Raw genomic sequence first — 144,179 nt, 5'->3', positions numbered from 1 at the left:
GGGAAAGTAAAATAAAAGATTCCATTTCCACGCCAAATGTCGCTTGTTATCGAGTTTTAGGAGCCACGCTCCTGTCATTTTGTCAGTCCTTATTGTTATTCGCTGGCGCAGTTTAAGGTGTTTTTTTTTTCCCCCTTCCAGGCACCAATCCTATCTCTTCTAGTTGGCTCGTATATGCAAATGGAGGGAATACTTTTTTCATCAATGAGAAAGGGATTTTTTTCTTTATCCCTTTTTTCCACTTTCTTTTGCCCTTTGATGGCGGACGGTAAGGGGGCAATGGTATTTTTTGTGTAAGTTGGCGACGGTTTTTTGATCTTCCTTTCTCTCTCTTGCTTCGATCGCAGGCAATCTGTGATTTAGAGGATTTTGGCATAGATATTTTCTATTTTTTCTACTTTTTTTTATATCTCTCTCTCTCTCTCTATTGCATGCCCCTTCCGAATTCCTATTCCAATCCTTCACCCATCCTTTTATCCCTTCTGACTTTTTCACGGCCTTTCCGACGCCTTTTACTGCTTCCTGATTTCTCGTTTTGCTCTCCTCGTCCTCCCCCCCCCCCTTCCTCAGTATCCTTTAAGTGAATTAGAAAGTGAGCCTGGGTTGGAAACCTATAGAATTGACACTGTGTGCCAGAATTTTCTCGGAGACTTCATTTGGCATGTTTGCCTGAGTCGGGCAATCAGTTAGGGGCCGTAAGTCACCCGTAAGGCGGAGAGAAAGGTTGTGGTTGCGCGTGGAATGAAACAAGGAGTAGGGGGATTGGAAAAGGTTTTTATAGGCAGCGGAAATGCATTGGATAGGCTTTCTTTCCGGGTAAATTCGGGAAATGGAATAAGGAGGAGAGTTCGGAGAGTGGGGGGGGGGGGGGGAGGAGAAAAAAAACTGATGCTATTGAACGTTGAAAAGAGAGCTTTGTTCTTCGATAGTCGGGAATAACTTTCTCTCGTTCTAGGATTTAGGATCTCGTTATGTAACTAAATTTGGATGCTTAGATATCCTGCTCAGCTTATCGGATACTTTCCTCTTTTAGAGTCTCTTTTAACTCAGACATGCGTGAGAGTGTGTACGTACCGTTCAGGGAGGGACCGTATGTTATTGAACGCAGTCGCGATGCGGTACCCTTTCCTTTATCTGTGAAATTGGGGATGACACGACTTTGAGAAATATCTTCGAGATGATCCGAATATCACTTGATCTCGTGCGTCTCGTTCCTTATATATATAACTGCAAACAACCATACACATGCTCAGCCCACGATCCAAAGGGTAGGAGTGGCCCGTGGTCTCAAACATAATTTTGTAAAAATGAGATAAGCGACACATTTATACAGATTATTAAAAGTGATCAGCAGTGCAGTTCCAGATCACTTACGCGACCCGCAGCCCATTTTAAGTAACTCGCAGTGCAGTTTCACAACACTTAAGTTGCCCGCAAAACATTCCCTGATCACTTAAGTGACCTGCGACGTATGCACAGATCACTTGAGTAACAAGCGACACGGTTACAGATAATTTTCGTGACACAATTACAGATGATTTACACGACACAGTCCCGGATCACTTACGTGACCCTCAGTACATTTACAGATCACTCATGGTGCAGTTTCGCAACCCTTGAATGGCCCGCCGCACATTCCTTAAGCACTTAAGTGACGCACGACATATTTACAGATCACGTTAGTAACATGCGACATATTTACAGAGTACATTACACCTTAGTAACATGTGGCACAATTCAAGATCAACACATTTACAGGTCACTTCAGTGACGCGCAGTGTAGTTTTAGTATCACTTAAGCTTCTGCAGCACATTCTCTTAAGTGGTCCGTGTCATATTTATAGATCAACACCACGACACAGTTCCAGAGCACTTACGCGGTCCGCGGCACATTTACATATCACTCAAGTGATCCGCGGCGCAGTCACAGAACACTTGAGTGACCTGCGGCGCTGTTCCAGATCACACAAGTGGCCGGCCCGCGACGCGTTTTCAAACTAACGAGGTGGCCCGCACTCTATCTAAAGGTTGAGCAACTTTGCTCTCAACTGTCGTAATGCCCTGATAGCCATTTAACAAACAAATTTCGGAATAATTATTCTTACCCAGAATCAGAACTTGAATATAGGGCTGAAATTTCAATACATAGTTGGATGGACAGAATATAAATGTAAATGGAGTCATCTGTTATAATGCACTAGTAGCGCCATCTACGTGATGTCATCTTATTTGAATGTGCATACGCCACAACAATCTGAGATGACTTGCTGATCCATAGGCTGGATAAGAGGAGTCATTTTCGGGATGGGAAATTTATTCAAGGTTAGTCTCTTGAATCTAATTTCTCAACCAAAAACTTGACGATAAACAAAAGATCGCCATGGTAACCACAGACCGACGAAATGCGCTTCCCACGGTCCGTTTCCCGTGTTCGAAAACCAAAACTAGCTCGTAAACCGAGTCATTCAGCTGTTCGTGAACCGAGGGTTGACAGTACATAGTTATAGAGATCATATAAGAGTGAAAGTGAAGTCATCACAGGTATAATGTGCGTATGCCAACGATCAGCCTACGGGCCATTTCGGAGAATAGAGACTCATCCTAAAACGATCAGAGTATGAGCAGAGGCGCATTTACAGGGGCGAAGGGGAGGGGGTCTTGGTGGGTAAAAGCTCAGTGCGGCAAGTTTGGAGGGACGGTAAATTTCAGGATTGAGTGGTCAAAAGAATTAGGGGAAGGCCGGCAAAATTTGCCCAAAGAAGGCAAAACGATACATCCATCTTTGCACAGAGACCTAAGGACAAGGTTAGTGAGCGGCCAAAAGAGTGACTTATAGGGTTTGTAAGCATGTGAATAAACAAAAAAGTGACTTGGAGAGTGTGTAAGCATGGGTGTGATCAAAAAATTGACCCAGAGAGGGAGGGACCCAGGTTAATCAGTAAGTAAACGAATGCCATCGAGAGTTTGGGACTAAATAGTGACGTGGGAAGCAAGGGTCAGTGAGTGACCAAAAGAGTAACCAAGAAAATGTGCAAGGACGTGGGTGACCGAAACAGTGGCTAAAATTCAGAGGCGTATTTACAGGGGCGAGGCTTAGCGGGCCATCGCTCAGAGCGACAAATTCGAGGAATGAGTGGCCAAGAAAATTAGACTAGAATGAGAAAAGGCGGCATAAAATTTGTGTAGTCACAGGTGACGAAACCATAAATCTGCCTCTGAGTAGGACCTTCTCAACCGAGCCCAACCGTGACTTTCGAAAGTACCGTATATACTCGTGTATAAGCCCAAACATATAAGGTATAAGCCCCTCGTGTATGACCCCCCCCCCCCACTTCAGGACCACCAAAACCGCAATAAATTGAAAACCCGTGTATAAGCCGACCCCAAAAAATTCCTTGAACATTTTAGAGAAAAAAATTCTTATATTTTCATGCAAAATGAATAACTTGCGGAAATTTACATTAGAAAATGATTCAAACTTTTCAATCCATTTCTTCTGAGTCCCCAAGCTTATCGTAATCCATCAGATCATCATAATGAGGGGGGGGGGGGCTGCGGCATCTTTTTTATCCTCGTCTGGACTGTCATCGCCATTGTCACTTTCAAAGAGGATATCATCAGTTCGGTCTATCGCATTGCTGATGCAACACTTTTTGAAGGATCGGATCATAATTTCATCGGAAACGGAATTCCACACCTCATGTACCCATTGGCACATTAGGCCAATGTCAGGTTTCTTCAGGGCACCACTTTTTGTAGTCTCGTTATCATCGGAACTCATCCATTCGATCCACAAATTCCTCAAATAGTCTTTGAGAGGCTCGTTGATGCTCACATCTAAAGGCCGTACAATCGACGTTAGCCCACCTGGTATCAAAGCCAATGATATTTTCGATTTCTTTGCCTCGCCTTTTAAATTATCGGTTCTGTGGGGTTTGAACATATCTATCCCCTGCCAATAATGCCGTCAAAAACTGATCCGAGTATAAGCCTTGAGGAACGAATTTTTCCACAAAAAAACTCGGCTTATACACGAGTATATACGGTAATAATGTCACTCACGTAGGTGACGGCCCAACCCTGGTCAACAGCCACTACGGGTGATTTAGGAGCCGTTTTATTCAAGGTTTTATCTTCCTTCCTCACTTTCGAACGACACGTCTCCTTTGCGCTCGCAGCGCTTTTTCTGGTTTAAAAAACCCCGCAGTACCAACGATATGCTTGAATATTGGGTATAAACCAAAGCCTATTAATAATACGCTTTAACCTTCTTAGGTTGTTGCAATGTCGCATACACCTCAGGTGTTCGGGTCAAAAATGACCCGGGTGCGTGCGCAGGTGTCCCCCTTTCTATGTTTTCGGATCTAGTAGTAACCCTACTTGAATATCTAGTGCTGTTTGTGTGACGTTAGTGCTTCCATCTATGTATGTAATTGTTCTGTTGGATCCAGCAGTTCCTTCAACCTTTTCTGAATTTTCTCAATCAAGTCTCTCAAAATACTACAGACAATAGAAAAAATATAAAATATTTTTAATTTAACCAACGGCTGACTCATCTTCAACAACCGCAGCAGACATGAATAGCTTCTAAAGCTAATCTTACTCAGATAAAAATCTCAATTATTAATTTCTGTGATAGACAGTAAATAATTGACTTTTTCAAATCAAGCATTTACACAAAAAATATATACTCTTCCCTTTCTTCATAGGCCTTCATGGGACTGGGAATCAGCCGAAATTTAATTCTGGTCTGGTCTGGTAACTTCTTAATTGATGTTCGAGATTTTCATTTAAGTCAAGCATTGCATTCCCACGTGCAATCCTAAATCTATAAAACAAACTCGTATTATTTAAATGACTTTGAAATTGACTTGACGTTTATTATTCAATCATTTGACCTATCATGACCAACGCCGCCCCAGTATGGGCTCATGTTTCAAAAACCAACATGCAGCGTCTGCAAAGTCAATAGAATCCTTGTGCGCGCCCCAAAGTACATCAGAGGGGCTGACATTAGAAAAGACCTGAAGATTCCAACCATCCTCAGCTACATCCAACAAATCTCGGAGGATCACTTTGAAAGGATGAGGAACTCAGAATACGAGCATCTGAGAGAGCTGGTCGATTACAACTCACGTCAAAGACTAAAATTTCTCAGGCCTCAAAACGTTCTGCACGTTAGGGTCTGAATTACTGAGCTGTATAATCTTTGTCTATCTATCATAATATTTTTGTACTTTTATCTTGCTATCGAATTTATTGGCCAACTCTATTGTATAGAGTGACATTGTGGTTAAATGTACATGGCTGATCTTTTTTTTTTGCATTGCACCGGTTGGTATAGTCTCGGCTAACACACTTGTTTTTCTATTACTTCTTTTGCATTCTACATTTATTATTATTATTTTCTCATTAATTCATTATGTAACAGTTTGGTGAATTGTGCATAAGTTATTTCATTTTTGTATCCAATTATAATACTTGCGTTTATTCGCATAATATTTCTTTCCTTACTATTGATTTTGCTGATCAACTCTATTGCATAGAGTGGCGTTTTGATGAAGTATAGTTACATGGCTGATCTTTGCGCATTGTACTATTCTGATAGTGGCATTTATCGGACTGTATATGTTGGTGTGTTTTTTTTTTTCCTATTTACTTACAAGCACTTCACATCTACACAAACACGCACAAACTTGTCTATAACCTTCTTAATAGCTAGCAAGGGCAGTCTAAGTAGCCGGGCTGGGCAGCGGCGAGAAGAATTAAATTCTGTCTGTCTGTTATTAATGAATTCTAAATTTTTCATACATGACATTCACATTTTGTATATGGGATGTTAGACAGCACCTTAGGTGTTCAAAATTTTGATTTTGGGTGCAGTCAATGGAGAAGTTACGCATAAATGTGTTCTGATTTACAGTGATAAATTACGTATCTATATATATATGTATATATATACGCGGTATTTGATAATCTGTAGTAGGCCAGGGGTGCACAACCTCTGGGTCAAATGAGCCCCACGAAAGTTGTTCTGGTAGAAAACGATCAATTCAAACAACACGATAAATACTTGGGCATATTCCCTTCATAAAAAATGTGAAATTCGGGTCCATGCCAGAATTTCCAATAACCATTTTTTTTTTCAAATGCAAGTGAAAACGCCAATCACAGCCAAGAAAATTAGCTGAAGTTGCCAATTACAGCAAAAAAAAAAAAAAAAAAAATTGTCAAAGGCAATTAAAGTTGTCACCAATTAATCGCTAAAATTACTGAAAAAATTGGCAATGCCGGGAATTAGAGGGTTAATGCAAGTTACAATGGTTTAAATGTAATTCATCAAAAAATAGTATGTGTGAGATCAATATTATGTGACTATAATTGATTTGTAGAGTCATAATTATCATATTATAGTTAAAAAGTCATGAAAATAATCTTGATTCCAAAAATTCGAGTAAGCCTTGTTGAAAACAATGGAAAAAACAAAGCATTTTATAAAATAGTTGGGACGGCCAAAATTACGGGAATGCCCTGTAAAATACAAGTCAGTCATATAGTCAACCCTATATATACGTACTCAAGTTTATGGACCGCGGAAGGAGTAGACCGCGAAAGCTTACATTTCTTAACGGACTGAAAAGGTTGTGCACCACTGTGTAGGCCTACAGTGCTTCTCAACCTGGGACCATATGGCTCCCTTGCGTAATTGAGATAATTCGAAGGCAGATGTTTTCAATGCATGGCTCGTGGGTCGCATGTGGCCCTCAAAGCTTTTTGTCATAGCCAGCTAACAAATGGCTAAAAAGATTGAAAAAAACGATTAAATCAAAAAAATAATTCGATAAATAATTCGAAAAAATAATTCGCAAGTCCCTGAACAAGTTGAGGGAGGGGACCCCGGTGCCCGAACGAATTTTCGGGCCCCCTGATTTCATATATTTCGGGACAGAAAAGTCGGCATCCAAGAAGGCCTACCCAATTACAGAATTTGCAGAAATTCCAGTTTTTTGTGGTTTTTTTTCTGAAACAGTTTTGGAATCGATAAAATATATATTTTAAGAATTATTCAAATTATTGTGTGTGTGTGTTTCATAATTCCTAAAAAATTCTTAATGGAAGACGAATTCCAGAATTACTGGAAGAAATAATTTTTGAAACAAATACACTGTAATTTCAGAATTAGTGAAAGGAATTAAAACTCAAAAATCAATGAGAAAAATAATTTCAAAATAAATATAAAATAATTTCAAAATAAATATAAAATAATTTCAAAATAAATATAAAATAATTTCAAAATAAATATAAAATAATTTCAAAATAAATATAAAATAATTTCAAAATAAATATAAAATAATTTCAAAATAAATATAAAATAATTTCAAAATTAATAAAAAAAAATAGATGCAAATTTATTGAAAGAAAAAATTGAAAACTACTGACAAATGTTTGCAAAATTTTAATTATCAAAATTGCATTATCAATTACCGTTATTCAAAACCACTTGGAATAATTTCAGAATTATCAAAATTGCATTATCAATTACCGTTATTCAAAACCACTTGGAATAATTTCAGAATTATCAAAATTGCATTATCAATTACCGTTATTCAAAACCACTTGGAATAATTTCAGAATTATCAAAATTGCATTATCAATTACCGTTATTCAAAACCACTTGAAGTAATTTCAGAATTATCAAAATTACATTATCAATTACCGTTATTCAAAACCACTTGAAGTAATTTCAGAATTATCAAAATTACATTATCAATTACCGTTATTCAAAACCACTTGAAATAATTTCAGAATTATCAAAATTACATTATCAATTACCGTTATTCAAAACCACTTGAAGTAATTTCAGAATTATCAAAATTACATTATCAATTACCGTTATTCAAAACCACTTGGAATAATTTCAGAATTATCAAAATTGCATTATCAATTACCGTTATTCAAAACCACTTGGAATAATTTCAGAATTATCAAAATTGCATTATCAATTACCGTTATTCAAAACCACTTGGAATAATTTCAGAATTATCAAAATTGCATTATCAATTACCGTTATTCAAAACCACTTGGAATAATTTCAGAATTATCAAAATTGCATTATCAATTACCGTTATTCAAAACCACTTGGAATAATTTCAGAATTATCAAAATTGCATTATCAATTACCGTTATTCAAAACCACTTGAAGTAATTTCAGAATTATCAAAATTACATTATCAATTACCGTTATTCAAAACCACTTGAAGTAATTTCAGAATTATCAAAATTACATTATCAATTACCGTTATTCAAAACCACTTGAAGTAATTTCAGAATTATCAAAATTACATTATCAATTACCGTTATTCAAAACCACTTGAAGTAATTTCAGAATTATCAAAATTACATTATCAATTACCGTTATTCAAAACCACTTGAAATAATTTCAGAATTATCGAAATTACATTATCAATTACCGTTATTCAAAACCACTTGGAATAATTTCAGAATTATCGAAATTACATTATCAATTACCGTTATTCAAAACCACTTGGAATAATTTCAGAATTATCGAAATTACATTATCAATTACCGTTATTCAAAACCACTTGGAATAATTTCAGAATTATCGAAATTACATTATCAATTGCCATTATTCAAAACCACTTGAAATAATTTCAGAATTATCGAAATTACATTATCAATTGCCCTTATTCAAAACCACTTGAAATAATTTCAGAATTATCGAAATTACATTATCAATTGCCATTATTCAAAACCACTTGAAATAATTTCAGAATTATCAAAATTACATTATCAATTGCCATTATTCAAAACCACTTGAAATAATTTCAGAATTATCAAAATTACATTATCAATTGCCATTATTCAAAACCACTTGAAATAATTTCAGAATTATCAAAATTACATTATCAATTGCCATTATTCAAAACCACTTGAAATAATCTCCTCTGTAGCTTAGTGGTCAGAGCACTCGTCCGGCAATCGAGGGACCCGGGTTCGACTCCCGGTAGAGGTAGTGATGAGTTTTTTCCTTCCTTAAAAAAAAATTAACATCTCAAATAATAAATATCTTCACAACATCCAGTCTTCCGTATATCTTGTATTAACAAGTGGAGAGCGACATTCATGTCATAAATAAGACAATGTCTTCCGATCTGAAATTAAAAAAACTGCTTGTAGTTCCGCGGAGGCGGATATATAGGTAAACGAAACCTTCTAGAATAATCCCGACGATTCTCACGTGATCTTTACGATTCTATTGGCGCTATAGCATCGCCAAATCATCGTTGTCACCAGACTTGCCAAGTTTGTCGTCAATTTGTCGAGATTAACAGAAAAATGCAAAGCTCAAAAACAAGATAAATGGAGACTATTTACATAATTTCCGTAGCAATATCTAAATAGATAGGTGAGTCCTTCCGACCAGGTAGAGATCTGCTCCTCCCGAGGGGGGATCGAGGTCGCAACTAGAGACGCAAATTTACTCTGACACGCAGGGACAGTGTCACAGGAACCGACATGAAGATATTTGAAAATTGTCATTCGTCCCGAATATACGGTACACAAGCCCGTACGTAAGGGGCCGTTCAAGTATTACGTCATCATCGAGGGGGGGGGTCCGATTTGCTGACTTTTGATGACAAGGGGGGTGGCTTGGATAGTACTTACGTCATCAACCACCCCTTTATGGAAATATAAGTTAGGGTTCAGAGGGGCAGCGCTGATGACGACATTTTGCTGACAAGGGGGGAGGAGGGGGGTCAGCGTTTTGCTGACAAGGGGGGGGGGGTCAAAAATGGCTAAAATTTTGCTTACGTAATAATTGAACAGCCCCTAAGAGGTGGAATGCGTTGCATTGTAAATTCATGAATTATTGGCGGGGAAGAGAGCTTCAGCCCCCCCCTTACAAAATTTATCAGGGGAAGGGTGCTCAAATAGCTTCATCTCCCAGGTTCGGGCTCCTATGGCGAGTGTCATGACGACCAGGGTCTACACAAAGACTTTTAGCAATGAATTTGAATTTGGGATGATGAAAAAAAAAAACCAATGGACGATAATATTAAATAAGGTTGACAACTGTAGAAGAGACGTATTAACTTTTGCAGATTGTGACAGAGTTCTACTTCCCAAACATATATACTATTTCATTTATATTTGTTCCTCTCTTTGTTGACAACTTATCGGGAGAGTTCGAATAACCTTTTTTATAACTACAGCCCGGATTGTACGCAAATGCATTCTTGCATATGCAAATTTTTACCCTTTTCAATATTAATGCACACAAATGCATAAATCGCATATTTTCTTCACATTTATCAACATTTTTGAACATATGTAACATCACTGATCAACTCCGTCATCCTAGGCTGAAATTTTAGCAAACTTTCCGGTAAATATAAATTATTTATTGACGACTTATCATATTTACCAATACGAGCTGAGGACTACACATAATCATCAGTAAATGTGAAACAGAAAATCTATTACACTTAAATAAAACGGTTGGTAACTATGCATAACAGCCGGTAATTATGCATAAAACCGGACATGGGCGGAGATACGGGTGGGGTGGTTACGTGGGGGCATTGCCCCCAGCGTCAAAGGTGGAGTCAACTGATCTAATGTATATATTACATCATCATCATCGTGCTTGATAATTGACATCATCATCATCGTGCTCCCCCAGCAATAATGACCGTGCTCCCCCCCCCCCAGACTTCCAAGTCTATCACCGCCTATGTCACCGGATCACTCAAATTATTTCCGTACCGCATACGGCGGTTCTGTTTTAGTTGGGAAAAATTATTGTGCTGGTGGTGGGTGATTTTTCTTTTTTCGGACGAAAAGTGCGCCATCTGTTGCAAAAATTGAGAAAAATGACGTCATGAGCGCGTGCAGGCATATTCCCACTACAAAAGTATTTTTAAATTTCTCTCTACTATATAGAGAGAAACGATATCACTCTCCGCTGTTCATACGAAGTACGAAAGCGTGGATAACCAAACGGAGATCGAGATGTAGCTCGGAAAGAACTACATCGCCCGGACAGTGAGAGATTGGTGGTTCGATTCCCCACAGAGGAGTGTGAATTTCCTTTCCAAACTACATCTCGTTCCAGCTTTCGTACTTCGTATACTCCTTTCTGTTTTCGAATCTGGTGACCTTGGGACAGTGATGGTAACTCGTGGGAAATTTCCCATATTCGTGGGAAAAATTGGCCAAAATTTGTCCAAGTGGGAAATTTCTTAGCATTTGTGGGAAATTTTGAGAGTTCATCAAACAAGAATTTTTTAAAAAAAATAAAGGAATTAATGCAGAGTGCGATATTTTTCTACTGTAAAATATTTGATTACGTATTTTCCCCGCTAGATGGTAGAACATTTTTCGGAATACGAAGGAAAATTTAGTCAAAAGTAAGCTGACCATATTTCTTCGAGAGAAATACTGAGAATTGGGATTCCAAATGCGGTCAAATACAGGACATCGCCAATTATCGCCAAGAGCAACACCCAAAGTGGCAAAAAGTTGCCAAATATTGCTGAAATTACAGACAAATCACAATGACTGGAAACGAAGCGTTACTGCAAATTGCTGTGGATTAAAATGAATAATCACGAAATAAAATGTTCAACAAGACAAATATGAGAGATTAATGTTCTTACTATCGTTGTAGTTATCATACTATAATTTATGAGTTGAAAAATAATTTCAATTTTTGACTTCAGTAAAGAATAAAAATCCGAGTAGGCGTTATGCAAAAACCGGGACGCTTTTGCCAAAAAGTCGGGATGGACAGAAAAAGAAGGGAAACCGGGACTGTCCCGGGAAATACAGGACGTATGGTCAGCTTAGTCAAAAGAAAAGTTTTTTGAGGTAAATTTTGCTGGAAGAGGTTACCATCACTGCCTTCGGACCAGGCTCGTCATTTAGTGGGGGCAGGGCTTTGAAAATACACTAAAAATGGTATATATATATATACATATATACATTGAGTACATGTGCTTCGCCCCCCCCCCCCGGAAAATGTTTGTTCCCCTTGGAAAAAGTTGAAATGATGGCCCTTCTTGGGACCTTGTAAGTACAACTTTGACGAGAACTATGTGCTGCTGCTATCTATGAATATACAAACGCAGCAGAGCTTGGCATCGAAGTGTTAGACAACGCCAACAGATGACAGTAAGAAACATGATACCAATGAAAAGCACAACTCGAAAATTTATTTATACTACTGTATGTCTGGTAAAAGAAACGCGAATCAATATGGTCGTTTCCCAATGAGAATGAACAATGATCACAAACAACATCGATTGCGAAAATCAACGATGTCCCGTATGTTTCAGTGATTTTTTTATATCAACATATGGTCACATTGAAGCGAATTCACAAAGATTCAATTTGCTGCCATCTAGCGAGTAAAATGGATAAAACTTTGAGAGCGTGTCGCAACAGATCTGGCAACACCTCGCATTCAAAATAATATGGTGGACAGCTGTTTTTCCCGTCTTTGTTGACGAAGTCTGGAAAGTCTCACAGTTCCTGCCACAGCCTCGGTCGCAGACGATTCGCCCTCGGAGAAATGAACTTGACCACCAGAGCCAAAATCGAGGTGTGATAATCAATTATCAAATCAATCGCAGATAATTATCAATTATCTTTCTGGAAATGGTATATTTTTATTCTTGTGTTTGTTCCCCCCCCCCTCTTTTAAAAGGAAGAAAATAATAATAATAATAATTGCGCAATACTCAGTCTTTGTTTACCTCAAGATGTATATCTCTTTGGATTGTTTTAAAATCAAATTTTGTGTTTGTTTATCTTGAATCTGAGAGTCATATTGGATATTTATTTGTTAATTATTTTAAAAAAATAATGCTTTTAATTATCTGTGACAGTATTTAAATATTGAGAAATGCGTCCTTTTTTTGTTGTCAATGGAGCTGATCAGCTGTTTATTGATCAGCTCTTAGATCAATAACAGGCTGATCTTTCCCCCCCACCCTTCAAGTGTTGATTGTTTATATGTAGAAATCATTGTATTAGTGAGTATATAGGCTTATCTAGGAATTAATACTCAAAATGCTATTAAATATTATGGTTTATAGAGTATTTTTGAATAATAATGATTATTTTGAAGTGATAAGGGGAGAATCTTCCCTCGAAAATGCTGTTTACCAGCTACCGTGTTGATCGTTAAGCTTATTTATGAGCCACGTCAATTATTTATTTGTCTCCCAATGGTTCGAAATAATGTTGAAAGAGCTAGGTTGTAATGGCGGAAGCGGGACAGTAGTGTGTGTCTGGGAGTTTTGAGGGCATCTCAACTAAACCAATTAGATATGAATCTGTACCATGGTCCCACTAGCAAATATTAAGTTGTGTTTTTTTCCCCTAGGAGTAGCTTTTCTGTGCTATGTATGCTATGAATCGCCCGGCACAACACGCCATCCACTCACCTATAGGAAGTGTGACTGTTTTCCTACAGAGTGCAACATGCTTCACCAGGGGTGTAGCCAGAAATTTTGTTCGGGGGGGGGACCAAAGTGATAGATTTGGCCATCTTTTTCCCCCCTTTTTGGTCATTTTCCTCACATTTCGGGGGGTGGGGGGACCAGACCCCCAAGTCCTCTCCCCTCGCTACACCCTTGTGCCTCATGCCAGCACTTTACATTGCGTGTGATTGACCAACTGGTTCTTCTGGAGGAATCAAATGTGTCTTACGTTTCACCGATTTTCTCTGCATTTTGTTGTGTTTAGTGTGGGTTTTTTTTTTTGTGTGCAAAGTTTGAAAAATATGTGGATATGCAGACAGCTGATGTGCCACAGTAGGGGGGGGGAGGTGTAGCATGAACAATTTACATGTTTCTACTGGCACAAAATGGTTCTATTCGGTTCATGTGGTACTAAGCCTGGGGGGAACCCTCCTTTATAGTCTTGCTTGGAACTGACCAATGTTTAAGTGAATATTGGCCATCTCGAGTGCATCATTGCCCCCCCCCCCCTCCACCAGCAAAATGATTTTGTGAGGCCCTCTACCTGGTTAGATATACCTGCCTGCCAGTTTGTACACTTACAATGAAAAATTGTAACAAGATCTCATTATCGTGAGGCCTCCAATTTTTGCTTGAGGTACCTAGGTAGGCCTATCAGCTGGTTTAAATATGTTTACCATGATGTGAGAAGCACATTTAAAGAAGCACACCCAGTCACTAGTGACACAATGCTTGAAAAAAATCAACACACAAATTTAGCACCCCCTGGCTGCAATGCCACTGATCAAATATTCGTCTTTCAATTGCAGCGATGCAGACATCAACAGTTTTTAATTTATTAGGAATTCTGAACCAAGACAGCTGTAGACAACTACACCACTGTGGTGGTTGAGTTATCATAGTGACGGAATCACAGCACAAAGTCCTGGGTTCGAACCCGACCTGTGCCACAGTGGTGACCAAACTGAAGTTGGTTTTTGCTTTTTCCCAAATTCGAGGCGCAGATGCAAGCTGATCTTCCCATTGAGAAGTGTCGCCACAGAGAGCAACAGGCCTACATTGGTACTAATATTCAGCCATTACACTTCACTTATAGATGGCAGCATTGAAAATTCAGAAACACTGATAGATATATACTCAGACTGCTAGGTACCTATACACACATACACTTCCAGCACAACTCAGTTGGTAGTAAATTGCCTATGGCAATTGTCCAGAGTTATGCTCAGTATGAATGAATGTAGATGGCTATGCATTTAGACCCCCTTTCCACCACACCAGCTTCAATCATATCACTATGCAGCGATTTCCTACCGATGGAGTTGGGTCAGAAATGAAGGCATCATCTGTCATAGGTAGGGAAAGAATTTATTATCTACGTTCTTCCCTGGATTTGAACCCACATACCTGAGTGTCCTTCATGGTGGGCATCTTACCACTGCATCACTTGGGCACTTGCTCAGAAGCCAGCAAAGTGAGCGCAGTATAAGGTAAGGGTACCAGTAGTGGACCTCTTGCTTTAAAAGTTGAAAAAAAGAAGAAAAAGAACAGATTTCAAGATAAAAGATTAATTATAAGAAAAAAATAGTTCAACTCTTTTTCTACTACATAGCAAGCCACATTGTTTTAGTTTGCAGTTTGTGCTGTAGCTGGATGAGTTTTATTTTGTTATCCAAACTTCAAAGCGCAAATGTGAGCTCATCTTCCCGTTGAAAATTCTCACCACAGCAGGCAACAGGCCTATAATGATATAATTATTCAATCATTACACTTCACTCATAGTTAGAAAAATTGACAGCAGATGGCAGTACTACACATAACAAGCATTGCTGTGAGACAGACTTGTGTTAGTTTCACAGCGCATACATCCACATGCTTCCAGCATGGCCCAGGTCGTCTTCGTCCACCTGCGAAAATCTCTTCATTGAGGCACAGCTGCAGGCCATGATCTGGTTAGGAGGAGATGAATTCTATAAAAATTTGGTTGAAAATGGAGTGTTGCTTTGATTCTTAGCACTTAAAACATATATTTGTATTTTAAATATTTTTTCCTCCTCTGCAGTACATTTAATTTTGTTTTAAAGTGTCATTATTTCATTAAGTAGGCTACATTCTGAATGTTTTATCCACTGTGGTTGAAAGACATGGAATTGACGGTGCATAAAGTTTTAGGGGATTTCTCAGTCTAGGGTCAATAATTATGAATTGTTCCAATAGCAGGCCACATGGCCTTATTGCAATCATGCTAGGGAGATAATGTGTTTTGTAAACAATCTAAATGCTATTGCTCGGCATGTAACGTACATTATTGGGCATTAAACATACCTTTTTCTTCCAAAAGTGCTCTATTCTGGCCAGATATGCAGGCATTTGAAGGAGAAAAAAAAACACAAGCCATAACTTCTACAGTGGCGACTTCTTAAAAACAAATACAATGCCACAACAGGCATTTTGCCTGTTGGGGTTTAACTATTTCTACAAAGCAAAGGTTTGTTTGAGTAGAGAATGTATTTGACATAGCATTTCCACAGATATTATTGCATTATAACCACAGCTGAAATAAAAAGTTCACCGCCTTGTTTATTTTTCTATGAAAAAAGTAGATACAAGAGTGAAAACTAAATAGAGATTTCAATGGAAAGTGTTATTACTGACATCCCTATTATACTTTTTTTTTGTCCTTACTGGTGCCCTTTTTTTAGTTATGTTAATAATGAATGTGAAGTATAAATTTTCAATCTTTTTTCATTCAATTTTTGCGTGACCCATTATTGATATATCAGGTGTTCGAGTGTCCTACTACTGATACAAAGATTAAGTCTACATTTCTATTTTTTTTTTAAATTTTGAACTAAGTCTTCAAATTTCTATTTAGTAACAATGATGGATGAAAGTTTAGATAATGTTAAAAAATAATTATCAAATGTGGATATTACTTCAAGTTGCTCTAAGTTTTAAATACAATGAATTAAACGTTTTTAATTAGCCCACTGCATTTACCTTAAATAAGAAGTAATCTTTAGAAAAGACAAAAAAAATTCACCATGCCCAAGCTATGCTCAGGATGAGCCAGAATGGCAAATTACATTTGCCCAATCTTGGCTCAAGTAAAACAGGAAAAGGGATCTCTCAGTGCTATGTAAGTTTTGAATTTCATTCATCATTGCTTATTATCAACATGTGTCATTGCCCTTAAATATTTTTGCTATACTAGTATGTATTTCCTATCAGTAATTTCAAAACACATATAATCAGAGATAAAAAACACCAGAACCTCAGTGAGTTTAACACAAAGCAAGCAAATCACACAGTATTTTTATGAGTAATCTTAGAGCAGTAAAAAATCAGTACAGATCAGTGTTTTCAAAAATATGAAGTATATTATACTATCTATGGAATTACGTATGTTACACACCTTTTTATCATTACTGGAAGGATAAATGCAATTTTTAAAAAAAAAAGGAAGAAAATGCCAAGGAAATTTGTCAAACAAAATAATATTGAAGTCTTTCTGAAGCCAAGATAAAACCTTGATTTATAAGCAGATATTCAACTTCCCAGAATTCAGCTTATTGTGAATTGTCTGTGTTTTGGACTGTTTTTCTCTGAAAAAAAAATGTTGGATCCTAAGAAATTTGACTGGTGACTATTTTTTTTCTGTAATTTCTGGTTTAGAACCACTTTTGCATAAACAAAAAAATTAGTAGTAAATTGCAAGATATTGGTAAAAATTTTTTTAATCGAAAAAAAAATTATAATGATAAAATTGCAAGAAGTAAACGTGAGTACCCCAAGGAACAACTGTATTCTTCTATTTTTTCCTGACAGTGCATTGTTATATTTGTAGGATTGATTGCACAAGTCAATTGAAATTTTAAAAATAATAATTTATACTTTGTTGATATTAAGAGAATGATATTTCAATGCGAGAATGGTAAATTTGTTTAGTTTATTGATTAATTAAATTTTTTTGATATCGAAACTTCTTCCATTGCGATCTCATTTACACTGAAATCTGACTGTCTTACATTTCTCTTTCTTTTCTTTTTTTCACAATATGTAGATATAAAAATTATTCAGTATCTCTTCGTCAGTATGTATTTCATAGATATCAATTTGCATTTTCACCACCTTGCATTTTGTTGGAATTTTTGTAGACGTCCCTTTTGATTTTGTTTGTTTATTCCCCTCCTTTGTAAACCTCATTTATTTGTTTTTATTCTTTTTGTTTCGTTTTTTTAATCGCCTTGCATTTTATAAACTAGTACAAATAGGCTTTCTATCTATAAATAGAATACTGGATTATAAAACTCGGATGAACCAAACTATGGCAGTATATTCTAAACCAGGACGGATAAAATATGTTTAAAAAAATTAGAAAAATGGCAAAGGTATGTAAAAAGAGGCTTTACGACTTGTTTCTTGCATGTCTTTTTTTCTCTTCCTCTCCTTACGTGATTGTGAATTCTTTTCTCTTTTCTTTGGTTTCATTTCCTGTTTTTTTAATTATTATTAAGCATTAGTATTTGAGTTATTGCATGAAGTTGTGGCTCATTGAGCTTATAAAGCTCATCAGGCTTTATAAAGGATCACACTACGAAAAACATTCATTTGTAATGAAATATGTTCTTGCATAACTGCGTCTATGCTTATGCCTATGCATGTACACTTATTGTTTCCATAGAAATATGTATCAAATGTGATGGTTGTACGGGAGGCAAAATTAATGTTCTTTGAATAATTTTTATTCGTATCAAAATGAGAATTTCTTCAAGCAAGAATTTTGTTCAACTGAACTGTGAACATTTTGAAAAGAGAAGTCAGGCTTTCACAGCTGGAGTTTATTATATAATCTATACTTTTCGGGCTGTTATACCGTGTTCAGTGCTTTTTGCACGCAGACATCTAAAAAAAAATCTGCTGTCACTGAGCATGTTCCCCTTCCAAGACATCCTCTCTTCCAACATGCATTTCTAGTTCAGGATGAACCGCAAAGCAATCGATTGCCAAACACAAAGGAAATTTCAATAGGAAGGAAAAAGGGGTGCATTTGAGCAAAACATGGCAACCAGCAATATTGAAAACCAAGATTAGGGCGGCTAAGAGACCAACATCAAATTCGAATTCTCCAATTCAAATTTTGATGACTCTGATCTCCACCCACCCAACCAGGAGCCGCTTGAGTATAAAAAAATGGCTCCCGTTTTGAATCGGGAATAAATCCTAGGTCCAGGTCTAATTATCATTCAAGTGCAGAATATGACAGTGGTCTGACAAAAATGATCAAATTATTTGAAGCCGCCACATCATACAAACTTGTTCCACATCACAAAGACGATGTTCTTCCACGTCTTCAGTCACAGCATCCATATATAATGATTTTACAAGGAGATCATTTCCAAGAAAAGTGTAGGGAACATTTTTGGTCAGCTGAGGAACAGTGCAAAACATTCAGTTTTGGGGTTATTAAATAAAAATCAGTCATTTTCTAACATTTTGGGTGAGGAGGGACCCCAGCTTCCCGAAAATTATAGCCAAATGATAGTTGTTATCAAGTGAGTTATTAGCCAAAATGACTGATTAGAAAATGATTGACTCGTTGTGACCTCAATACTTACTAATGGAAATTTCAACCAGAGGGGGGGGGGGGCTCATACATTAAGAGGATACTGATTTTGTAAAACAATAGAACTTCTCTATTTTGAAGAACAAAAAGTAATTTCTCAAGTTGCTTAAAGGGCTTGACGAAATCCTAGCACCAAGTCACCATAGGCAGACACTTGAATGGCTGAGGTAGGGGGAGGGGCATGATTATAGTAATATAAAGGCTGGGGGAGGCAAGATGATGTCAATGCATTTTTATGCATATACACTAGATTAGTCAGCTGTTACTGATGCTGAGGGGAAGCATTGTTTCCCACTAATTCGGGGCCTGAAATTTTCAATGTGTTTAAAAAATATTTTATGTTCGAAATATATTTTGTTCATAAAAAAATATGTACAATTTTTTTGTTTTTGAATAATATGTGTGTGTTTTTTTTTTGTTTTTTTTGGAGATTCTTTGTCTAACACTGGGGTTACACTATAAAAGTGTTATGAAAGACCTTTTACAAAATCTGAAAAAAAAACATCCAATAAGTCTATTGGTTACACTACCTTGAATGTAACTAATACTCTTATTGATTGAATTGTTCAAGTTTTATAAAAGAACTTTTATGAAACTTCTATAGTGTAATCCCAGTTTAATGCATACAATACATGCCACACTGAGCTCGATCAATGCATATTCATGTATTTCATAGATTTGCAAAGTACTGAATGATGAAGAAGCTTTGATCTATAAGAAACTTCCCAAAGAATTATTACTGAGGTATTTTATCATAGTCAGTCTTCTAAAACGTACAATTATTTTTCTACATTTTTCATATGCATTTTGTGGGTCAGGCGCCTTCAACTGTTGGCACAACGGGGTTGTCATTTGTAATTTTATTAAAGCCTGCAGGCCGCTAAGAACTTATTTCTGATGTTCTTTCCCAGATTTGAACCTGTGGACTTTAACAGTAACCTTCATGGTGGAAGATGAGCATCTTACCACTACTACTTAACCGAACATGCACTTGTACACATTCTCCTACGGAATTGCATCTTACTACTACTTCTACTTAACCGAACTTGCACCTCGTTCACATTCCTGTACAGAATTTCTAACAAATAATGGCACATGCCAGAATGTGTGATCTGAGTATATGCTTGGCCCTAAGGTGTTTATGTTGTCAAGTTGCGCTTGTTTCGTGTTCGTGCTCCCATCTGGCTTCCATTTTCTGAAGTAAAGATGGAAATGCTTGGATTTTCATGTTTGGTCAGTATCGTGTTGTAAACCTGCCTGCACTTTTTCAGATGGGAGACCGGCTCACATTTGTGCCTTGAAGCTTGAAAAGCATCTTACCACTGCACCACTCAGGCAGAGACCTATATGTGTCATCATGAAAAGATCAATCCATTAACCATAGACCACAGTTCTTTAATTTTCCTGGGACCCAGGTTATTGGCAAAATCAGAGTCCTTTTTGAGTAAAAGTAGATCCCTCTTGAAAAAAATTAATTTATGAGCCCCTCCCCCAATCATTCACTGGTATATATTTGAATCAAATAATTCATTTCTAAAAACATGTTTAATGCACAATGCTAAATTCAGTGAGGAGAAAAACTATTCTTACTCAGCACAAGATCGCTAAACCCTGGAGATTCTCCCCTCACAACCTTAGAACAGTGTCACTTCCCGCTGTTTGGAACCAGACAACTCGACCTGGGGATTAAAAAAATCATAGGTGTGAATGGTATCTGCAATTTTTGAGTGCCTGATGGCCAAGTAAGATAGATAAAAATTTTCAAGTGAAAGAAATGTTTGAAAAACCGCTCTTTTTTTTCACAAATAACATATTTTGACATGCTATGATTGTTTCACACTTAGTCATGATTGATTATTTGAAAGCATTTCATAGAAAACTGCAGATGTTTTTTTTTGTTAATTTATAGATGGAATAGACTCATTTTGTTACATGCAAGTATACATTCATGCATAAATGTTGTGACAGCAAGATCAAGTGCAACCTTACAAACTTAACATCTACTAAAGTCTACCTGTTTATTAATACTTTTTTTTTGGGGGGGGGGGGTGTTGAGTTATCAAAGTCCCACTGTACATAGTTTGATTGTAATCATGAATGTTAGATTAAATTGACACGTATTTACAAAAATATTATTTTTGCAGAATATTCTCTCACTTGGATGTTGTCTCATTATGCAGATGCGCCCAAGTTTCCAAGGTAAATTGTGTTTACTAATTTTATCTCTTGGTCATACATTGTCTGCATATATATATATATAAAGCCTATATAATATAGGTATTGAAAATTGAAACATCTCAAATCAGCCTCAACTTTGTGTGTTGTTCTTGCCTGAAAATTGTAGTCAATAGGCCTATACGTCTTCTGTAAAAGCTTTCTGCTCAAGCCACTGCTATTTCTCTGTCCTTTGAGTGAGAACTTATCAAAGTTTTAGTATGTATGCACACAGATTATGAAAAAACCATGATGATTTAAAAAATAAAGAAATCAAATTTTTTTTATTTAAATCAGTTTTTAATGATTTAAGTAACATTTTGTAAAATTTAAATTAACTTACAGTTTATTAATTAAAACATCTTATTAATCATTGAGATACATATTTTTCACCTAAGCTCTTAAATTTAATTTAGCATTAATGAGTAAACTAAAAAACGAATGATATTAAACGAATAATAAACAAACTACAAGCAAGAAATATGAACACTAAAATTTTAAAAGCCTAAATTAACTAATTTAATCACTAAGCCTGAATTAACTTCATGAATTAACATTTTTCTTGTAGAGTGCTTAAAGTAAATGCCTGGGGGGGGGGGGTAACTCAATATCAAATATGGTGCAGGTTTCTCGATTTACTCTGAGCAACCAAAGGGTCATTCGTCATCAACTAAATGAAAAACATTCTATTGACCAGATTATTTCTTGCACATTTATTTATGCAATGGATGCATTTATTTTGATGTGTTTCATACTTCCATGATGTTGCTTAATAATTTACACATTTTTAATTCTTTCATAGATTTAATGAGTTTTGGTTAAGAAAAACGAGCAATCTAGACTTTTCACTTTTCATATTAATTAACAAGTTCAACTCCAACATATTTATGTTGGTACAACATCTATTATTATTTTAAATTAGTAATTAGGGAATAGTATTAAAGGCTTTATACAAAACACAATTTCTGTTTATTATCATCACAAGGACACCCTGGTGTCAGGGCTGTCTCAAGAGCATCATGGGCCCCCGGGCCAGTTGGTTTTCCTGAGGCCCTACCTCATAAATTCTAGAAAATTTCAACCAAATCTCTCATTTTTGTGAGGCCCCTCTTCTCTTCAAGCAGCCGGGTGGACCCTCATGTGTTAAGACGGCACTGCCTGGTGTCCCTATTGCAATGTATTACAAATCCTGAATGCTGACATATCTAAGTTTAGCTCCCTGTATTCTCTTCAATTTTTTCCATGCACAAGATTTAGAAATAGAGCAGCCATTTTTCTACCTTCTAGGAAAATTAGGTTCAAGTCTATATTTACGTGATCTTCTATATCTCTTTTAATCAAGAACTTTTCCACATTTCAATAACATGCATACCATACTAGGTTACTTCTACTTCAATAGTTCAATATCAGTTAATACAAAGGAAAAATGAAATTTTAGTTTTGCGATTTAAATCAAACTGATTTAAATCGGCGTACCCTGTGTGTATGGGTATTTTATTTTATTTTTATAACCTTCAGGCATGGAATGTCTTGGCTCTGGATGGAAGCAATTGGCAAAGAATCGACTTGTTCAATTTCCAAACAGATATTGAAGTGAGTTCTCTTTTCATTTTATTTTGAATGATCAGCTATAAATTAAAAATTATCATTCCCTGAGATCAGAGTTACTCCCTGGTGTTCATTGACAGCTATCTGACGACAAGTTTACAGTAAATTTCTGAGCCCATTCTTTGCTGATTACACAGGGTGAACGTGACGTGTTCTGTGAAATAAAAGGGGGTAATAGACAAGCTAGAGTAGAACATGAAACACCCCACTGACCCTGTGCTATCTCAAACCATTTTCAAGTTATAGTAGATAATCGATTATCGAAAAAAAAAAATGTGCCAAGTCTGAAAATACCCGAATTAATGAAGTATCTGAAAGATTCACACATGAACTAAATTCATATGTAGAAGGAACAGAAAAAATTCTATAAAGTGACATCATTTTTATCAGAATATCTGGATTCAATGGCGAGCTACAAGCAATGAAAGTTCAAAATCAAATCGTTGCCTAAATTTTTAATCGGAGCACAATAGCCCAGATTACTTGCCTAAAGTACCAAAGGATGTTTAGAGGTGTCGCAAGTTTGATACCTTGTTTGTCCTTGTCAGAAAACTTTCCTGACACGGGTACAACAGAAATGGTGACATGACCACTGAAAAAAATGCTACCGCAGGGGGTCCCCTATTGAGGATTAGCGCACCAACCTCTCGATGAGTATAAAAACAAGCCTGCCGTTCGGAATCGGCAATAAATTGTAGATCCCGGTCTAATTAGCTCTAGTGTGCAGAAAATGACCGTGGTGCGACAAAAATGATCAAATTTTTAACCCCAAATTCTGCAAACATCCTTCTAGTTACAATTGGTCAAATTTACCAAAAAAAAACTTGTCCATTTCACTAGCGTTCAAAGGATCCTACAGTAAACCATATCAGTTCAGGAGAAATTAGCCTTTTTCTTGCAATGCACCACTGAAATCTTGTCAAAATAGTTTTAGTAGGTTTTGGTGAAAGTTTTATTTTCACTTCACCAATCTCTATAAGCACCGAGACTCAGTGCTTGTAGCTTGATATTAAATACAGATATCCTGTAAACAGAGGTAGCACCACCTTATCACCTTTTAGGATTTTTGTATGCAAAATGAAGTTGTCACCAAAATCTGCAACTGCAAATTCTGAATTTTCATCAAATATCTACTTCAACAAACCGTGACTTCAGGGATGTATTGCAAACAAAAGACTAAACATCTCCTGAACCATAACACCTATATGGTCTATTGCAGACTCCCAAAAGCTGGTAGATTATCTGAAGTACTCAAAAGCTGGTACAATAGACAAGTTTGTGGTGAATGTGACCCATTGTAGCTAGAAGGGTGTTTGCAGAATTCAGAATTAAAAATGTTGGCGAGGATTTAATTTTGAACTTTTCCAATCTTTCAGCGCTTGTAGCTCACCATTAAATGATGGTGACTCTGATGAAAATGATGTCACTTCATATCATTTTTACTGTTCTTTCTAAATATGAATTTAGTTCATGTGTGAATCTTTCAGAAACTTCATGATTTCGGGTATTTTCAGACTTGGCCTATTTTTTGTCAATAATCAATTATCCACCATAACTCAGAAACAATCCGATATAGGACACTATTGGTAAGAGGGTTTCACTTAGGAATGTCTGTCACCCCCCTTTCATTTGGCAGAACATGCCGCATTCATCCTGTGTAGGCCTGGGTGTTCTAAGAATCTAGATCGTGGCATTCCAATTCAATTTTAATTCTTTTGATGACATGTATCACATACATGAATATATCAACTGATATTTAGTTTGAATATATCAACTGACATTGAGTTTGAATATAATATGTGATGAGCATACGTACTGATTTCAAGAAATTTTTTGTCATTTTTATTTGATCGTAAATATTCTACCAACAGGATGAATGATAGATAATTCTTCTTTTCCAAATATTACTTCATATATGAGAATCTTCTTCATTTGATAGTGCTTGCTGATACCCACGTCGATGATGATCTTATGAAAGCTAGAAATTATACTTATAGAGATTTTTTTAATTATCAATTTTTTAATTTTCCCATGTTTATGTAAATACTAGGGATTGGTTGTTGAAAATATTTCAAGACGATGTGGTGGTTTCTTGAAAAAACTCAGCCTCAGAGGTTGCCAGAGTGTTGAAGATGCTGCTCTTAAGTATGATTTTTTCCCCTTCTTAGGATACATATTTCAGATGATTTTAAGACAGGATTAATGTCGTAGGTTCTTATGTTTTTTTTTTGTTTTTTTTTGTAGAAATTTATTTGTGGCTTCCAAAATTTGTTTGAGCTGTTATAAGGGACAGATTAAGTTCTTTCCCTGGGTTAGGCTCTTTCATCTCAAAAGTTTGATGACCCCTGGTATAGTCAGTAAAACATGATAACTTGATTCTACCTGCTTTTTGCATACCTCATGAAATAAAACAACTACTTCATACTAATCGAATCAGCCGTATTCATTTTATTTTGATTGCAGGACATTTGCACAGAATTGCAATCACATTGAGGAGCTGAACTTGAATGATTGCAAGAAAATTACAGATAGGTATGTTTTTTGTTCAAGTTCTTTCACTTTCTTCTTCTGTTCTTAAAATTTGATTCATAATCATATTGTAATAATATACTAAGGTTGCACCCTGATCATCTGAGCCTCGATAACCCAAATTTTGGATTATCTGAAGTATTTTCATAAATTAATTTTAAAAATTAGGTGCATTAAAATAGTGTTCAAGGCACCTCTACAAACCGGTTCTCAGATGCCACAGCATGTAAAAGAGCTCCTTTGTTTGGTCAAGACCTATATAAGACGGTGCGGTGATGTGGGATTTGGCATGCTACATACTAAGCATCTAACATCACAACTTTGGTTGTGAATGTTAGAGCAGGGTTTCCCAAAAATAGACCTATCCTGTAATTGGGGAACGGAAATCACAAAAATTAACAAAACTCACTACACAGCACTAGTTATTAATCTACAGGGTGGGTAAAAAGTCCATAGAAACTTCAAAAATGAATGAAAACTGGAAAAATAACCAGATCGATACACCCTGGATTTCAAACATCCCCATAACCAGAAGTCTGCCAGTGTCAAATCTGGAGACAGAGGAGGCCATGAAAACCTGCAATGCCTGCTAATGATTTTGTCTTTCCCAAACGTCTGTATCAGGAATGCCTTGACTGTAGTAGCAGTGTGACTAGTTGCTACGTCTTGCATAAACGTGGCGGTAGAAAGCATATCTTTCACGCAAACATGGCTCAACCTTCTCAGGCAGAGAAGCGTTAAATAACACTGCACATTCACTGTAGCTTTTTTCTACCCATTTACTTGGCAATGCGTTTCAAAGAAGAAGGGTCCTATGATGAACGAACCTGTGAATTCACACCACACTGCCACTTTTGGGGAATGCAATGGTATCTGTGTGTACTTACGGGGATTAGACATCGCCCAGATGTGACAGTTGTGGGTATTAACGTCACTATGAAGCGAAAAATTAGCACCATGAAGCGAAAAATGAGCTTCATCTGTCCACAAGATATTAAAAACCCAAGTGGGATTCTGTTCGATTTTGGAGAAAGCCCACCTCGCAAATGCTTCCCTCTGTATGGTATCCACTGGTAAAAGTTCATGGCATAACTGCAATCTGCATGGCTACAGATCGAGGATTCCATGAAGAATATTGTGTACCGAGGATGGTGGTAAGCCCAAACGTCTGCCAGCTTCACGAGCAATGCTAGTCCCTGCAGTTGATTCGGACACTAACGATTCCATTTCAGCTGCAACATGCAGCGAACGTGCCTCCCTTAAACATGATTGCCTAGCTCTTACACGATCCTCTAGCGTCCCAGTTTCCTCACACCACTGAACAAGCTTTATTAGGCCTGTTGCTGCTGAAGGCCCTTTTCCAGTCCCCACATTCTTCTGAACTCGGAATTCACGTAAAGCAATGGTGGCTGATTCCTGGTTCACGTAAAACAACTTCACCAACAAAGCTTTATCCTTCGCACTCAGCATTGTTGTTCACATACACGGTTTACAATGGTGAACTGGTTTTAAATTAGGAGCGCAAGTTCTTATAACCGTCTCATTTGCATATTGCCACCGAAGTCTTCACACCAGCACCATCTATTTTTAGTTATTTTTTCCTGGTCTTAAAAATATTCCCGTGACCTTGCAATGATAACCGTGCAAACCGTTTTGTTATTTCAGTTATTTGTCTGGTCTTCATGAATTTTTATGGTTAATACAAACTTTTTTGACCACCCTGTATAAGCAATAAGCCTAACAGAATGCTCCTACTTTCTAATAATGATTAGAAGTGTTAGACTTCATTGTGGGTGCTTAAAGTTACTTTTACAATGGCATATTCATTCAATCAAACTGAGCACGACTCTGGTCTATATCACCATAGACAATTTACTTCCAATTTACTAGTGCCCCCCCCCCCACCCCCCCACCCAACTTCAGTGGTTGAAAATTTCAGTATGGCAATATATCACCAGAGTTAGTGTGCAGTGAAGTAGTCATGAACCAGACTTCAAAGCTCAGCCACCTCACAAGCAGTTGTCTTATTGGCACTGTTTTTGAGCGCTTGCGACAGTTACTTCTATGGTACAGCTTGCCCTCCCACAAGTAAGGTTCTTAAAGTGTAGTCAGTGGGCCTTTGTGTGGTAGGCTCCCAGTTCAGCCCACATTGCTCGGGTGAGCCCTTGCTGCCATTTTTGTAGTTGTTGTCCATCTGAAATGTTGCCCAATGGATCGTTTGTCTCTGCAGGCCCCCCGACCCATACTTATGGTCTTTTTCTCTGTTTATGTTTGGTCCCCCGGTGGGCCCTGCATTCGCATATTTTTGCTCTGCTGAGCTTTGAATTTTGTTTGGCTTTGCTGGTTGACCCAAGTGCCAACCAATGGGTTGTTGGTATCTGCGAGCTCCAGTTACACTTCTTCATGGCCTTCTCCATCTAGGGCCTCTAGTTGGGCCCTGCTCTAACAGAGTCAGTAGCCTTGACTAATGGCTCAGTTTCAGGCTTGCCAACTAGCTTTTGTACCAGCCAGTGAGTACCTAAGTCTCTCCATAATCTTTGAAGACCCCCCCCCCCCCACTTCCCTCAGGTGGACCCTGCTTTCGCAGAATTAGTCATCTAGGCTTTTGGTTCTATTTCAGGTTTGGCTCTAGACTGTTGTTCTGGCCTACTGATCTTTGATCTCTGCGGGTCCCTTGACTCTTCTTCTTGGTCCTCTTCTCCATCTTCACTATAGGCCCCAGGCAGGCCCTGCACTCACATGAATCAACATCTCTACTGTCGTCTCAGTTTTCAACAGCGACATATGAATATGATTAGTTGTCTTTGCTTTATTTTTGATCTTTGCTGGCTGCCTGTGTTGCAAAAATATCCATAATGGCTTGACCAATATTACTATTTTTTCCAGCACATGTCTCAGTTTGAGTAAATATTGTCCAAAGCTGATGCATCTGGATCTTGGTTCTTGTTCCCAGATAACAGATGAATCACTTAAAGCCATAGGGTAGGTATTTTTGGATATAATGAAAATTTTGTCTAACAAATGAACTGCATGTTTCCTGTTCTACGGAAAAAGTTATAAAAATATCTTACTGTGCCTTTTTCATTGTTGAAATGAATTTAGGGAGGGTTGTCCCAATCTCGAACATCTGAATATATCCTGGTGTGACCTGGCCACAAAACATGGGATTGAAACAGTTGCTGCTGGTTGCAGAAAACTCAAAGTTTTTATCAGCAAAGGTTGTCTTCAGGTATGTTCAATGTTTCTGTGAAAGTGATCATCAGTAATAAATTTAAATTGTCTCTAACAATTCTTGGCAAATTGAAAAAGTATTTAAGTTCCAGCCAAATTTCTTAGGAGCCAAGTACGAGTTTTGCAATAATCCATATGGAATTTCAAGTTCTGATATTGTTTTTTTTTTAGAATTGTAATCATTTAGTTTTAATGTATCAAATCAGAAACTACTTCCTGTTTGGAAATGTCAGTTTCTTCAGTAAATGAATTAGAAAAATAAAAATTAATGATTGACCAAATATCACAACAATAGAAAATAATTTCTATAGATTGTAATTGAAATATCATTTTTCTAAGACATTTTGATGCATTTATATATCTTTAGGTTAACGATGAAGCAATATATGAATTAACAAGGTATTGCCCTAATCTTCAGGTTCTGAATCTCTTAGGTTGCAATGTAAGTACAAGTGTACAATTACCACGTTATGTTGGTGTATATGTTATGGTCAAAGTATCATGTTTTCTGTTTGTGAACTGGTCATTGTCTGAGGTGTGGGCAATGTGAAGTGACTGACCACTTACAGACTTTGGAGTTGTACCATGACATATACTTTTCTATTGTTAAAATTTTTTTTTTGTTGTTGATAAAATTGTGATTATATTTTCGTTACAACACAGATAAATAGCACTAACATTATCATAGACTAAAACAGCTTTTATCCCTCTCAGACCCTGTAGCCACAAGCAAGGTGGTTGATTTTCTCACTGTAGATATTCTTTTTAACCTCAGAGTTGAGCCCCAACTTAAAACAATTGTGTGTGTTTTGAATTAGAAGTATGGTGAACAGGGTTTCATTGATGTGGTCGGCTGAAGTTGGTTTTCTGTGGTTCCCAACTTCAAGGCGCGAATGCGAGCCGATCTCCCAGTTAAAAAGTCTCGCCACAGAGAGCAACAGGCCTACAACGTTACAAATATTCAATCATTACACTTCACTCACAATTTGAAGTATAGATGGCAGCACTGAAATATCATACACAACACTAGCTACACACTCAGACTGTTAGGTGTACACACTCACTTTGTTCCAGACTCTGCCACGAAGCTGGACTGGAAGAGATCTCGGAAACGGGATAAGTTCGGTGGCAGAGACCCTGGCTTTCATTCATTCAGGGTTTCATTGATATGTATCAATCAATATATATATATGTAGTATTTTTTTAAAAAAAATGCGTAGTATTTAAATTAAAACAATGACACGTGGATTCAGCAGCAATTCCATAATATCAAGAAAAATGAGAATTTATTTAAATTGGTGGAAAGCAGATGAGAGCTGCTGCCACCCTTTGCAAAAGACAAACCTCAACTGAAGCGAGTATATGGGTGTCTTCTATACACTCCTATGCAGACAGTGTGACCTATATTTACACTACAGTTCTCAAGCACATTCTAAGAATCCGAAAACATGGGGGGTGGGGTGCATCTCTCTCCAGCACCTCGTACAACAGGGGAACGTTTCTTTACACGTAGTATACTTAGAAATACAACATATATCTGATATTTATTTAAAAAATATCATGACATATGATGTTTTCAGTCAAAAGTGGTTTGATATTTTCATGGGTATATGAATTTTTCAATCATAAATTAGTTTATATGTAAATTAATTTATGATTAATGATATTATGATTTATGATAAATGAATTATGATTTATTAAAAAACAAGAATATTCAGTCAATAATGCTCTGACATTTTCAGTTTCATATTTTCAGTTGAAAATGGTTTTCATATTCTCAATATTTTCACTCAATAATGGTTCAATATTTCCAGTCAAGAATAGGCTGATGTTTTCCATTCAAACAAAAATGTACTGATGTTAGTGGTTTCATATTTTCAGTCAAGGAAAAGTATAGGATATTTTCAAAAATATTATATTTACAAAAACCTGAGTTAAATGTAAAAGAAGTATTTAAAGTAGGCTATCTCATTAATAAACATCAAATAGAAACTGATAAATTGGAAATTTTCTAAATTTTAGTTTACACTTCTCATGAAAACATTTATAATCAGCAATGGCTTGACTGTTTTATCTAAAATATTGAATCACAACTTTCGTGTTTAATGCAAAAAATTGTGTTAAACATTTTGTATTATTAAAAATGTCAGATAAAGGTTTTTAGATTAAGGATATGGTCTAATTATTAGTTTACATCAGTGGTTCTCAACCTGGGGCCATATGGCCCCTTGCGGTCCTGGGATATTCTAGGGGACCACGGGAAAAAAATCAGAAGAAAGGTGATCCACGACAGGTGGTGAAGGGAGTTGTAGAGAGCTGTGAAGAGGAAAGCTTTAAAAGTGAAACATGGTTGAAAAATATTACTACTTTCAGAATTCATCAGATCCGTCCATAGAACCAGGGGCATCTTAACCCTTGGGTCTGCTCCCGGGTCTTCCTGTCTATATTGGAGGGAGGGGACTGTACTATATGGGATCTGGTACTATGATTTTCATATGTAAGCTGTTACTTTCAGCTAAGTATGGAGGGCCGCCAGAGCAACGGTTGATGTGTTGGGAGGGTCGATTTATCGTGTATGTTTGTTGGATCATTCTGTATTTTACACAGACCGTTTTTTGCAATATAATTTTACCCCTGGGAGAGATGATAATCCACCATTTGAATCTGTGCCTAGCCAGGATTCCAGAGATTGATCTGATTTATTAAAATTTCATTCATAATAAAATTATTTTTTACGTGGTAGAATTATCGGCCGCCTTGAATGTAGGCGTACTCAGATGGAAGTATCCGAGGAACTTGGAATTGCCCAAAGTGTCATCTCTAGGCTTTGGCAATGATTTCAAGATAACGGAAATGTCAGTAGACACGTTACAGTACAGGTCGCCCCCGAGTTACAACGCCGAATGAAGACCGGTATTTGGCAGTAACTGCCAAAAGAAGCAGACGGAGCACAGCATCCGACCTGTCTCGTCAGCTATCTGCAGCCATGGGTACCACAGTTTCAAGGCAAACCGTGTACAGACGTTTGGGAGATATTGGTCTATATACTCGCAGGCCTGTCAGATGTGTTCCGCTCACGGCAACTCACTGTCGGCAGTGATTAGCCTGGAACATGCAATGTGGACATCGTCACAGTGGGCTTGTGTGATGTTTTCCAACGAGTCCAGGTTTAGCTTGCAGTCTGATTCACGTCGGACTTTCATGTGGAGAACGCCAGGTACCCGTTACCACCAAGACAACATCACTGAACGACACCGTTATGGTGGTGCAGCATTGCTCGTTTGGGGTGGAATTATACTGGATTCCAGAACAGATCTGCATGTTCAAACCGGAACCATGAAAGCCCAAATTCATCGGGACATCATTCCGGAACAACATGTACGTTTGTTTAGGGGTGCCATGGGCGCAGAATTTGTGTTTATGGATGACAATGCCCGTCCTCACTGAGCAAACATAGTAAACGAATGCCTTGAATCTGAGGATATAACCCGTATGGAATGGCCAGCATTCTCACCTGACTTGAATCCGATAGAGCATGTGTGGGACATGCTTGGCCGACGAGTTGCAGCCCATCAACCACCTCCTACATGTGTACCGGAACTTCGGAGAGCATTGCTTGCTGAGTGGAGTGATCTTCCCCAAGATCAGATAGATAATTTGATACTCAGCATGCCTAGGCGTTGTATGGACTGTATTTCATCGCATGGGAGACATACAATGTATTAACCATCATACCAACCATGTAATGGTAAGTTTTTGTAAAGGAGATATTTTTTACAATTGCTCCAGGGAGCAAAAATCGTAGTTTTTATGAATGGTATCATACATACACCATCGTTTTTGTTTTTTATCTTTTGTTTAATAAATGGGCTTTATGAATAAGTAACATTTGTTTTGTTTCTGAACCTTTATTTGCCGGAGCTGGCATTATCCTTAATTTATGGACATAAGTGTAGATCAAACCAAAGAACAAGAAGCCCTAGAATTAAACCAGAAACTAGTCATCCTCAATGAAACAAACCAGGCTTTTCCGGTTATCATTTAATGAACAATTCATAGCTTTCTGGATGTTAGGTTGATATAGTTGATTTTTTTTCTTCTGGCATTTCATTTGGTCCTATTGAGAGTATTTTTGAGAAATACATCTCTTACAATGTCTGGGGGGGAGGGAAACAAAGCTTAAACTTGCATCTTCTCACTACTTGACTTGCGCTTCTCTGATAAGATCGATCAGCTGAGCAAGATGTGTTTGGTTGAACAGGCCCATCATTTGGGGGGGGGGGGGCGTTGCCCCCGGCTTTTGAAAATACACTAAAAATGGAAAATGGTATATATATATATATATATACAGTTGAATCCTGTTATAACGAGTCAGAAATCACTTTGCTAAAACGAAATTTTGTTATAAAGGAATTCCAGGTCTTTGCATTGTTCCTATGTAAATTTATCTGGGGGATCAGAAAAGTGTTCATTAAAATGAAATTTTTGCTGTAATGGTATTCGTTAAAACAGAATTCGACTGTATATAAAATTATAAATACATTGAATACATGCTCTTTGCCCTCCCTACGGAAAAAGTTGAAATGACGGCCCCGTGGTTCAATAGTTTTATTGCTACCAATCAAACAACTCTTGCTCACCTAGTTCAATAATTCATTATAATGTATGTTTCTTTAATTTATTTGGTAACATGAGATTCGCTTAATGTAATAGTGTCTAACCTTTATGTACTTGGGGTTACATGCTTGATTGTTTGTAAAGGCAGCAGCACAAATGTTCATATTTATTTCCAAAAATTACTTAAAAAATTAGTATAGCAACTAGTGGATCACCTTTCCGAGGTGCTATGAGAATATGATTGAGAGTTCAGAGCCGTTAGGTTAATGCGAAATATCTTCCTATGTTCTATAATAGTTGGTAAAGGATACACAAAAAAATTTCATTATGAATTTGTGAATGCATGTAAAACAGTATGTATGCTTAAAGACACTGTAACCAGTAAAACTTGGTTACAGTTATATTAACTTAGACTTGATCGTTTCCAGGTATATCTATTAGTTCCTAATTATATCTGGCCAGACATTAATCATTCTGCAAAATGCCCTTTTTGCACGTATGCAATAACTGTGACTTTGTAATGCCCTGACTGCCGACATTGACCATAATGTATTCTAAAAAACTTACAACTTTTTTTACAAGTGAAAAATTATATATCTGAGGATTTGTGTGTATAAAATATGAAAATCATAACATGCTTAAGTTAAAAAAGAGCTTTTGAATTGAATCTCAAATTAAACATTGAATCAATATTTTATCAAAACACAGTGACCTACATGTTTTTGTTGAAATTAAATTGCTTAGGTTTTTATTTCTGACATCACCGCTCATTTTAATTTTTTTCTTCACTTTGCAGAATATTACTGATGAAAGTATACAGTGTATGAGTCAAAACTGTTCAAAACTGTATTATCTGTGTCTTTCAAATTGTAATCATCTAACTGATGCTTCGCTCGTATGCCTTGGTCAAGGTTGCCATTATCTCAAGTGAGAGAAAATATGATCATACTAATGCATTTATATTACTATATTTTTAAATGTCTCACATATTCATTATACACTGGTGTAAGAAATTAAGAGAATTTGCAGACTTGGTCGATCATCTCTAGAACTACTGTACCGATTTTAATGAAATTTGATATGTACATACATTGATACAATACAAAACAAATAACCATTCAATAACACACGCATGATCGTGCGTAACACTCGTTGAAGTCAGAAGGTATGAAACAGCTGTTACAGAATAAACAAAAAAATGGGTTAATAGGGGGTATGGTCCCCTCTTACAGATATACAGGTCTCGCAGCGTGATTTCATACTTGAAATAAGGCAGTTTATCATTTCCTGTGGCAATTGGTCCCACTCGTTCAGCAACGCTGTTTTCATTCCCTAGATGGTTCCTGGAGGGGAGTACAATTGCCCTCCCCCAGAGCGTCCCAGACATGCTCTATAGGGTTAAGGTCTGGAGATCTGGCTGGCCAATCCATCTAGCGAATATCCTCACTCTCTAGAAAATCATCGAGCAGAAGAGCTCTATGTGGCCTCACGTTATCATATATTAAAATGAACTCAGGGCCAACTGCACCCCTGAAAAGGCGAACATAGGGCTCCAAGACCTCATCCCTATACCTCACACCAGTCACAGTGCCTCTTTCAAAGACATGGAGAGGTGTGCGGCCATCCAACATGATGCCTGCCCAGGCCATTAAACCTCCTCTGCCATAATGGTCGATTTTGCGGACATTGGAGGGTAGGTAGCAGATCCCTGGTTCTCTCCATATGAACATACGGCGAGAATCGGTGCTTAGGCTGAACCGGAACTCATCAGTGAAGAGAACGGTCGCCCATTGATCCATACTCCAATCTCTATGCTCTCTGCACCATGATAAACGGATTCTCCTGTCCGTAGAAGTGAGCGGGATGCAAACAGCAGGTCTTCTTGCAAACAACCCTCTCTCATGAAGTCTTTTGGAAACAGTCACCCTTGATACACGGGTTCCTGTGGCTGCATACAAGTCACGAGAGAGCTGAGAAGCTGTAGCACTCCTGTTATATCTCGCTATAATCGACAAATGGCGATCTTCTCTGGCTGTCGTGGCACTTGGACGACCTTGCCCAGACTTTCTCTCGATGGATCCAGTATCCTGGAACTGTTTCCATAAGTTACACACGACGCTGGGCGTTAAATTGAACTCTCTACAAATCTGGACTTGAGATTGGCCTGCTTCTAGCCTCCCCACAATTCGCCACCTCATTCCATCATCTAAACGTTGGTGGTTACTCATTTTTACTGTTACAATTTGAAATTAACCGATTGCTGCAAAATAACACCAAGAAATTTGCAGAGGTGTGCTAGCAAACGAAATGTGTCTTAACTTACGAGCGCTTATAAAGCCAGTTTCTCTACTGGCTCCACCTACACACGTGTACGCTTACGTATTTCACGTACAAGATTTGCATTTTTGTCTAGAAGCAGTGGTTTTACATTCAGTTCAGTTCATGAAATTCGATAGAATATGCAAATTCTCTTAATTTATTTCACCAGTGTATAAGATGAGCTGAAAGACTTGGACACATTTTAAAAATTTGTATAAAATCAATCAATTGTCATATGAAAATGTAGTTTGTGGTGAAATACTTGCATTGTCTATGAATTTCAAGGTCGAAGTTTTATTCCTTGAGTGTAAATAATATTGAATGAGATGCCAAACAAGTAATTAATTAAGACTCTTTCAGAATCAGTGTGTTTGGGATTTCATATTGTTCAAATGTTGCTTGAGCTACGTAAAAGCTCATTTAGTACACATGTTCAAATGTGGTGTAAAAAAAATCCACTCAACTCTGGAATGCACTGCATGGCCTTTATTAATTATAGTAAATTCCAACATGAAAGTAATTTTGCATGCATTAAAATTTACAATTTTTGTGTTACAAAAGTATTATATTGAAGAGGGTTGGGAATTTTTTTAAAGTTAACTTAGTTTCTGAAACCACAACTGAAATTTGGTGTGAAAAGGAAGGGGAGTATATGCGACATCTTATATGTTAAACCAAGGGACATAGAATTCACCTTTTGCTGCCTTCTGATAACTCATTCACCAATTTTGGGTAGGGCACCTCCAAACTGACAGTTTTCTCTGGGTAACCAAGAATCATCTTGGTATCTAGTTCTGGCTCTGTTTGAGTGTCTGTGTTTGTAGTCATTGTGATTGAATGTCATTCTAGAGCTGTAACTACACGGGTGAATAGGCTATGCTTTGGGGTCTGACGTCTGACTCTCAAGCTTTCATGGGCCAAAGAAATAGATGTACAAGTATTAAAATTGCAGCCTGGATTGTTCATCTAACCCAAGGCCTTGGCAATCCATGATAGGGCCATACATATCAGCATGACTTTCGAATGAGTGTATGATACATAAAGTCTGAGAAATTAATTTTGTTGCTGAATTTCATGATTTCATGTGATTTTTCTAATGATAAAAATCAATCAATATAAATTTCAGATAATTATCTGAATGGTATATTCAATTATAATCTATGTGATTCAAAAGCTAAACTTTTGCTTTTTCTTTAGAACCCTGGAGGTTGCGGGATGCTCTCTTTTTACAGACAGTGGTTTTCAAGCTTTAGCAAAAGTATGTATTTGTTTCATTGCATGACACTTTCATTCAACAAAGTATGAAGGGTCTGAAATTTCAGACATTAGCCAGAAGTGACTGGAGATATAATATCGATATCATGAAACATTGATATTCTAATTCCTTTGATAGTTAGGGTTACCATTAGCTAACCATAATTATAAATGACCATAATTATCACAAAAACCTATGCCAATTTGACAGTGACCCTGAATCGTGCCTTTTTCTTTGGCCAGTAATCTCTGGCCACTTCACAAACAGGCTGGCCAAAGCCCAAAATGCAGACATTGAGTGGGCAGCTGGCCATAAATTCAAGTTTTGGCCGTAACTTATCTATGTCTCAAAATAATGCACTCTTTCAATTTCTAATGTGTTTTCTTTCTATTTGCTTTATATGTATATATATATATATGCTTGAAGCATTAGGACCATCTTAGCAATATTATGGGCTTCAACCAATCAATGCATTGAGGCCCCCTACAAATCTGATGCAGTTAATGTTAATTGTTATGCAAAGCAATCAGAGTTCTTCTTCTTCAGATCATGCCTGGGCAAGCCTGTGTGTTAAAATGGCCCTGATAAGCAATTAAAGTACGATAAAATTTGGATTTTGCTTATGTGCAGAATTAAATTTCTGACTAATTGCAGTAAAAGAGTAACTGTAGATATTAGTTCAATTAATTTATCTAATATCTAAATGACATCAAATGATCTATTGTATATCTCATTTCTTTATACAGTAAAATCTCTATAAGTTGAATATGCAGGAGCCAACTAAATACTTCAAGTTATATTGGTAGTTCAACTTATCAGAAATTCCAGTTTCACAGAGAAAAAAATGAAAGGTTTATTAAAATAACAGCTATTACGAATATTGTATTTGTAAAACATGACAGACTACTGGAGATGAATAAATTTGAATAGATAAGTTATAATTCGTATTCAATCATATTTAATTATTGAATAAGAATATTTAGAAATAAACTAGACATACATACTGCATTATGAGAACGGGCACATACATGATATGCATATAAATGAAACATTATAAATAAAGTGTATGAAAGATTATTTTCTGTCAAAAAATGCAGTAACTAATTTTTGACTGCCTTTGTTCTCTTTCCTGAGAAAGTCATTCAATTTTGGCTCGTAGACAAATGAATCTGTTAAATTCTGTTACTGGATTCTATTGCTAAATGCTAAATTATATTGATAAATTCTAAATTCTATCATTAAATTCTATTGCTGAATGCTATTTTAAATTCCTCTCATTCTTGAAAATATCTTAAATGAATAGAAGAAAACTTTGAGTTTTAAGAGAAAATTTTAATACTAAATTACAGGAAAAAGTTCTGGAACTGAGTGGAAACTTCAACTGAAACAGATATTCAAGCTATCCGAGTTAGACTTATCACAAATTGACTCTATTCGAATCAAAAATTTCATTTCATCTATTCTTACTCTCTTACAAATATTTAATTTTACATTTATAATTGAAGTTATTTATTTTTACTTTCATAGAGCTGCCATCTTCTTGAAAAAATGGACTTGGAAGAATGTGTTTTGGTGAGGAAACACAATTTATTTTCTTTCTATAATAAATGCCATTGCTGAAAACAAACAGATTCAAACTGAAATTCCGATAAAACAAAAATTCTTGAACTTCTAAGGTTTTAATTTTTTTATTCTGCATATGTACAAGAGTGCTACATCGACTTAAATTTAATTGTTTCCTCCCACAGATCACAGACAGCACGCTGTGCTACCTTGCAGCTGGCTGTCCACGTCTCCAAAAGCTAGTCAGTATTTTATTTTTTGGTACATTTTCAGATTCCTATTTTTCTCTATTTATTTTTTATTTTTATTTCTTTTATAGTCTCAGTGGTACTTTGAAATTAATTTGTTCTTGAAAATTATACTCTCACCTTCAAAATCCCCACATACCAGAATGAGTCCCTTCACGGGCAGATACAAAGGGGGATCATTCCCTTTGTTGCCAATTTTTAGGATGAGATGACATAAGTGCGGTGCAACATAAGTTGGGTATTACTTTAATACTAATTTTTTTTTTACATGACAAATATTTTCTATGCAGGATAAAAATAGTGTAACTTACAAGATGAATGCTGTGCATATCACAAATTAACATTCTTATCGGTTTGATTAGCTTAAAGCTTTTGCATATTCAACTTTAGTGTGATGTTTTTCCATTTACTTTTAAGTTGGAACATTATTGCTTGATATATATATACTTTATATTGTATTCGTAACTCAGAGTGCTGGAAATTTGAAACACTTGCCAGTCAATGTATCACCAGGGGTCTTGTCCAGCTTTTTTTAATATTTTTTGTAGGTGTTCTGCGTTTGTGAAAATGTTCCGTATTTTTGTGAGAAAATTATCTTTTATTTCATGAAGTAATTTTATGCAAACCAAAACAATCTAGTTATTTTGTATGAAAATGGAAAATGTCATATTTATGGTTTTGTTAATTTGTATTTTTTGGAGGGTCAAAAAACAATTATAATTTGGATAATGTAAATTAATACATATAAGTCCCTTAAATTTCATGTAATTTTTTTAAGAAGTATTAACCTGTTAAGAAGTTTTTTAGTCAATACTCATGTTAATCGTTATTGGTGACCTTTCTTGTGAATGATATACAGAATAAATTTGATGTCTATCAGTAATTAACTTGCCTTGGTTTAAAATATAATTTCAGTCTCTCTCGCATTGTGAACTGATAACAGATGAAGGCATTCGACATCTTGGTACTAGCGCCTGTTCTTCCGAGCACTTGACTGTTCTCGAACTGGATAATTGTCCCCTCATAACCGATGCTTCCTTGGATCATCTTATCACATGTCAAAGCCTTCAAAGAATAGAACTCTATGATTGTCAGCTGATAACGAGAGCTGGAATTAGAAGATTAAGAGTAAGAACTAATTTCCACTTGATTTTGAAATACTTGCCAAGATTCCATTTGAAAATCTAAATTTCAGATTGGAGATCATTATAAAAATGTGTCTGTATTTTGTATTTATATGTTTAGTTTTTTTCATCACTTCAAAAATGTTTTAACGCTTCTTTTCTTTTAGAGCCACTTACCAGATCTGAAAGTTCATGCATATTTCGCTCCAGTCACACCACCACCATCAGCTGGTGGAGGAAGACCAAGATACTGTCGATGTTGTATAATTCTGTGAGAACTGTGGAGATCAGTGCAAAATTAAGGGGAAAAATACAGCTATATAAGAAGCTGGTTGATGATATGCATCAGGCCCCCAATCAGGGTGTTGAACACGTGCTTCGCTGTTTGCTAAAAACACATTCTCCTGAGGTCTGATCTTTTTGGAAAGTCTGTCTGGGAATTCATTGCTTGAGCAAATTAATTACTGAGGATGACTATTCTTTCTAATCAATCTCTGTGTCATTTTTGATTGAAGTGGTTTTATACTGTGTTGGTGAAAGTAATAAGATGTTATGCATTAGTGTCTGTACAAATTCAGTGCTATTTTTTGTTGGAGTCCCATACAATGCAGGTCTGAAAATCTACTCCATAAGTTTTAACTCAGCCTTTCCTAAAAACTTGAATTTTGTAAGTGGAACTAATGATTAGGAAAAAATCTTTGTTGCAAAATAATATTACTTAAATGTAATCAAATCAAATGCAAATTTAAGAAAAGTGATATTAACACAGCCTATGAATCAACCACAACTGACCAGGTGCTTGAGCAAATCATCTTAAAACAATGTACAGCCAGTGCTGCCCCTGTGAGAGGATGCATCAAAACTGAAATCTTGGTCACCGGCAATGCATTTCTCTATTTATGTATCCAGCATTGTCACCCATTGTCAGTCATTTTCATATCAATCTTACCTATAGTGTAGGCATTACATTCATCTCTACATGTTGTAAGTTTTGTTTTGTTGTGGGAGGCTTTTAATCTAAGTCATGCTAAAATTCTTTTCAAGAGCTATTGCAATGTTCAAGGCCTGTTTCTCACATGTGCCCAAGGCCCACAAATTTTCACTGCCCGAAATTTAGCTGCTTTTTGTGTTCCCACATACCTTCCCCCTTTCATACACCTCTGACTCAAAGAACATTATAAGTGGAGCCTTCAAAAATTCATATTTGCCCAGAGCCCAAACTTATGAGGAATAGGTCCTAGCCATGTTCACTATTGAGAAGGGTTGTTGCTAGATCACATGAAGCCAGAAATCATCTGTAAATGATAGATCATCATGGCTTTCTTTACTCTCTCATATTTCAGGTAATATGAGATATGTATATCAGGTAATATTTCTGAAATATGAAATGTATGCATATTTCAGTTTGTGGGTGATATTAATACAAAATGACTAAGTGAATATTATTCAAAGGGAGCTTTTCTTTTATCGTTATGATGATCACCACAAAGACTCTCATCAAGTGATAATGTAATTTTTTTTCTCACTTCATCCACCTTAGAAAAATGCGGTCATTTTAGGTGTCTCTTCATCTGTGGAAATCTGTAGAAGTCACACAAAGCTAAATCAGGCGAATAAGCCAGCTGGGGCATAGGAGTCAAAATTTCTTGTTAAAGATTGGAACACTGAGGGCTGTGTGAAAACAGAACATTGTCACGATGGAAAAACCAGTCAACAATTTCCCACAAACCCTGTCTTTTCTGCTACACAATGTTGTGCAATCTTTTCAGCTAATGCAAGTAGATAGCAGAGTTATAACAGTCTGACTTTGAGAAAGGGATTCCTTATACATTACCCTTCTCATGTTAAAATGAAATGGGAAGTTGGACAGAAAATTTGAAGGATGTTCAAAGTGTGGTTGGTCATCAGTCATCATTTCTCTTTCTTTGAAATGAGAAAACCATTTGTACACTAGCCGCACGCTGTGCAAGCAAGTCTTCCACAACCAGGCTAAACAGCTTCCATGGAAAAGATTCACAGATGCTCAACCTTCCCAAGTACAGGGCTGTCATTGCAACTTTTCCGGGGGGGGGGACATGTGCTCAATGTATGCATATATATACATACCATTCTACTGTATTTTTTGAAGCTGGTGGGGAGGGGGGGGGGACTTCTTCAAAACACTCCAACCCAAAATGACGGGCTTGGCTTAGCACACTGGTTCAAGAGGCGTTTCTTACACTTACTAGTAGTAGAACTGCATACTACGGATGCCCCTTTTACCATAAGGTGATTCCGGTTGTTTTTGGGTATGGCCCCATACTGTCATAAAACATATCCTTTAAATGTACAGAAAATCAAACCTCTAATTTCAAGTTTATAGCCCAATTTGTTATGACACTTATGTATACCTGCCATAAATATAATTTAACAAAATTCTTAAAGACAAGCTAGAAACAATATATTTTCTAAGTCTGTAGTAATTACAGCCATGTTTGAATTTCAATTTTCTTTTTGAGAATAACTCTAAATTTGTTTGCAATGGTTTCCACATGGGACATTTGTAAAGTTACTGCTATTTTGAAAATAGCTAAAGGGCACATTTTAATTCCATTTCAAATTAGAGATTTTCAGTTTTATTATGTGATAAGTTCAAAGAAAAGAATTTGTTTTGGAGAAATAAATTTTTTGCATCATACAAACTAATCCTAATGAGTTGAACTCCAAAGTTTTGATACCACTGAGTAATTTGAAATGAACAATGCTTGTATTTTTATCTGTATTTTTTTACTTTTGTTGTGGAAACGGAATAATTTAGGAATACATTGTTTTTAAAAAGACTAAATAGGATGAGAGATGTAATGGTTATTTATTCGTCATCATTTTACTTAAATCATTTCAAACTTATTTCCGTCATCTGATGCAGTACTTTTAGTGGCATGCGTTGGAGTTAACCTTAAAACATATGTTGACTTATAAATTTTAAAACTATTTATGTAGGGCTCTCTGAGTTTTGCGCTATTTCTGTATAGCAGTAGCTCCTAACCTGTTGATGAATTTTCCAGTTTTGATGGTGAATTTGAACATTCATGCTAGACGTCTTATGGGCACTATAACATATGTTTCTAGACACATACAGGTTAGGAACCATTGCTGTATAGAGAGATTTTTTTCGGTTAGAATTTTTAATGAATTTTTTTTTATATGAATTAATCCCTCATTAGTATATTAGTGATTCAATAATGGTAACGATATGTATGTGTAAGATATTAATGAAAGCAATTTATTTATAAATAATATTTAATGATCATTATTTATATCATGTTATGATGGAAGAATATCTTGTGGGTTGCAAAATATTTAGATTATGAAGTTCTCTGTTTCAGTTTCGCTCGCATATGTAGTAGAACTGTATTGTGATATCAAGGTCGATGGCATGAACGTATATGCTCACTATTGTCCAACTTTGTTACATTAATGAACGCTTTGTTGTAATTATGTTATTTATTGTCTTTTTTGTTTTGGGTTGCATTTTAGTCTGGTATTAAATGTTACCCAAGCTCCGAATTTTTTGTTGAATGTTGCTACGTTTGTTATTTGAGGTAGTGAACATTATCTTTTGTATTTCTATACTATTGCTAGGTGAAATAATGAATTTTAGTCCGACAAATTTGATTAGTTATTGATTACATTATATTCCCTCGTAATACCCAGCATGCCAGAAAACATCAAGGCAGTCCAGCATGGAAATGGACCACACTCCAACATTCATAAAATAGGTGTCCCCCTGATTTTTACGGCATGCCAGCTAATGCGGGGGAATACATCATATGAATTTCAATTGCGATTATACAAATGATCATAATGTATTTATCCTTGTTCAGAGCTAGTTGTAATCATGTAGTGAAGATTATGTGGAACTTTATTCTTCTTTAAATATTTTTTTATGTATTTATTATTTTGAAATGAATTTGGTGAATGAGTTTATTATGTTATCATCTATGAAATTGAACATATGCTTTAAAAAAACAAAGACATTACATTGCATTGATCTCAAATCGGGGTGATAGAAACCATTATTATGTGGATTTTTCAGAGGAAAATATAAGCTATTCGTGATCATGTATACTTTATGGTTATGAAGTAGAACCTCTTTATATCATTGCCCTTGCTCCCCTCCCCCGAAAAAATGAGTAACTAATGACAAAATTAAATGAATGAAAAATCAGCAAAGAAATGGTGATTTTGAGGGCTAAAATATTTGGCAGCAGTTTTCTAAGGCAGCCTGTCTTAAAATGGAAAATGATTCTGAATTCCAAGATTCTGAAATTGGTTGTACAGTGGAACTTTTGTTAATGAGCATAATTTGTGTCATGCAAATACTCACTCACCGAATCACTCATATATCAAATCAAACTTCTCCCATAGGAAATAATGGAAACTCGGATGATTCGTTCTACAATTATCCATACTCATAAATAAAAATAACATAAAATTTGCATGTAATCAATATAATTATACTCATCCGCTGGCTTACTGCAATCCTTTTCTTTTTGCGTGACTTGAAAAAGGAGCCTATCCAATAACAGTTGCTTTTGACTCCTTTGTAGGAAGGGTTTTGTAGAAATGGGAAACTACATTGTGTATGTGTTGTTGGACAGATTGCTCGCACTGCTACAGCTTTATTTGAGTGGTCATGGTCCCAGGTTCGAACCCCACCGACATCACAGTGATGGTCGGCTGCAGTTTTTTTTTCTGTGGTTTGCACCTCGAAGTGGTACTGCTAAAAAATCTGGCCACAGAGACTTGGACTGTTAGGTACACACACTCTTACACTTCTGGCAAAACTCGCTGGGTATTAAATTGCCATGGTGATAGACCTGAGTTGTGCTTGGTTTGAAAGGAAGAAAGCTTCATTTGAGTGGGTTCTTTTCTACAGAAATTTATTCCAGTCACACATTCTTTTCCAAGGACAGTCTCTTTGACAACTTGTGACTATTGTTCGTAAGTTAAACTCTTAAAATAACGTTCAACAACACAATCAGCCCAGTTTTCTTGAAGCTGAATTGAGGGTTCTCTTAGTGACATTCATTCCAGGCTTTATCGATAATCTTGAAGCAGTGCATGATGTGGAAATCTTTTTTTCCCAAACTCTTGGAGATTTTGTTGCATTTGGCATGATGACTGGAGACTGCACAGGAGAAAATTATCTACAATTCCACAGTGTGTGTTGCCAAAAACAAAGAAAATTTGTTTCAGTCGTGATTGTGTGAAAGTGAGTAAACGAAAAAAAAAAAAAAGAGTTTTTTTGCTCGTAATGGGAATCATCAGTAGTTAATAGAGTCAAAATTTGTTGAAAAATTTTGCTGGTTAACCAAGTCACTCATTTACCAAATTACTGCACATCACGAATCCTTGCGTGTTAGGTGATCTATAAGCAACTGTTTGTAATTTATAACGTGCTACATTAGGAAAAGACATTATTACTTGCCACTTTTTCTATCGAACTGTTTATCAGTAAGATGGAAGGCAGTAATTAATAGTAATAATGAACAACTAATAAAAGGCTTTTTGTACAAAAGGTAAGAGGCTGATAACGTATAGCATTGGGCTGGCATATATGTGTTTATACCCCCCTTTTGTAATGAGTAAATTTTTGAACTGATTAAAAGCTATTGTGGTCAAACAGGATTATTCAGTGATTTGACAGAAGGGGGCTAAAAGCAATGATTTTTTTTTCCTCATGAAAGTGATGGCATTTCTCAGTGTAAAGGATAATTTTAACTGATGTATCAAGGTGCTATTGACATTGATTGACTAATGGTTCAAGAAGGTGACCGTATATGGAGGTTCTATGTGTGTTATCTAATAAGGCTCTTTAAAGACTGCTGTTCAGAATCAGCAATAAATTGTTGGTCGCGATCTAATCAGCTCTTGTGTGCAGAAAATTACATGCAACAAGAATGATCAATGTTAAGGCTGTTTGGACTGACATAATTTTTTAGTGGCATCTGGCAGCCAAATGACATGCTACTTTTTTTGCTGTGCAGGACTGGTTATAAATCACTGCATGGGTTCAAAGTGTGTCTTGGTCTAATAATCTTTCCAACCCTCTCATGAGATATCTTGTCAAATCTTATGCATTGTTTTTAGACACATTGACAAGATATCTTACCTCCTGAGAAGCTTTGTATTTAGGCAAGGATTTACCCATATGTATTTCGTGAAGCTGATTTCTCAATGGAATATTTTTTTTCCATAAGTTGTTTTCCTGCCTTGCACCAGCTTAATATCAATAGAAAGCCTACTTTATTAGAAAATGTATTGGGCAATGATCTGATGTTGGCTTCGCCACACACTCTATTGTATTGATTTGAATCTAAGCATATATCAGAGTTGGCTTATGGATACACTTCTGGTGAGCATAATCAGTGCTCACTACTGGAAAAACATTGGAAATGACGGATCTATAGGGCACATAAGTATGTGACTCTACAAATTTTTGTTGTTTCTACTATATTCAGACATATGCCACAACAGGAGAACTGTCCAACACACAGGGACGTAGTGTATCTACTCGAGGCCGCAGAGTAGATTTTTCCTTGGGGTCCCTCTTGAGAACGTCATGATTATGCAAAACAAATGTTAACTTTGTGGGGCCCCCATTCAGCCCAGGGGCAGTTCCCGGTTGCCCCAGCATAGTTACGACCCCACCAATGGAGTGTCTGAAGAAAAACAGTAAAAAACTACTGAAAAAATATGGGTGTCAAATTAAAATTTGAAGATTCATATACCCAAAAAAGCAGGAAGTAGAAAAAGTAAATGATTGTAACCAAAGACATGTACAAGTACATTAATAGAGAATTTATTTTTGTGTACTAAAATATTCATGTCCCCCCCATGGAGGTTTGACTCCAGGTTCCTAACTGTTTTACCCTGTGAGGTCTGAGATACATATGCTACTTTCCTGCTGCTAAGTAGCATATGTATCTTGGCCTGCATTCGGGCACTAAACTATTATAAAAAGCCAGCTAAAAGTTTGAGGTGAGAGCAATGATCAGAGTGTTTGAATCTTGTTAGCTCTTTGAAGTGGTTTAAAACAACTTTTTGGTGCTTGTTAAGGAGGATAATAACCAAAAAATATCAGGGGAAAGCCGAAATAATCTATAAATGTATGAAGATTTATTATTTGCATCACTACTATGAAATAATTTAGATGTCGTTCATGTATGTATATATATATATATATCATAAATTTTTTTTTATTAGGCCTGATTTGATGGCTAGTGATGGTTTTAACATGTTAATGTGATGTATCAAAAAATTTGTTTTTAGAATGGAGTTTGTATGCGATTGTGTGAATAATTATACATCTATATTTGCTAATCAAAAATTTCTTGATCATGTACTTACAGACCTGCCAACTCTGCAGATTTAGGCCAGAGACTCTGGATATTTTGCTCTTCTTCCAGCTCTCCAGATTTGTTAAAAATTTCTCCAGATTTTAGCAGAAAATCAGATTTGGAAGAAAAATTTTTTTCGATTTCATTTAGATCAGAATTTTTTTAGATTTTCCCTGAGCTTTCAGGATGTCATGACATCAATGACTTTGTATGCCCAAGATCATCCATCACTAGTAACACCCAAGATGATTATATTCTGCTTATATAGGTGCTACATAGGACCTGCTTAGGGAGGAGGGGGATGGGGACACTTATTGTCAATTGATTAAAAAAAACCACAATTTTTTTTATTGGGTGCACGGGAAAGGATCCTACCCCGGGCGAATCTCTATTTGTGGATTCCAGAAGTTGGCATGTCTGATCATATTTAATGAAGAGAGTTTCTAGAGAGTTTCATAGAGTTCTAGAATAAATATTTTATACCCATGAATATTTCAAACATGCAAAAAGTGCATATTTTACTGCAATAAGTATCACATTGGCATTTCGATACTTTGAGAACAAAAAATGCCCTTTAATTCTACATGAATAAATTTTATTCTCCCTTTAATGAAATCTTAAGAAATTTGAGGAAAGTGTTTGTGGTTTTCAGAGAAAATGTTGCATCCATGCACAGTCTGTTACTTTATAAAAATATACACATATTTTGCTAATTTTATTTGACGTCTACTCTGCAAATTCTTTATCTGACTTCTATTCTGCGGATTATGCATGGGAAATTAAGGTATGGTTGCCGAATTTTTGTGAGAAAATTACAGGGCTTGCGTCTTCAAGGTTGGCAGGTCTGTACTTACAAGTTCATGTGTTCATTTTGCTTAGTTTTCTGTCTTGTATAACTTTTTTATTTAAAAAGCGTAAAATTTCAATATGCAAAATGTTGTGTTGCTGCAACGTATAACGAGTAACCATTTGAGGTGTTGTAACATTCTCTTTCCGAATGATTCAAAAATTTTCTAATTTAAATCGATGAAATTCTATTTCCTTTCAGTTTTGTGCAATTAAGAAAATATTTCCACGCATTTCGCCATGATATTTGATGGAAGAAAATGTTTAATAATTTCTCTCAAAAACTTCATGAACAGATCAATGCTTCATAATTATTATTGTCATAGACGGCATTTTCATCAACTATAAAAATTGCACAATCTATTATTGAATGTGATGCACACAGAAAATAATCAAAATTGTCTTTTTCAGAGTGAAAATTTTCAAATCTTCATATTTCCTTTTGTTGCGTGTTACCATTGTAATAAACCATGTTGCGATATTATAGAGGCAATGTTCCGAGTGGCACAAGTGGTGAGATACATCAAAACAAAGCTATAGATTTATACAGGTTGTCCCAGAATTCTGCTGCCAAAATCAGAGCGCTGATAGTGCGCACCAAAACAAACAATTTTTCCAACTGAGCCCAGTCCCACAATCCACTTATTGCATGCGGAATTTACATGCATTGTCCGAACTTCAGGCATCACTAAAATATGGCAACTTTGCTCACATCATGAGGAGCAACATGGGAAAATGCCCACTTTCCAGTTGCAGCACTTCTTAAACACAAATCATATGCATAACTCTGACATCATAAATATTTATATTAGAGCCAGAGGGGAGGGGCTTTGAGTTAAGGAATTCCCCCTCCCCCTCTTGAGAGACTCAGAAATTAAAAATACTGAGAGAAAATGCTTTTATATGTGATTTCAATCAATTTTTGGTAATTTAAAAGACTTTTGAAGGTTGGTAACTAAAAGTTCTCAGGGGAGAAATTTGTTGTGCCACCTCCAAAGATCTGTCTTGAATACTTTCTCTGGTTAGAGCCTTATATAATACACATACAAAGCTTCCCGACAAGGTCGTAGCGAGGGGGGGAGGAACTTGGGGGTGTCTGGTCCCCCCCCCCCGAAATGTGAGACGATGAGCAAACACAGGGAAAAAGATGGCCATGTTCTATCACTTTGGTGTCCCCCCCCCCCCCCCCCGAAAGAAATTTCTGGCTGCCCCTGCTTCCTGGCATGTTATAATTTGTTAGAAATTGCTCAGAGAAATGATTACAAGGTGCATGTATAGTTTACTAATAGTCAAACAGGTGATTCCGTATGAAAATAATATCTCTTTTCTCTCTGGTATTATGTAAGTGCAAGGAAAATATATTTTTTTTTAGGTTACTTTAGGATCATTTTTCCACTCCTTTTTTAGTGTCAATGACTTAATCAACGTTCTCTAACCCAGGAATTTTTATTTTTTGTGGTCTATGACCCTTTGCTATTAAGATGAAGACTGTGTGCATCTCCTTTTTTGGAATTAATATCCAGTGTATTTACTTCAGTGCTTGAAAAATCCCAGGTGCAGGGTCACCATGACGACCGGGAAATCAGTATTGACACCTAAAATTTTCTACACGTGATTGCTAAATTGCAATCTGAGGAATCAGAAAATTTTCTGATTTGCATTTCTGTGGGAATTCTAGTATGAGAAAGGGTCACTAACTTCCATAAAAGTGATAGAAAAATATTTAGGACTGTTTTTTTCATGAGAAAAAATCGTGCTTGTGTCTCCTAGAACATTCGCCTAAATATTTTTTATATTTGTCAAGCCCTGTACAATTTAAAACAAGTGTCTTTCCTGCAATGCTCACTGACCCTATGAAACTGTTCCAGAAAACCCTAATTAAGAACCACTGTTCTCTAACCGTAAAAATGATTTGTGATCCCAGTTTGTCTTGATTTGTATTATCGCCCCTTCAAATTTTGGTGGCAGAGTTCTGAGACACCCTGTATACTAGTGATGCACAACCTCCAGTTCGCGGGCCAAATGATGCCCGCCAAGGGGCTTCATCCGGCCTTCAAAAGTTGTTACAATAGATAATTATCATTAAGTAGGGCAGGGATTTTTATGCCCCTAAAGATGAAATGATCGATAAATTCAGGTTTTTTTAACCTAATCAGCAACGACATTTCATCTTTAGGGCATAAAAATCCGAGCCTTGACTATGAGTATCACTACTCATAAATACCTAGGCTGACCTTGTTCCTTTCATAAAAATATGGTATATCATCAGAAAGGTTATCAAGTGAAGTAAACTTCCAATTTACAAGCCAATTTTTTTTTTTTTCAAATTCAAGTAAAGATGCCAATTACAGTCGAAAAATATGTCAAGGGCAAGTGAAGTTGCCACTCACGGCAGAAATAATTGTTTAAGGCAAACAAAGTTATCAGTTACAGCCGAAAAATTGATGGGTAATAGAAATCACAAAATTTAATTCGCCAAAAAAAAAAAATATATATGAATGATAAATATCTGAGATTAAGAAATATTTATATGACCAACATTAATTATGAACGATTTTTAGAGTCATAACTAGCATAAAAATCTGGTCATGATTCTTAATTATAATTAATCATTGATCATATTCATAATTGAATTTTTGATTTCCAGAGTTCAACTGATCCTCATTGCAAATAGGAGGAAAAAAACGCGACATTTCATAAAAAAATATTCAGTCAAATTTACTGCTGGGATTACACTATAAAAGTTTGATAAAAGATCTTGATCTTTTACAAAACTTGGAAAAACAACCAATAAGCCTATTAGTTAAATTCGCTCGAATATAACCGATACGCTTATTTGCTGCATTTATTTTCAAGGTTTTATAAAATATCTTTTATTAAACTTCTGTAGAGTGTAATACTGACCTAAGGGGGTGCGTCCCGTAAAATGCAGGTGATACGGCCACCCTTTATGTACAAGTTTCTGGTCCTCGAGCGTCAGAAATATAGCATATCTGGCTCGCGGACTGAAAAGGTTATGCATAAGGTTATGCATCCCTGCTATATACCGTAGAAACTTTGAAATCTGAACTGTCTTGAAGTACAGGATTTCTGACTTTCTTCCACATTTCTAATTATCACGTCTTTCGAAAAATCTATCTCGAAATTTATCTCTTGTGTTTCAATCATTACTTTGTTAGTAAATGGTATTTCATAATTTATGAAATATGCAGATATGGGTTATATATGTGTATATATATATATATATATATGTACTATACCGAGGAAACCATATTGAATAACTCTGACAAATTTTTACGCATATAGGCATTTGTAAGTATTGGAGTATATTGTTGACGAATATTATATAACGAATGCTATCATGACATGATCTTTTTGATTTATTATGATGGTAATATTCAATCCACCCTTTTACCCTAATGTCGCTGTTAGTAGTTGCTCGATCCAGTTACTTCTTGCCCTAAAAATTTAATATGGTCTCGGTATTTGAGTGAAAGTTCTTTTTTATACGTATTCATCGAGTTTTCTTTTCTTTTAAATGTAAAGAAAATTAATGTTAGTGTTGAGAGATGAATAATGTTTGTTGCGAATGATATATATATATATTTAGTGAATGTTGAGAGATGAATGTATGGCGATTATGAAAGAATATGCATTTCTTTTTTTTTCTCGACGAAAACAAACAAAAAAAATCTGTATTCCAGCTTTTACCATTAAAACAAAAAAAAAACAAAAAAATGTATTTTTGCCGTAAAAATGAAATATTCTTTTGCTGATTATTTTTCGCAATTTTATTGTGTTCGTAGGATAATATTAGTTTTCTTAAAATTTTCTGTCTGTGTGTGGGGGGTCGTCTCAACAAGTGGGCCAATGTTGCCTCGAGTGGAAATGGTAATCTGTAATCTGACATTGTCCACCCAGTTGTCCTAAATCTAGATAGGGGTCCGGAAAATTCACCCTCGACGTTTCGCCCCGGACAGGACTAAATGATTGGGTGAGTGATCGTATGAGTTTCCGAGTGGGTCTTACATACTCACTCAGTCAGTAAATCACCACCAGACCAACCGTGACTCTCGCTCTGTCCTCCTGGGATATATAAGCTGGTCCGTCTCGGGAGACATGAGCCACCGTGGAAAAATCCAACGACATCCAAGACCAGCAAGCCACAAGCCAACCAGCAGCAAGGACCCCCTTAATTACACAACTTCACCCCATACACACACTTCCCCACTCGTTCCACATGAAATGATATATCAATAGAAAGATAAGGGGGAAACACACGGGCAGGTGCAGAGACGCACATCGCCTGCAGGCCACGAGTGGGGCCCACGAAAACTCATTATACAAGTTATATATATACACCTATGAGCATATAGACAATGCAGTTATGAAAAGATGCAAAAGAATTGCGAATGATACATGATCCTAGATGCAACAAATTTGACATACAAATCACCCACTCACTCAATCGCATACTCACACGATTGATCACTCACTAACTTGTCCCCATCCTGACGAAATATCGCCCGGACATTTGGTCAGTCACTCATATGCAGGGCCGTCTTAAGAGTATCATTGGCCCCCGGATTTTTCTGAGGCCCTACCAAACAAATACTTGAAAATTTCAACCAGATCTTATTTTTGTGGGGCCCCTCGGGCCGTGCCCGGGTGGGCCCATGCCTTAAGACGGCAGCGTAGCCGGTCAATTTGTCGCACTCAACTCGTCGCGCATCAATTTGTCGCAGTGCCAATTCGTCGCGGTACAAATTCGTCGCAGTGACAATTTGTCGTGTAACCAATTCGTCGGGACGTCAATTTATCGCAGAGTCAACTCGTCACGCGATCTGTATGTAGGTTTTTTGTCTCATACGTGAAAAAATAAACGTGAAGAAAAGTTTTTTTCCATCAAGAAATGCACACAGTTTACTAATTTTTTTTTTGTCATTTCATTTTGTCAAAATCATCGAAATTACATCGAAATGAAAATTGCAATTGATATTAATGTTTTATTATTCAATTATTGTAAATGTTAAAAAAATCATTTTTTCTATGATAAAATTTTAAAATTCTGTAAAAAAATGTCGGTGTTTATGATATTCCCCAAATTACAGTACAGCGGAGGCTCTCTTTAAGTGTAAACTTGTATCTGTCCCATGTGGAATCGAGACTCCCACAAACATTAACCACTACAGTATCTCCACAAGAACCTGAAATAATTAATAATTTAATTTAATTAATATTTCATTTTCACCGGATAAGCCACACTTGTCGCTTTCTCTCGAGATTTCCATTACTCGTAGCGAGGGGAGTTGGGGCGCACACCGAGATGATAAATTGCGATCACATACATTTTCAAAATTTAATTTGCACCGGATAAGTTGCTCAAGTTAAAAACTCAAAAAATCCAACCAATAAAGTTCATAGGTTACATTCGAGCAAATGCAACCGATAATCTTATTGGTTGAAGTTTTCAAGTTTTATAAAAGGACTTTTAGAACACTTTCATAGTGCAATGCTAGCCTTTGATATATTGTCGGTAAAAAATTCCTCAAAGATGTATTCTCTACATGGCAGATACATATTCAATAGTGAATTAGGGCCATTCAAGTATTACGTAAGCAGATTTTCAGTCATTTTTGACCCCCCTGTCAGCAAAACACTGACCCCCATCCCCTCCCCTGTCAGCAAAATTTCACCAGCAGCTTAGAATATTTCATATCTTCAAAAAGGGGTGGTTGATGACTAAGCGACCTTCAAACCCCCCCCCCCCCGCCATCAAAAGTCAACAAATCCGAAACTCCCTCCCCGATCCTGACGTAATACTTGAATGACCCCTTAGGCAAATTGTGCTTTGGGATGGGCATTGATCCTAATTTATCATCTTGGTGTGTTCGCCCAACGCCCCTCGCAGCGAGAAATGGAGATCCCGCCAGAAAGCGGAAGTGCGGCCTATACGGTGAAAATTTAATTTTGAAAATTTATTTTATCATAACTTATCTATCATCTTCGTGTGTTCCCCCAACGCCCCTCGCTGCGAGAAATGGAGATCCCGCCAGAAAGCGGGAAGTGTGGCATGAATACCATGAAAACTGCATTTTGAAAATTTATTTGATCGGCGTACTGACTCTGCGACAAATTTGTACCGCGACGAACTGATTCTGCGACAAATTTGCACCGCGACGAACTGACTCTGCGACAAATTTGTACCGCGACGAGTTTGTAGCACGACGAATTGACGCTGCGACAAATTGATTGCGACGAATTGACCTAGACCCTTCTGAATATATATATTTATTTCTTTTGAAAATTATAATTCTTTCTCCCCCTCATTAAGGGGTTTTTTTTTTCAGCATTTTTTGAAAATCCTCTAATAATAGGTATTTCTTTTGGATGCCTGCATTTCCTTCTTGAAATACATGAAATCAGGGGCTCCAAAAACTGCGTGCCTCGACGTGTCCCAACTTGTTAAAATGGCTCCAGTAATGCATCAAATGCGTTATTGTAAATCAACAGCGTTACTGTAAAAATGAGAGAGAATCATATCGGGACCCCTGGCTGGAGTCCTGTAAGAACCCCCCCCCCCCCCGCCTTGTAAGGGATATGCGGGGCCTCATTGCACAGGGGCTTCCCACGGTAAGATCTAGCAACGTGGTGCCTATGCCCTTTTCATTTTGCTCTTTTGAGATGCCAGTAGGACATTATTATTATTATTATTTTGTATGAATATTCAAATTTTTGTTTGATTTACGTAGAACAGCCTTCAAGGGTTCCGCTGGGTACTTTATGTTGAACACCCCCTGATCTAAAATGATGGGTCAGAGGACGCGTTTAGTGAATTAAATGTCACCGTGTCACGTATATTTTACAGGTCAAACATTTTTTCCATATTATAGGATCTTGGAGATGGCGATTGCCCCAGCGCCTGTTCCACATAAGCTCTGGTCCAATAGCAAATACATTTTTTTGGAGGCCCCCTTACATGTAGTCTTCTTTGAGACAGGGTGAAGGGGCCCGGTGCGAAAATAATTTCGGGGATCTTAAGCCCTATGTTATATATTTTGCGGGGGGGGGGGGGGATAATGAGGCATCCAAAGATTCGTGCATTACCACAGAATATATAACAATCTGAAAAATATATACTCGCCAAGGAAAATCCGAGAATTGGTGAAAATTTAGAATTAATGAGGAAAAGACCGAGAATTAATAAACAAAATTCAGAATTAATGACAGAAAAAATCCCGGAATGGATGGAATCATTTGGAATTAATGAGAAAATCCCATAAATGATGAAAATTCAAAATTAATGAGAAGAAAAATCAGAAATGACGATACAAATAATCCGAAAATCTATGAAAATTCAGAATTAGTTTAAGAAAAAACTCCCGGAATTGAAAGTTCAGAAAAATAATAATAAATAATATACAGAATTGATGAAATTTTCAGAATCAATTCAGTTGACGCTCAAACACCTTGTTTAATACGGAAAAAAAATGTATTTTGATATATGTGTGTATATTTCTTCAGTTCTAATACTGTAAGTGCGGGTCCCACCGTGCCAAACCCAGTGCACCTGTCGCATACCTCCTAAAGGCGGCTCTGGAAGGGTGGGGAGAACAGTATGTGTAGGGTACCTAAAATACTAAAGGCTGCCAATTTCGGGCCCCGGGCACATGCATTATTCGCCCATATGCGACCCTGTCACCACTTCCCTGTGGATCTTCGCCTGCGTTCATCCACTCTAATGAAACTTCCTGAGATTGATAACGTGTGGAAGCCAATTAAAAGGCCGCACCCGGTTGAATCTTAAATCGCGTGATTCCACAAGCTTCGGTGATTGGCCGTACGCGTTGCACGGCCATTCCATCTACAAGAACAATCTCAATCAGGTGTTTCGGACCGGTAATCATTCAGAAATAGAAGTCAGTGGTCAGTTTTTTTTTTTTTGGTTTTTTTTCCCATCGAAAGTCAGGGGTCACATCTACACACCATGGTATATTCAGAATTGAGGCAATTTGTCTGGTATGCATGCCTGACTGGTTTTTTCTACTTGGCGAATTATTTCTGGAAGAAAGTCACCGACAAATTCCTGTACCAGGACAGAAGCGAAGTCCGAGAGCCTTCGCCGACTCGGACCGTTCCGGCTCTCACTGATTACTCGGGTTTGAGCTACGCCTCGTCCGCGGGCTCCAGTGGCTACACCGATGCGACCAGGTAATAATCATAACACGTTAATCACACTTATTTCTTGATTTGTCTTGAATGTTAATCTTTTTAGCCTCCATAGGCAAGATTTAGATAAATCATGATGTTTTTTTACTCTCCCTATTTCACAGTTACGGGACATCTGGTATGTTTAGTTTCGGGAGGTTCCCCATCAAATGGATGTACGATGAAAGCAAGATCTACAACGACAAGAGCGATCCATCGCAGCTCCTGGACGGCCAAGACGGCGAAGGTATGTCTCTTTTTTTTTTCTCGTCTTTATTTTTAACTGCTTATTGCGAGGGGCCCATGCCCCCCCCCCATCCTGTAGCATGGCCCCTAGTATTGTACTCGCTTCGGCAGTGCGTATACTAAAATTGGAACACAGTCAGAAAAGATTAGCATACCTCCAGGATGAGATATTTGGCAATTTATATGTTTGTATAGAAAATGATACTATAAAAAATGATAATAGCAGATATGATCATGTAGACCCCCAATGGGTATGAGCCCCCCCCCCAGATGGGCCCCATGTGTTAGGAAGGTCCAGGTTCTATGGGCTCTGAAAGCGCGCGCGCGCGCACGCACACACACACACACACACCCTTACCTTTATTTCTTCAATGTAGATTTTTTTTTTTCCAGGTCTCTGTGGCCCCTTTAACAACGTGTCAGGGCTCTCCTCCCCCTTCATTTTCTCCCGTGGCGCTCTCAAAAATATCCCAGAACCAGAATGGGGTAATATGTCCCCCGGTTGAGGGCCACTATGTTAACTTGTAACATAAAAATTGCGTGCCGTTTGACAATACAGCGGAACCTCGTAATAATGGACACCCACTGGACCGACATTTTCGAAGGCTAACGAGGAGTATCGATCTGCTAATATACAGAGAAATAGTCAAACTCGGTAATGACGACATCGAAGATTCCACGAAAGTTTTTTCGTGACAGCCAAGGTTGACGTTTTCAACACATTTTTTGATGGGAAAATGGACAATCATATACTTTTCATGAAATTTTTATGATTAGAGCGATCAATTTGATTATGAAAAATACCGGAAAGGGGTATAATTAATATGGGACGTCGCCAATTCTCGCCAATATGAAGCTGCCAAATGCCGATGAAATTGCCAAATAATATATATTGTTCATTAATAACCATTGGTGAGGGGAAAAAAATTCTACTTCAAGTCTGTTAAAAAAGTAGTTCACTTGTTGATTTTCATCGACGAAGTGAGTAAGCAAGGTTCATCGGGATCTGGAAATTTCGCCTCCGACATTTCGCTCAAATACTTCGCCCCCGGTACGTTTCGTCCCCGGAGACTTTGCACCTGACATTTCATCTGCCCTGAATGTATGAGTTACTGACTGTGCGAGTGACCAAGTGATTAGGTGAGTGAAAATATAAGTGGGCGAGTGAACGTATAAATAATTAGGTGGGTGACCGTATAAGTAACCAAGTGAGCGACTGAGAATGACGAGACGATTCTTATACTTTTTGTTTTTCCGGCTTGGAAGGACCACCAACGATCTCAGCTCTAGGGCCCTTCCACCATCGTGGGGTCACGACCGTACAGTATGACCGTATGAATGACCAAGTGAGTGACCATATGAATGATCAAGTGAGTGACCATATGAATGATCAAGTGAGTGACCATATGAATGATCAAGTGAGTGACCATATGAATGATCAAGTGAGTGACCGTATGAATGACTATATGAGTGAGTCAATGTCTGTATGGTTGAGTGAATGACCATATGAATGATCAAGTGAGTGATCATATGCCGAAATATCAGGGGGGTAAATGTCCAACTCACTTGATCTCTCATAAGGTCACTCACCTGGTCGCTCATGCGATCAGGGCAGGCGAAATGTAAGGAGCTAAGTATCCGTAAACCATGTTCGTTGGGGGCCTTCAACGCATCTCCCCTCAATTTAGCCCTCAAGGCTTTTTGTAGTGACCCGCCGCGCCGACAAAAACATATTGCAGTTGCCGAATTTTTAGAAATGCTGAAAACAAAAAAAAAAGACCTCAATGAAGATTAATGAGAAATAATTTCCGAACAGAACTATTCTCAAAGAAATGATTTCGGAATCGGGAGAAATTAAATTGTTTTGCGCTTTAGGAATATTCATAACTGGATGCAAAACATTTTTTCCGAAATTATTGAATAATATATTATCAGATTTAATGATAATATTTGTTATTTAATGAAATAGTAATTTCCGAATTTCTGAAAATTCATATTTAATGGAAAAAAAATCAAATTGAAGTAATGATGGAAAAATTCATATTTGATAGAAATTCTCAGATTCAATACGATTCTCCAATAATATGGGCCCCACCCGTTAAGACGCAGGGAAGTTTAAGAAAGGTTAAGATTTCAGGGCTTGAAAAATCGATAAAACGAATTTAGGTGCCAGAAAAATTTCATAGGCGCCGAAATTCCGGACAAAATCGATCCGAAATAGTTTATTTTTTGCTTGTTTAGGACTTTGGGATCTCTTTTATACCAGCTTGTCTGCTGGTATAATTGTACCTATAAGTCAAATTGAAATTTCCATGAAGCCCGACGGCCAGCAAGTCCAGCTGCAGTATCGATATCCGCATAGTGCAGGGCTGGACAAATAACGAGCGCCGGGTCACGATGGCTGTTAAAACATTGGAATTGGCGCCTAATATTTTTTATGTATGACAACTTAGTTGAAATCCAAGGACAGCACAAAATTATCAAAAATTATACCAGCTTTTGTCTGCTAGCATGTAGCCCGGGATTTGTCCAGCCCTGCAGTATGTGGATATCAATACTGCAGCTGGACTGTTGGCCGTCTGGCTTCATGGAAATTTCAGTTTGGCTCGCAACGTCTGAAAGGTTGAAGATCTCTGCTCTATGGGAATCAGCCCGGACCGCCCACGGTTAAAAGTTCCGTAGGATATGGGCCGAGCCATCACACAGTAGTTAGTAAGTTAGTCCGGACCGCCAATTATTGACGTTATAACCTTGATGTCGTCACAGCCGAGGTCGTTATAGCCAAGTTTGACTGTACATTGGGTTCCACGGGCTTCGGAAGTGTTTGTTGACTGGTAGCGTTCGTTAAAGGGGAGTGTCCGTTATTGGAGGTTTCAATGTAGTGAGTTCGATGCCACCATTTTCAGTGATTATGTTATCACGCATGTAATTTCCTTCGCTTATTAATTTGTTCTTTTTGAATTTGTAGCCGATTCCGTAGGAGGAGGTGGTGGAGGGCCCCCTGACAAGGCTGGTTCGGCTGCGACGGTCACCACCCTTCCAGGATCAACAGCATCATCATCAGGTCAATTTGACGAACATGTCGGACGACAACAACACCAGCAGCAGCAACGCCAAGCAACGAGCGGAGATGGCGACAGTAATTACTTCCCGCACGTCATCACGACGAGGACCAACGAGTACGTGTTCCCACCTGCGCCCCCGAGGATGCAAGGACTCTTCAGGAGCTTCGATGCTTACGAGGACAACCGCGGCGCTGAGACCCCGAATCCTGCCCGAAGGCTTCCTCCTAATGTCCACGAGTTGATTCGAGAGATGGCTGCCGCCGCCACCATGTCAAATGACACTTAGCTGGACTAAAATGACCAACCGAATCGGTCATCTTCAGGGTGGTCGTCATGGTCCAAAAATGAAAGACTGTAGAATATGTGTCGAAAGACTGTGGAATATATGTGCATTTTCGCTGCTTAATTATGAGAGAAAGACAGTCACATGCAAACAGGCATTGCCATTAAAATTCCAGTCACTGATTCAGAAGGTCCCTGGTCCTTATCCATGATTGATCTATTAGCATCTATTGGCCGGGGATTTTGAAAGTTTGTTGTGACCCCCCCCCCTTCCCCCATCTTTCTCGGGGGTCCAGGAATGTGTTTCGGGAAAAAATCAAAAATTAAAGGGGAAATTATAGAAAATTAATACATACTTGCTCAAGGAGGAGAGGTTTCTTGCTACCCTCTGTGACCACAGTAAGTGCTCGTTGAACAACACCATAATATATGGCCCGTCTGATGATCCCCCCCTGGGGGGGGGATCCGAAAATTGCGCCCCCGGCGTTTCGTCCTCGGCACATTTCACTCCCGGAAATTTCGCACCCGACATTTCGGCTGCCCTGACTGTATGTGACTGACTGTGTGAGTGACCAAGTGATTAGGAGTTTGGCCATATAAGTGGGTGAGTAACCGTATAAATTATGTAAAGTGAGTGACCGTATGAGTGACCACAAGCGAGTGACGAGTGACCGTATGAGTATGGGAGTGACTAGATAATAATGTGTGTGTGAGTAATTGCATGGTCACTCTGTCACTCACTTATTTGGTAACTCATACAGTCACTCACTTACTTGGTAACTCATACAGTCAAGGCAGACGAAATGTCAGTGTGAATTATGCAGGGGTAAATGTCCAACTCACTTGAGTCTCTTCACTCATATGATACTACCATGTGCACTCACTCGCTTGTTCACTCACCTGGTCTCTCACACGGTCAGGGCAGGCAAAACTGGTTGCGGACGAAATGTCTGGGCAAAGTTTTAGTAAGCCCACAAGGGGGGGGGGGGTTCCAACAGGGCCCGAGATGATTCTTACCTTTTTTTTGTTTTCCCGGCTTGGAAAGTCCGCCAAACATCCCGGCCTAGAGCCCTTCTGCAGTATCTCGGGGCCACGACCGTACAATAGAGGTTTTCATGAGGTATGACTAAGAATATGTTCAAGTACCCCTACCGGAGGGATTCTTAACCTTTGAGTCGTGACCCAAACTGCGTCGCAGGACTTAACGAGGTGGTTCGTATAAATCCACTTGATGTCAGAGATTCTCTAGCTTTGGGTCACGAACCAAACCTGATTCGCAAATTCTTCGTAGATGAGTGATATAAATCCACGTAACAGCCCTGTTATAAATATGATTTATAGTGTCACTGGTTTCACTAATTTCGACAAACAGTCTATCTAATGGGTCGCGAAGCTGATCATGTTGCGACTGAAAAAGGTTAGGAACCCCTTACTACCATAACAGAAATGTTGGTTCCATTCGGTTCGTTAAATCGGGGGTTCGACCGTCGAATCTTTTCTGATGATACAACAGGGCTGTCTTGAAACACATCATGGACCACTCTGGGGGAAAAGTGATCGTTCTCAGCACCCCCCCCTCCCCCCAGGGCTATTTGTATGCCAATTGACATGCTTACCTCTCGAAAATTTCAACCAGATCTCATTTTCATGAAGCCCCCTTGGTTTTGTGCAGGTTTAGCCCATGCGCTGACCCACAGCCTGTTTCTAGAATGGGAAAACAGGGTACATGCCACGGGCCAAAAAATTGCCTATTGTTTGTTTGTATATTTTGCATTGTGCCCAGTGTCGTCTTAACGCATGAGCTCACCCGGGCACGGCCCGGGAGTCTCACAAAAATGAGAATCTATTCAAATTTTCGAGAATTTGCCAGGTAGGGCCTCAGAAAAATCACTTGGCCTGGGGCCCATGATTGTGCCCACATGCAACCTTCTTCCGTGTACGATTCTATTTCAAAGAAGACTTCAAGGGAAGGGGGGGGGGGAGAGGACCAAAAATTCATATACTGTATATATATATATGTAAAGGACCCAAACTTGTGAGTGGTTATGACATTGCTCAAGGAAGGTGGGGGGGGATGTCCTTGCTACCCTGTGTTACCAAAAAGTCCTCGAGTACTTGTAAATGCCCATTGAAGAACACCGTGAAATGAGGTATGACTAAGAACATGTGCAAGTACCCCTGCAGTCAAGGCGGTACCGAAAATAAGACTGGAGGGGGGAATCCGGTCTCTCCCTGAAGTGGTCGACACCAGTCTCCGCCAGGGTCGACCTCTATAATTTTCTAACTGAAATCTCAAATGGCGCAATCCGGAACTTGCTTGGCGAGAAAGTATTAACTGACACCAGTTTGGTAATGCATGGGCATCATTGGTATTGTGGCGTCAAAAAATTATGAAAGCTGGCAAAATTCCGAATAATATCGTTAGGGTTGCCATGTTAATAGCCCTGGAGCAAACTATGAGATGTCATAGGGTTACCGTAATCCCAATATAATTTACAGGGCTAATGGGAAATAACTATTGCCAAGTTAGTGTTACAGCAAAAATGGGATAGTGCCTATTTCGGTGAAAAATCTCTGTATTTGATTTAGGTTCCGAATATAGTACGTAAGTACATATTAGCCAATCGCCGTTCCCATATTCTGCTCTTTTTTGATAATTAGACGTTACTTGAAGATGCAAAAACCATTTTTTTGGTTCAAAGATGGCCTTCCTTACCCATAATATAGCCACTGGGAACTCCAGACTGACGCATCCGTCATTTGTATACGAGGTATGATGACGTGAATATCATGATTACAGCCAAAAGGTGTTCCCTATGCCGTTTCGTTCCTTAATTAGACGTCATTTTGAACAGAAAACCGGTTGACCCTAAAATGGATGATTAGTCCCTAGGCATTTCACAGTCGCCTTAGCCCACAAGGGCGTGCTGACATGTCTCTTCTGAAGCAGACAGACAGACAGACATGACCGCTGACCGCCCAGAGAGACCATCTTGGGATGGGTTGCACTCTTTCCCAAAGGGATGGACGTGTCTCGGAGAGGTCTTCTAAAGCAGGGGGTCTAAAACCTTTCAGACACCTTGCGACAAGTTGAAACTCCCCACTGCGAGGCAGTGCCGTCTTAAGGCATGGGCCCATCCGGGCACAGTCCGGGGGTCTCACACGAAGAGGGGCCTCACAAAAATGAGATCTGGTTGAAATTTTCGAGAATCAGTTCGGTAGGGCCTCAGAAAAATCAATTGGCCCGGGGGCCCATGATACTCTTAAGACGGCCCTGCTGTGAGGACCAACTCAAGTATATTCTTTATTGCCACGGAACGGTGTTATTCGTCGTTATACCTAACGATAGACATCCGTCAAAGAAATGAAACTTAGCACATTTTTAGTAGACATCCTTAAGTATGTTTGTAACGCAAAATGAAACGGATGTACAGATGCAAATGTTACCACAAGGCAAAAAAAAACGATAAGCAAAAGGGGAAAAAAAGATGCTCATCCTTATAGCAATCGTAAACAGTTACGGAAAGCGCTCGTTCTGCTCAAAATACAAATGAATATGAGTTCGTCAGTATGAAGTGTGACCTCCTCGGACACTGATGCACATTTGGCATCTGTTGTGTAATACTCACTGAGGTATTTGAATTCAAAAATCGGGGATTAGATTAGAAAGAACAGCATAAATGAGTGAAAGTTTTTTTTTTTTTGACGTTAGTTTACGCGGCACATTTCTACTGTTAATGGTTTTTTAATATTATTATTGTTTGGTATGATAGCTTGTGATAATCGACCTTTCAGTAAGGTCGCTGTGCGGGAACCATTATTTAGGTTAGTTTCACAGAGTGTGCGTAGAGCTGAGATATTCATTTGTGTGTGCTTATCAACAATCTCAAATGGTTCTACATTAAGTAAAATTGCCTGCTTTAATATTCTGAGGAGGCGCAGATGAGACATGAATTGGGCAAGGGTACTTTACAAAAGTTTGAGAACCACTGGTTTTGTGGTGGAACTGAGATTATAGTCGTGTATTTCGAAAGTTTTGAGCTAACAACCCAAAGTGGGTTGGCTTAAGTTTGGGGCGATTAGAAGGACAATTTTCTGAAGAAGGGGGGGGGGGGTGGGGGGGTTGTCGATGGAGCAAAAAAGTTGTAGAGCATCGCCTGTACTCATTATCAAAAGAAGAACACTTTTTTTTTGGCAAGCTTGACATACTGAATGCATGAAATCAGGATGACTTTAATATAAATACAAAGGCCACAACAGGCAAATTACCCAACTAGGTAGCTGAAACAATTATGCCCGTACAAAATAGAGATGTCAAATATAACCAAAATACAGTAACCCAATATATCGCCAAAATAATAATAATATATGTTTATACACTGCTCATAAAAAAGATTATGGTTGTCTTATCCATATTTATTTCCTTCATTAATTCTCTGAATTTCCACAGGGGCTTTAATTATTTCTTTCAATAAGGGGCCATTCAAGTATTACGTAAGCAGATTTTCAGCCATTTTTGATCGTGGTCGGCTGAAGTTGGTTTTCTGTGGTTCCCAACTTCAAGGTGTGAATGCGAGCCGATCTCCCCGTTAGAAAGTCTCGCCACAGAGAGCAACAGGGCCTACAACGTTACCAATATTCAATCATTACACTTCACTCACAATTTGAAGTATTGAGGGCAGCACTGAAATATCATACACAACACTAGCTACACACTCAGACTGTTAGGTGTACACACACTCACTTTGTTCCAGACTCTGCCAGGAAGCTGGGCTGGAAGAGATCTCGGCAACGGGATAGGTCCGGTGGCAGAGACCCTGGCGTTCGTTCATTCAGCCATTTTTGACCCCCCCCCCCCTTGTCAGCAAAAGTCAGCAAAACACTGACCCCCCTTCCCCCCCGTCAGCAAAATTTCGTCACCAGCTTAGAATATTTCATATCTTCAAAAAGGGGTGGTTGATGACGTAAGCAACCCTCAAACCCCCCTCGTCATCAAAAGTCAGCAAATCCGAAACCCCCTCCTCGATGCTGACGTAATACTTGAATGACCCCTAATTCTTGACTTTTCAAAGGTTTACTATAAACCGCACTTTTTTACAAAAAAGTGCATTTTCCAGATACGCCTTATTATTTTTAAAAATAAAATCAAACTCATTCATTTTCACACACATACAGAAATGTTTAAAACTAAATTTATGTAAAAAAAGCACAATTTTTTATCCTTTAATTTTGCGCATCAGTGTACCAGAAATTGAATATCTACATTGTATATCAATGACATCAATTTTTATATTCTCCAACCAAACACCGTCAAGCGACATTGGTCACTCACAAAAAATAATAATAACGATAAGATGACCACCAGATGTTCAATTTAACAGTTGACCGCTCAGTTTCCATTAACTCTCCGGCAAAATCGATATTTATCTGAATTCGATTTCCATTTCGGTCTCGTACAGGTTACGGGTCGCTGCCCGCGGTCATTCGTATCGGTCTTGCCCCTTTTTTTTTTTTATGTACCAGGTGTATCATAAGGATATCTTGGATTAATCTAGATTTGTTTTGTTTTTTTTCCCCTATGAATAAGGTGTATTTATTCAACAGGAACGCGTCGAATGGAGTTCGATCCCAACATTAACACTATGCGCTATTCAAAGGGATCCGAGTTCCGTCCCAGTGGAGGATTATAATAGCCTTGGATTATCATTGTGTTCTCATCTATTGCCTGCATAGCCGCGAATGATCCTGAATTATAGCCCTTTGAGATATACTACGTAATACCTACTGCCATGAACGAGTCTCTGTGTTTTGATTGTTTACGGAAAACGACTTTTTTCCCGGGGACGAAACGTACCCGGGAATTTCGCTCGTGACATTTCGCCTGCCCTGACTGTGTGAGTGACGAAGTGAGTGGCTGAGTGACTATATGAGTAACTAGGTGAGTGCCCAAGTGGGTGAGTGCCCAAGTGAGTGAGTGACCATATGAGCAACCGAGTGAGTGGATGCATGAGTAACCGTATGAGTGACCAAAAAATCGAGTAAATGACCATGTGAGTCACCGAGTGAATGTGTGAGTGACTGTATGCGTGAACCAGTGAATGGGGAGTCACCGTATGAGTGATCAATTGAAGGGGGTGAGTGATTGTATAAAGGAGGCCGTTCATACGGTCATTAACTAGATTACTAATACGGGTTTTTTGCCACTAACTTGATCACTTACATGGTCATTCACTCACCCATGCTTCACTCGAACTCGCTTACTCATACGGTGACTTACCTTCACCCATACAGTCACTCACCGTAACTAACTCGTGGTCACTCGCTCACTCCCACATACAGTAAATCACACACTCATACAATCACCACTCACTCATACGGTGATTCACCCAATCAGTTTGTTATTCGCGACACATTCACAGCTCAAGTAAACGGCTCACGGCATTTTTATAGATAACTTGAGTAGCTCTGGCACATTTCCAGATTCAATTTGAGCATTTTTAGTAAATGATTTTTAGTCACACATGCTCAAAATATCTATCATTGTTATTATTATTTGTAATTTTGTTTCCAGATATATAATATGCAACTTGTATCGAAATTTCAGTTCAATGTCGCGAAAATTCAGAAAGATATACGCGATATTGTGAGCTGTGATTTAAGTTACTGTCTGAGAATACCTGGATGGATAAGGGATTTTTCACAGATTGGTAGTATTTCCATTATTTTCTGTCATTTGGATTATTTCGTTCAGTTTCTTCCTATTGACAAAATACATGTTCAAGAATTTCTGTTATATAGCATCAGACATATGTCTTTGCCCGTTCACATAAAGCTGCGGGCTTATTTTTGAAATAATCAAATAACATAAAATAATGGAAATACCGATTTGTGGAAAATCCCTCATCATCCGGTACTCACAGCCATTAAATGATAACTCTGTAAAAAACGGTTTTCCTCCATTCAATGCTGTTTTCCCCCCAACTTTTCTCCGTTTCTCGAATTCAGGTATCTCGGTGGACCTAGAAACAAACGTGGAATAATGAAACGCGGAAAAGTTATAGTTTGCATCAGCAGAGACAGGGCAACAACTTTTTAATTCGGTTTTTTTGGCATACGGGGACTGTGTAAAATGTTAATTTCTTTATTTTAATAACTATACAACCCCTTGCGACACGAATGATATATATGAGTACTACACGTTATTTGGATAATTTTTTGTAACTGGAAGTATGCCTTAAGGATCAACGGTTATCCAGTAAATGTCGTACTCCCTGTTACCCACGCACCCTGTATAATGTATTACGTGTAAAACATCATTGAACTGTAACTACTACTGTCACCTACCAAAAAATAATACAACTGTTGTGCTTCTTCCATTGAAATTCATAATCGGTTTTTGACTAGTGTATTGCATTGAAAAACTCAATATCGTATGATATTGACAAGTAATTTTTGAGCAATAATATTAGTTTAATTGTCAAGTTTGCTTCACAATTTTAACTGTCGTTATTTGTATGAGGTAAACTATTTTGTAAATTAAAGTATTTTATAACTTTGTGTTAATTTTAAGATATGAAAATTATGAAAAATTACAAGAAAGAATTGTAACTACGAATGTAGACACACACACAAACTAGGCTCAGTTCGATTCTTGAACCTTCACTCATATATTGGGGTGCCATAGATGATACTTTGAAAGCTCATGCTCCCTTCGTTATCGCTGTGCCAATTAAAGGCAGTAGTGCATTGAAGTCATGGTTGATATAAGAGAATAGGCATGATGACAGTGTTTGGGTCCATCTCCCATTATATCTAAGATGGCGAAAAATTTAGAAATGTGGCTGAAATTATATCTTTACCGCTGGAATTAACAGCCATCTCCACAGGAACTAATGGGTATCATATGTCGATGATAATTGATGCTAACTATTTATATGTGATATGATGCAATATTAATAAATGATATAAAGTCACTATAGGATGAGTAAGGGGCCGTTCAAGTATTACGTCATCATCGATGGGGGGGGGGGTTCAGATTTGCTGACTTTTGATGACAAGGGGGAGGGGGGTGGGTTGAATAATGCTTACGTCATCAACCACCCTTTATGAATATATGAGTTAGGATCCAGAGGGGCAGAGCTGATGACAAGGGGGGAGGGGGTCAAAAATTGCAAAAAAAATTTGCTTACGTAATACTTGAACGGCCCCTAAGATGCTGTTGATGCAACATGTTAATAGTGAGATGATTAATGCTATATGAATAGGATAATAGAATGATAAATAATATTTTTACTTGAGATAAAAAAAACTGGGAAATATAATATGCGTAGGCATGAAGTAATAAAATTTGTATCAATTTTGGCAGTACCAAAATGATTAAAATGCGACATATATACAAGTACATATCAAAGACTCGGAACATTGGGGTTGGGCATCTCGAGAAAATTTTTAGGCTCTTTCTAAGTCTAAAAGTATTAGTGCTATTATAATTGGAGATGTCACGAAGATGTTCATAGTCAGAGTTGTGAAGGGAATCATAGCAGTTTCTGAGAGCCTTTTGGCGCAATCCATGATTGTTTCAATCTTGGTATCTCTGCTTATTTCTGATGAACCATGGGGATCTGGTAAAAAACTTCGGAGTGTCACGTTTTGAAAACGTTCAAGAGCAACAATATTAGAATTTTTAGCATACATTCAAACAGGAGATGCGTAATGTAAGACGTATGATCAATTTATACAAAATGAGTTTGTTGTTAATAGAAAGAAAGAGAGGGTCGTATTAGGCCTGCAAATTTTGCTCTGGCTTGTTTGGCTTTTTTTAATAACTTCAGAACAGTGACGGACGAAAGACGTTTATCGAAAATTAAACCAAGATATTTATGTTGTTCCGATATTTAAAAAAGTTAGTAGAGAAGCTGTGTCCAATTATCGTCCAGTGAATTTGACGAGCTCCGTCTCGAAAATTTAGGAAATTATCAAAAGGCAGTTTGTTAAGTGGGTAGACGAGAATAATGTCTTGTCGGATAATAATCGGCATGGGTTCGGAAGGTAACTAACCTGTTTTGCTTCTATGATCACGTGACTAAAGATTTGGGTAAGGGAAGAAATGTAGATGTTGTTTACCTTGATTTCCAGAAGGCATTCGATCGGGTCCAACATGGTACATACTTGAGGCGTTTACACGAGATTTGGATAGAATCGTGATTAAGAGGTAGGTCACAACGAGTTATGGTGAACGGGGAATTCTCTGGTTGGACAGACGTCACAAGTGGAGTTCCTCAGGGAAGTGTAGGCTACTTGCTCCCCCCCCCCCCATACTTTTTTTCACTTTTTATCGATAAATTTTACCAGGGTATCTATGGGATTGTTAGCAAATTCGCAGATGACGTGAAGCTAATGGGGGTAATCGGGAATCAAAGCGATAGAAAGTTGCTCCACACCCACTTGAACAGGATTGGAACATGGGCAAATGAATGGAGCATGAAATTTAGCGTTGACAAGTGCGTGGCCGCTCATTTTGGCTCGAACATTCCACGTTTCTCTTACGAATTGAATGGTGTGACTATCCCCGATGCAACTAGGGTCACCGATTTGGGAATTTTCATTGACGAGCGGCTCAGGTCTTCTGAACATTGTTCAGCGACGGTTAAATGAAGCCCCCGGTGTTACCTCATGTACCTCACCACCTCAAACCCAATTTCTTAAAAATGAACCAAGCGGCACGTTTACAGATCGGTTACGACACCATTCCAGAGCATTTAAGCGGCCCGTGGCACATTCACGGATCACTTAAGTTGCCCGCGACACATTTACGGATCACTTGTAAATTTACAGTCATTCACGGCCCAGTCCAGAACACTTAAGTGGTCTGCGGCACATTTAGAGAACCCTTGTGGGCCACATGGCCCATAAGGGTTCCAACCCCCCCCCCCGAATCGATGCTGACGTAATACTTGAATGATCCCCCAAGTTGCGAACCCTTATGGGCTATGTGGCAAAGTTTTGGAACCCGTAAGCGACCCGAAGTGCAGTTCTACATCACTCAAGTTAACTGTGGGATATTCCCAGATAATTTAAGTGATCCGCGGCATTTTATAGATCGTTTGAGGGACGCGCGGCACAGTTCCAGAGCACTTAAGTGGCCTGCTACACACTTCTAGAGCACTTGAACGGCCCGGGCACATTTCTAGATCACTTGAAGGATCAGCGGGACATTTAGAGATCACTTAAGTAGTTCTATATAGGAATTATCAATTGGAAGAATGTTAGTTCAGGTTCCCACAAACTAGGGAAAGTTTATCTCGTTTTTGCAACCGGTCATCAATTTCAATAGAAGAATCACATAGTTTTATTTTTTATTTGATAGGTGGCAGCAGTAGTTCTCAGTGATGTTTCTTCAGAGCCTGGGTGTCTCGCAGTTTCTCCAGTCTCCAGTGATGTTTCTTACATATAATAATTATATATATATATATATATATATATATATAAAATACAGAGTAATTACTTGATTTCTCTTGCCGCATTTTACTGGCAAGCCGTTTATTCCGGAGGCGTACTTCCAATCAAAAAAAAAAGTAGCCAAATAAGGTATAGAACTCAAATACGCCGATCATGTTGCAGGGGGTTGTATAGTTATGAAAATAAAAAAGAAATTAACTTTTTACATGGGCACTCTGTCTTCAAAACTCAATTAGGAAGTTGTCCTGTTTCTCTTGGGGCCAACAAAAACAAAATCCGTCTCCAAGTGCAATGTTCGAAGAGATGTCCGAATTCAAAAATCGGAGGAAAGTTGGGATAAAAAACAGCATAAACTAACGGACAACGCTTCTTTCCCTGATTTATGCTGTTCTTTCAATCTGCTGATTTTTTTACGACACACTATATCTTTAAAACTCAAAATAAAGAACAGCTTTGCGAGTATTAGCAACAAGAGAGTTTTCTTCTTTGAAAGCTCTCCGGGTTCCGGAATTTCAAAAGGGATCCGTAGCTTTTGATGATGTGGAACCCCTAAAAAACAGCTGTCACAGAACCTCAGAGTTCCGCAAAACACCAGTTGGAAACCCATGATCTAACGTATTCTTTTAAAATCTTAACACACGAGTCGTCACGCCAAAACGTTGCTGACTGGCCACGAGTAAACTCGTGATCGGTGCGCCTGTTTCGCGTCAGCTTCGTTCGGTCAGTGCATTTTTGGAGAGCATAGAGTGTAATTGTTGTTCACCATATACCGCAAGCTTCTTTAGCTAATATTTAGCTGATAAAACCCGTCAAGTTAAAAATGAAATATTTTTAAATAAAATTTACATTTATATAACATTAAACCATTTACAAAAAAGTTTACATTGTTTCACTTCCATATCCAATTCCGAAATAATAGCCGGTGACATGAGATAAACTCTGAGGAAAAAATGCCGGTCAACAATGTGTTAACTTGGTTACATTTTTTCCATTAATTTCAAATGTTTCATTCAATAAAAACATTGTGTATAGTTGTTGATGTGTATTAAGTGCTGACGTGTGAGTCGTTGAAATCATCTTATCAAGCGGTTGTGTGCGTGTGTGAGTCGTTGAAATTACCTTATTAAGCGGTTGTGTGTGAGTCGTTGAAATTACCTTACTAAGTGGTTGTGTGCGAGTCGTTGAAATTATCTTATTAAGCGGTTGTGTGCGAGTCGTTGAAATTACTTTATTAAGCGGTTGTGTGTGAGTCGTTGAAATTAACTTATTAAGCGGTTGTGTGCGAGTCGTTGAAATTACCTTATTAAGCGGTTGTGTTGGAGTCGTTGAAATTACGTTGTGGTTGTGTGTGAGTCGTTGAAATTATCTTATTAAGAGGTTGTGTGCGAGTCGTTGAAATTACTTTATTGAGCGGTTGTGTGTGAGTCGTTGAAATTAACTTATTAAGCGGGGAGCTTCAATATTATTTATTAAAAAGATGTCGGAGGATTTTATCCGTCATCCAATCAAGCGGGGCCGTGACTGTATCTCCCTCCCCAATACAAACCTAAAATTCAGGTAAAATCCATACTATTAAAAAACCCATCGAAATGGGACAGTGATTTTAAGACTTACATTTAGTAGAAATTTATCCTGTTCAGGTCTTAAAAAAACATTATGTTTACAACAGAAAGGGCTTAAATATATATATTTTTAAGTCACACTTTATTTATGGGCGTGTCAAATGTTCGGGAGAAACCGAAACTAAATGCGCGGCCTTTAAAGGCATTGCTGAAGAAAAACGTGTGCCTTTACGCTCCACTTAAAATACTTTTCAAAGAGGATTTTTTATTATTATTTTCAGTGGTGAATTTACGGCCTCAAGTGATGGACGAGTTGGATGTTGTTCTTGTTTTCTTAGCATATTCCTTCCTTTATGGTGGGTTCAATCTATCGAATCTGACAGGAGAAAAGCGTGTCGAAACGATCTCTTTGGCATAAATGCTTATCCAAATATTGAAACGGGAACATCATCATTATGTATTCATTCGAACAAGAACACTCAAAACCGTATTTGTTTTCTTTATATATTCGAAATAAGTACATCATCACAACCATGAACCAAAATCGTTAAAAAAACAACAAACAACAATATTTATCGGTTCCGCAAGGGGCGATATCACCCATTTTGGGAAACTTTGGTCTGTAAAGGATGCTATGGCTGATGAATATATCTTTTGCAAAGCGATCGTCATTCCTAGTTGATTGTATTAATATTTATTTTATGCCAAGTGTTTCTCCAAATTTTTCAGCTCATGGTATCCCATTGAATCGTATTTTCTTCTCGTGGCCAGTAGCGTATTTGCAGGGGGGGGGGGGGGGACTTGGAAGGCTATAGCCCAAAGCGGCTAGTTCAGAGAGACGGCAAATTTGAGGAATGAGTGGCCAAGAAATTTAGTAGAATGGGAGATGGGCGGTGAAATTTGTATAACCCTCCATAAATCCGCCTCTGCCTAGACAGCAGTGGACTAGGTCAGTGAGTGACCTAGAGAGTTTGCAAACACGTGAGTGAGGAAAAAGAGTGACTTAGAGCGTGAGCAAGCACTTTAATAACCAAACGAGTGGCCTAATGAGTAAAGTACAGCAGGTCAGGGAGTGACTTTGAGCGTGTGCAAGTATGCGAGTGACAGAAACAGTGCTCAAGCGTAAGAGGGGACGCGAAGCAGAGTGCAAGCGTTTGAGTAACCGAAACAGCGTGCAAGCGTGTGAATGACTAAAAGAGTAACGTTAGAGACACGGGTGTGCTTGCGGGAGGGGAGGGGAGGAAGAGGCAATGCTGGTTAAAGTGAAGGAAGTGAAGGGTCGCGAATTCGAGGAAAGAGTAGTCAAGAAAGTTAGACTAGAATGGGAGAAGGGCGGCAAAGCTATACATGCGCCTATGCTCGTAGCTCTCCAGTATTATCCAGGTCCTCTACCCTTATCCAATAGGATGAAGTTCGCAGACCCACAGTACCAATGTGATAAAGGTCACGGGCCATTTTACAAAATGATATTTAGCATATAGCAATGTAAAAACAATGAGATATATGTTTCCCCATCCCAGCTCACTGACCCCGTGAAGTCTCTTCAAGGACCCCTAGTTATGAATCCTGAATTAAAGGAAGTGTTGAAGAAGTGCCACGGGTCATTAAACGTGATCCGTGGCACAGTTCCAGAGCACTTAAGCGGCCGCACACATGGATCCAGATCACTTGCATTTGCGAAAAAATTAAGAGATCACTAAAGTGGTTCTGTAGGGCGCGTATCAAGGTTGAATGCTAGTTCAAGTGCCCACAAACTAGCGAAAGGTTTTTCTCGTTTTTGGCATACGCAGTAAGATGTCATTAAGAATATTTCTCATTTTTTATAAAATGTGGTTGATGACGTAAGCGTTGTCCAACCTTCCCCCCCCCCTTGTCATCAAAAGTCAGCAAATCGGAAACCCCCCTTCCCCAATCGATGCTGACGTAATACTTGAATGATCCCCCAAGTTGCGAGTTTTTAATGCTCGAATAAAGCGAAGCGTGTACAATAGGATGGATCGAAAAATAGAAATGTGGGTAAAAGAATCGGCCTTGGGGTGCAAAAGTTTCTTTTAAGCATACTAGCATAAATGCAAAATTTTTCTTCAAAAATTTAACCTCAATTAATTTTTTCCGGTGACCCAAGAGATTTAAATATTTGCCAAAAATCGATTTTTATGCAAATTTTGAATAAAAAATGCGTTAAATAATCGATTTCAATGGGAAAATAGTACAGGCAGAGAATGAAAAATCATATTTATTGTTTATTATCAAGTTATTATCAAAATTATTTAGTATAGTAAAAGTTGGAAGCCATGGTAAAAGTTTTAAGGGACGGTGAAAATATTCATGCCATACCCAAGCAGTTGAAAGATGCATTCGCCTAGTGTCTGAGGCGTCGGAAAGTGTGTGTGGAGAAAGAAGAGACACGGCTTCATATTGAATAGGATAAAATCAAGAAGCCACATCAAACATTTTAATATCAAAAAGCAATATGCAAATCTTCAAATTAATACTATTAAAAAAGCCATTATATAAGTTTTATGATTTATTGCTTTCATTTTTAAATTTATATTTCTTGTATTATCATAAAATTATTGTTATTCATAAGTTCATACTTTAATAGCTGAATACTCTGCAAAATTTATAAAAAAATTTCATTAATTTACAATTTTTAATACATTTTCATAGAAGTGTGAATTTTTAACTATTATGGCCACCAGAAGATATGAATGGATTACCATAAAAAAAATTATGCAAATTAATATATGCCCAAGACAGAACTTTCCCACCCCACGTTAAATGGAATTTTAAAAAAAAATCTTTTATAAATTTCCATGAAAATGTCAATTTTTTTTATCTAATTTTGGGGCCGCCTGGAGCGCCGGAAAATACGAATGGATTTCAATAAAAGAAAATTACGCAAACTAATACACCCAAGACACAACTTTCTCACCCCAAGCCAAAAGTAATTTCGAAAAAAAAAATTGCCCTATACTTTTCGATCCACCCTAGTGTACAAGGAAGGATCTGGGATAAAGCGTATTAAAGACTTGTTAATGCAGCTTTGATCCGGGCTGTGACATCAGGAAGATATGCTTCAGGATTGTAGAATTTAGAAGGCTTTGCTCGAACACCACCGGCGCCATATTTGTGGTCGGTTGAAGTCGGTTTTCCGAGGCATCGAATGCGAGCCGATCTCACTGTTAAAAAGACTCGTTACAGAGAGCAACAAGCCTACAACGGTACAAATATTCAATCACTGAACTTCATTCGTAGTCCGAAAAATAGATGGTATATGGCAGAACTATAACAAACATTACTCATAAACAAACAGCGCACAACACGTACCCGCATTTTCTAACATGGACTCATCCATAGGATATTTCATAGAGGTTCCCAAACTTTTTCGAGCGCGACGCCCCCCCCCCCCCCCACTTTTGACAAGAGTTTTACAACTAGAGCCCGGAAGTTTAGACACTAAAAATATGCAAGATAGGCAAGCGAAAAGGCACTAAAAACACCTAAAATAGTCACCAAAAGCGCATTCATAACTCATATAAAGAAGGAAATATAATTAAAAACTAATGTATCAAGGAGGGTCTAAAAACTAGCTTGAAAAATTGTTTCCACTTTTTAAGGTTGGTTTCCACCATCCGTCTACTGTTTCAATTAGAGTTTACAGTAACTGCACGCATTACTATCCAAGTTAAATGGATTTCAAGCTCAAAATGAAGCATTTGAGGTCCCTCTGGTCAATTCCGGGGCCACCGTTACCAGACGCGGAGCCCGAAGAGAAAATTATTTGTGTGGCTTCTTCCAGTTGCGAATAGCTCTTGTTTACTTGATGTATTATTTGGATAATATAATCACTATCATTTTCTATAGTTGAAGCGTTTCCATAGCTGCCGTGTTCTATTGTTGTAAAAAAATTTTTTTTTTTATCAAAACCACTTCATATGCGGGACTCCTCCAAGTGCGGGGTCCTGCATGGCCGCCTCTGTCGCACACCCCTGGGGGCGACCTGATCGAATACCAAAGAATATGTGTGCAAAATATATAGAGCCATGGTTGTTTGCAGTGCATTTATATTGTAAAACAAACAAAAACAAAACAACACGGGCCTCAGAGCCCTGTCTGCACCTATCCCGTCTCGTGTGAGCCATGACGTCACCTGATGATGACCTCTTGAGATAGTCATCGGTCAGCTATACATGTACGATGCAGTCCAATGCCTGAGCGAGACATATAATGATTGTGAAGCATGTAGACAAACAGATTTCTAATTTTCCTCTGCTTTTCTAACATGACCGTTAACACCGTCATTATCTGAAACGCCACGTCTAACACCATCCGGTCAAAGGTCGAAGCAAAGTTTACTTTCATGGCAACACCAACCCTATTTCTCAGATCACTTATTCGCGTTTAAATGGAGCTGGAACGGGAGAGAGGGGGACTTTTTCTCTGATGAAAATTAATACTGAGTGTTGGAAAATTTTGAAAAAAAGAAAAACATTTCTTTTGTTTTCAATGCACAAAATATCAAAGTTTTGCATATTATGGCCTCTGAAATGTACTAATAAACTTAAAAATAGGCATTTATGGCAGGAAAACTTTTAAAAGAAAACATTTTTCCAGAAATCTTGAAAATAGGCAAAAACGGCATTTTGCTTCAACTTCTGGGATTATATTCATGACACGAAATGTAGCCATTTCCCTATACATTCACATTCTACTCGCCGCGTTCCGTCTTCAATTTTTTAAAATATTTCAAAATATTGGTCTCGATTCTTTCTGAATCCCCCTGTAACATGATTTATCATAATTGATTATTGTACATTCAGAATTTGATAAAATTATACCATATAATACATATACATGGTAAGTAGCTATTCATTTGAGTTGAGACATTTTTTAGTTTTGACATATTTTTACTAAAGTTGCAAAAAAATTATTCTGTCGTTTTGATTTAGGAGAATCAAACGACCCACACTTTGGGAACCACTACCTTAGAGGAAGGGATATGGACGAGGTATCCGTGTGGTTTAGTAGTGTAGCCCAAGGGTCCTGTCACTATGTGTGTAAAATTCTTGTTCACTATAAACATGCTTTACGAAAAGTCGTTTCAGTGAATGGTCTCGCTCCCAGGTGTGGGGCCCTATATAAGAGGCACGAAAACAAGATATGGTCTAAGTGGGAAGGGGAAGATGGAAATTGAGAAGTCCCGGATTGTTGTTCAAATGACTAAAATTCACACACACACACACACACACACAGCTAACGCAATTACCGGCGTAGCATTTTGAAACGCAAGTATTTCCAATAAAAACTCATTCCAAAATTTGAAATAATAAAATTAATAAACTATTTTACTTCAATCATCAATCAACAGTTATTTTGAAATTCAATATTCATCAGAACCTTCGAATTAAAAACATAATTGATGCCAATAATGAAATTTGAATATTTCTCAATATGAGAAGAATATTCGAATATCCTGATTAATTAATTCATATCCACCGTTATTTAAATCATATCCACACACGAATGCAATCAAAGTCATGTTTTGTTGGATCCAGAAACCGGTCAAGGATATTCAATTTCTTTAAATAAAGCTTCCAGTGGCTTTTTCTCCGTTGAATGCGAAACAGGCAAGTCTATTGTCCAATCTCGGAACATAATAAGAAGAAAAACAACTCTTTGAGAAACTCTCGAGAAATATAAAGAATATATCGCAGTTACAAGTGCCCTTCGAAGAATAGAAATAATATCAGAGGAAATAATAATAACAAGTTAGTTCAGTGTCAGTAGGTCATTATACGCCCAAGAGCGATCTTCCATAATTCATTCCGAAGAGGAAGGGGGGGGGGAAAAAAAATAAAAACTTTTAGTTTGAGATTTCTTTCGTCAGATGGCGCGGCTAAAACTAGTTTATTTTCTCCCCTCTGTTTTCCCCCATGTCCACGTTCCTGTATATACAATTTTTCCCTTTATTTTGTCCACAGGATTCCCATTGAGTCAGTGAGTGAGTGAAGTGCGGACTTGAAGGAAGGATTACGACACTGGTCATGTCTGATAAAGGTGAGATAGAACTTATTTATATCATTTATACCTTTCAAAAATTTCGAGCATCTTCAGTTGTATGATTTTTCTTCCTTACAGAAACCGAAACTTTTGAAATTATGATTATACGGATTTTAGCAAAATTTCTTAAACGAATTGAATTAAGTTTTTCACACACATATGAAACGGACCTCTCTAAAATTTGTACTACACCGGTTCGTCGAAAAACTTTTATTCCGGAGAAGTGACATCTTAAGGGAGGGGGGGTGACGTACAGAAAAATTTCTGGAAAGGAAAAAAAATAAAAATATATATATATATATTAATTAATTTTTTATACAAAAATAATTAGCATCTTTTAATTAGTTTATAATCAGCATTGCGGTACAACGAAACGCTGAAACTTGCTGCTAATTATCCGTATCTAGTACACAGATGGCTACTACTTCCTTCACCAAACTCTAACTCTAGCCATATCGCTATATTTCAATTTACTGAAATTAATGAGATGGGTTGGAAATGAAGACGTTACTTATTGGTGATCGCCTCAAGTTCTTTCGAGAACGAATCTTATCTCTATCCTCCTTTGGGTTCGGGCCCAGTGGTAGACGACCATCTTACCACACCACGCTACTCGGACGTAGTACAGACGGCTGGATCAACCTCAATGCGAGAGGTTGGTGGTTCGATTCCCCACAGCAATGCGACACTTCTTTCCAATTACTTTCGCTTGGTATCCAGCCATCTGTACTTCTCAGCATTACAGTATTTTATTTTGCAATAAAACAAGGTAGCTGTTTTTCAACTATGGTAATATCTAATTTGTTCTACCGTCCACTTTAGAAATGTTTTTTCTTCAGAACTTTAACCAGCCCATACGTTCCCATGTTGAATCTGTAGCTTCTACTGTCCTATTAGAGCATTCCATCCGCATACCTAAGGGGGGAATATTAGTCACTCCGGGAAACAATATTTTAAATAATAAGATGAGTTAAAGAAAAATGTTTGTTCCTTCGAGGGGAAAACTTTAATTCTAATTCTCTATTGGAATCAATGATTAAAATTACCTTCCTATTTCATAAATTGTGTAATGTTTAATTTACTACAAAAAATGAGAATATTTATCTACAATTGCTCCCACGATGGGCCCTTGACTAGTAAGAGGGTGGTCATTTATTAATGTGATCTGTGAGTTCAAAAGCGCTCTTATTGCTGAAATACTGACAACGGATACTGTAAGGTATAGGCCCCTTTCACATGGAGCGGATGCGGGTCCGGAAGAAGTTTTAACAGTTGGTACACACGGAACCTTTCAGACGATGCGGAATGCGCCCGCAACTTCGAAGTGTTCGTGCAGGTCCGCATTTGTCAAAACCAAAGTGCGGGCTCTGCATCCGCACTTACAAGTTTTGTACATTAGATTATATGGAGCTATTCACACGGAGCGGATCCGGGTGGAATTCGCCCTATCCCTCCGTTTCCTTCTGAGAGGTCCGGTTATCACACAGCAGACAACCACCATAAATCTCGAAAAATGAACCCGATTCATCTCATTAGTATCAAAAATCACTCACCGGAAACAATGATATAGCAACTGTAAATTTTGTCCATACTTTACAATTTTATACAATAAGACCTGCCAACAATGGCCACTGACGGGACCATGAAAATGTAACCGCTATTGGGAAGTGGCCGTTATGTTATTGGGAATGAAATTTTATTTCTGAAAGGAAAAAAAACCACTATATATATATAAAATTTCGATCTATATAACACATGATATAGCCGTTCTGTAATTCATTACGGTAATTATATAATTGACTAAATACTTTAATAACTTTGAAATGTAATTTAATTTTTTTTTTTTAATTTTTTCGTTTTAAATTTTCAATATTTAAAATTATTTAAAACATATCTATCTATCTATATATATAAAATTGATTTTCTGTCTGTCTGTGTGTCTGTGTGTATGTATGTTCTCTATACAAATCTACAATTTTAGATGGATCGTCGCTAAATTTTGCATATATACCAAATGGGACCCGACTTAAACGATAGGCTACTTTAAATTTTTTTTAGAGCAGGGTAAGTGCCCCAAATGGCAAAAAACTGTAGGGCAACAATGGATTTCGGGCCTCAACAATCACTTTCCGAACGTTTACTTTGGTTACCGTGGTTCCCTAGCAATGCGTTTCAGACGTGTATATGCCTTTACAATGGTTTGTCACTTCTTTAATTCTGTTAGTATATGCATATGCATAATAGTTTATGCCTTTATAATGGTTTGATACATTTTCAATCCTGCCAGTAACCAGATTTTTTTGAATAGACGTCATAATCATCATCAGCATCGCTTTGAGGGTCAAGAAAAGGGAGATCCTCATAGAAATCAGTGTTAAAATTGCCGATTTTACTGTAGAAATGCTGAAATTTTGTGGAGTTTTCTGTCACATCAATAATTGTAAAAATTGTATTGAATTCTAGATTTCTGAAATATTGAGTTCGATTAGAGATATACGAAGCCCGGGAGATTAAAGATTAAATAATTAGCCGGACCTACTTTTCAGTTGGACATTCATGCAATAACATTGATTTCAACTTTTTATTTATATCTTCTCAAGCATGAAAATTAATGTCTCCGTATTGTCTTTTGATATTCAAATGCATAAATTCATAGTTTAGGATGTTTTAAAATTAATTATGGGCCCGTAAAGTACATCGAAGAAATTCCACAGCTTCAATTAAGCATTTTTGAAAGCTGAAAGAGGCAGATGGATAACTTGAAGTTCGGGGGGGGGGGGGATCGAAATACTGAGCGAACCTTAAAAAAGGGGGAAAACATATATATATTCATTTCTACGTTTCTTTAAATCTAGATTTGTTTATTTCATGAAGTCGTGCAGGAAGTCGCCATATTGGTTAACTTAGACACGGTTTGCATGTCCCTCAAAGAAAGAGGGAGATATCACGTGATCCAAACAGCCTGCCTCATTGAAGAAAACCCGGGCAGTTCCGGGTATTATAGCTAGTAAATATATAAATATTTAAAATTATTTTATAAATATTTATTTTTTTATTTTTAAATTTTTAACCCATTTTCGACTGACGTTGCATTTGCGCAACGCTTTGTTTAAAATTTTTTTTTTTTCAATTAATTTTTATTCACATTTTTGTATGAAATTAACATCTTTTGGAAATTAAAAGGTTTAATGAGTGCTATAGTATTTTAGTAAATTTGTTTACAAGGAAATTTAATTTTTTATGGCTTTTTCCAAAAATGAAATTTTTGTAAATTTTACCCTAATTTTCGATCTGGAACTTTTTCTTCCCATGACCACACATTAACGGAAATAAATTTTTTTGTCACATGAAACATCAGGTTTCCTAATATAATAACCGCTAGTTATTTTAATTAAATTAAGTTAATTTATATAAATTAAATGTTTATTAATTGTAAATTTACATTAATTACAAAGAAAAACATGCTAAATTAACATTTGAAACTTCTCAAATATGTTATTTAAGTAACCACGGTTATCATGAATAAGAAAATTGTGCAATTTAGTCATAAATTTGAGGAGCGGTCAAAGAAAATGGGTTAATCTTTTCATTTTCTAACTTTTAAAATTAAATGCTTTTATAACACCGTTATCCACGTATGGCGTTTACTGGATGAAAACAAAATCAGCCTTTAAGATGCTGGCGAAACGCCCGCAAAAATGTGCTCGTATGAAAGGGCATGCGGATCCGCATCCGCTCCGTGTGAAAGGGGCCATATATTGAAAAAGATGAAGGTGGTACACATCACACATATATTTGAACTCTTTAAGTGGCATTGGCTTTATCTCGCCTCCTTAAAAGCCTCTTATTTTAGCATTGACAAGCCCAGATATTTTGTAAAGTTGATTTCTCCATTGAACACTTTTCCCCTGTAAAACTTAGTTTGAATCTGCTGAAAATCGAAAGAATTTGAGAAGCCTACTTCATTAAAAATTATATGATATATTGAATGGGTTTGAATGATTTTTTACCGTGCCGCCGTTCTTGTCAGAAACTTTCCTGCCGCATGGGATACGACAGAAACGATGACAACATGTGACCACCTGAAAATATTTCTTCCGCGGGGAGTCCCACGCCGAGGGGTTAGCGCGTTAATCGTTTCGAAAGGAGAGCAATCGGCCCTTGTCCGAGATATTATGTTGGTGGTTATTTCATTTATGAGGGAAGTAGAGATGTTTCGAGAAGGTGGAGCAATCATGTGTCTTAATGGTCGGATATGACGCCATTTAGCATCATCAGAATGTGATTATTCATTTTGTGGAAGAATTAGGGATTTGTGGTTGCTGATATATTTTCGTGTAAAATACCTAACCGACCAGAAGGCTCCACACATAAAACACATTGAGAATGTCTGAAAAATACCAGAGAAAACTAAGTATCGAGTGTCTCCTCCACGGACAGCCTAATTGTCGGAAAGTCACGCTCGTGTCCAGTCTATCATTTGCAAATATTCCTCCTCTTTGCTGCAATGAAGCACCAGTGGCATTGGTAGCTACAAACTGACCCAGCCTGGCCCAATGTTCCTTGGCTATTTGCTCTTCCACAACCTTCTCCAAGGATACTTCCGGCCTACGCGTGTTGGGACATTGGCGTTCTTCGACCAATTCGAGGCGGTATTATATTATTCACGCATGTATTTTCTATAAGAATTGATTATACTAACATTTATATGTTATTATAATCAATTTCTGTAAAAATATTTTAAAAAAATTAAAATTTCGAAAGAAAATACCTTTACATGTTTTCATAATCAATTATTGTTTATTTAATGCTATTTGAAGGCTAAGAGCTGAAAATTTATTTTTAAGAAATTCATTGCCACCCACCCTCTAAGCCAAATATGCTAAACCTATGGCCCACGGGTCAAATGTGGTTATCGGGGTTATCTGATGTGCCCCACCACCTCAAACCTAATTTTTTAAAAATGAACTCTGCGGCACATTTAGTGACCCGTGGCACCATTCCAGAGCACTTAAGTGGCCCGTGACACATTTTCGGGTCACTCAAGTAGTGTTGTGGCACATTCATAGATCACTTAAGTTTCCCGCAACACTGTTCCTTAACCCTTAAGTGACCCGCGACACAGTTCCAGAACCCTTGAGCGATCCGTGGCACATTTAGTCACATGTGCCCTTTGAGTGACATGTGGCGTAGTTTTAGAGCACTTAAACGTCCCCCCAGTGTGGTTCTACATCACTCAAGTTATTTACCCGCGGCACATTCCCCGATTACTTAAGTGATTCGCGGCATAATTACGAATGATCAACTGCATAATTTATGGATTGTGTGGCCGCACGGATTAGACATTAGAAGATAAGGGAGGAAGGAAGATAATTTTATTTAAGGTGGGGCTGTGGAAGGTCCTGATCGTTCTCTTGGGCCAGCCTTCCACTATCTTCCAGGTGATCATTGCCTATAGGTGCAGCGGTCATAAAGCTCGCCCATGAAACTAGGCTGGACACGAGTGTAGCCTCGGCTTAAATCGGAATCCCTCAACCTCTCAATTAGTATCTTCAACTTCCTGTATCGCAGTTGTGTAACTTTGCTTCCTGTCGAGTGATCTGTCAGTTTTAGAATAATATTTTTTCAGTCACCAAATACCCATTGGCTGCACCATGATAGTCTGCTGAAGTTGATTTTCTGCGGTCTTCCAACTTCGAAGCACGAATACGAGCCGGTCTTGCGTTTGAAAAAGTCTCTCCCCACAAACAGCAGGCAGACCTCCAACACGATATTTACATAACATGAAAAAGATCTGGCATTTGAAATATTCACTTCGAAATATGGAAGACAGATATCAGCACTACCACTAGAACACGAAACGCGTATAACTCTGGCAATACCAAACTTAAACCCAGAACACACGTTCCCACGCACCAATTCGTAAGAAATTCCCCCCAGAGGAATGTTATCGAGATACATGTGATATTCAGTAGTAGTAGTCGTCATCTTCACCAAATCAGACTTTATTTTCTTTCGATATGCATTCAAGCAGCGTTGGTGTCGTCGGAAGTGTGGGTCTTTTCACGGGTAGAGCTTCTCCCAAAACCAACTCATAAAACAACATTGATTCTTCCGCTTTTCCCAGGCTTAGTTCGCCCTGCACTGGAGTATGCCGTACGGTTTTGGATACCGTACCTGGAGAGAGAGAGAGAGAGAGACATAGGCTATGTGTTGAGGGGGGTGCAGATAAGAGCTACGCACGCTCTCGTGGGAAGAAAAACCGGATTTCTCGAATATGTTTACATTGGAGGAACGCAGATGTCGCGGGGATATGATCGATAAATTTTTTAACGGGATGGATAGGATGGACCATGAATTATTAATATTATCAATCAACTGCTTCGACAAGGGGACGCCAGTACCGGGGATCGTGAATTCCAACACGATTGACACGTTTAAAAGAAAATACGATAAACATGCTGGGATGAATCGAGAAGCTATCCATACTTAGAATATGACACCCATAATCTCTTCTTTTTTTTTATGGGCAGTGTACATTACATGGTATTAATTATTATTATTTTTTTTTTTTTTTTGGTGATATGTCAACTGTTTTGTATTGGGTGTTGCTGTATTTTGGTTATATATTTGGAATCCATATTTTTTTATGGCATAATTCTTTCAGCCATTTTGCTTGTTGTGGCGCCTTTCTATAAAATTTACTACGGAAAATTCTCTAGCGAGCAGCCATTTTTAAAATAAGTTTGGAGCCCATCGAGCAGCGACCAAACTGGGAGGAGGGGGAGATGGGGTGGGGGGTTGCAGCGAACGAAAATCTTGAAAGGGTGGCGTATGTTGGGGGGGGGGGACTTAAAACGGAATAGAATTATTCACTTTCACAGTGAAGGGTACGTTTGCACACCTTTCTCTTTCAATTGACGACGGCTTATCACACAATCCCGATAGTCAACTATTAACAGAAGTAAAAATGGATAGTTTTCAACTTACGAAAAATGTAATTTATAAAAATTAAATTAGTAATTTATAATTGAAAAAAAATTAATTGAATCATTACTGCTGTAGCCTACATCTTTATTTTCTGTCTGCATATCTTACAATATCCGGTACATAGACACATCCGCACGGTGCATTTCCGCACATGAAGAATTTGGTGGCATTTAAGCACACCCAAGCTCTTTCTTAAAAATGTCTTCTTTTTTTTTTCTTTCTCTACCCCTGCTTTCTTTCATCTCCTTCCTTAAGTAGATAGAAGTTGTGCAGGCTGTATGGGGCTTGTGGGTTGTATCCAGGCTTGTGGGGCTGTATCCAAATATTACATTGTTAAATTTCAACAATTTTTTTTTTCATCAATAGAACGTCGAATGTTTTTGGAATATTTAATTCCAAATTATTTTTTACCGGTAAACGTTACGGAGAAAAGTGATAAATCAGTGATTATGCATAATCACCGATCGCCTCGGTAAATTTGATGAATTTTAATGTGTTTATCACTTTGACCGGTGATTATCCATAAGTCCTAACTGAAGTCATTAAGGTAATTAAGGTCATTGAAGGTAAATTTGATGAATATAAAAGAAAATTATCATCTCTGTTCCCTTTATTTAATCAGCTTATTTGTCTGCGATACGTCCACGACACGCATTTTTACATTAAAGATGAAATTACAATAAGCGTTAGAGGATTTTCTTCACACGTTTATGGTGGGGAAGAGCAGGAAGAGAAAAACAGAAAAAGGGAGAGGCAAGAAGGGGCCCGTTGTTTTGCGGAAGTGTCACCAAATCCCCCATATACGGAAATTTACCGTGCGGATCTGACACCAAACCCAATATCCGAAGCATACTTTAGGGCAGTGTTTCCCAGAACGAGCGATATAGAACGTATCGAGGTGTGAAGAAAGGTGTGGGGGCGAGGGGGAAATGTTAAACAAATATGTTCGGGAAACTATGCCTGAGGGCAAGGGTGCTCAACCTTCAGGAGAGTTCGGGCCACTTCATAGGTTTCCAAACGTGTCGTGGACCACTAAGGGCGGTATTCACCGACATGATTTAAACTGTAGTCACAATTTTTTGATAAGAGATCTCGACACGGATTGGTTAAATTCAGGTTTTTAACCAATCTGTGTTGATCTCTTCTCCAAAAATTGTGACAACAGTTTAAACCATGTCGGGGAATACGGCCCTAAGTGATCTGGAACAGCGCCGCAGATCTCTTATGCGATTTGGAAATGTGTCGCGGGTAACTTAAGTGATGTGGACCAGTAGCTTGATGCTCTGGAATTGTTCTTCATTCACTGTATGTGTGTGTGATAGCACAAGTTATCTGTAAATGTGCCGCGGGCCGCTTGGGTGGATCTGGGACTGCATCGCGAGTTGTTCAAGTGATCTGTGACTATGAAGCGGATCACACTTACATGATCTGGAAATGTGCTGCGGGCCACTAAATCGATGTGAAACTGTGCCGTGGACCACTTAATTGATGTGAAACTGCGCCATGGACCACTTAAGTGGTGCGGAACTGTGTCGCGAGTTACTCAAGTGATCCAGAAATATGCCACCTCGGGTGACTCTAAGAGATCGGTAAATGTACCGCTTAGTTCATTTTTACAAAATTAGGTGTGACGTCGCGGGCAACATGAAATGTATCCGAGGGTCCTGGGTTGAGCATGCTCTTCAGAGCCACAATTTACTTCAAAAAAGTGCACCCCCCTCCGATAAGCTAACGACCCCCCCCCCCGGAGGTAATGTGCTTATATCCCACGTGGGACAGAGCCGGGGCCACGTCTGGTCTACAGTCTATCAACTCTGACTTCGATCAGAGAGCGATAGTGTGTTACTCGTCAATATTCTCCATGCCGGAACAGGAAAAACGTCATTTGCTGGATGTTTCATCACCGTTACGCATCATCCTTGTAACTGCCGATACGTGATGAAGAACCGCCGTTTCAGATACGCTTCGGCCAGCACGTCTAGCACCTCAACTGTACCATCGCCAAGTTCAAAGTCCGTTAGATTGCTTCTTAATACTTCCTCCCTCCATATGAGGTTATTTTGCACGTCTTGTTTTTCCAGCTGTATTCATACCCCACGCTTCAATATCTCCATAGAGATAAAGCGGGGTGTGTCCGGTCATTCAATGCATTCACGAAGGCCCGTGAAAGGCTATGGGGCTGGGATAGGAATTAATGGAAAACAGGGAAGAAAGCAGAAATTGGGGGAGAGGGGAGGCGAAACAGGTCAGAAATCGGGAAGATTATTAAAAATGAGTAGGGGGGGGGGCAAGAGAAATTCAGAAAATGTGAAAGGGTGCGGGAATTTAGGGAAGGGCAGAAAGGATAAAAATTAAAGAAATGTGGGGAGGGAGAGAAATTAAGGAAAAGGGGGAGTGCACAGAAATTAAGGGAAAGTTTCGATCGCAAGGGGGGGGGGGCGGCAGAAATTCAAAGAGGAAGGAGGTGGAAATTCAGTAAAGGGGGGAAAAAAGAAGCAGAGATTAAGAAAGTATATTGATTCATAGAAATGTAGGGGGGGGGGCGGAAAATTCAGAAAATAGCAGGGCCGCAACTGGGGGGGGGGGGGAGAAGCAGGCGGTTCTTGTGCCTCGGGCGCTGGACCAGAGAGGGCGCGAATTTCATTCTCAAACCTTACCTTGAACATTACAAGGGGATGCCAAAATGCGCACTTGCTCCGGTTGACCAAGCGTCTAGTTGCGGTCCTGGAAGAGGGTGAGAAATACAGAAAAGAAGACAAGACGAAAATTCAAAAAGAGGGAAAGTAGGGCGGGCAGAAATTCAGAATATTAGCAAAGACGGGAGGGGGAAGAAAGGGAGGACGAAAAAAAAAGCAAAGGGACAGAAATTCAGTAGAAAAAAGGAGGGGGCGGCTACTTCAAGAAAAAGAACTTGGGAGGGGGGCGAACAATTCAGAGAAAGGACGGAAATTCAAGAGGGTTTGTAAATTCAGAAAAGGATGAAGAAGGGGAGTCAGAAATGGCAGAAATGTTCCAATTTAGAAAATGACAGAAAGGACGGAGCCGAAATTCAGAAAAGGACAGGTGAGGGGGGGGCGGAAAGGGTGTCGATACAGAGAAGGGGGAAACAGGACAAAAAAAAATTGGAAAATAGCAAGGAATGAGGCAGAAATTCAGGTGTTAATTCAGAGAAGGGCAGGAAGGACGAAAATTCAAATACGAGCAAAGGGAGACAAATTCAGAGAAAGGCAGAGGAGGGGAGGGCAGTAAGTAATTCACAAAAGGGCGTCTATCCAGAAAAGAGCAGAAATGATGGAAATTCAAAAACAAGTAAGGGGGGACGACGACAAAAATTCAGGAAACGGCAACAAAGACACGAATTAAGAAAAGGCGGCAATTCTCAGAAAAGAAAAACGGACAGAAATTCCCATGCGGAAAATGCGGAGGTTGCAATTGTCCCCCATGTGGATTTTTGGATTCCTAAAACCCATGGAGAGATCCCAGGCAAATGCCTCAGCCCTATGTAGAAGGCAGGGCCGTCTTAAGAGTATCATGGGCCCCCTGGCCAAGTGGTTTTCCGGAGGCCCTACCTGGTACAAAATTTCAACCGGATCTCATTTTTGTGAGGCCCCTCTTCCCTTGAGGCCCCCCGGGCCGTTCCCGGGTGGGGCCCATGCATTAAGACGGCACTGGTAGAAGGTATCCAACACATATAATACTGAACGCATTTCTATATTGAAAAGTGTATCTAGTAGAGAAAATATTTTCCCCGTAGGTGAGGAGATTAAATTCAATTTCTTAGTAGAGATACAAAAAGAAACGATGGGAATGGGTGCCAAATGTTGCCAACGCAATTTCTTTTCTCAAAAATAATAATAATAATAATACACGGAAAACTATAAATTTACAAAAAAAGACATAAATAAACGCTTCCCGAATGAAATTTGGCATTTCTGGAAAGAAAGGACGAAACATCAATCTCTCGGGATTTTCAAAAAAAGAAATAGAAATCGATGGCCATAAAATTTCTTGAATTTCTGGGAAGCGAGAATATTTCTTCTCCCTCAATATTATGAGACTTGTATTCTTGAGTTCTATAAGATCCATCACAGTTCAACTCGGTTATAACAACCTCGGTTTTTAACGACACCTTGGTTATAACGTCTATATAACGGGCGGTTCCTGCTGATTCCAATGGAGGATAATGTTTATGAACTTTGCTTATAACGCCATTGAAAATTCAACGATCTCGGATATAACGACAAATATTTTGTCGGTATCGCATATTATTTATCATAATAAGATTGATAGCATGACACAAATAAGGGACATTTAGTAAAACAGCCCTTTTTGTCTATTTTTATAAAAAAAGAAATGTCCCGTATTTTCCCAACGAAGCTCACTTTGCGATCCAATCTTACTAAAATCTAAAAATGCTAAAAAAAATTTTTACAGAAAAAGATGAAGTTAATTTGCATAATTTTATAACTTATTTTTCATGTAATTATGACTGTAAATATGATTATTAATCTCTCATGGTTGCCGTGAAATGCATTTCAAATCACTTCAGACTTTCTACAGCACTGCATTCCTCGCCAAGAGATCGCATTTATAATTTATAAAGAATAAATTGGAAATTTGCTGACAGTGGGCAGCATTTTCAGCGAGAATTCGCGATATCCCGTAATCATGATCCCAATTTCCCGTATTTTTCTTGATCAAATATGGTCACCCTAATCTCAATAAAATAAAAGCTTTATATATACACACGCTACTTGATTTCATCCGATTATATTTTTCAAACTTGAATGTTTTAAACCTTGATTATAATGGCACCTCGGTTATAATGACTAAATTTCGAGGAATCTTGGATGCCTTTATAACCGAATTTGACTGTGATTAGATCAGTGATTCCCAACGTGGGCGTTAACGTCCCCTGGGGGGCGGTAGAAGCTACGGATATAGCATAGGATCCTAAGGGTTGGATTGCGTTGGTGGGCGGTGGGAGAAAAAAATTTCTGAAGAAGGGGGCGATGGGACAACACTACCTCCGATATAACCGCCATCTTGCCCAGGACGATACAGTTCCTTGGCATTACAGAAGCCTTAACCAAAATGAAAACATGGAATACAAAATCCTTAAGTGCGTACATCGTGTAATAGTTTCAGGAAACGATGGCGATACCTCCATTACGTGGAAAAACGTTGGGTTGGTTAGAATCAGAGAATCATCATAATGACCATCAAAACGCTGTACGGTAGGATGATTCCCTCGCTCATTTCTCTGATTGCATCTCTATTTTGAAGTTGATTTCTTGTTTTTTTGCCATCAGGAAGCGCTTTAGAGGCCGATAATGATGCTGATACGGCCTTTTTTCTCATGTTGGCGAAATACGGAAAATGCTCAAAATTACATGTAGTGTCACGTTATCATTACTGAAGACATTATACTATTCGCACAACATTTACCTCCTCGAATGGGAGGGCCGGGGCGAATCACCGAGGGTGTGTATAGTGAACGGGAGGGGGGGGGGAGAGCAAATGTATACCTTCCGCCCTACACCTATGGTAATACAGTCATGCCATTTAATATGATCACATCAAGACACGTGGTTTCCTGAAACGATTCGAGAAATGATTGATAACTATATCCGAAGAAAAATCTCGGTTGTAAGCAATATGGCCATTTGTCGTGCTTGGTCGAACGGGACGTACGTAAACGGGACAACTCCATTTTCCAATCCCACATAATCAATGTTGAACCGTGCATTTCCTTTATTCCGATTGATCTAAAACGCGGGATTATTTTCTCCCTACACAAAACTGAAAATTCCCTTTTCTTTTATTTAGAATTCGTCCGAGGCGCTGTGTTGGTCGAGTGGTTGGCCCGTCACGGGCTCGTATCCCACCGTCGCTGCAGTGGTGGTCGTCTGAAGTTGGTTCTCTGTGGTTCCCAACTTCAAGGCGCAAATGCGAGCCGATCTCCCCGTTAAAAAGTCTCGCCACAGAGACCAACAAGTCTACAACAGTACAAATATTCAATTATTACACTTTTCTCACTTCCCTTCTGAAATATACATGGCAGCGCCGAAAAAAAACAAAACACAACACTAGATGTACGCACTCGGACTGTTAGGTACACACACTTACACTTCCGGCACAACTCACTGAATAGAAATTTTTTTTTTTTATTGAACAAACAGCACAATAGGGTCGAAACCTTCCATGGGTCGTATTGATACATTATATAAAGAATTTCTCGCAACATACAAAACAAAATTGCCCATAGATGGCGATAGCCCTGAGTTCTATCCCGAAGTGTGATTCTTTTATAATGTGCGCTACGTTCCATAGTGCGATGCTTTCATAATGTGCGCTACGTTCCATAGTGCAATACTTTCATAATGTGCGCTACGTTCCATAGTGCGATACTTTCATAATGTGCTTTCCATAGTGCGATACTTTTATAATGTGCGCTACGTTCCTTAGTGCGATGCTTTTATAATGTGCGCTACGTTCCATAGTGCAATACTTTTGCAGCCCAGGGATCCAGATATCTATCTTATTTATAAAATTTCCGTTCATTACAAATTTTGTTTCGATTAAATTCAATTCGATAAGTACGAAGGGGTCACTGTTGGTGGAGGGGATAACACAGGGGTGTCACGAGAAAAAACAAATATCGTCTAACGAGGCCATGGGCTGAAAAAGTTTGCTCCCAATTTCCACAATGTCCAAGAGGATCGAGGTAGGATTTATTCAAAATCGAAGAGAGATAAAGCAAATTTTTCCAGTGGCTGCACAGTGTACATGTATATGATGAGATTTTTCAAGCCCATCCACAACATTCCCCCGAAACAGACAATTCCTCGACCATAAAATGAAACGACCACATTTCACACGTGGAAATCGATAGCGTAATGTTTCCGATACGTTCCCCGTGACCACCGTCATCATCATGGATAGTACAAGCATCGCCTCCTTCGATACGTTATTATTAGCTTCGGAAGGCCATCGTCCAAAAAAGAGGGGGGGGGGGGGCTTTCTTCTTTTACGGACCCTACTCACGTTCGTCGATGGCGTATTTTATTGGCTTTTCCCCACCTCTTTTGATCGTTAAAGAGCCCTCTTCTCTCATCATCGTCGTCATTACATCGTGTTCGTTATGGAGGTTCGGTAAAGAGAGGACAGAATACTCTCGCCATTCTCTCTCTTAATGGCTGGTGCCGTAGGGGCAATTAACCGGATTGGTGAAAGTCGTCTCTTTCTGCGGAATGTTTTGCCGAGGATAACGTCTCGCTAAATAGAGCCGATCCTCTATCATTCAACACCGCCGTGTACCGGTGCTGTAATGGATGGTGTCATAAGCGTAAGAAGTAGAGATTGCGCAAGGATTATACAGTTTGTCTCTTTTCGATGGCAACGTTACAGCTGTGGCCTGAACGGTTTATTCAGATACATCCCTAAAAGGAGATGTAAAGCAATACGAAGGGCTGGGTTGTGTTCATCACCATCGATTTTGCTGTTAGTTTTTAATCTGGTGCAGGCCCGTCATTTGGGGAGTAGGGGGTTTGAGTACATGCTCTTTGCCCCCCCCCCCCTCCGCGTTGAAAAAGTTGAAATGACGGCTCTGAGATCTGGTGTATGATTTCTTCTCCCAGAAGCAGATTTATGATTTTGCCGCCATTCCTCTACCAAATTGGTCTGATTTTCTTTACCACTCATTTCTCAAATTTGCGCCCCGGGCTATGGCCTGCATAGACCCCCCCCCCCCCCCCGTAAATACGCCGATGTCTTTAAGTCACTTTTTTTTGGTCGCCCATGTACTGGCACACTTTCTTGGGCAAAATTTCGGTGGCTCGTTAACCTGGCTCTTCACTCACTAGGTTACTCTTTTGGTCGCTCACTGACTAGGTCTTTTGCTCTCTAGTTCACTCTTTTCGTCATTCACATGATTGCAAACACTTTAAGTCATACAAGATTAATTGAAAGACTGGTTATTTATGGAGATGACGATTACACACACACACACAAGGAAACAACCAGTCTTTCAACGAATCTTGTATTGACAAGTGGAGAGGACATTTCTATACGCATGTGGCCATCTGGTGGCCATTGTCATTCACGAGCTATTAGTTAATTGTTGCCGCAGACCATGTACGGAGTCTTTCAACATATATATACGCTCCAAGGTTGAAATGTTCTATCTGCTTCCATAGCTTAGATGGCAAGGCACTCGTCCGGTAAGCGAGAGACCGGGGTTCGAGTACCCGTGGAGCCGGGATGAATTTTCTTCCTTGTAATCTTCATCTCCATAAGTAACCACTTTTTCAATGAATCTTGTATTAACAAGTGGAGAGGATATTTCTATATGCACCTTAGGTCATTCTTTTACAGGGTCAGAACTGGGGGGGGGGGGGGGCGAAGGGAGGCAAATACCCCCGGCATCAAATTTTAAGTGCCGTCATCGAATTTTAAGGCGGAAAATTAATGTTTGCTCACCCCTAGAGATCTAGTTACGGCATTGCTCTTCCTCTTCTGGTCTCTCAATGGCCTGTACCCTCTAAGTCACTCTTTTTGTCATTGGCGATGTGCATGAATGTTCTATTTCTTATATGCACATGCCCAACTACATAAATTTTGTTCAAGCCTCCAGTGCGGAGACATCAATAAAGGGTTCAGAATTCTTCCCTGAGTCACCCGATTCCCCAAATGACACTGCGCATACAGCACCCAGTGTGCTGGAGCGTGGGTGCCTCTCGGTTACCATCACTATCACATCTTTCGGTTAAAACGGTAATAAATTGCCCCGAAGGCAATAAATGGATTGTGGATGATTTGAGAGAAAAGTAAATTTTTATACAAAATATTTACGGGAGTGGCCCTGATAAAAAAAAATGTAAAATTAACAACCGCAAACAGCACCTACGTAGGAGTGATTGGACGAAAGAAAACCTTATTTCAGCCAGAGGCGTCCACAAGGGGGGGGGGGCACACACAGGGGGTCCGAACAGTCTCCCCACGCCAGCCAAAAATTAGAAACTGAAATATCGAAAGAAAATACCCTTTACATGCTATATATAAATCAATTTCTGTTAATTTAAATGCTTTTTGAAGGGTGGTAACTCACAATTTTTCGCGAAGAAAATTTATATGCTTTCCCCAAGCCTTTTGTGCCCAACCCCCAAAGGTCGATCCTGCGTACGCTCCTGATTCCGTGTCGTCTTATTTGCGACCGGGACGTTTGCGACCGAATCCAAAAACGTAGTGTTTGCGACCGAAACCACAGGGGGCAGCTAAGGGACGATGATGCGGATACAGGTCCTCTCATCTCTTTCCGTTCTCACTAGCTTGTCGCCTGTAGTCGCTCAAGGTCGTTTATAATGGGCGAGTGAGACACTCCCCAGAACGTAAGAGTCCGAACTATCGATTCTACCAACGCCATATTTTTAAAAAAGAATTTCAAGTATTCAAACCTGTGACGTAACAAAACAAATATTTCAAACTTGAAATGACGGAAATTCGAGTCGCAGGGAGTCGTTGAAGCGTTTGATCGAGAGACTCTCTCGATTTTTTACTGGAAAATTCCTCTTTTCGAGGAAAAAAAACCATAAAATATTACGATATTCTATCCTTGACGAACACAGCACTCACGAGAAGAAATTTGTTATCGTTATACCCTTGGGTATGTTTTGTGTCGCAATTGTGTACTGGTAAAAATACACATATTCGCGCTACTAAAAAAAAAAAGCAAAACGATTCTTCGAGCGTTTCCGTGCTCAACGCGACTCCAATAACGCGAGAAAAGGCTGCCATAACTAAGCGTTATTAATGGCTTTATACAGCCAGTTATAAAACGCTTTCTTCTTTTATTTCCTTGTCAGTCGTTTGGGATGTATTTGAAATTCATATATCGCGTTACACCTCAAGCTGTCAGCCATTTTTATTTTTGCTTTACACACGCAGCGTATGTGTGTGTATTGCAAAACGATTTTTTTTGACGGCCGTTGTTGCAACAAAATGGCATTGCATGGCGCGAAAGTTGCGCAAAATACAGTAAATACATCAACGTTACGAAATTTCCAGATTCCAATTGCTTTAGAGATATGACTTATCCAAATCCTGTGATCCCGCAAGACGCTAAAGTATAATATATGCTCAACCCATGGTACTGAGGCCAAATGTGGTCCTCGGAGATTGCCCGCATCTGATGTGGCCCCACGACCTCAAGTCTTAATTTTTAAGAAAGAAAGAAAGAAAGCGGCATATTTTGCCAAAGAAAGAGATCGGCAAATATCACTTAAGTGATTTGGGGCGCTATTCGAGATCACTTAATCAGGTCCGAAACTGGAGGGGAGCAAAGAGGGCAACTGCTCCAGGTCACAAAGTTTGAGAGGGGGAGGGTGGAAAGAAGTAAATTTTATGAAAGAACGAAAATATCGTTATAAAATCATTCAATTCTGCACCGATAACTTCAGTGACTCACGGGGCATTTCCAGATTACTTCAGTGACTAATGGCACATATACATATTACTCTAGTTACCCGGCAAAAAATCATGCCCACCCCTTCTCACAAAAACCCTCGTTACATCCGCGGCTTAAGTAATGAGCGACACAGTTTAAGATCACTTCAGTGACCCGCGGCACATTCACATATCAATCTAGCGACCCACAGTGCATTTCTAGATCACTTCAGTGACCCACCGCATTTCCACAGCACTTCAGCGATCCGCGGTTCATTTTATATCACTTCTGCGCATTTACAGATAACTTCAGTGACGCGAGGTAGATTAAAATATCACTTCAGGGACCCGCAGCACATTTCCAGAGCACCTCAGTGACCCCGGCGCAGTTCCAGATAACTTCAATGACTTCCTGCATATTTAGAGATAACTTCAGTGGCCCGAGGTAGATTAAAATATCATTTCAGTGACCCGCCGAATATTTCCAGAGCACCTCAGTGACTCGCGGCACAATTTCCAGATAACTTCAATGGCTTCCTGCACATTTACAGATAACTTTAGTGGCCTGCGGCACATTTACATATCACTTCAGTGACTTGCGGCACATTTCAGATCACTTAAGTGGCCCTCGACACATTTTCAAACCAATTGCACTCTCCTGAAGGTTGAGCATTTTTGCGCTAAAAAGCATTTTTCTTTTCTTTTAAGAATAACGCTTTCGGGGGGAATCCTTACGATATTGGTCACGCACGCACATACACGTATATCTCACACGGTTTATTCTGGGTGTAAACGTGTAATCACATACCAACCACCCTCATGTCATCATGAACGTACAACATAAAATGGATTTTCCGTGAGAAAATACATCTCTTTTCGATTTCCTGGCCTAATGTCTTCACGATTAGGCCATTTTTCTCCTGCTTTTCGAGTGATAAGGTGATCGTAAACGCCATCGTGCGTATTAAAAAAAAAAAAAAATATATATACAGTGTTGTAACGTATCATTTTCACGGGCGTTATGATAAAGAAACAAAGTCATTATATGACTTTTAATGGACGTTTGTTTTCATGATGTTCACGCACACCGAAGTGTGAACCATGTTCGTACGTGTAACATGGAACGTCGCACTTAGTATGTGATTTTTGTGTGTGAAAGGGTGGCAATAACGAGGCATATAAATGCTATTGTAACGTTTCCTCTTCTTGTACAAGTGAAGCAGCCATACACGTCGTAGGTGCATGCCCAATACCCCTAGGTCGGTACATTCTCATCATCCCATGCCCGCGGGACAAATGTGGGCCTCGAAATCATCTGATGTGGCCCGAGACCTCAACCTTAATTTTGTAAAAATCAAACCAAGGGGGGTACAATTGCAGATCACTTAAGTGGCTCGCAATATATTTGATATCACTTTAGGGACCTACGAGGTATTAACAAATCACTTGAGTGACCCTCCGGCGTGGTCCCAGATCACTTAATTGACCCGTAGCACATTTCACGATCACTTCAGGGACCCGCAAAACATTTCCAGATCACTTCAGGGACCGGCAAAATATTTCCAGATCACGTAAATGGACCCCCGGCTCAATTACAGATCCCTTAAGTGACTCATGGCTCAGCTCCAAAGCACTCAAGGGGCCCACCATGTAGTTTTGCATCGCTTAAGTTTTCCCCCGGCACAGTTCTAGATTACTTAAGTTGCCCGCGGCACGTTTGCAAACCAATGAAGTGGCCTGTGCATTCCTAAAGGTTGAGCACCCTTGTCGTAGTAGTAACATTCACACCCCCCCCCCCTAGTTCACCAACATTTAAAAGCCGCGCGCATATAATGCATACCTGTTAATCCCTTGCTTCCGGATTCGGTAGAAAAATGGCGGTATCTTCCAAATAGTATAAATTAAAAGCACATACAAAACTCATTCCAACGTGTACCACTTCATTAAAAATTTAAAAAAAAAAATGGTGCATGCGGTTTAGCGGTAGTCGTTAATATTGACAAAAGGCTGGCCTCTAAAAGGGTGGCTCTGGATGAAACAGGTGAAGTCTCGGGAGTCAAAGGTTCGCGTTGGTCGTAACTCGTCATCCCTTGTAGTAGGCACCGGGCCACATTTTCCACCAGTGTACCTGAGAGCCGCACAAACAAGTCGGGTATCCCGCAACTTCTCATACATTAAAATCGCAGCGCTATAGTATTCCAATCTCGGATGGAAAACGTGAGACAAGTTGTGTGTGTGCAATATTTTGTAGTTTAGCAAAGCGACCATACTAGGGGTTCTTAATCAGGAAACAGGCGCCCTTCACCCCTGGGGATCTTTCTGTGATAGATTTCATGGGATCTGCGAGCTTGAATAAGCGAACAACTCATTGTTTTTACATTGCTATGTGCTGAATATGATTTTGTAAAGGGGTCCGTTTAACGCAAAGGGTCAAGAACCTCCCCTGCTTCGATAAACTAACCAGGCTTCTGCAGCCGCCTTGAATCGTTAGTCCTCGTTTTTCCTGCTTGTAAGACACGAAAGGGAATGATTCGAGATTTTTTTTTAAATTTTAAAAAATTGATTCGTTAATTGCCAGATTCTGATGCCAAATTCTAATGGAAATTCTTCTACGGGACACCCGGTATTCTTTGTTCAATAAGTCACAGGAAGTGTCTCCCAACAGTGCTTTTCTTACGAATTACGAACCCAAAGAGCCTTGGGAAGAACAAGAAGCCACTTGTACGGCACGCTATCTTATAAGAATCTGCCGAATCGAACCAGTACATGCTCCACTGCTCCTGTTGTGTCTTCTTCTTGAGCAACATGATACCAACGGATCCTGCTAGTTCCACCATTATAAGGCCGGTTGAAGCGTGACCAATCATATTTGGGTGTGAGCTCTTCATTGTACATTGTCAGGATATACCATTAATATCGTGCGTGCGTGCGTTCCAGCGTCTTATACACACACACACACACAGAGAGATGCATGTAAAGAGATTGTAATGATGATCGTCGTCCTGCATTCTGGAATCCGTAAGAAGATGGATCGATCTTACAATCGTTTCCGCATGGATTCATCGAAGACCCAGAACGACATCGTATATGAGGAAGAAGTGGACATTTCTTTGAGCACATACGCTACTGTCCTCATGATCGTTCCGTGTCCTGTTATTATTATTATTATTATTATTATTTGCGGTGTCGGGTATGGTTAGGCGTGTTCGGTAAAAATCAATCCGAAAACGCAATTATTCTGTATGATCATTATTCTGCATAACTTCAGTGACACACGACCATTTCATGCTCGAGATGGTGAATCGAACAGGGATTTTGAAGCTCCGACGATACAGAAGGGCTCGAGATGTCCAAGCTTGTGCTTACTTTAATAATAACCGTACTTAATAGTGGTATATCCCCACAACAGAGAAAATACCTCTGAACTTTTCCTCCGAACAAGTGACTGTGTCGGAATTGCTTTTGATGAATATAACCGTGTGTATGTTACGGTAAATGATAAATAGGTTATTATATATAATTACCGGTTATTATGCATACTTACTAGTCTTGTATGTTTGATAGATTTATCACTTTTACCTCCTCCTACTAACCAGAACATGGCCCGCCTGTCTGCCTCAACGAAGGGATATGTGTAGGTGGTCAAAAAAACCTGGGCCATGCCGGTAAATATCACTTTTACCGGCAAATACGCATAATATCCAACCATTGTTGGTAAATTTGATAAATACTAAAAACATTATCACTTTCACCGGTGGTTATACATAATAACCCAGTGTCGTTGGTAACGTTGATAAATACTTCCTATTGTAATTGGTGAATTCGATTAAGAAGAAAAAAAATTACAAATGAATATAGTATGTGCGTTGAATATATATAGTCAGACCCCGATATAACGATATCAAATTTTACGATCGTACTCCGATATAATGATACAGTCCGTGTATGAATTATCGTGTACAGTACATCATATAGTACGATTTATTATGTTTATCAATAGCGCGTTCGTGAGCTTGGATAAGGAAGCAATTTCTGATTGGCTTTGCTACATAATAAATATTATTTTTTGTAAAGGGGTCCATGGCCTTCATTTCCTTCGCGCAAAGAGTCCTTGGAACACAAAAGGTTGAGAACCTATGCATTAAGGGTAGAACTCGAATCAATGGAGATTGACTAGGGTTGCATGAACCCATTTACTACTTCCGCTACAGCCCAGATCACTCGAGTGGCCCGTGACACATTTATAGATAACTCAAGCAGCCCGCGGCACATTTCCAGGGGCCCCCCCAAGCGACCCGCGGTGCAGTTCCACATCACCTGAATACCCAGCGGCACATTTACAGATCACTTGAGTGACCTACGACGCAGTTCCAGAGCACTTTAGCGACCCGCAGCACATTTACACTCAAGTAACCTGCGGCGCTGTTCCACATCACTCAATTAAGTGGTCCTCGACACGTTTCCAAATCAGTGAAGTGGCCCGCACTCTCCTAAAGGTTGAACACCCTTGACATAAGTGGTCCCTCCAAGTTGTTTTCAGACACTGTACTGGTCCTTCGGTTCAGAAAAGTTGCAAAAACCACTCTGCACACGAAAACATTCAAACTGTTGATCAGATGGCTATTGTCCCCTCACTGCCATATTTAAATTCTGAAAAAGAAAAAGGTAAATAAGTTATATGTCACGGAAATTTCCAAAATTATACGATAGGCAAAGAATATGAGATGAATAATGAGTGTGTGACCATGAGAAGAGGCACTTCTCAGTGACTCTGTTTAATGTTTCTGCAACAGGTTACAGAAACAATAACACGGCCTTGTGACCAGTCAATAAAACATTTTCTGGCCTTTTTAGAGATGTTCGCGGTTCGTGATGACTTCGCACATGATGTAGATATATCATGTTAACATTTGAAACTGGTTGCAGTAATTTCAATAGGGAACCGACCCATCTCGATAAATTTTATTCAGTGAAAACGGGTTTCGGATGGAATTTTATTTTAAATTTTCCATTGGATTCAATGCTTGCGCAATGATTAACTTACTCCATTTTCACCTCACAGTGAGAAAAAAAATTAATGGTGATTTGTGTGTGTGTGTGTGTGTGTGTGTGTGTGTGTGTGTGTGTGTGTGTGTGTGTGTGTGTGTGTGTGTGTGTGTGTGTGTGTGTGTGTGTGTGTGTGTGTGTGTGTGTGTGTGTGTGTGTGTGTGTGTGAGAGAGAGAGAGAGAGAGATGTTCAAAATCACTTATTGGTAAAATAACTAGAATAGTGGTTCTCTCAACCTGGGGGCCATATAATATGGCTTCCCCCTGGTGGTCCTGCGATATTATAGGGGGGCTACAGAGACATGTGAAGAAATATAGATTTCAAGTCATATACGTTGGTCGTAAATATGACTACTTTCAGAATCCAGCAGAACTGTCCATTTGAATCTGGGCATCTTACCCATGCCTTCCTGTGGGCATGGCGTGGGGGTCCGCATGCCCATACGGAGCCTACATGATAAGAGCTAGCAGTATGATTTTCGAGTGTAAATCTGCTAAGTATACGTCCCCAGATGATCACTTTGCCCGAGGAACCAAGATGATGAGTCGGAGATGCATGGACCCCCCTTCCCCAAGAAGGAAGCTCACTGAACTCTAGCCCAGGGTAGATGTGAACCCAAGTGATGAGTCGGGAAGGACAATTGGTTGTCTGCGTTCGTTGGACCGTCCGTATTTCACACCGACCCATTTTTTCCATATGATTCGGCTCGTAGGAGGGATGATCTATCCCCTTCTAGATCCGTGCCCGGCCCAAGGTTATGAGATATGTGTATTTCGATCTTATTTATGGAATTTTCGTTCATTGACTAAATTTGGTTCAATGATCAGTTCAAATTTGATTTTGTAGTAGGAAAGGGGTGTCGCTCCTGCATGAAGGTAGGGTCCTTGGGTAAGATGAGGGGGGGGGGACACGAGGGGCAAAGGAGGAGGCCATGGGCTGAAAAAGGTTTGGAACTACCGAAATACAAAAAAAAAACATCCCCGATATGATCTGAAAGCCCACTATAAATAGGCTATCCATACGTCCGTATTTCCCGGGACATTCCCGTATTTTCATAAGATAGGTTAGTGTTTCCTCAACATTTCTGAACCCAAAAACTAGTAGAGTCTAGTCTGAAATAATTTTATGGATCACTTTTGTGTCCCGTATTACGGGACATTCCTTTAATTTTGGTTGCGCCAATTTTTTTTATACGATAAATATTGAATTTGTACTACTATCTAAGATAATGCATAAACAACGTTAGCGTAACATATAAATTATATTATGATAATTATGACAGTGAATAGATTTATCTCACATATTTTTCAGGTACAACGTTTTTTTTCGCAATTTTTCAGCAATTTTAATAAAGACTGGTGATTGTGCCTTCTTCTGGCAAAATCTTTGATGACAATTGGCGATATCCCGAAATTCACCCTATTTAAGACCCCAGTTTAACGTATTTTTCTCAGTGAAATTTGATCGCCTTATCATTTGAATATTCCCCCCCCCCCCCCACGAAATACATTTCTGGGGGGGGGGGATTCTCAAATTGCAATGAAGGTAGTAAATTGCATTTAAGGTAATAGATTGCATTTCTTACTAAATTTAGTGATATCCCGTATTTATCGCATCCCGGAGGATCGCAATTCCCGATATTTTTCAAGATGATGTATGTTGAATCCAAATTTGAAGATTTCGTTTTTGTTTATACAAATACAAATACAAATACAACGCCACAACAGACAAAATACCCAACGAGGTGGCTGATAAAAAGATGCCCATAAAAATATGGTTGTCATATATTTAAAAAATACAGCAACCCAATTAAAAATGCAATTAACAATTGAACCCATTTTGAACCCCCCAATTTGAATGCTTGAATTGCTCCCATATGGGAGAAAAAGCTAACATCGAGATTACAAAGATTGGATAGTTCCCATTCAGTTAGAATTAAGTTTTAGTAGAATTTGTTGTTTTTTTTTTCAACTCTTCAACTCTTCTATAGAATTTGTTTTATCAAGTTGGTGCTTTAGGACCACTTATACCATCGTCGCGGCCCATAGGTTGGGAAACACTGAGCTACGTCATCCCGATTTTTTCGTAAATATGAGACGTTTCCCTCGCGAATTTTCAACGAAGCGAAACTGAATTTTTATTCTTTATAGGATTATTAAAATTATCTTCCCATTCATAAATTATATTATGATAATTACAGCTATAAATAAGGGTATTCCTCTCATGTATTAGTCATGTTTGAAAGTTTTATTGCGTACCATTCGTTCTAAATTTGCAGTAGTGCCTCATTTCCCGCCATTAGTGATTTTTCATTGATTTTAGCGATAGTTAGCAACCTTGCTCACTTTTTACGGGAGCGATGTCCCGTATTTGGAATCCCAATATACAGAACTTTTCTCGAGGAAATATGGTCAGCTTAAAATGCAATGTAAAAGCGCAATATAAAAATGAAATGAATCACAAAAATATATGCATAGATAGGCTGACCATATTTCCTCGAGAGAAATACGGGAAATTGGAATTCAAAATACGGGACATCGCCAATTATTGCCAAGAACGACGCCAAAAGTGTACAAAGTTGCCAAATATTGCTGAAATTACGTGAACATCGCAGTGGTGGGAAACGAAGCGTTACTGTAAATTTCAGTAGATTAAAATTAATTCCACGAAATAAAACGTTCAACAAGACAAATGTGGGAGATTAATTTTCTTATTTATAGTTGTAATTATCATAATATAATTTATGAGATGAAAAATAATTTCAATCTTTGACTTCAATTGCTTTGACTAAATAAATTGCTATGTTTAAAATACATCTGAGTTTTTAAGGTATTAAAAAAAAGTTTGTTCGGTTATGACAGTAAAATTTATTATACCTAATATGTACACGCATTTTTATCGTATACCGGCCCTTCTTGGACCCGTCATTAACCCCACTTGGACCCGTCTTCAGCCTTTTTGAGCTGGGCTGGTTGGTTTTTATAATATACATACACTGTGATACATTTTATTTAAAAGTTCCTATGAAGGCCTACGGCAAGTTGGACAAATAACTTCACAACGGAATTGATAATGTAAACCATTAACAAATAGATAATCTTAAGAGCATAAAAATCCGCGAGCCCTACTAATAGTATACACAAATCGCAGCAGGGCCGCAGTTTTGATTCAAAAAACCGAGCTGCGGGAGCACCATCTATAGCAGAAGGCCTCCGTGCGAAGCTCGTGACGTCACTGAAGAAGGCCATCTCACCCATAGCCATTGGATATACAGTCGGATCCCGTTTTAACGAATGCCGTTATAGGGAAAATTTCGTTTTAACGCTAATACTTTTCTAATCCCCCAGATAAGTTTACGTAGGGACATTTTTAAATAACCTAGAATTCCTTTATAACGAAATTTCGTTATATACGAAGGGATTTTTACGGTCTCTTGGAGTTCGTTATTACGGGATTCGACTGTACTACAAAAAAAGGGTACGACGGCACATGCGTTGGCCTGCTATACCCAAAGGCTATAGGTGAGATGACCTTCTTCTGTAACGTCACGAGCTTCGCGCAGAGGCCTTCTGCTACAGATGGTGTTGGCTGCGGCCATGTTACATCATATTTGTGGTGTAATCCATCTTGAATTTTTATCTAAATTGAATTTAAGTTAATTATGCGAATATTCAGAGCATCTCAGAATATCGGGCGTGGCCCTGCTTCATCGTCCATTACATGTTCAAAACATACAGGGTGATTCTAAATTCATGGAACAAACTTAAAAAGAGGTTATATACGACACCTAAACAAACATTTTTGATCATGGAATGTGCGGTCGAATCCCAATAGCAAAGGCGATAGAAGGTTAGTTTTTAGAGAATGTACAACACTTCACCAGAAGTGAATATCATATTTTTCCGACGGATTCTGCAATAATTGCAATCAAACATTCGAGGGTGCAGGGTATTGAAATTGTGGTAGGCCTTCTCATGATGCACCCTGGGTAACGCAAATTCTATCACAAGTCATTGCGCTGGATCATTGTTTATTAAACTTGGCGGTCCTTGCACCAATCAGAATCAAACTCCAATCCAAACCGAAGGTGCATGTGCACTCTCGAATGGTTGATAGCACATATCACAGCAAATCCGTCAGAAAAATATGGTATTTGCTTTCGGTGAAGTGCTGTTATGCACTCTCTAAAAACACGTTGTACCGCCTTTGCTATTTCGATTCGACCTCACTTTCTCTACGATCAAAAATGATTGTTTAAGTACCTCATACCACCTCTTAAAGTTTGTCCCACGAATTTAGAATCACCCTGTATACAATCGGATTCTAAAACAACTGCAATTTTATAAATGCAGATGAATACAATGATAATCAGTAATAATTACGTAAATATATAAAATTAACAGAAAAAAATAAATTATATATATAGCACGCATTTTAAGAAATGGACTATGGAAATTATAGGATTACAGGAAATTTGTTTATATTCAAGTGCAGATGATTCTCGATACACCAGTGGTAAATGTAGGTTAACTTATCTTGAATAACAGAACAAGATTCAAAATTTACAATAAAGTCAAATATTTTAAAATCATCAGCAAATAATAAACAATTATGAATGGAAGCTGCAAGGTCATTAATAAAAATGAGAAACAATAGAGGTCCAAGGACAGACCCCTGAGGGACCCCGGATGTTGCACAAAATCTGTTACTAACAGACGAGAAATAAGATTCAAAAATCCATGTTTTTTAGGTACGAAGCTAATAAATTACAAGTATCATCACAGAAACCAATCTTTTTTTTGGGTTGTAGATAGAGTGGCTAACATAATCAAATGCTTTAGTGAAATCAGTGTAAATTACATCGAGCTGATGTTTATTAGCAGTGGATTCAACAATATGTGTATTGAGGGAAAGAAGATTGAAATCACGATAAATGCGGTTATTATACATACTTACCACGCATTTTGGTAAGATTGATAAATTTCTCTAAATTTATCCCTTTTAGTCGTGATTATGCATAGTACCCAAGCGCCATTTGAAAATTTGATATAATCCCCATGAATTGATCACTTTTACCGGCGATTACGCATAATACGCCAATCATCACGTAGTTGGTAAACATGACAAATAGTACTGTACATGATAATCCACGCATGTATCACGATCGAAAAATGTGTTATTACTGTATCGGGGTCTGACTATATTCATCACACTAGGACGCATTTGGACTTTTTTTACCCCATATTTATCAAATTCACAAACGACACTTGGTTATCATACATAATCTCCGATATGCAGCTAATGTACTCGAAATTAACTTTAACGGAAATGTTTTAACGAGGAATGGTGCCAATGGAAAATCTATGTTATAAATGCCTTTGGATAAAAGAGCGGTGGCATTCAAGGAAAGAGTTAATCAAGCATTTTTTAAGACTGCGAGCCAATTAAATGAAACCTATTGAAATAAAAGTAGTTTTCGGGCAGACACTTTAAATGTCATTCTGCACAGAAAAGAAATAGGAATATTATTCACAGGCAGGTGAATCCAATTCCAAAGAAATTCACTCCAAAGGGGAAAAAAAACCTTTCATTAGATGGAACCAATGAATCCCAAACGGAAATACTCATTAATTTGTAATTCAGAGCATGTTCTTTCGTTTTTTTTTTAAGTTTTAAATTTAACAATTTCAGCATTTAAATGCATTTTCCCATTAGCTACGAAATCGTAATCGTGAGGGAAATCAATCAAGGGAATGTGTAATTTTCTGGCTTGCTCTCAGGAAAATTACGTGAATTGAGTTCTTTGAGGAAACGAAATAACGAGTTTCTGGGGGAAATTTTCCATTAATCAGAGCTATAATCTTCATTAACTTTGGTGTTATTCTTTTAAAATTCTCTTAAATGTCTTGAAATTAAAATTATGTAATTATCTGGGGGAATGTCCCTATCTCCGTGTTCACATAGGTACATTTTTTTCGACTTCGGTAACATTGTCAGGATTCCAGTTCTACGTGGTTGAGTTTTTATCTAGAATGAACAGAACGCTGTTTCTGGCTGAACATATCTTGAGTGGATTGGGAAACTTGTTTGTTTTGGCGGAATATTGCTTGATTCAATTGAGAAACTCGGTTTTTGGCTAAATACAGCTTGAATGAATTGAGAATTTTTTTTGTTTGGCTGAATATACAGCTGAAATTAATCGGAAGAAATCTTTGTTTTTGGTTAAATTCAACTCGAATGAAACAAAAAAAAAATGTTTGTTTTTAGCTGAATATGCTGGAATGAATTTAAAACTCTGTGTTTAAAAATTTTGCTTAATACAGCTTATAGATGAATTGAAAACTTTTGTTTTTAACAATTTTGTTTAATATAGCTTGATTAGATAGGGAAACTTCTTTGTTTTGTGGATTGCTTGAATGAATTCAAAAACTCTTCTTGGCCAATATAGCTTGAATGCATTGATAAACTCTGTTTTTGGCTGAAAAAGCTTGAATGAAATGAGACATTTTTCGTTTTGGCTGAAGTTACAGCTCAAATGAATCGGGAAAAAACAAGTAGAGTTCGAATAAGACAAAAAAAGTGTTTGTTTTTAACCGAATAGGTTCGAATGAATTGAAAACTCTCTTCAACACAATTTCACTTAATACAGCTTGGATGAATTGAGGAAACTGTTTCTGGTTGAATCTAGCTCGAATGAATGAGAAACAAAAAAAAATCTTTGTTTTTTGTCTAAATTCAGCGTGAATTCCGGGATTAACATTGGTGGGAAAAAAACCTTTGAAATCGGTTCAAAGCTGTCTGTTCCCGATCAAATCGACCCTCGCGTGAAATAAAATTGCCATGAAGCGACAAAAATAATCAAATTATTGGGCTTAAACGATGCTTAAGAAATCGTGCTTAGCGAGCCTTAATGAATCCTTTTTGTATTCATATATATATATACCATCATCACACACAACTGCTGACTCTGAGCGAGCAATGCACTCCAAAAAAGAATAAAATAATAATAATGATAGAACAAAAAATGGAAAATCGTGAGCTACCATGGTAACGTATACGCCCATCAATATGGCCGGTCGCAAAAAACAAGCGAGAGAGAGAGAGAGGGAGAGAGAAATAACCATAATAACCTCACCGGCAGGTCATAGCCATTGTTCCAAGTCCAGCGGTCATTGAAAGTTATGGCCGCTTCTGGTCCTTAACCTACATTTTTTCCCCACACAGAATTAGTATATAAAACGTGGTTAGTAGGAAAAATATATATAATATACAATGAAATTTTCCCGATCGCGTGGGTGGTTGGAAAACGATCTTTAATCCGCTATCGTATAATTGTATTTCTCGCTATTACAATATAAGAAAAATAACCGAAATGTTACCTTTCGAGAACATGGTTCCGTGTTTGAGAGAGATGTACAAGAACAGATTATACCTCCTTTTGTATTATCAAATGTAGGTCGGTTCTTTGAGAAAGATAAACCTATCAGATTATAAATAAAAATACACAGAGAGATTAAGTTCTAAGATATATGCAATATTTTCGTTTTTATTTTCGGTGTGGTTTTTGTTTGGAGGTTAATAGAAGCGCGTGGTACGTGTGGTGGTACTTCGTTGCCTCGAGAGTACGCCGTTTAAAAATGGGATCGACTGCTGCTGTTGTTTTTGCGTCGGTGATATGGTGATCAGGTTATGCTCTGGTTGGCTTTTTATTCTGAAATTAAATATTTTAAGGGGGGTTTGTTTTGACAATAATACTGTCTTGTTGAAAAGTTTGCGTACAGAATGATTGTGGAAAACTCGGGTCGTTAAAGGACAATGAGTTCAGTCTATTTGGGTAAATCTGCCTTTGTTCGCTTTTGTATCATGAACTGAATGCGGCCCTGGTTGAATGGGAATTCATCTTGGTGAAAGACTAATCAAAAGAGTTCAGAGCAGATTGAATCAGGGATATACAGAGTGTCCTGTATGTGCTAATGCGGCCTTTATCTCATCAACCGTCCGTCGTAGAGGTATAGTTTCAATTTAAAAAATGCTCAAATAAAGGCGTTCAACAATTAGCTTGTGCCAGATTTGAGAGTGAAAATACAGTGTGTAGCAAAATAAGAAATATCATTTTTTTTATACGGTCCCTGTCTTCTAACTTCCAATCAGAAATTTGTTGCCCTGTCTCTCCTTAGGTCAACATAACGAATTGAAAGTTTCTAAGTAATTCACTGAGACATTCGAATTCAGAAAACAGAGAAAAGTTGGGGAAGGATAGTTGTTTCTGTTAATTTCTACCGTTCTTTGTCATTTTCTCTGGTTTTTTGAATTCAAATATCTTAGTGACTTAATTAAAAGTCCACGGAATTTTTCCTGTTGGCCTCAGGAGGTACCAACAACAACTTTCTAATTCGAGGTTGGATGACGGGGGACCGTCTAATAATTTAGATTTTTCATTTTGTGACACACTGTACTTCCACTCTTAAAATTGGTATAGCGTTAATATTGAACGCCTTTTGAGCATTTCTTAAGATTGGAATCGTACCTCTACGATGGACAGTTGATGAGATAAAAGACCACATTGGCACTTACAGGGCACTCTGTATGGTAGAATAGTAATATAAGAGTATATAAATATATATATATTTATTTATTTATATATATATTACGTATACCTGAGATTAAATACAATTGTTCAGGGAAAATAAATTCATGAGCAATCAATCTCCGTTGATTCCATGATCATGTGACGAAGGGGGTTTTGGAGAGAGGCAAAAACGTCGAAGTTTTCGAACTGGATTTCCAAAATCTTGAAGCGTTTACATGAGATTCGAACGTGATTGAGGAGCGGGGAGATGGATCACGCGAAGGTGATCTGTTGAGCTGGGAATTTTCTGACTGGACAGCTGTCACAAGTGGAGTCCCCAAGGGCGTAGTGAGGGGGGGGGGGAGACTTGGAGGTCTGATCCCCCCGAAATGTGAGTAAATGACCGAAAAAAGGGGGAAAAGATGGCCAAATCTTGTTTTATCACTTTACACCCCCCCCCCCCCGAATGAAATTGCTGGCTACGACCCTGGGAGTCCCCTCAAGAAAGTATCCATGGTCCCAGCTTTTTTTTACTTTTTATTGGTAAAATCGATCAGGGTATTGACGGGATTGTTAGCAAATTCGCAGATGACGTGAAATTAATGGGTTATATAAGGAATCAAAGCGAGACAGGGCGTTGCTCCAGACCAACTTAAAATACGATTGCAGCTTAGGCAAATGAATGGAGCATGATGTTCGGCATTGACAAGCTCATGGTCGCTCATTTTGATTCAAACAACACATGTTTTCATCTTTTCGCTTTTCCGTGGCTTAATTCGTTCTAGCCTAGAGCAAGCCGTACAGTTGGGGGATACAATATCTTCAAAGAACATGAACTTGGTTGAGCGGGTGATGAGAAGAGCTACGCAGGTAGCTTGAGGCATCGAATAGCAAACTAGTCAATCGAAGCATGATTGGAAATAGAACCTTTTAAGTAGTCTGAACTTTAGCGTCGACGGAACCACGAGTTAGGAACCCCAACCAGGTTAAGGGGAGCCATTGGGTATAAATAGTCGAAAATGATCCTATAATTATTTGCTGAATTTTATTCTGAATCCTGTCTTTGATACACGACGGGCTTTGCAGTGTGGTTCGCGAAAAATTATCAGCAACGGCGGAAGAAACGAGTGCAAATGGCGGATTCAGAAGACAATCAGTGCAAGTCAATTTTCTGAAAATGACTTTCGTATTTCAAGCGCCTCTTCTTTGTTAAAGCTTTCAGTTGCCAAAGCATTCAAGTCGCTATCTTTAAATTGCAACATTTCATACAGCGCACCACCCAGGCTCTATCGAACATTTTCAATTTTAGCCATCGCCCCGGATTAGGGGGGCTGGGCGGTGTCGGGTGCTTTATTATGCATATAAAACACATTATTTAAAAAAAGATACACACACACAGATTTAAAATTTTCTATTATACAAAATTTGTGAGCTGTCATTGAGCTCTTATTATGTCTTTGTAGCTCTAGTGAGCCCTTTGTTGTTTTCTGTGGCCAGGCGCCAGATCCTCGACCACGTCTTCCCTCGTTGGCTTGTTTTTAAAATTGCAACAGCAGATAGCGCCACCACGTGCGAAAAAAAAAATCCTTCAAAACATCCTTTTATCTCATCTTTAATGTCTATTGACTTACACTGATTGGCTTCTAAGCTCTCCATATACCAGTTAAAAAAATTACTATGACAGAATGTACGAGTGAATGCGCATAGCGCCTGGTAAACAGGATTTCCAGCGATTTAAATAATTACCTTGATGATAATGGATCGAATTTGTGACCGGTTCAGAAAAGTGGTTCTCAGACTTTCGACACCTATGGATCCCTTGGGCCACAAATCATTAACGTGTGGCTCCCGCATCTGGACATTCATTCCTCCCCGTTTAACCGCTACTTCTTTACTCTAGTTCTCATGACTCACGGTTCTTTTTAACACATCCCCATTTATTTGCACAGTTCTCTTACACCACCCCCTTCCCAAATTTGTATTTTCCCTGAACAAATGCTATATATTCGTTTGTCTTTCACCATGGAAATCTTAAACGAATGACCCTACGCCCACTCGTCTTTACCTCTGGCACCACATTTGCTTTCACATCCCTTGCCATAATTGTCATACATCTGTTGCTCTTTATCCTAGCCCTCCTCATGTGCCCACGGTTCCCTTGCCTTACAATCCATTGATCTTTTACCTTATCCCTCACTCACCAAGTGGGCTCATTGTCCCTGAAGGACCTCACGGACTCAGTGGGTCCTTATAAGTAAATTACAAAACCAGCGTTTATTTGCGACTTCCTTTTCCTTTTCCCCAACTGGTCAGATAATGGTATGGTCAGTTGATGTGAGAGTCAGATAGACAGAAGTACGTCAGTATCGTAGGCTTTAACACGATTCTCTGGGAGCCGCGGTGCACACGTTGAGAATCACTTTGAGGAGTCTTTTAAACCAGTAGTCTTCAAGGTGTGCATCGTGGCTCCTACGGTATCGCGTCAAGCTAACGATAATGATTTAGTTCTGTATACAATCAGTTGGAACTGGAATCCATCTAACTATTACATAATAAACTCTTTGAATATAATTTTCTATCGCATTCTATTGTGCTGATTGCCGTTTCGATCAAAAACGGCTGAACATTGCCAAAATGAGCGGAAGCACCGAAAGCAACCAGCTTCCGGTCAGTCAATCAACTCCATTCATCCATGACACAAAGAGTCCAGGTGCTCAAAATATAAACACCACCCAGGTGACGGTAACCTAACAGAACAAAGAGCTTTTAACCGTTGATTAACCGTCCCCAATGCCACACCAAACAGTAAACTAAATCAACGCCGCTACGTACTATGTTTTAACACACGATAGGGTAACGTATTCCCATCAAAAGAAAGTGCAGTTATATATAATAGCACAGCAATTCCCGAAACACGCTGCTCAATGCATAAGCTTAAATGTGTTATTTTGTTTACGCAGCTGCCATAAAGGAAGCTCCAGGTGGAGGAAAAAGAGCAGTAAAAGGACCAGTGGAATGTTATGACCACCTGGTGATGTCGATTCTACGAATGATCATTCGTGAAGAGAAAAGAAGCGAATGGCGATAAGTTCAATGGCAAAAAAAAGAAGACAAGTAGAGGAAAAAAATAGAATTATAATAAAAAGGTCTAGGTCGATCGAACTCTGCATACGCACACGTACGTACCATAACGAAAAGCGGTTTTTCAAGATGGAGGAGGTGTTTCAAAGTGATGAACAGTTGCATTAACCCGACATAAAACCGTACATGAGCGACATCCTGTTCCTCTACCGCTGCTGCTGTTGATTCGCTCTCCTTCTCTTATTTGTTTTTATGTGTCACTAGTGTTATTGTATCACACACACACACAGTATACGCTTCCTTTTTTCCATCCGTCACAGTAATCAAGGAGTCACGCATCGGTGTTCACGTGCTTTTCACTGTCTCCGGGAGAAGAATCGTCTAATGTTGGCTAATCGTGGACGGGAAAAAAAAAAAATTACGCAGAGATCTTGTCAAAAAAAAAAAGGAAACACTGGGTCAGAAATTAGTTCTGCTGTTTCCACGCAAGAGGGCGTTAAGTGGATTTACGTCATAACGAGCAGCGGATTTTGCTTATTATGATTCATCGAGATGTTTTCCTCTCGAATACTGTAATTGGAAGAGGTTTTCTGAACGAGAGATATACGTGCAGTGAAAATCTGTTATAATGACATTGAGGATTATTCGAAATTTTGTAGAGGTTCTCGTTTACAAGACGTTTTTGGATAGAAAATATAATCAAGGTCGGAGGAACCGATGTGAAGGAATCATTCGGGAACTGGAAATTGTCAGTCGTCCTGTATGTACGGGACTAAATCACATTTTTCCAGCATGGCCCAGGTCTTTTGACTACCTGCTTATATCTCTTCATTGAGACAGAAAGCCAACTATGTTCTGGTTAGGAGGAAGACTAAGCCCGTACGTAGATAATTGTATATTAATTAATTATTCAGGGTTCTGAAATAGCCTGAACTCCTAGATTCCGCCGCCTACGATCCAGATAGTATGATATATTAAGCTGTTATTTGATTGCGATCAGTGTGAGAAAAAATCTGGAAAATTGGGATCGTAAATACGGGGCATTGCCCATTCTCGCTCAGAAAGCTGCCAGTTGTCTGGAAAACTGCCAATTAGTGTCTACAAATGAGAGAAACAAAGAAAAAGTTGAACATTGCGAATAATGTGAAATATTGATATTTATATATGTAGCCATGTTCGTTGCAACATAATTTATAAATTATCGTAATTATCTTCATTCTCTAGATGCAGTGAAGATTATAAGTTTTGTACGCTCTTTCTCATTGAAAAAACACAAAAAAGTCTGATAGGACGGTATGACGGGAATTTTTCGTATACGAACCGTGTCAATGAGCAAGTTGGTGCGTCAAATATGCAATCAAAACGTGAATTTCTTGAAAAAAAACGTCATTAAAACCGAAACAGAAGTTATACAAAAAAAATGGTCATTACATCCCAGAGATCGGTGCGTTCTTATCGACGTTATAACCAAAGTCCATCAACAGTATTGTCTGCGGGAATCAACACGAATTACCATTTATTGACGTTATAGATGATACAAATATAATACAAATATAATACAAATATAAATACAACGCCACAACAGGCAAAATGCCCAAATTGTTGCCCAGTTGTCATTTTATCCGAGTTTTACTGCACTGGTCTTATAACGCACCAGTAATCGATATTCCATATTCCTTGAGACTAATGACGTTCGAATAAAGTGTTGGCTCTTCCAATGTGATAGTCAACTGTGTAATTTGGCAGAGATCTAGAGAACCTAACAACAGAATCAATGATGACTAGCTTTTTAGTGAGTTGGAAACTGATCGTGAAGGTCCTTTCAGAAAAAGAGGAACGTTACTAGATCTTCTTGAAGTCATACTCGGTGGTGCAACCGGTACGATTGTTATCAAGGGCATCTCTGTAGATCACTGCTAGCTACGTCATCGTGGATTGTGTTTAGACGAAGTCTAACATCATACTATAGAAATGGTTCCATTTTTAAGGCAAAGGTTCTTAGTTCATAATCGTGAGTCACACGTAGGCTTGTTGTGTCCCTGAAGTAATGGGGGGGGGGCACGAATGAAAAGCCACGGTCAGTTTTCATAGAGTCAACCTGTGAAAGAAACATAGGGACAGGATACCGTCTCAAAAATGGAGGTCGACGGATGTCTAGCTCGGGAGTACGGAGATAAAATGGATAAAGGGTACTCAGAATTTCTTGGACTGTCCCAATTCCGGTTATAAATGTATTAATAAGTAGAAAGAGTGTCGCTCCTGGACGGTGAAGAGTCCTGGTCAAGAGCAGGGGAAGGCAAGAATAAAATATGTTCTGAAGGGGGGGGGGGTTGAGAAATAAGTTACGAAACATTGAAGTAGCGTTTCTCAAAGTGTGGTCCGCAGACCAGAAGTGGCCCACGAGTGGTCCGAAGACAGATTTAAGGGATTAAATTTAATTCTCATTAAATTGGAAAAGGTATAAATAAATGAAGACCCACATGTATTGCAAGTTAGTTCAAAATTTCTTTTTTAAGAAATTCATTGTGACCTTAATTCTCTAAGCCATATAGTGATAAAGCCTTGCTCCGTGGACTAAATGTGGCCCGGACAGTTATCTAATGTGGCCTGCCCCCCTCAAACCTGATTTTGTAAAAATGAACTAAGCGGCACATTTACAGATCCTTAGGTGACCCATGGCACAATTCCAGAGAATTTTAGGTGTCACGTGGCACATTTTTCAGATCACTCAAGTAGTAGGCCTGTGGCAATATCACTTAAGTGACCCGCGACACAGTTCCAGAACACTTAAGCGATCCGTGGCACACTTAGAAATCCCTTGAGTGACAGTTGGCACAGTTCGAGAGTACTTAAGCGGCCCACACACATTTCTAGATTACTTGAAGGATCCACGAAACATAATAACTATAGTGACTCTCTAGGAGACTTATCAATATGAAGATTGTTAGTTCAGGTGCCGACATGGGCAGGCCACGGTTCAGGATGCCTTTAAGAATATTTCATATTTTTATAAAGGGTGGTTGATGACGTAAGCATCATCCAAAACCCCCTCCCCGTCGTCATCAAATGTCAGCAAATCGGAACCCCCCCCCCATCCTGACGTAATACTTAATACTTGAATGATCCCTTAGGCCTAAAAAGAGTTGATAAAAGCTGCCCTGAGAGCACCTCTCCTTCAGAACTTCCGACACAACCTCGTCGGACCACACAAAGCAACTTCGAGTTTGGTTTTGTATAGTATTTTTTTGAAACATAAAGTGATCTTCACCTTCCATTTTTTCTCCCCTTACGCAGCTTCTGTTTATTTCTTCCTGCTGCTTGCAGCGCAGCAGGGGCAGTGCATCTCTCTCTGCCTACCCTAATTCTATTCTACTTCAAGAGCATTTTAGTTTCTTCTCAACCTTAAGATTCTGATTTCCCATATTTCCTCAGAGATAATTGGAAGTAAATTGCACGAGCGATGAACCGTGGTTCTGTTAGTTTTGTATGATCACCCGCAGTCCAGATTGATATTCCGTGGGCATTTGATTGCACAACAAGGAAGAAAGCTCTCTTGTCGAATTTTTAATCGAGAAACCAGTGCCTACAACCCCACGAAGACTTGTGTCAGGAAGATTTGGTGGACTAAAACCCAGTGATGCACTCACTTCTTGGATATCCATCACATAAATTTCAAAATTTTCCAAGTTTGACACTGCTATCTGAGTCGCTGACTGAGATGGATGGATCTCAGGGTATGTCTGCTTATTAGCTCTCTATGCTTCCCTTATAAGTGCTTCAACACTATCGTATTTCGAGCCTAGACATCATCAGTAAAATATTGGAACGAGTAAAAAAACTTTTCGGGACATACATGGTGTCCTGAGATGAGCTGAAAGTTTCAGGGAAGAAAAAAACCGGACTTTGTTTGAAAATAAACAGTTCTGGGCAACAGATATGTCGGGCAGGCCACAGAATTTAAACTGTCATACTTCGGTACAAAATATCACCGGAAGATGGCGCTGTTAACATTTATTCAGCCGCTTTCCACTGTTAAAAATCATTAGTAATTGTTCAGTCAGATTAATGTCTTTTGTACTGAATCGAACTATGCGATGCAGCGATCAGATCAATCCACCTGCAGATTGATCCAGTCACTATCAATCAAAGAAAAGTGTCAATGAAAATCCCTGAAGAGAAGCTGATCAAATTTTATCAAGAACTATTCGCGATTATCTGATTTATAAGCTAAGATTTATTTACTTCTTTCATCATTTTTCGATCCTAAATTATACACTTGTTTACTGGCGATGTGCATAATGACATCTGTCCATGTATATATATCTTGTTCAAGCAAAATAAATGAGTAGGCTCCCGGAGCAGGGCCGTAACTAGGGGGCAGGGGGAAACTGCTCCGGGCGGTAGTTTTAAGTGGGAACAAAGAACACCATTACAAAATTGTTTAATTTTAAAGTTGTGGGGGGGGGGGGTGACAAAAATCCTAGTTAATGCCCTGCCCCGGAGGCACCCGAGTCCCCTAGGACAGTGTTTCTCAACCTCCGGGCCGCGGCCCAGTACCTGGCCCTAACACTAGTCACACCGGGCCGTGAGTGATTCGCGGTTCCATTTTCCCATTAATTTCTCGTTAGTTGTGTGTGACCGGGCCTTTTACTTACGCAAAAGAGATTTACCGGGCCGCGAGCTTCCGAAGGTTGAGAACCACAGCCCTAGGGCAATGTACTTACATCACCGAGCGTAACAAAGCCTGGGTGTCTCTTGGTTCCTATCACAGTCTCAAAACGTTCGCATGGTACTTAACAAATAGAAAATTCGAAGATCAGCGTGTGATCAATCGTTTTTTCATAATGCAGTTAAATCCCGTTATAACGAACTCCAAGAGACCGACACTTCGCTGCAACGAAATTTCATTATAAAGAATTTCCCGATACTTGCATTGTTCCTATGTAAACATATCTCGGGATTTTAAAAGTGTTCGTTAAAACGGGATTCGACTGATTATAGAAACTATTCATGGATAGAATTAAAATGCATTTCTTTTCTTTAATTATAGTGATTTGTAGAACTACTACTATTAAACCAGACACACACCTCGTCCATATTCCACTGCGGAACTTAGAGATTTTCAGAACACGGAACAATTTTTGTTTTTATTTATTGATGTATTCATGAAACTTATGAAACCAAACGAAACTTCAAATAAATCTATGCATCAACAGATGGCAGCACAACACCAAATGTTTCTATCGATTCTTTCTTCAGATCGTGTAATGGATTCTTTCATTTCTTACAGGCCAGTTGAACGACATAAACCTGCCATCATCGTATGTGGTCAAATACTTGGGCTGCAGGAACGCACGTGGACTCTGGGGAATCAAGCACACCAGGCATCCCGTCGACGAAATGGTGGCTGCCGCAAGAGCCTTGCAACCCGGGACCACGCTGCCATACCTGCGCTTGGAAGTGTCTCAAAAAGGCGTAAACGTGATGGAGATGCCACAGAACCTCAACAAAAACTTCCGCTCGGGACTCTATCCGATCGAGAACATATCCTACGGGGTCCAGGACCTGGTTTACACCAGGGTGTTCGCCATGATCGTGGTCCTCGACGGCGGGAACGTCTTGGAGAAGCACCCGTTCGTTTGCCACGCGTTCGTCTGCGACAGCAGGCACAGTGCCAGGTCCCTAACGCTGACCCTGGCCAGGTCGTTCCAAGATTACAGCAGGACTGTCAAAACGCTGCCGCAGCCGAGGAAATTCGCCATCGACCTCAGGACTAAAGAAGAGATCCAAGCCGATCTCGAAAATTCGACAGAGTCCCAGGCTTGACGGACGTTTATGTCAGAATTCAACGAGCTGTTGCTTGTTTGAATGAGATACTGCAGAAAAAATATAGTGTTTTTTCCCACCCACCCGTGTAACATAGAAAAGTCGCCATGAATGCAACACTTCACTGCCAAAATTCGAATTGAGTAACTCCTGATGGTTCTCGAACTCATAACACGTGCCTTCGACACGAATTTGTCTTGAATAATGTGTAGATATTTAGCTTGAGGGGTTAATAGAAACGCTTTGAATACTCAATGTAGATTTCCCACAATGTAGAGTAACTTTGAAAATGAAGGGGCGAATATAGCAATAATTTGAGGTGTAATCAAGTCAAGCGTTTTCGAATTTCTGTACATATGTGTACTGTAATATGGTTATTACAGAAATTCAGGCTAGTATTTTGTTTTTGAATTTTGCCATCTATGAGTTCAAATTCCAATACTACGGAAATAAAGTACATGTTCCAAATCCTGCTTTTTCTTCTTTTCAGTTCCGAAGTTTATTTTTTTACGAATAAACCATTGAATGATACACAATCGACCCCCCCCCCATGGGTGGCTCAGACACCGCTCTAACAAGGGTGTCAAATTCGGGTTGAAAGAGCAAAGAAAATAACTATGTCGACCGAAAAAAATGTGGTCAGGGGTGCCGAAAATAAGTCCCACACGGGTAGTGGGTTTTTTCTTCTCGAGACAACCCTGCCCCCCCCCTCCATTATTATTCACGGATCAGCGGCGTCACAAGTGTTTTAGACCTGTGGGTGCTCAACTTTGGTATTACGTAGGATATTTCCATTTTTGAATTAATATTTGGGGTGCTCTGCGCATATAAACAGAACCTTCTAGAGATAGAAGGCCTCCGTACGCTGCTTGTGACGTCAGTAAGTAGTCCATTTTCCCGCAGAATAATCGGGGAAAATGTATCATCGTTGCGCGGAAAAGAAATGATCGGGCTCAGAATTGGCGATTTCTATGCCCCACATCCAATCACTATGCGGTATTTGTGAGGCAATCAGGAAGATTCTACGGCAAAATAAGAAGAAACGAAATAGGATGCTGGGTTTGAAAATGTGGCAAACTTGTTAGGTAGTCTGAGTGACGTTTATGGCAATCCTTGCGGAGGCATTCCATCTAGGAGGTGCTGGTATAGCACTCCCGGCTACAACGCCACCGCCAAGGATGGACGTCGACTTCTCGTTAAAACGTACCTTATATTGGAAAATTGATGCATCAAAAGTTTGAATTTAAAAAAGCTTCTTAAGAGAATTCATTGTTTGAACCGAATAAAATAATTATACACAGTCACGCACGGCTCAGTATAACGACAATTCTTTATTACGACCATCACGATAAGTCTCAATTTTAATGCTATTCATTTCATGCTATTTTTGATCCAATGTAACAGCTTACAAAGACCTATTCAATGCAACTTTCGATCTTGCTGCACTTTTTTATGCTTAAAGACATGTGCAAATACGTGTTTTTAGTACGAAAAAAAATTATGTTCGGCATGATGCTTGATTGTGGAGAATTCAGCACATTAGTGTGTGCATGTACAGTAATTAATTATAACACATATATTATGGAGTAGGGTGTAATGTGTTTAATCCTATTTTTTTAAGTAGAATAAAGGCTCCTTTCGGGGAACCAATATCTCCCAATATAACGTCCGTCTTGTTCAAGTGGGTCGTTATAGAACGAACGTTGACTATATTATTCATTTTGCCAGATTGAATAAGTAGTTTGAATGAAAATTTATCCGGTAAAGATATAATAGAAAAATTGTAATAATTAATTGCATGCGTGAACGTCTAAGGGTATGGTGTTGCGCTTATTTCAGGCATACAACCATGTTAACCATGTTCAATAAAAAAAAACAAGAAAGTGCTGATTCTCAGCATGAAAACATCGCCCTCCTTTCGGTATACTGTCCCCTTATCTGTATCAAAGTGATTCATTATGTATGGCTGTTTGGAGGATATGTCCTCAAGTCATGGTTCCCACAAGAGCTCCAGCGCCGGGACAGTTACCATCATTTTTTCATGCTATGAAAAACAAAAGGGACCAGTGAAAAGTTTCGCTTGGGGACCAGATCTCAGCCTAGGGGGTCCTGCTCCAGGATTTGGGGAGGGGGGCATGCCTCAAGTCATTAGGCCGTTCAAAATTTTAAAAAATTTCATAATTCTTCCTCGCTCTGGACTCTGGAAAATGCAGGTGTCAGTCATGCAAAAGCAGGGCCTTAACTGGGGAATCAGACGGGACTGGTGCCTCGTGCACCGGAACCAGTCGGGGCGCAAACTTCACCCTTCAACCCCTTTTTCAACATTACAAGTAGGGTCGCCACCACCACCATACCAACCGCGACGCCTGCTCTGTTCACCTAAGATAGCGTTTCTCAACCTATGGTCTGCGGACCAGAGTATTGGTGGTCCGCAGGCAGACTCAGCAATTTAATTCTCACTGATTGAAAAAGTATTCAACCGTTGTAATTGATATTAGTAATATACATATGGGACTCAAATAAAAATTTTACCTTCATACTTCGGTTCACCATACATCATCGAGGGAAACTGCTATCGTAAATACGGAATATTGCTAAATTTTTCCAAAAAATGCAAAGTGCTAATTAATTCGGAAATTGCTGAAGAGGAGGGGAAATAAAGGGCTGTGACGAATCGCAATAAAGAAAAATGTATTTCGCGAAAAAAGTATTCTAATGATGACCACATTTCATTGAAAAAAATACGGCAAACTATGATCTTAAATAGGGTAAAATACGGGACATTACCAATTGCCGTTTTCACAATCACCAATTTTTGTTAAAATTGCAGAAAAATGTTGAACCTGACAAATACAGTATATGTGGAATATATTTTTTTTCTTTTGCCATAATTATCATAATATACTTTATTTATATACTGTTTATGAAAACACTGTGTGTATTGACGGTTATAGTAAATATTGTAAATTCAAATAAGCATCTTTGGAAAAACGGGACAAATGTATGAAAAAAATCGGAACAAACAAAATTACAGCAAGGACACAACTCTGGTCTCAGACATTTTACTGGTCTTTGGGTTCAGAAACGCTGCCCTAGAGAGGAGATATAATCTGGTTCGTCTCATGAGACATGGGCAAGAAAGAGAAGATATTCATCGTAATCATTATTTTCGATTGTTATTATGATTTCCGGAGTATCGCAGAAGGTAAAATTGAAGAATGAAAATTGAATACAAAGAACTTGGCAGCGGTGGGATCCGAACCCACGCCTCAGAGAGACTGGTGCCTAAAACCAGCGCCTTAGACCACTCGGTCACGCTACCACCGAGACTGGTGACGAAATGCAAGTTTGCCACGGCTGATCAGGTATCCGGTTGTGGCCCCCGTGCAACAGAAAACACACACCCATCCAATCATATCTTTGGATATGATCATCTATCATCCAATCTACAAACAGATTTCACCGAATTATCCAGCAGATCAGATCTGAGTTTGGACGTTGTAATGGATTGAATCATTTGCTATTCATCGTTTTGCCGGTCTTTATAATGCAACAGTCGTAATAACGTAGGGTCGTTATAACGAGCGTTGACTGCAATATCGTATTAAACAAATCATTGCTCTACTCAGTGATCAAAGCCGCTTGAAAGGTCTTAATGCAGCCTCTTAAAAGACTCTTAATGCAGCTTTGTCAGTGATGGAACCCAAGGTTTCTAGAATATATGTGGAATATATATTCTAGAATATACATATATGGATGGAACCTCTTCCAGCAAAATTTCTCTATCGACTAAATTTTTCCCACGCATTCCGAAAAATCTGCTGCCATCTAGTGGGAAAATACGTAAACAAGTATTTTACAATAAAAAAGTATTGCATTGCATTAATTTCTTTATTTTTTTTCAAAAAATTCTTTTGTTTGATGAATTCTCAAAATTTTTCAAATATGCTGAGAAATTTCCTACTTGGACAAATTTAGGCCAATTTACCCCACGAATATAGGAAATTTTAGATGCTAAATGTTTTGTTGCGCCATCTATCGATGATACGCATCATATTATCACGAGCAGGAAAAAAATGATGCTGTGACACAGTGCCACTTCCGTAAAATAATAATTAAAAGAAAATTTAATATATATATATATATATATATATATATATGTGTGTGTATCATTTATATGTACTAGAGACCCTAAAAAAAGGATTAAAGAAATTTACAAATTTCCTTATTAACCGAAAGAAATTTATTCTGTAATACCCCCCCCCCCCCATACAATTTTCATACAATATTACAACGGATTTATTGAATGCAATACGCTTGTGGGGAGGGGGGGGGGCCCATAGATCCGCGCTGATTCACCGAGATATTGATTAGTTAAATTTGATTATTCTTTTTACTATTTCGGAACATTTTTTTTTACCTCCCTTCAACATACAGAGTGTCCTGTAAATGCTAATGCGCCCTTTATCACGCCAACCGTCCGTCATAGAGGTATAGTTTCAATTTAAAAAATGCTCAAAAGGCATTCAAATTTACCATGTACCACTTTTGAGAGCGAAAATGCAGCGTGTCGCAAAATAAAAGAAAAACTACATTTTTATACGTTCCCTTTGTCTTCAAACTTCCAATTAGAAAGTTATTGCCCTGTCTCTCCTGAGGCCAACAAAAGTTTCTAAGCGCAATACTGGCTGAGATATTCGAATTCAAAAATCGGAGAAAAGTTTAATGAGGACAGCGTAAATGAGGGAAAGGAGACAATAAAACCTTTTTATTTATTGGTTATTTTTCATATTTTATTCCAGTAAAAAGAACTTGCAATTTTCACAATTTTTTTTTTTCTTTTCTGAGCTTTTGCTGAGACAAAGATATAGGGACGGGTCCGATGCGAAATCGGCTTTGCGTCCTTCAAATTGGGTCTTCCGGGTCCTCCACTGTTCTCAGGTACCCCGGCGCCCTAAAAATCCCCATTGGCGACCAAAAAGTTGGTACTGGTGCCAAAAAGTTTCAATGTGTTATCGCCAGCTGAGGAAAAAGATGTACGCTTGGCTCCTAAAATATTTGGTTGGAACGTAGACTTTTTTGTCGTTTTTCTCAAGCCCTGGTTTGCACTGGCACACGAGAACGACTATCAAAGTATATGTGCTACTATATCATAGTAATATTACTGTATTATGGCATAAAAAGCCCTTCGGTAATAAATGGTGATAAATTTGGACAGAGCTTCAACACGCAACGATTCTTATTATTTTTGTTTTCTCATTGCATAAAATTCACTATAGAGAACCCGTGAAAGATCTGTCCTGGCGGCACGCCAGAGCCCAGCCCTGCGGCGGCCCCCGCATAGCCCCCACAAGGGGTGAGATGACAAGGCTCCTGCACCGGGCCCCGGGACAATTTTCACTATTTTTTTTGCTTTTTCACGCTATAAATTCATTTTAAACGGGCCCCCGTGAAAGTCTTGTCACGGGGCCCGCAAAAGATCCCAGCCTAGGGGACCCTGCTCTAGGATGTGTGGGCCGTGACCCCCCCCCCCCCCCATATCTACAATATCTCTATACGTAATGCATTTTATGATTGGCGCTCTCTCTCTCTCTTAAAATTGATCAACCCTCAACGTTATTTTTATCTTAGAAACTAAATCTTATATGTAGTGATATTTATATGTATGAGATGGCAGCACTATCTACCGATAAAACTTCAGTCTGTAATCAACGTGACCATACGTCAATATTTTCTAGAATATTCTCATATTTTTACATTTTGGCCAACCGACTTTTTTGTAAAAATGTTCCGTTTTTTCACTATTTTCAACGAAGCCAACTTAAATATTTAATTTTCATTGGTATCAGGGATGAAAAATTATCTTTCTATCTTATAAATGATACAGGGTAGGCAAAAAACCCGTAGAAACTCATAAAAACCGGGAAAACAACCGAAATGAAAAACGGTTTGCAGGGTTAGCATCGCTAGGTCACGGGAATTTTTTTAAGATAGGGTAAAAAAGCTAAAAAAACAGCCGATAGGTGGTGCTGGCGTACACAAGTCAAAGAAAAGATGCGCAAATAACGAACAGAATGCCTCCAAATCGTTTATTACAGCAGTATGTGTTCCACATGACCACCACCACAGGGCGGATAACACGTTGGCGAGCCACAAACCCAGGAACGGCAGAGTGCAGCAGGTCCGGGATGTATATGTTACGGTAAAAGCCCGAAGAGTGGTAAAACCTAACTGTTACTGGTAAATCCTAGATTTTACCAAGTCGAGTTGGTAGCAGCTCGACATAACCAGAAGTCTGCCGGTGTCAAATCTGGAGAACGAGGAGGTCACGGGAACCTGCAACGCCTGCTAATGATTTTGTCTTCCTCGAACGTCTGCGTCAGGAATGCCTTGACCGGAGTAGCAGTGTGACTAGGGACTTACAAGAGCACTGCGTTTCAATGAAGAAGGGTCCTATTATGAACGAACCTGTGAACCCACACCACACTGACACTATTGGGGGAACGAAATGGTACTCACGGGGATTAGACGTCGCACAGATGCGACAGTTATCAGAGTGATCTGCAAATGTGTCCAGGCCGCTAAAGTACTCTGGAATCGTACCGCGCGTCATTCAAGTGATCCGTAAACATAATGCGGATCGCTTAAGCAATCTGAGAACGCGGGTAACTTGAGTGATGAAGAAAACTGTACAGCGGGCCGCTTAAGTGCTCTAAAACTGTGACGCGTGTCACTCAAGGGGATCTCTAAATGTGCCGAGGATCGCTTCAGTGGTTTGGAACTGTGCCGCGGATCACTCAAGTGGTCTGTAAATGTACTCCAGGTCACTTGAGTGATCTTAAAAAATGTGCCACTTAGTTCATTTTTACAAAATCAATGTTTTAGGTGGCGGGCCACATCAGATAACTCCGAGGGTCTTATGTGTGGCCCGCGAGCCATGTATTTAGCATATATGACTGAAAAGTGGGTCGCAATGAATTTCTTAAAAATAAATTTCGAGTTCGTAGCTTTTAAATAACTTTGAAATAGCTTAGAAATCGATTATGATAACATTAAAAGGCATTTTCTTCCGAAATTTCAATTTTTTGAACAAATATTTTTTTTGCATAACAAAAAATATATTTTGGATCAACCGGGGGGGGGGGGTTGCTTAGAGGGCTCGTGCTTCTCCCCCCCCCTTCGCGTACGTTTCTGATCCCAATAATATGCGTTGGGGGGGGGGTGTCAGGGCTTCGCTGATTTCTTTCTGACGGGGGTGTCAAAAATGGTTAAAAATCTACTAATAATAATATCTGCTGATAATATTTGAACGGCCCCTAAGACGCAAAAATTGTTTGCATTCATAAAAGTATCGGGTGATTTGGGGGAACTAATTCTTACATGTTTGTGGGTTTTTATTTGCTTCTTTGGCATACGGATGATGTATTTAATGGATGAGAACATTTAGTACTTGTTAATTACAGTATCCATGTCTCTTTCCCGATTTCCACTAACTAATGGCTCTGATTAGAGCCATTATGCAATTCAGCCATGTTGGTTTCATTTTCTTGCTTTTAAACTTTAATATTGTTTGCTACTAACTTCAATATTCCCTGTCTTCTTGACGGGAGGAGAGAATAAGAACAATTCTTATATCGTAAAATAATAAGAATTATTCTCAAGTTATATTTGTAGAGATTATTATAATGCATGTTATTGCAAATATTCTTAAGAATAATCTCTGGAAGGACTATTATTTATAACGAGAATAATCCTTATTATTTTCAATAAGAATATATTCCCCAGTAATTTGTAAAAGTACTCCTTCCAGAGAATATTTTCAAGGATATTATATATATATATATTTATATTATAAATAACAGGAAAATATTCTCATCAAGAATAAGAAGAATATTCTCAAGTTATTTATAATAGTAGTCCTTCCAGAGAATATTCTCGAATATTCTCCTATATTCTCCTCGATGAGAATATTCTCTTAAAGATTATTCTCGAGAATTTTACATCTCTCGTTCTGATTAGCGCTAAGAAACACAATAATTATAAAGGCAGTAAATAAATTGAGAAATGAAAAGATTCGTGAGACGAATAAAATCATTGAGATGGAATAATTTATTCATTCATCTTGTACAAACACTGGATGAATCGACGTAAATCTCTTATCGACGTTTCACGCCGAACTGGAATTTGCTGTAATCACAGTCTTGGAACAGGCAATTTTGGAAGACTTTTATATCTATAAATACAATAAAAAAACAACGCTAATTTTAAATCCCTTTCCCTCTCACTTCAAAAATTTTAGAGAAAAAATCCCCAGATATAGAGCTTGTGTGTGTCATGGCACAGCTGAATGTTTAAACGTGAATACGTCTTTTAGAACTCGTTACAGTGCAATGCCACGTATGTATTTTTAGTTTGGTAATTTATATAACCCGAAAGAGTTTATCCATACATAGGGTCTTGTATGATTTCTCTCAGTGACATCAATGTTCATCTTGTACATCGCGAGATATGGTGTAAAACAATTTCGTTAAGAATAACGACAGAGGGTATGGAGCCCAGATTGAAAGAGGTATTAAAACCAGTGGCGTATCATTGGATTTGTCTCCGCGATATCTATCAGTCGATGCCATTGGCTTCGACTTGCGTTGTGCAGGTACTTGCTCAAGATATGAGCGTTTGAAACATTTCATTATGCATCTGCTTAGTGATGCATCAGGTATCGTCAGAAAACCGAAAAAAAGGAATATAGTTATAATAAACAAACCTCGGCGGTAATATGGATGGATGGCGTACATGAGACCGAGCAACTCAACGATTTCGGCACATTTTACGCCATGTGCTCTGCAGAGATTTCTCAGATTCCTGTCGTCCGTAAGCACAATGACCTTTCGGAGTCCAACTACGAGCACGAAAAAAAAAAAACCAAGTTACTTATTTAAAAATATTTATTTCATTAATTTTTGTTTGGTATCGACGTGTTTTCTTAAGTTTTAATCGCAGATATTTCAGCATTCCTATACGCTCTTCAATAACGTTATGTTTCTTCAGATTCCGAGTTCCCGACCCCCCCTAAATATACAGGGTGCATTGATAACAGGAACTATGGCATTTTACTGGAGAACCCTGGATCCTAGAGGCATACTTCCAATTAAGAAAAGGATCCAAATAACATGTAGTACTCAGAGATGTCGTTCACGCTGCAAGTGGTTGTATAGTTATTAAATAAAATGAAAAAAAAATTAAGTCCGGAAAAGATGTAATCAAAAAATTATCAGAGTTTTAAAAATTTCGTTTTTATTATCAGTAAAAACCCGATTTTTACTTGAACATGATGAGTCGAAGAAGCAAATCTTCTTATGATAAAAGATGAGATAAACATTTAAAATCTATGAGCCCTCAAATCCTGAAGGACCTCTTGTTCGAGCCAGTCCCTGCTCGTGCCAGTATCATCGTTGTGGGGGAAAAGAAATGATGGGGCTCAGAATTGGCGATTTCTATACCCCACTCCAATCACCAAGTGGTATTTGTGAGCCAATCAGGAAGATTCCACGCCAAAATAAGAAGAAACGAAATAGTATGCTGTGTTTCAAAATGTGGCAAAACTTGCTAGGTAGTCTGAATGAAGTTTATGGCAAACACTGCAGAGGCCTTCTGGTCGAGCTCCCCATCTCCAAACGACTTTTATAGACCCACATGCCTTACCCATCTGACCCGGTAAGCGGAGTGACGCGTTACCCGATTGACCCGCTAACGAGGTTTACTGTAGTACATAAAGCGCACACATCGATATAGAAAGATTATGTGCTGGGCATTACACAAGGAGAAGTAGAACTTTTTTCTTTCTTCACAAAATGTGTACATGACGATACAGTGAAACCTTCTATAAACGGTCACCCATCTTTTACGGCCAAATAGTGATTAATTTCTACTTGAATGACTTCGATGGGAATTACTCCTCCTTTACAGACAAATTTTTTTGTTTCTCAGATGTCTTTAAAAGAGGGCATAATATGCATATTGTCTTTTTTTTACCCATATGACGACTTAGTATAATTATTTCACGAAATTATTTATTTATATTCAAATCTATGGTGAACTCCAACAGCAATAATTCTAATCTTTTGTAAAACAATTTCATTATTACTTTTAAATATATTTTAAAGTGCCATTTTTAACGATTTTTTCATTTTTATCAATATATAAACCGCAGAATTCGAGTCAAAAACGCCGTTCTATTTTCAACACACATTGATTTTCAAAATGTTAAATGAAATTCTCATCACTTTGAATTTTCGGTTCTCCAGTAGTGAAGAACCGAATACCACGAGAGTATTAGGGGCCATTCAAGTATTGCGTAAGCAGATTTTCAGCGATTTTTCACCCCCTTCCCCCCCTGTCAGCAAAATTTCGTCATCAGCTCTGCCCCTCTGAATCCAACTCATATTTTCATAAAGGGTGGTTGATGACGTAAGCATTATCCAAACCCCCCCTCCCCTTGTCATCAAAAGTCAGCAAATCGGAAACCCCCCCCCCCCCATCGATGATGACGTAATACTTGAACGGCCCCTATAGTACAGAGATCTTCAACCTTTTTCTAGTCGAGATCCATCATCAAAAGAAGAGCACCCTTTTTTTTCGTCAAGTTCGACATTCGAATGCATGAAATCAGGATGATTTCAATCCTAGAACGCAATTTGTACAAGATGTTTGATCGGAACGTCTGTTTGACTCGAGGAGTCCTTTTTTGTACATAATTTTTACGGCAGAACCTTGTGTAGGCCCCTCTCTTATTTACTTATCTATCAAATCTACTTATTCATTTTATTTTCCTCGAGTCACCGCGGAGCCCTTGGGAGGTGCACACGGAGCCCTTGGGATCGGATCAAGTGCTCGCGAGCACAAAATCAAGCACGAGTATCGAGCACTATGGATGCTTCAGAGAGCACTGTGGTGCTCGCGAGCAACGGGTTGAAGATGCCTGGTATAGTGAACAGGGTGGATGTTCATTTTCGACCTTACGACCTCTCTATTCCCATAATACAATATTTTTCACTGAATGGGCGAGGACGATTGTTTCCACCTATGCTACGGTGTTGCCATCAGGGTTTATATATGTACATGCGATTCAGCTATATATATACTGTATATATAAATGCGCACACACACACATGGTGCATAGCAAACAGGGGGGAAGGTATGACATTTTACTGGCGAACCGTTGATCCTATATATATGTACATAAGGTACACTTCCTACTTTTTCTAACTAACTGAGTACTACACGTTAGTTAGAAAAAGTTTCCAAATGATGTGTAGCACCCAGATACAGTCAAACCTCGTTAATGAGTCACTCTTGGGAGAGCAAAGATATGACTTAGTAAGCGGAGTGACTCGTTAAACGGAGTAAGCCATAGCTTGCCAATTCCTGCCTGAGGACAATTGGGACTTCCAGAAAGTGATCCGGTAAGCGGAATGACGTGCTAACTGGGTGACGTACTAACGAGGTTTGACTGTATATCATTCTTCAAAAACGGAGCAAAATTGGGGGGAAAAACAGCTCAAAATAGGGAAAAACCGTTTTACCCGCATTCAACCACGGCCGACTAGACATTCAGTCGGCATTCATAATTGTTTAGTGGGCTATGATTCAACGCTGTTTTTTTCCCCCCAACTTTCCTCCGCTTTTCGAATTCGAATATCTCAGTGAATATTGCACTTAGAAACATGGAATGTTTTTAGTTGGCATCAGGAGAGACAGGGCACCATTTTTCGAACTGGGCTTTAACGGGGCACACGAGGACTCATAAAAAATTTATTTCTTTATTTTAATACAACCCCTTGCAGCATACATCTGTGAAAGCATCTGAGTACTATATGTCAGCAGTTCTCAACCGGGGCTCCTTGTGCGCTCCCCAGGGGCTCCGCGGCCGCTCCGGGAAAATAATATAAACAGTAATTTGAAAAAAAATAATTATAATTACTTTAGAATAATAAAAATAAATCAGTAATTCTTTGCTGAATAAGTAAAAAACAGGTCTACGGGGCTCCGCCATAGAAATTATATGCCAAAAAGGGCTCCGCGAGTCAAAAAAGGTTGAGAACCGCTCCTATATGTTATTTAGATACTTTTCTAATTTGAAGTATGCTTCTAAGATCCACGGTTCACCACTGAAATGCCATGCACCCTGTTACCTGCGCCTGTAATTGTGGTTCTATGGAGGAAGGATCCGTTAAAAGGAGCCGCCAGTACACGGTACATATATATATAACAAAAGAGACTGATGATATTGACAGTCGCATACCGTAATTCTGAATTAATTCTGCGTATGTAGAACTTCCTGGTCAAAACGGCAGAGGCTTGGATGAAGACACCGGCAGAGAAGTCGACATGCTTTGACGTTCTGAAAACACACGCATACGAAATTGAGAATTACCAGTCATCGTCAGTGTGCTCAATATTCTTACGATTTGTATGTTTGTACATATCGACTTCTGGATCAAGAGGTTGATTGTTATTCCGCAACTTCTATCATAATATTTAACACAAGCTCATTAAAAGATAGATTCCACTCAACAAACAAATTTGTTGCTTTTTCTTTTGTGTTTGAAACGTAGCAATTTCAAATCGTTTCTTTACATTCACGACTAATAATTAGTGTAGCTGCTATCTGTAGTCAGCTTGCTTCTGTGATTTTACTTTCTGAAGTGATTTGCAGCAATCAAAAGACGACCAGTAAACTATTATCCCTTTCAAAACGAATCTGCATAAAACAGTAGTTCTCAACCTGTGGCCATATGGCCTTCCCCCCCCCCCCCCCTTACGATCCTGGGATATTCTAGGGTGACCACGGGTGAAAATAAGATGAAATTGGAGCCACAACAGGTGGTGAAGAAGGCCCGTGGAGAGATGTGAAGAAATAACGTTTTCAAGTGAAATATGTTGGGAAAAAATGTGACTATGCTTTCAGAATCTAGCATAGCTGTCCATGAAGCAGGGGTCGTCTAAACCTATGTGGGGATGGCTTGGGATGCTCATGGGGGCCCTTCATAATGACAATGATGACTTCATGATGTACTGTGGTTTTTTGAGTGTAAATATGTAAGCTGTTGCGGTTATTTCCAGCTAAGTATGGGCCCCTAGAATATCACTTTTCCCGAGGACCTATGATGGTGAAATGGCCATGCATAGAACCCCCAAAAGAATGAAGTTCACTGTTTCCAGCCTAGGTATGTGCGGACCAATAATGATGAGTCAGGAAGGGTGATTTATTGTGTAGGCTCGTTGGATAGTCCAGCATTTCACATCCAAACCTATTATTTCCATATAATTTGTCTCTTAAGAAAGATTTGTCTCTGTCTCTCTTTCCCCCCCCCCCCACTTTAATCGATTTCATTTATAAAATTTTCGTTCATTACAAATTTAGTGTGGATAAAATTATATTCAGTAAAAGTTTCATGAGGGTAGAGGGGGAGCCTAGGTCAGACGAGGGGGGGGGGCCACGAGAAGAAAATATGATTCAAAGGGGGCCATAGGCTGAAAAAGGTTGAGAACCACTGGGATAAAATATTGAAATATATTAAAATGAATTTTTCTTTCAGCTTTCTATCGTGCGTTAGGTGGTGAACAACTCCTACCGTTACATTAGAAAAACATGGGTAAAAGTATTTAAAACATATACAGAGTGTTCGTAAACTATTTAGAAAAAAATTAAGAGGAGTGATAGTATCTCTCTCTCTCTCCATCGAGCCGAACAATATTTATAGTTGAATCTATGATCGCTTCCGCTCAGTATCAGGAAAGCGTTCACTACTTCACGATCAGGGACATATAATATTGGGTCCAAACACCATGGGAACAAATTCAATTCATCTATTTCTTCAAACTCCTTTTTCCTGATCGAGATAGGTTACTATAACCATATTAAACAGAGTTGTGTGTGTTTTGCCCCTGTGTTCTCTCACCACCATCGTGATAGCTCAACGAGATAACGGTAGTGGCGGTTATTCTCAGCTTTTCCCCCTCCTCCTTCTCACGGCATCCCCCCCCCCCACACACACACACTCATATAATGCAATCCTTCTATTATATGCTGCACATAGAAACGAGGAAGGGAATAAGTAGTAAAAATAATTACTACAAACAAGTCTTTAGCTGAGGGTGACAAAGCAAAGACCTGTACTCTAATACTTTCTTACAATACAATTATCTCTGTACTGTGTGTTCCTCTTCCCACTCTTATTACTATTTTCTTTCTTACCCTTTTTCTTCCTTTTTTTTTTTAACGTGGAACAAGGCTAACACATTCGTAGGCAATACGTCTAATATAGATCATCACAAATTTATCGCCAGCAGCTTGTACGCGAAGAGGTTAAGTAAATTTTAACTGCGCATGTCGAAGTTTCAAGAGTGGAAAAAAAAAGAGACAGCGAAATCAAAATTTATCCAATCCCGTACAGATCAGAGAAAGCTCAAAGGAGATGCTCAAAGTGACGTCAGCATGATTGCCGATTATGTTCTGGAAAAGTGATCTTTCTCGTAGAAATACTGTCAGAAGTGAGGACTTGTGCTTGTTGTGGTCGTGTTTCTAATTTTCGCTTTTCTGACACTGAATGGATTTCGACCGTAGGGCCTATTGTAAGTATTATTTGTCTTGATGTAGGGGTACTATCACCCCTACAATTTTTTCTAATCACTTTTACGAACACCCTGTATATTGAGTTCATTGTTTCCATCTGTTCAGCTGGACTCCAATATGTAAAAATAGTTAATTTTTGCTTTCCCTGTAAGAGTTGGTTGATTAAGCTGGAGTATATTGAGTCCATGGAAAAATAAACTCTTGCCATAACCTGTGTACCTGTGTATGTGTGTGATGCCATAATAATATATATATTTATATTTATTTATTTTTTCCAAGTATAAAGTCTAGGATGTCATATATATATATATATTACGCAAATTACGGGTTATTAGTATATTTACGTATTATTATTATTATTTATTACTATCTACGGATTTAACCGGAACTAATATTTTCAGTCCAAAAAATAATGTGGAATATTTATTAATTACGAAGCACTATTAAATTTCGACATGAGCAATGCAATCATACTTCGGGTTCGCTCTGGAGAACATGTTTTTCACAGGTTTTGAAACTCCAATTTCTGTGCTCGTAATCCAGCTTCTCGGCGGAGTGACTGAAACGCACAGACGACGTGAACGAATTAAATGCTTGAAAAATTAAACTTACTCGTGAGTAACTCTGATTACAGCTAAAAGTACACAAATTCTAAAGAAGTGAAGAATCATAAGAAAGTGATGAGAAAGAAAAAATAATTAGAAGTATATACAATTGAATTTTCCGTTTTAGCAAATACCGTTATATACCGAAAATCTTGTTGTAACGAGAACTTTTCCAATCCCCAAATATGTAAGTTTACATAGGAATAGTGTGTTGTGAATTCCGACATTACGAAATGAAAAATCCGTTACAACGAATTTCAAAAACAAGAAGTTTCCGAAAATCAACAATAGAGTACAGAAAATTTCACTTAAGCGACCCGGACACATTTCCAGAGCACTTGAAGGATCCGCCAAACATTTAGAGATCACTAAAGTGGATCTGTAGGGGGGACATTATTAGGGAGAGTATTAGTTCAGGTGCCCACAAAAAGAGTAGCGAAAGGTTTTTCTCGTTTTTGGCGCACCGAGTAAGATGCTATTAAGAATATTCCATATTTTTATAAAGGTAGGTTGATGACGTAAGCATCATCCATACCCCTCCCCTTGTCATCAGCAAACCAAAACCCCCCTACCCCATCGATGCTGACGTAATACTTAAATGACCCCTCACGATGCGTCATTGACTGATAAGAGAGTTTAAATGCCAATAGCGCGTCGGGATGCTCGCCTCACTCTGACAGCGATTTTCTTCACATTTCAGCTGAATTTTTCTAAGCTTTTCTACAACATGCAGCAAAAGTGTGATTTACTCATTGAATTCACTCAGTTTGAAATTACCATAGAATCCTTACCTGAGATGTGTGATGCCTTGGAGGGGAAAATGCCCGGTCATCTATGGAAAGGTCTCCTGAGGAGGGAACCTCATCAACAACGAAAAGAGAAAAGGAAAATTGATGTAAGTAGTTTAGTTGTTCAATTGTTTAAACTAAAACTACATAGTATTATATTGTTCATAGTATATTTAATAGTAGTATATTGTTTTCCTGTTAATTTTGACTGTCTTCTTTCTAACAATCTCGCTGATCATTTTGCCTGTTGTGGCTCTTGAGGTCGAATTTGTCTCTGATTATAAGAGATTCAGTCCTTTCTTGCCTTGAAAATTTAGAAGAGTAAAAAAAATATTACCGGGGTGGTGTCGGCTCTTCATCGGGGTGTTCAACCTGCATTTTAAATATGCGTGAAGAATGATGTACACCCATCGTGCGGTTAAAATTATCCAACAGTTTGGATCGTTTTCGGTTTTAAACCTAAAAACGAGGAGTGTGTGATGTGCATCTTTCATTTATTAGCGACGGATATAACGCTATGAGTTATTATAATATATTATATAATATAACGTTATTAAAACCTTGATCAATCAAATTGAAAATTACATTTTTTTAGAGTAAAAATTAAATGATCATGATCTGTGCCCGGGGGTAAATAAACTCCGATAATCGCGATCGGAGAGATACATTAATTTTACATACAATCTGGTTTTGTAATGAATCAAAATGTACACAATTTGAAATAACTGATTTGATTCCAAATATTACACTTCCAGAGCATCTAACAAATTTGTAAGATCTACTTGCGTTTATTTGAAATAACTTGGTCTTCCCAAATTATTGATGTGAAGCTAATGGGGGTAATCGGGAATCAAAATGATAGGGAGTTGCTCCAGACCAACTCAAACAGAATTGCAGCATGGGCAAGTGAATGGAGCATGACGTTTAGCGTTGATAAGTCACTCATTTTGGTTCGAACAACCCACGGTTCTCTTACGAATTGAATGGTGTCACTATCCCGGATGCAACTAGAGTCACCGATTTGGGAATTCTCATTGACGAGCGGCTTAGGTTTTCTGAACATTGTTCAGCGGTAGTCAAAAAAGCGAATAGAATGCTTGGTCTCATTTTCAAAAAGGTCTCTTCGCGTTCTCCGAAAGTCATTCTTCCGCTTTTTCGAGGCTTAGTTCGTCCTGGACTGGAGTATGCTGTAAGGTTTTGGAGACCATACCTGCAGAGGGACATAGACTTGGTTGAAGGGGTGCAGAGAAGAGCTACGCGTGTCCTTATTGGCACACGGGGCTTGAGTTATGAAGAGAGACTTCATTTTTTGAATATGTTTACATTGGATGAACGCAGATGTCGAGGAGATATGAGTGTGTGTGTGTGTGTATTGAACATTACTAGATGGCAGCTCAAGTACGTTTCTGAAAGATCGCACTTCCCACCAATAAAACGAAGTCTGTGGACATAATTCAAAATAATGTTTAGTGAATAAATAATGATATATAAGGAAATAATGATTTTTTTTCTTATATTTAAACTCGTGAACACCATGAACTCTCACCGAAGAAGTCTGTAGTCCCTCTCGGTCAAGCACCTGCACTTGAATCTCATTACAAATTATGGAAATATTTCTTTGTAGTTTTTATTTACATCACGAGATGTCAGCACAAACATCGATGCTCACCTCTGTACGTATTGACTGTTGCTAGATGGCAGCACAAATACGGCTTTTCCTTCATGTTAACTATAGGTACGAAAAACAAGAAAGGAGGGGGGCCTGCGTGCGCATTCTTGATGACGTGATTTTCCACAATGTTTGCAACAGATGGCGTCACTTTTCTTTCAACAAGAAAAACACCACCGCCGCAATATTTTTTTCCCAACTAAAACAACCACTATTAATGTGTTAGGGAAATTTGATAAATTTTCGGTTATTATGCCTAATCACCGGCTATTACGCATAGTTATCATTCTTTTTAAGATCAATAAATTTTCTTTTACACGTTTACCGGTGATTATGTATAAAATTCCAGGCTCATGTTATTAAATATAATAAATCATCAATAAAATTATTTAAATTTACCGGAAATTTCGCTCAAATTTCAGCCTAAGATGATGGATTCGATCAGTAATGTTGCCCATGTTTAAAAAGGATGATAAATGTGAAAGTATGCAATTTTATGCATTTGTGTGCATCAATACTGGAAAAGGTGAAAATTTGTGCAAATGCATATGCACGAATTAGTTACCGCATAATCCGAGCTATAGTTATGAAGAAGCAGGCCCGTAGCCAGAAATTCGTTCGGGGGGGGGGGGGCCAAAAGTGATAGAAAAATATATTTGGCCATATTTTCCCTTTTTTCTGTCGTTCTCTCACATTTCGGGGGGAGGGGCAGACAGAACCCCAAGTTACCCCCCCCCCCCCACAGCCTTGTGAAATAGGTTATTCGAAATCACCCTATGAGTTGTCAACAAAGAGAGGAACAAAAATATTAATGATATAGTAGATGTCTGTGAAATAGCTTGCAGGCAATTTGGATTCATCCGGGAATTTTGAGGTCGTTGGCCAAAGGATGTAAAAATGTGTGGGGGAAAAACACACACACACGCAAACACTCATGCCAATGAAGCGATACATGTTTCAAAGTGTAAGGGGGGGGAAAAAAGGAAAAGAGAATGATATTCCGGAAACCCCTGAAAAGGAGGACAAAAGGACGAATTTTCTAAAACGTAGGAGGACACTTGAAATGACACCAAAAAAAAAAAAGGACGCGTCCTCCTAAAGGAAGACGGATGGTAACCCTATATCTATGTCGCTTTCTAGTTAACACATTACTCTCACGTCAAAAAATATACTGTTTTTTGTGAATTGCACATTTTTTTTATCCATTGTGACCTGCATCAGACCTCTATTTCCCAACAACTTTTCAGCAATTTTAGAGATAGTTTGCTTCATTTGCGACATTTGGCTTTTTTTTTTTTTGGCTGTAATTAACAACTTCATTTGCCTTAGACAATTTTTTTTTTCCTTTTTTGGCCGTGATTTGCAACTTTACTTGCTTTAGAACATTGGCTCCCAAATTTTTTGAACCGCGACCCTCTGCGTAGGGCAGGGATGGACAAATCCCAGGCTCTCTCCGGGTCGCCATGGTGACTAAAAAATTGATATTAGCGCCTAAAATTTTCTTTGTGTAGTTACTAAATTGTGCAGGCTGAGAGCATCACAAAATGTTTGGAATTCATAGCAGCATGTCTGCCAACATGAAAGAGGGCCGCTGTGCCCTGAAAAAGTCAAAAGAAGCATCATTTTGGACCTTTTCCCTTCAGGTAATTTTTTTTGCAATTGCAATTTGTCCAGCTCTGGCATGGGGTAGCCATATGTCCTGGTTTCTCCCGGGATATTCCTGATTTTTTTGCAAGTAAATGTTCTATCTCAACAAGCAATATCCGGAGCGCCTCTTTCGGTTTCAATTCGCGTGGTTAGTGATTTCAAATTTTTTTTGCAATATTTAGTGGGCAATGCTGTTTCATTATGACATTGGAAATGTAGGGAAAGGGCCGGACTTGAGCAGTGCGAAGGGTGTGGCCGCACCAGGCCACTTCATTTTTCGGGCCGTAAAAGGGAGATAAAAATGTCTTGATCACATTTTGTGGCTTCTTAACTTCAATAACTTAAAATTCAATCCAAGATAGAGAACCTCTAGCATCCAGACATTCAACCATCTGGCCTAGGGTTTTGGTATAACCCCCCCCCTACATCTCGTAGCCTTTGCGCTGTGCGAAAGGGTGGGCTAGCTAAATTCTTCTTTTACTTATTCAAAAAATTACATGAAGGATGCATAATGCATGCTTGCCGGGCTGAAAAGGGTATCCAGTTGAAGCCCTGGCTAGATAGTCGATAGTCGACAACCTTCACGATGTAGACGAGCATCTTACCACCACGCCACTCGGGCACAGATAATTCCTCTAGAGCAGTGGTTCTCAACCAGGGGCCATATGCCCCCCCCCCTAGTGGTTCTGAGATACTTCAAGGGGGCCACGGAAGAAAATGGAGAAAGGGGCCCATGACAGGTGGTTTGGAGGGCTGAGAAGAAAAATTAGGTGTGAAGAAATAAAGCTTTTAAAACTTAGTGACTAGACTTACAGAATCCAACAAAACCCACCGATAAAAACAGGGCCGTCTTAGGGCATGGACCTACCCAGGCCTCAATGCCTACATTTTGCAGCAGGTTCACTAGGATGCGGTTTTTCGCAGGCCCCCGGCTAGATTTTTCACAGACCCCTCCTCTATATTAAATTTATAGTGTAAAAAACAAAAAGTGATGAAAACCATATCAGGCCCCGGGTTGCAGCTCTGTCAGTCCCACTCTTGTGAAGGGTCATGCACGGGGGGGGGGTCTCATGTCCATCCACCCCACCCCTCATGATATTTTGTATAATACAATAAATTTTGAAAATAAGTAGGAAATATGTAGGCTGTTTATTTCCAGCTAAGTATGGGACTACCAAAGCATCACTTTGCCTAGGGGCCCATGATGTTGAGGCGGTCCTGAATAGAACTCGGACCTGCGGGGAGCTCAATAAATTCTAGGCCAGTGGTCTGGAGACCAATCTTATTGCATGAGGGTCGAAGACTATGGGTAAGACAGGGGAGGCACGAGAAAAGAAATATGGTTCAAAGGGGGACACGGACAAAAAAAGGTTAAGAAACACTAGTCTAGAGCAGTGGTTCTCAACCGGGGGCCATATGACCTCAGGGGGGCTCTAGCATATTCCGGGGGGGGGGGGGCCACGGATGAAAATCTGGCGGAAGGGGAGCCACGGCTACTGATACGGGGGCCACGAAGAAGTTTGTGGAATGAAATTTTTTTTTAGTCACTCTGACTAAAAAAATTTAATTTCAAACAAAAAATCATAGAATATACATTTTTGGAAATTTTTCCGCTATTCAAGTAACATTAACATGAGGAAGGAAATAAAAAAAAATGGTTCATGTAATCTCGGTGGGTTTACGACTTGGGGTGACAGTAGGCCTTGACACAAACTATAGAAGAGGTTTAAAGCAAAACGGAGTAACTGTAAAGACAGAAAATTGTGTGTTCGAAGACTTTTCATTCAAAGAGGGCTGCCATAAAGAAAGCAGACAAAGATTTGTTGACCATTCATTGCCATTCTTTTGAGTGCTGGTAGTAAATGCAATCCAAGAACTAGATGGATGAAAAATGAAAGCTTTTAAAAAAACCCATCGTTTTCATGCAATTACAGACGGATAGTCATCTAGTTTAGCACAAAGCTATCTTCAACCGGCACTGAGTGGTCTGATCATTGATAATTTTTGTCGTACCACGGTCATTTTCTGCACACGAGGGCTAATTAGACCGGGACCTACAATTTATTGCCGATTCCGAACGGCAGGCTTGTTTCTTATATTCATCGAGAGGTTGGTGCGCTAACCCCTCGATGGGGTTATTTGTTGTACCCCTGTGTCAGGAAAGTTTTCTGGCAAGGACGAACCGGGTATCGAACTCGCGAAACCTGAGTGGTCTGATGGGGAATATATTTATAAAAATCGAATAAAGAACGATTGCTCTGGGGTATTTTTTTAATGTCATTTTGGGGAGGGTTGTGCCAACCCATTGCCTCTACTGAAAAGAAATGAAGTCGAATTCAGTTATAACGAACTTCATCCAAGAGACCAAATCATACATGAGGAAAAATACACGCGAAATTATATTTTTTAGAACTACATTGCTGTATAAGTTAAGAAACTGCAATTGCATAAATGTTATGCCGCCAAAGCAGTTTTTTTTTTTTTTTGCCTTGTAGCATTTGCAGCGAATTCACAATGGCACTAACACAGTTTTAAGGGAATTAAAATTAATTTAATACTCTAGAATAGTGTAAGACATTCATTTTTAAAAATATTGTTGGTGCTGCCACCTACTTTCGAAATTAGAAGTGCCTTATGTGGTGATGGCGAAGCTCAGGTATAAAAAACTAAATCCTTCATTCAGCTTTGCTCCTTTTAAACAAAGCTTATAAACTGACCTGAAAGATCAAACTACATCCAAAACAAAGATCCTCCACAGAAGCAGACGACTTGTAAGATCGTAAAAAGTGAATTTTTCCACACTCCACTTTGCAGTAATGTGCTGCCATCTAATGTCAAATTTAATAGCGACTCACGTGGTGATGATGAAGTTTAAAGTGAAAACTATATTCTTTATTCGGCTCAGTTCCTTATAAACAAAGCTGATAAACTGAACTGGAAATTTAAACTGTAAGTTCGGCTATTTTATTAGAGCATAAGGAGACGTTCAAAACAAAGAGCCTCTTAATGAGCAGACGACAGACAAGAAGAAGTCGGTTTGTTGGGTTCCCTACAAGCTAAGCTCACAAACAGAACTGGAAGTTCGAACTGCCAGTTCAGTTATTTCTTCGGGACACAAGGAGACGTCCAAAACAAATAACCTGGAGAGAAGCAGACGACAGAGATTATATTACTGGCGGGAGCATTCAGCCACCGCGACTGCAGCGACATCAAAGAAATGACGTGACTCGGTCAAAACAAACTTCCCGCCTGGCAATTTTTCCATACAAATGTACAGTTCGGTCTCTAAATATTGGGGTTTAAAGATATAAAAAAAGGATAGAGAGAAGAACTCATCTAAAGGTGAAAAAAGATTAAGTTATTTATTTCATTAATACTGGAGAATTATTTCTTTCATCATCTCTTGAATTTTCCTTCATTATTTTTTGAATATTCTTTCATTAATTCTGGAATTATTTCCTTTATTAATTATTTTATTTCTTTCATTACTTCTGGAATTGTCTCTTTTATTAATTTTGGAATTATCTCTTTTATTAATTTTGGAATTATCTCTTTTCCATTAATTTTGGAATTATCTCTTTCCTTCATTCTGAAATTATCTTTCATTAATTTTATTACTATCTCTTTCATTAATTTTATTACTACCTCTTTCATTAATTCTTTCACTAATTTTGGAATTATCACTTTTATCAATGCTGTTATTATCTCTTACATTAATTCTAGAATATTTTCTTCCATTAATGCTGAAATTATAACTTTCATTAATTTTGGAATTATCTCGTCCATGCTGAAATTATTTTTTAATTTATTGTTTTAAACTCCTATTTATGCCATAAGAAAATAACGGGGGATCGTGTTTGTTTTCGCCGAGTCACGTGATGTTCCGACGAAAGATGTTGGGGGGGGGGGGAACAGTTCTCAGCACTGCCAAGGCGGAGACCGTGACGTCATACTCTCTCCGGAGGCTTGATTTATATACTGTTGGTGCTGCCATTTAATCTCGAAATTTCAGGCAACTCATGCGATGTTGAAAGATAGAGAGTTCTCTTTGTTATATTTTTTGGCATAAAATTTTTTTATGAGACGAAAATTTTTGTAACAAAATTCGCACATTTGCAAGAATCGATTTTACGTAGAAAAAATAATTATTTCTTTGTACAAAAACATTCAGACAATATGTATGATCGAACAAATAAGTGAAAATACAGATTATGTGGTCTTCAGATAAGGTTACCAGATTCAATTTACGAATTATTCAGGTAGGGCCTCCAAAAAAATCCTTTGGCTCGAGGGCCTATGATGCTATTACGACGATCCTGCCTGTCAGCCCCACTCTTGTGAGCAGTACTTGGTTCCTTTACTTCTATTAATTTACGTTAATTAAACAAAAACATCAATAAAAGATTCGAAAAATGATCAAAGTTATCGAATTGCAACGTATATTTGATAAAGAGATGATGACGAAACTTTATGTCTGTTAAATATGGTTCGAGCCACGATGAAGAGTCAGCAGGTGGATGGACCACGAGCTAATTATTATTAATAATCTATGAATTTTGTGAATTTAATTTTTAAATGTCATTCCCCCTTTCAATGGATCGTGTTTGATTACGATCCCGACTATCAACGCGTTCCTGAAATAATGAACAAAAAAAATGAGTGTGATAGAATTCGTTCTTTTCGTGAAAACAAAATTTCCCATTCAAGATTTATGTTCGTAACTCGAAAAGTTTGTAAGTCGGGGAACACTACATAAAAAAAATTTTAGAGGGGGCCGCAATTTTTTTTTTCTTTTTTTTTTGCATTTGGCCGTGAAATTCTCCTAAGCCCGGACCTGTCTCCGTTAATTGAATTTAAATATCTCAGGGAATAATGCAGTTAAAAACATGTAATTTGTTTGTTCGGCTCAGAAGAGAAAGAGCAACAACTGTCTAATTGGAAGTTAGAGGACGTGGGGGGGGGATCGCATAAAAATTTCATTTTTTATTTTGTGTACACTGTATTTTCATCCTCAAAACTGGTACAGGGTAATTTCTGGTCACATTTTGAGAATTTTTAAAATTAGAACCATAACCACTAAGACGAACCGTTGATGAGATAAAGGCTGTAACAACACTCCAAGGAGAAACCATTGAATCTTAGAATGGCCATAATATTACCAATAGGCAGGGCCGCAAGTAGTTGGGAGGGGAGCAGGCGAGTCTGGTGCCCCGTGTGCATTAAAAAGGGGGCGCAGATTTAACCATTCAACCTATCCTTCAGCATTACGGGAGGGGGGTGCCTAAATGAGTGGTTGCCCCGGCTAACCAAGTATCCAGTTGCGGCCCTGCCAGTAGGTATTTATTTCTGACGAATCACCGTTATATATTGGGTATTTTTTATTTTCAGATACATTCTCAAGTTCGTAATTTACACCTGGTAGCATTTCTTTTACTTCTATAGATCAAACTGCACAGTTGATCCACTAATGACCCACAAAAATTATGTCCTTATTCTGTAGAACTTGGTTTACTGCGTGGGCCCACCTGAGCACTTCTGGCAATCAAGTGACAATTAGATCTGGTTCCGATTTCCAAGAGTAAATATGCAAATAGGTAGGTAGGAATTTTTAGCCCGATTTTTTTCCCGTACCTTTATGAAAGGGATATGCTCATCGTATTTCGTGTGTTGTGCGTAAATTAATACTTTCAACTCTGAATCACCTTTCGCGGGCCGCGTTTGGCCCCCAGGCCGGAGGTTGAGCATCACCTCTGCTTTAGAAATTCGTGTCCTGTGTACATATTGATGCATATATTTTTCAAACTATAGTGGAAACGCCAATCATAATAAACTGTTCATTTCACCAGGAATGGAAATAAATTATCAAAATTTCGGTGGGATAAATGTAGTGTAAAATTCTTTATATTACCTGTAATTTGGTGATGACATGAATTATCAATGACATGAAAACACACATTGCGTGAAGAGAGAGAGAGAAAGATTTTATTACATCAAATATTGGAGCTATACATAAATTTCTACTTTGAATATTTATCAAAAAATGTATAGGAATAAGAATACCCTCGATGTATTTCCAACATTATTTCAAGTTACATTTCTGAGAAATTATTCCTTTTCGTTCGTGCCTCCGAATTCAATACACATGAAAGATAATTATAGTCCTTAACTATATAAAATCATTTAAAAAGCGAAATATTACAATTATACTCATTTTTATACTCCAAAAGTTTAAAAATTAAGTAATTCAAAGCTATTTCCGGGAATGTGACAAGGAATGTGGCTTCACACAGTACGTGTTTCAGCTGGGAAATTGATCGCAGAAATTCTGGGGGACTACGGGCTCTCTTCCTGGCATTCCGGGGGTTTTGGGCTGATGTGGCACAGCCATTTATGTTGTACCACTTAAGCTCGCTCTTACAAGCATGTGACAACTGGAGTCGATTTGTGTGACGAGTGCAACCCTTCCACAATCGATTCTAATTATGTAGAGAACTTTGACCCTAACTGGTTTACCACAATTGATGCCTATGAATATGTGCATGTCATCGAATACAATTTTTCCCGCATCATTTGATGCGAATGTGCATAGCATGCCGACAAACCTGCTAGAATTAATTCACATTTGCATAGGATAGGTTACAAACAATCTAAAACTGATGTCAATATCATATAATGCCCACAACCCTACCGCAACCAATGTGTAGAGAACTGTGGCAATTACTAGCTTGTCATAATTGATGGACAGCGGTGGGTGAAATTCTGCCACAAATGCTAATGCGCAAAAGATAGGGCTGTTGCAAGTCTTGCTGAAATTAATATTAATTTGTAGAGAACTATGTTTCTTGCAACCTGTCAAAAGCGATGCCGATGTGTGGAGGATTGTGGCCGTAATTGCTTCTTATGTGTGTGTGTGTGTGTGTAACAC

General features: G+C 38.6%; 3 protein-coding genes and 1 non-coding gene across 10 annotated transcripts in view; 2 read left to right on the top strand and 2 right to left on the bottom strand.

The window, feature by feature from the left end:
- Positions 1 to 12,506: 12,506 nt before the first annotated feature.
- LOC149084713 (F-box/LRR-repeat protein 20) lies at positions 12,507 to 51,820 on the top strand. 4 transcript variants are annotated; one of them, XM_089235136.1, is made up of 16 exons: positions 12,507 to 12,625; positions 17,802 to 17,899; positions 19,811 to 19,878; positions 21,279 to 21,333; positions 22,867 to 22,941; positions 25,007 to 25,101; positions 25,420 to 25,488; positions 28,372 to 28,467; positions 28,588 to 28,714; positions 29,084 to 29,158; positions 34,130 to 34,260; positions 36,850 to 36,910; positions 38,435 to 38,479; positions 38,656 to 38,712; positions 39,634 to 39,846; positions 40,010 to 51,820. In XM_089235136.1, the coding sequence occupies exons 2-16, from the start codon at positions 17,870 to 17,872 to the stop codon at positions 40,115 to 40,117; spliced, it is 1,305 nt and encodes a 434-aa protein (XP_089091262.1). In that variant the 5' UTR covers positions 12,507 to 12,625; positions 17,802 to 17,869; the 3' UTR covers positions 40,118 to 51,820. The 4 variants fall into 4 exon arrangements, with proteins under 4 accessions (XP_089091262.1, XP_089091263.1, XP_089091264.1 ...); XM_089235137.1 differs by having other exon boundaries at positions 12,507 to 12,684; XM_089235138.1 differs by lacking the exon at positions 17,802 to 17,899.
- Positions 51,821 to 77,865: 26,045 nt separating this feature from the next.
- On the top strand, positions 77,866 to 118,378 carry LOC149084712 (low density lipoprotein receptor adapter protein 1-B). The gene is made up of 2 exons (XM_089235135.1): positions 77,866 to 77,951; positions 117,375 to 118,378. The coding sequence occupies exons 1-2, from the start codon at positions 77,939 to 77,941 to the stop codon at positions 117,908 to 117,910; spliced, it is 549 nt and encodes a 182-aa protein (XP_089091261.1). The 5' UTR covers positions 77,866 to 77,938; the 3' UTR covers positions 117,911 to 118,378.
- A 2,773-nt stretch (positions 118,379 to 121,151) lies between these two features.
- Positions 121,152 to 121,232, bottom strand: TRNAL-UAG (transfer RNA leucine (anticodon UAG)). The gene has a single exon. It is a non-coding gene; the product is annotated as a tRNA-Leu (tRNA).
- A 21,982-nt stretch (positions 121,233 to 143,214) lies between these two features.
- The window catches only part of hth (Meis homeobox homothorax), a 130,179-nt gene continuing 129,214 nt past the window's right edge, over positions 143,215 to 144,179 (bottom strand). For all 4 annotated transcript variants that reach the window (XM_089235132.1, XM_089235131.1, XM_089235133.1 and 1 more), the window contains exon 11: positions 143,215 to 144,179. This exon is cut by the window's right edge and continues 1,450 nt beyond it. The gene's annotated coding sequence lies outside the window, so the exon portion shown is untranslated.

Source organism: Pholcus phalangioides, unplaced genomic scaffold, assembly GCF_987345545.1.
Source record: "Pholcus phalangioides strain wild (caught in Gottingen) unplaced genomic scaffold, Ppha-v1.0 ptg000008l_1, whole genome shotgun sequence".
Taxonomy (NCBI): domain Eukaryota; kingdom Metazoa; phylum Arthropoda; class Arachnida; order Araneae; family Pholcidae; genus Pholcus; species Pholcus phalangioides.
The sequence above is the reverse complement of the archived record's forward strand: the minus strand, read 5'-3'. Positions and strand labels throughout refer to the sequence as shown.

Excerpts from the sequence above, each read along its gene's own strand:
- LOC149084713 (XM_089235138.1), top strand. The coding sequence starts at position 12,596 with ATGAACTTGACCACCAGAGCCAAAATCGAG. Across the intron at positions 19,879-21,278 it reads CCCAAAGAATTATTACTGAG|AATATTCTCTCACTTGGATG; the intron begins GTATTTTATCAT and ends TTATTTTTGCAG. Across the intron at positions 36,911-38,434 it reads GTTTTCAAGCTTTAGCAAAA|AGCTGCCATCTTCTTGAAAA; the intron begins GTATGTATTTGT and ends TTACTTTCATAG.